At 33.4% G+C, this 111,971-nt stretch overlaps 2 protein-coding genes and 1 non-coding gene across 6 annotated transcripts; 2 read left to right on the forward strand and 1 right to left on the reverse strand.

The window, feature by feature from the left end:
• Window positions 1-3,586: 3,586 nt before the first annotated feature.
• On the reverse strand, window positions 3,587-99,774 carry LOC135839755 (limbic system-associated membrane protein-like). Of its 4 annotated transcripts, none has more exons than XM_065355944.1 (11): window positions 99,635-99,774; window positions 94,049-94,138; window positions 57,482-57,544; window positions 32,973-33,076; window positions 29,790-29,997; window positions 13,985-14,140; window positions 9,364-9,492; window positions 9,149-9,286; window positions 7,615-7,764; window positions 7,334-7,393; window positions 3,587-3,900 (listed from the first exon to the last, which is right to left on the reverse strand). In XM_065355944.1, the coding sequence occupies exons 2-11, from the start codon at window positions 94,101-94,103 to the stop codon at window positions 3,716-3,718; spliced, it is 1,248 nt and encodes a 415-aa protein (XP_065212016.1). In that variant the 5' UTR covers window positions 94,104-94,138; window positions 99,635-99,774; the 3' UTR covers window positions 3,587-3,715. The 4 variants fall into 4 exon arrangements, with proteins under 4 accessions (XP_065212016.1, XP_065212015.1, XP_065212014.1 ...); XM_065355943.1 differs by having other exon boundaries at window positions 7,615-7,779; XM_065355942.1 differs by having other exon boundaries at window positions 29,790-30,018.
• Window positions 20,456-20,527, forward strand: TRNAH-GUG (transfer RNA histidin (anticodon GUG)). Its single transcript has one exon. It is a non-coding gene; the product is annotated as a tRNA-His (tRNA).
• On the forward strand, window positions 44,293-47,776 carry LOC135838888 (V-type proton ATPase 16 kDa proteolipid subunit c-like). Its single transcript, XM_065354702.1, has 3 exons — window positions 44,293-44,568; window positions 44,865-45,054; window positions 45,138-47,776. Exons 1-3 carry the CDS (start codon window positions 44,493-44,495, stop codon window positions 45,346-45,348), a joined length of 477 nt encoding a protein of 158 aa, XP_065210774.1. The 5' UTR covers window positions 44,293-44,492; the 3' UTR covers window positions 45,349-47,776.
• Window positions 99,775-111,971: the final 12,197 nt, after the last annotated feature.

The raw sequence follows: 111,971 nt of genomic DNA on the forward strand, positions 1-111,971 counted from the left end.
GGAAATTTTTTTCCTCTTGGATTCGATTAAGCTACGAAAAATGTTATACCTACGTGAAATGATTTCATCAAATATTTCAAGAGTTTTCTTATCAAGTAGGTATGCCTATTATGCATTTCAAATAAAACAATGAGACAAAAAAAAAAAAAAAAATTTTTCAACTCCAGCTCGTAACGAAACAAAAATAAGCTTACCTACATTTTAGTTGTAATTTCAGGTATAAAAATGTAAGAGGCACGTGAAAAAATGCGCTTGAAGAATGATATAACAGCATTCCGAGCAAGAATATATTTTCCAAATTATGACGAGTTAACAAAAATAAGCTTACCTACATTTTAGTTGTAATTTCAGGTATAAAAATGTAAGAGGCACGTGAAAAAATGCGCTTGAAGAATGATATAACAGCATTCCGAGCAAGAATATATTTTCCAAATTATGACGAGTTATGGTGTATGAAGGGGAAAAAATTACGTTGCGAAAATCGTATCATAGGTAAGGTATTATTTTAGTTCTCCACGTTTCAAATTTTTTTTAAACATTCAAAATATGAAAAACGAATAAATGATCGAAAATACTTGTATGTGGGTACCTCTATCTACCTATCCTATAGCTATCATCAACTTATTCATCCTTTTGAGCATTGATGGTGTATGGAAAGAGGTATAGATTCACATTATTTTGAGCAAAATTTTCGACTTTGAGTTCAGAGGTCAATGTCCGCAATTTTGATTCAAGTTCAGTTGAATAGAATTTTTAAAAAAATCGAAAATAACGCAAGATGGATCACTTTTTTTGTTGATTGTTTTAATGTGCTGTATTAAAGATGTCGAATAATTTGCTCGGTGTCTATGACAGAATCCTCAGCTAGGTGAGTATATAAATGGAATCTGAAGGGTCAAAATCATGACATATCTAAGTATACTAGGTATTCTTGGACAGGTGTCAGATATTTTGCCTGGAACAGAAACCTGGCTAGACTATACATAAGTGTACGTTGGGTTGCCGACCCCCTGTTGACTCTTCAAGGTCGCACAATATCTCAACAGATAAACTGAATGTGATTGCGTCATGTTGCAGAATTTCAAAAGGAGCTACAAATTTTTTTAAAATTTTTTTTTAAATTTCAGCCTACTTTTAAAATTGAAGAAAGCTATAATATGATTGATTAAAATTTTCGAAATGCTCTAGCCTTTCAATTTTAGAAATAAGCGAAACATGAACATGACTTTTTTTGAAGAGCTTTCAAAGTCCTACAAATTAGATTATGCACATTTGCCTGAACTGCAAATTGAAGGTGCTAGCACATTTTTAAAATTTTAAAGATCTTCAAATTTTGCAGTTTTGAATTTCTAAAATACTCTAGTGCCTTTAATTTTGAGCTTGGACGAACAAGAACTTTGAATACCTCGTCTTGAGCTATGAATAATTAACATTTTCAAAGTATTCCAGCTTCTTCAATTTCAAACTTACGCAAATTTTGAAAATTTAAAGTTGCAAAATTTGAAAATGCTATTAAATTTTTGAACTGCTCCAGCGCGTTCAATTTTGAGTTGAGGCAGGTATCCCAATTTGTGGAACTTGAAATACTGTCTGAAATTGTGTCAAACAATCATACAAATTGTGGCTATGGCTCAATGGTTTATGACATGAGCTTATAAAAGCAGTAAAATGAGAGGAGCCTAGAAAGAAATGAGAAATTGGAAAGGAAAGGGAACATGAAGAACGAAAAGGAACCCAAAAATATGCACGTGTACCTACTCGTACGAGGTGCATATCTGACCAACTCAAGTATTTATTCATTTTTTAAAAATTTTCTTCCTCGATGAAATATTTATAATTCATTTTTCAAATCAACGAGGAGTGAGCTTTCGTTCAATACCTACACCTATTTCTTGTGTAAGATGGGGAAAAAGAGAAACTGAATTTTGTAGCTTCTCCCTAAATACGCTTCTGATAGGTTCTCTACGAACCACTTTATTCGACCGAACTCAAACACCCATGTAATTTAATTTTAATCGTGCGGTAATTTTTATCTTTTATTCTCTCTCGCTAAACGAAGCCAGAAAAGTACCTACTCGTCTTTTCGCAAATAAACTCGACCAATGGTTCGTGAGTATCGAGTTGTATCTACTTGAACGTTAGATAAATAAATTGTATTTTAGTTGAAATTTTATACTTTACCACTCGTTCTTCGATGTTAAGAAGCAGGTGCGCGGGTGTACTGTTGGTAGTTTGCGGCAGCATTCTTGTTTTAACCTTGATCTAATTATGAAGCTATGTTAACACCTGTAGGTACCTATTCGTTTTGGTATCGTAACAATTTCTCCGGGCATTAAAAAACAATCATAATCAAAAAAGAAAAAAAATTTTCAAGTTGAGAAATAAAATCCAAAGTATGGAAACTCTTTGGGAGTTTTCTTAAAATTTAGTCGAGTTTATCTGAAAGAAAAAAATACAACCTTGAGAACCAAACTAAAAAAAAAAAAATCCGCTTAGGCTTGTGAAAATTTTCATTTTCGCGATTGTAACTTACTTACATAAAATGTCGAAATATTAAAACAAACTTCGCAAAATTGATTACAAAATTGCTGAAACGAAAATTTTTCAAGTTTTGGATCGAATTAAAATTTAATAGAGTTGAAAATTTTCTCTTAGAGTTCGCTGTTGTAATAAGCGTTTTCAGATCAGTTTGGTCTTTGGAATAGCTGAAGTGCTTGAGGTTTCCAGTCAAGGGTGATCCGCTGACCAAAATTTGAACTGAATTCAGAACCTATGCAGATCCGAAATTTTGAACGTACCTACTCAAGATTAACAGAGGGTTAAATACTTAAGGTACTTACGTGTAGGTAGGCATTTTTTCTGTAGCTGATTTTGTAGCAATGAACATATTTTTTTAATGTATCCCTTCACCCTTACTATTCAAGTTCAATAAATGAAACGCGCTCGATTTAAAAAATTTTAATTCGTTTTTTTATGGAATATAAAAAATAAATATTAGAAATTTTTTTATCATTTATCAATTTTGTTACAAAAGAAAAACAAAATTAAAGAGAAAAAAATACGTACATAGTATGTATAATAATGCGTAAGATAGAAACATCAATTTCAATAAACGATGTTACACGAGTGTTGAAAACTTACGTAGATAAAATTACATAGGATACCGTGTAAATTAATTCGTTAAAATTACAAATTTTACAATCGTACAGTCGAAAAAATTTTCATCTCTTTAAAAATTCACTACATCATTCGCATGCGATTCAATCACGCGTAATAAGTATGCAGTATTTGTACCTAACTACCTATTACATAATAGAAAAAATTGCTTATCCAGTTTTTCATTTGATGAGACGTGGGATCGACAAAGTCATATTAAAGCGAGAGCAATTTCCTAATAAATGTACCTATAATTATGAATCTGTCGATTGGCCTCTAACGTTAAAATAAAGTTATAGGATAATCGTATATGGAACATGGGAGAGGAAAAATGCTGTAAAAATAGCATTTTGCAGTTTTAAAAAACAAAATGAAACAGGAAAAAAATCACATGTAATATACACAAATCACATAATGAAAAAAAAAAATATACGAGTTGTGAATCGTGTATACAAATACATTTACAACAGCTACAGACCTTTTTATTCGAACTGTCTCTATTTAGAATTTTACTAGGTAATGTATATGTACAAAAAGGGTTCAATATATCTACATACACTCAACATCTTTCAAATATAAAAATTTCATTAGCGGTAAAAGAATTGATGTACGTAATGCATAATACGAAATAGATCACAATTTTATATGTACAATTTGAGTATTTATCACCGGATGAACTACTTGTATTTTGAGCGCCTACTACGGTATTGGATACTTCCAACTCTTCGTAACTGTCTTCGAAATCTGAAAATACACAGATATTGCTTCGGTGACTTGACTATACGAATACGAATCGGATTAGATGGTGAAAATGCGATTACAACGTTTGCAAGCATTTTCGAGAAAGTTTTGCCACGTCGAGTTCATTTATCACAGAGTAAAGCTCGTCTCGCCATACCTACCGCTCGTTTAAAGAAAAGGATACCTTTAGGTACCTAGCTAAGTATGGTGTTATTGAATTTATAGTGATATCTGTCTTAGAAAAATAGTCAAGGGTGGAGAGGGGGGAGGATGGCCATTTTGATGTTTTCGCGTTAATTCGTACACAATAAGTACCTACATACTATACTACATACATATAAAAGAATAGTAAACTACTTGTTCAATTTATGATAAGAGTCATTCAATCAATGGCATTCATCTCGCATATAGGTATAAAAATGATGAAAGTTCAAATCTCATAAGCTTTGTGTAGATGTTTAATTCGGTAAAGAAGTACTTAGACGACAAAAAAAAAATGTAATTCACTAGTTTCAAGAGTCATTAGACGTTTAAACTTCTACCACGGTTAATCCCTTGGTAATAGACTCCTTCTGGTAGTTTTTCAATTATAACTGATGCTAAGTCGGATACAGAAAATTTTCAAAGAAGAAAACTTATAATTTAATATGTCACGATCAAATCTTTTACTTCACTTCGGATTATGATACGCATTTTATTATATGATATATTTCGCAAGATTCCCGCGAAGTGTTTCTTCCCGAGAGAATATATGAGAATATTGCGGACCTGGATTTTCCGTTCGTTGATATCGGGATAAGATTTATTTTTAAATCGTAAATTTAGAAACGTGTCTACACTAGTTTGCGAAATTTTATAAATTAATTTCGATCGAATGTGACAACTGGCTGTGGTGGCAAGCAATTTTTGAAGGCTTTTTCTTCCACAATTGAATTCGGCATGAATATGTCGAAACAATTTACTTTTAACGTGGGTCATTCAAGTCTCCGAGGTTTCACAGACTCATAAAAAATATACAAAGGTGAGCGATAGTTTTGACATTCGTATGCATTATACAGAAAGAAAAAAATACACGTCTGGGATAATGGCTTGAATTTCTAATTGTTGATTATTTTGCTGGGTAATTTTCACAATAAAATGGATAAATCGACCCAGATGTCTGAACTCACCTCCACCCTTCTTCACCCATAGTCAGTAAGTCTCATTACGCAGTAAAATTTTTCAAGTACCTAATGAGCGAATTGTGACCAGTGCTATGGAAACGGAACGGAATCGTTCCTCAGAAACGATGAGAAATGCCGAAACACGGGGAAACAAAAACGTTACATTGACAATAAAAAAATTTTCAAATTTTTTTTTGCGTTAATTGATCATTATTAGATAGATACCTACTACCTACCTACCTTTTTTTTGTTTAAATTGTTTATTTGGGAATAACCTACCTACCTACATCTACTAAGAAAAATAAAACCACCGTTTTTGAATTCTTTCCACTATTTTAAATCATTTTACACAAATTCTGAGTATGTAAGGAGCTTATATAAAAAACGCACTAACGCCATTTTTGCAATTTTCTGTAAATTGAGAAAAACAGTGAAAATTGAGGAAGGGGGGCTCAAATGGGGTAGATATCAATGGAAAGAGGAAGTCCTCCTGAGTACCAAACAAGCTTTTGTACAATTTGCGCAGTGTGGGGGGGGGCGTGGGGGAAAACAAAAAAATTATAGTGCGTTTTGATCTGAAAATTTTGTTTCAGTGCGTTTTGATCTGAAAAATGAGGATTCAGTGCATTTTGATCAGAAAAATGAGGATTTAATACGTTTTGATCTGAAAAATATATCTTGCACACAGTTTTTCAGTTTCATTTTCCAGCTCTTAGTATAGTGACGTTAAAACCAATGAAACCATACAAATTTGAAATTTTCAAAAATAACATAATTTCTTAAAATTATAGGGCAAAACGCGCATTTCAGGTTGCATACATGCGCCATGTGAATAGTAGGCTAAACCTTACAAGTCTAGCTGTAAACAATGCTGTTTACTTCTACTTTTCAGCTCGTCTTCAAGTCACTTTTTTCTCGAGGAAGGCCTTTGCGGATTTCAAAAAATGTAGTACCGTTGGAAAGGGGACAAAATTCTCTACAATTTAGAGTCATAAAATTATGGGGTCCTCGAGATGGCTTAAAAGTTCTGTCGCCTCAAAGTTCAAAGTGAACAGAACAATATGTTGAATTGGCTACCTTTTTCAGATCGTTAAGTCAATTTTCTCAAGGAAGACTTTTGCGGATTTCAAAAAATTTAGTACCGTTGGAAAGGGGACAAAATTCTCTACAATTTAGAGTCATAAAATAATGGGGTCCTCGAGATGGTTTAAAAGTTCTGTCGCCTCAAAATTCAAAGTGAACAGAACAATTTTTTTTAAAAATGGCTTTTAGTGCGTTTTGATATAAAGCTCCTCGTGTATTTCTAAAATTGCATCATTTTCGCAAGTCATTCAAAAACCTTGGAATATACCTAATCTACATATTTAACCCGCAAAAATTTCGAATTAAAAAAAAATTTTTTTAATGTAGGTATTGTACCTACTATAAAAAAAATTGAAAATACGTGCCCAAATCGATAAAATGGGTCACAAGGATAGTAATCCAAGTTTATAAGTCCTGAATTTCATATTATTCACCCTACTTACAGTATTTTTTTAAAATCCGGAAAATCTCAAAATCTGCTGGAGGCTCCATAGGTAATGGTTCGAACCAATCGCCAATCGATTCACATTTCAAAATTTAAAACTCCAGTAGAAAAGTGATGGTTGAAGTTATAGGGATCCAAAATTTTTCATACAGTTTTTTCAGTCCCCCCACAACTTTTTAACGAATTCACCCCTTCCCATTTTCCAAAAAAAGTCAAAGGCGACCCATCCGGTAGGTATCTTATAATCATTGAATACAGTGATTGAATAGTAGGTACCTCATTTTAAGGATTCGATTTCGTAATTTTATATTCAGTATGAGAATGTTTTGAAAATTAAATATGCATAGTTCTTAAGGACAAAATATTTCAATTTGGAAAATGTGGTATTTTTGAATGTACTCGTATAATATATTTTATCAAATAAATGCGTTCGAAAAGTGCAAAAGCTTCAGAGTCGATAACAATGCCCCTTTCTTTTTATTGAAAATATAGGTTGGCAACGTGAAACAGATGCGCATAAATGATTGGTGGAATGTTATCAATTCAGTCCAACAACCAATCATGTGCTATCATTATTATCATTCACTGTGACCAGCCGAAACGTTTAGCAACGGAAGTACCTATAGTATACCCGCTCGATATTTCTGCGCACCCTGTATATTTACACCTACGAATAATACGCGAATTCAAATTCTAATATTCATACCTACATAAATAAATTTTTAAAAAAGTGTCAATGGCTTACCTTTTTTTCTGTTGTAATTTACTGCCGAACTTGTAGTTGTGGTCGACGGAGTTGGATTTTCTGTAATGAAACATTTCCGAAAATTGGTATCAATATTGAATTTCTTTAATAAGACTGACCATGAGATACACAATGTACATATTTTATTAAAAATCTCAAGTAAACAACAGATACCAAAAATTCCATCTTAATACATTTTCAATGGGAAATTTGGAAACCACGGATGCCGTTTTTGGTATCTGTTGTCTTTCACATGTTGTCCACGCAGCGTTCAAACTCACCATCTAATTTTATCAGGCCATCAGTCTCTCCTAAGGAATTTTTTGCTACACAACGATACGATCCAAAATCGCTTCTCGTAACATTGTGTATTACTAAAACCATATTTTTGTTATAGTCTTTTTCTTCTGATTTTGCTTCGTATTTATCACCTGAAACAAGCAAATCTGCAACCATTCATTATCCATGTTCGTGTCGTGGTACTCAAAATACTTGGTAATAAACTAAGTATTCGAAGGAATAAAAAATAATAAAGTTAATTAGAATTTTCATTAAGAAATTCGTTTCTCTGAAACGAATACCCAGAAATATTTTATGGTGGGTTCGAATAATTGTAGGAGGTAAAATTAAGTATAGGTATCTAACTGTGTAAAACACATGTTTAATTCGTCATCGACAAAGTAGGTATAGGCGAGGTATAATGTGCTGATGCGCTAGAAGGCCTATACAAAAGACAAATTTACGGCTTGAAATGTAGTACGAGAGTAACTACGAGAAGGTAGAAGGTATACTTCAAGTCTGCAGAATGTACGCGTCGCGTCGTCGTATCTTCGAGTAAGAAGCGTTGGAAAAAAATTCTCGCACATGAAAATATCATAAATTCGAAGAAGTTGTTAAATAGTAAAATGCTCTGAAAAAGTAAAGAAATCGCGCTATGTCAAGTTGATATTTCGTGACACGGTATGCAACAAAATACGTGTCAGCATTTGGAAGATCTTTAACATGTATAGGATACACGCGTCGCGGAATGGCGGAAAAGAAGAATCACGAAATGTAAATGACGAGAGTACATACGGTGGAAAAAAAAGAGCTGAGAATAATAATGATTTATACGGTGTTCATGGGAATTTATACATTTATATGTTTTTCCATTTTAAGAACGTTTTACAAGCGGATTTCGATACGATGAAATTATTTTCGCGTGTACAACGTGTTGTAAAAGATGAACGAATTAGACTACAAGCAGATAGGTAGGTACCTATAGGTATGAAAAGTAATCGCCTAGGATATCTACCTATAGTTAAATGGACGCGGGGGTGGAAAAATTTAAAATTCCAATTGTTTTGTAATCTTTTTTGAAGACGAACACGAGCAGTTACCCATTCGTTTTGAGTTATTATGACAATGTTGACAAAAACAAAGAAGCAGAAAAAAGGCTATTCGGAATACGTGGTACTGTGATAATCCTGGCACCATGACATGACTCCCAATCACGATTCCTTCGTGTGACGTATATCATTTGAGCAAAATTTATGACATACTGATTATATTTATAAGTCTACGTTGCCGTTAAAATATATGGGTCGTTTCACACATGAATACAAACTGTCGTTGAAATTTTCAACGCTGATCTTGAACAAATTGTGTTTGTTTTTCTTATATCATATGGTAAGGTAGGTATATGTACTTACGTGTAGTAGAGGTAAGTAAAACAAATGCAATTCAAGCGCAATATACCCTTAAAATACCCACCTACTTTAAAAAGCTATACCTAAACAAACGGAAAACTATGATAAAATGTTATTACGTAATTACCTGATACTATCATATCGCCTCTTTCTGTCGTCCAGTAATTTATGGAAGTAGGATGGGCTTCTGTATGACAGGTTAATGAAACGTTTTGTCCAATATATGCTGCTTCTAGTTGATTGGATATGGTTAACATGGGTGGAACTGTCGGTAAATTTATATGTAATTTAAGAACACCATTTAAACAACCAGCGAGACGAATAGAAAAAAGCTACACTTACATTGTACTCTCAATTCAACCCTTTTACTGATTGATGGCGGAACACCGTTTGAAGCTATACATAAATAAGCTCCCATGTGTAATCGACTGACTTTGGTGATATGTAAGACTTCTCCGTCTACCACATTTACTGAAAAATTCAACATTTTTGTGAAAATTCAAATTGATTCTGAATTCGAGATTTCTTAAAAGGATTACAAAAAATGTGAAAACTCAGTAGGTAGGTACCTATCTATACACAAGTAGGTTACTGTGAGATGTTGTTGTTAAGTAACTGAAGGAAATCAAAATGGGAAGTATAAGAGGAGAGGGCGGGATATCGTTAGATTAACATCCTTCCTAGAAGTGGAGGGGAGGGGGGTTCAGACGTTTTGATGTTCTGAAAACTCGATGAAGAAAATAATCATTTTGAGAAAAAACTTAGTAACACGAAAACAAAACGTCATGTTCAAAGACGTGAGCTGAATTCTCCAAATTCCAAATCTTACTTGAAGACTATGACAAAACACGAGTCTTCTCTGCGATTTCAATAAAGAAGTAGGACATTTCTTACAATTTTGGCGAACAAGAAGTAAGATCTTTTGGGTAATTTATGACAAAAAACAGGTGTTAATTTTGACAAAAAAAAACTAACTTAGTTTCTGGCAATTTCGACAAAAAAATCAGGACTTTTTTGGTAATAGAGAGCTTTGTGCAATTTTTCCAAAAAAGTAAGATTTTTTGGTAATCTTGATTTTAAAAAGTTACTTTTTTTGCAATTTTGAAAAATAAACAGATTTTTTCCGGCAAAAAAAGCGGCGGTTTCATTTAGCTTAAGGAGTCACAAGTCACAATAAACATTATTTCAACAAGAAACCAGGAGTGTATATGATACAGATACATAATATATAATCTAGCCATAGGTATGTACCTACTACAGGTATTATGTATACAGTGAACCTGACGATAAGTGTATTCAAATAAAAAGATTACATTTACTTAAACGCGCAAAGAAGGAAAAAATAACGCCAAACCAATAGAATATAGATTGAGCGTGAAAATCTCACAAACACGCGAGAAGATTACGTTAGAATGACTTGCTGCCGAAATACAAGTAGAAGAAAGAAATAAAATGGTACACAAATAGAAAGAAAATGTTGACAGATTGCTACATAAAATGTTAAAAGATTATTTTCAAAAATGAGAGAAAGATGTACAAAAGTTTTTGTAACCGTGCCACGCGAACAAATTGTGCTTATAATGGGATAAAATAGCAAAACGAATTGATCAATTTAACTTATAAAACAACACCACCATATAATATGTACGTACATATAACCAAGATACACGTTTGTGATGAAATATGAATTTTTCCTCGCGAGAAATTCGTCTTTATTGTAATAAATTTTAAAATATAAAAATACGTACTCTATTCGGAAGTAGGTATCTGGGAGTAAGTATCTATTACCTTATATAGCCATGCTATAAAGGTAGCCTAGGTGTAATGATCGAAGGGAATTCAAAAACGAAGAATGGAAAACCATCGATGGAAATGAAAAACGCGAATATTATAACGATACAGTTTCGATTAAATCCTAATTTCGTAATTTCGTTACTGTATCGGATACCTAGGAAAAGTTTCGAATACGACCTACTTGAGATGCTGTTCATAACGTCTACTCTCTGGGGAGTGGACACAAACCTCATAGCAATTTATATATTGAACCGAAAGACAAGGGATCTTTAATATTATCATTATTATCGTGTTTGCTTCTTTTCTTTACCCTTATACTTTTTAATACATCGCGTTGACCATTACAGTAGGTACGTAACGTACAGCTGGACTAATTCCGGAGTATATTTTCAGTCTTTATAACATTGGAATCTCGCGAGAATATACCTGTATACTTGATACCTTTTGCTATATACTTACCTACATAGCTTGGGCGTCTTACGCGCCAAAGTTTTCGAAATTAATTTTGAAAAATAGAATCTTAGACTGTTGCAGATGGTAAAATTTTCGTATTTATCTGCAGAGCTAAGTCGAATTGTCATTTTATCCTCTTCGGTATACTGTTAAATTGGATTTTTTTTACCTGCTTTATTTTTCAAACGTAAAACCCTACCTTTAAAATATCGCCTTAAATTTAGGCAGAAAATTAAAAAAAATAAATTTCCGCAGTAAAACTGGCTACGAGGCATTTTTTGATACAATGATTACACCCTCACTGCCCCCCTCTGCCGCCACCGTACCAATAGTGAAATGTGTATATATACCTATCTTAGCTGTATATAAAAAAGGAGTATACCCTGTTAAAGGTTCTAAGCCGAGAATATCCAACGCAGACGATTATTATACGGAACGAAATTCTAGTCCGAGTATTCAGGGGGTTGAAGGCAAGAACGATTCGAAAGCAGTCGAGCGAATAATTAAAAGAGAAGTTGAAATTCCGCGGCTACAAAGCTTGTCCGATACCTAAAACGTGTTACATTTATTGGCGTACGGTTTACGATTTTGCTAATAAATCGTTCGCGTAAATGCAAAATATACTGTGAGACCGGTAAATAAATTTCTTCCTAGTTGGTCCTCGTAAATTTATTTAATAACCTTCTCCAGGTATTCGCACTTCGACCAGACGACTCGACTGAATCGAAGATGGGCAATTCATACAAGTGTATCTTTTAAATCAGCTGACCTTTAGCGAATTTTATCGTGTAAAATGCGAATTTAATTTAATTCTATGCGAGCTTTGCAAACCTATGCGATGGAAGGTGAAGAGGAAACGGAAAACGTAGATTGTCGATGGAGACATTTTCATGAGTGAAAATTGTCTGAGTTGAGTTTTTCATAAAATGAGAAACGAATTCTACCAAGAAATTTAGAGTTTTAAAATGATCTAAGGTGGCACAACAGTTCTTTCGAAATTTGTCAAAAAAATCAATGAAAATGAGAACTTCAAGGCCGCAGCGCGGCGTAGGTTTTATTTTCTATTCATATGAACCAGTACGAATCGGAAAAACCAAAAATGAACTTATTATCACCAACGATATTGGGTTGGAGGGTGACCTTATGTATAGTAAGAGATAATTTCAAGAAAAAATACGAAAAAAAAAAATGGAAACGACATAACGAGAGCCACGAGAGGTCCATTCATGACTCAAAAACGTCAACTTTTGAGCCTTCCATGAACCTTCAGTGAATATACCTACCTATTCAAATTCTTGACAGAAATTTCAAATTACCCTGGAAAGGTGAAAACTGAACTTTAGCTCACATAACTTTTGTTGGATCTTATCGAGGACAATCCTGACTTTTTAGGTTGCTATCACAAAATTCTGGGGTATCAGCTCAGATGAAGACGTGTTTTTTTTAAAACATCAAAACATGATTATATCCATACTTAATGTAACAGCCTAAAACTGGCAAAAGATTAACTACATACTTAAACACCACCAAAAATTATGAGTGTTGAGATTCAATTCATTTTTAGCCCATCTTGTGCAATTTTCAATTCCTGGAGAAAAATTAGTTGCTGGAGGCTCCCGAATGTTCCAAATATGGTTGTTTTCTAATGTAGCTAGGTTGTTGGCAGGATTAGAATGAAGTAACTACCCGTAATATTTTTATGAAAAAGATATAATATATGCCTATTTATATGAACCTGTACGTATTGCTTGCTGCCAGAAATAATTCCACAATTTTGAAGTGATGATTTATTGAAAATTTCCATCGTTATTATCATCTCGAATTTTCATAATCGAAAACGCGGGTATATCGTACCTATCTTAGTTAGCATACTTAATTTACGTACATCTGTTTTATCAAGACCGTATTCCGCGAGTAATTCGTTTAGAAAATGGTCATATCTTTTCAGCGCCTCATCCATTATAAGTTTTATTTGTACTCGATAAGTTAAGCAGGTTTGAACGTTTTCTATATGGTACACTGCGGCTTCTCTTCGCTTCGAAATATATCAAGTTATTTCCTCTCCATCATATTATTTCTGCACGGATTACACCGCCGTATTAGTCCATTCACTTTTTAAAACGCTCTCGTGCTATAGTTGAAAAGCCTTCTTTTGAAAATTTCATTTATTAAGTTATAAAACTTGGGTATATTATGTCGGATGATAATGTAGTACACCTTACGTTAAGTAGAGGTGGGTATAGGCACGTATAAACCTATCTATATAAAATAGCTGAAGCGATTCGAGTCACCCAATCAGAAGATTATTACAAATTTTTGCGTGCCACAACCATACAGGCAAGTATAACATATACGTAGGTATAGGTAGTTTTGTTAATGCAATTCAATTATAATGCGATTTATTTGATGCGTCGAATGAATTAGGTTTAATTCGTTTTTTCCTAAAATGAAACAATTTTTGGGAGGCACATGAGCTGAAAAAGAAGTACCTAAGTACCACGTTGTTGTCTAATTTATCCGAGCATAAATAAGACTTAAGAGTAGATAGGGAAATAAAAAACACCTATCGTGTTTGGTTTTTCATTTTACACAAGTGTTTGGTTATAAGGAACAAGGAACACTGTGGTAATTGCTTTGATGTGACACCGGGATACCGAAAGCTTGTAAACATTTATAAGGAATACAATTAAAGTTCATTGATTAGGGAAAACCTTACCAGTTTCTCCGTTGTAATTAATGTCTTCTCCGTCTTCACGCCGCCACATCACATATGGTTCCGGATAACCGCCCGCTCTGCAGGTTAATGTTACATTGGATGCTTCTCGTACCACTATGTCTGTGCTGGTTTCTTTGTCAATAATCGTTGGTGGAACTAAAATCGTAACGCATTAATTAATTTCAAATCTTTCTTCATTCTGTTATACCTATAGCAAATCAAAACGTTTATAAACACCGAATGTAAATATAATTTAGTTTCCCTTTGATGAGAAAAATATTAATTTCTTGCATCCGAAAGGATAGAGTTTTTCAATCATATATACGGGTTTGTTTTAACTGTTCGGCGAAGTTTTGGAAGCTCGATTTACTTATCGAGTTTAGACCTGGAATGAATTTCATTTTATCGTAATACTCGAGTAGGTACATGGTTGTTTGACGAAGCCGCATGAAAGCTGTGTAGGCTATATGAAGATCGCTTTTTCGTCGTATTTGAGTTTATTTCTCGTGCGAACGCAACGTTTAAGAAACAGAGGAGTAATTTTTTATAAGTAATTGATGTGGAAAGAAGGAGCAGAGCAGGGTTTTTTTTACCGAATAGGAAACCAAATATTTGTGTACATACGCTTATTCTAAAACATCGAGAAAGATTTCATGCCTGTTTAGATGAATTTTTTCTGCAAAATTCACTCCTTTTGTGGTTAGAATATTAGAGCGGGAAAATAACGTAAAAAAGCAGGGGCAAAAAGGAAAAAATTGGCACATCAATTTTTTCTTCGGGAATGTGTTCGGATGGACCCTCTGAACCACCAAAAAAAAGCCGACTCTCCTACCCTTGGAGGAAAATTTTTTAGCGGGCTGAAACCGGTTCCGAATCACGTTTTTTGCGTTTTACTCCGTAAATATTAGGTTTTTGAGAAACACTACCATGACGAAAAATGTTCCCCTTCAAATTCTTGACAATTTGATACTACGCTCGATACCCATTGCTCAAGGGGGGTGTCCAAAAAAAGGGGTGGAAAGAGTAGGTGTTTCAAAAAAGGTCAGTCCAATAAATTAATCAAAATTACCACTTAAACTCATTCGTTTTCGTTCAAATTTTTTTTACAAAGTCTACTCACCCAACTACTAATCAAACTACCATCGGTTTGTCTTCAACCCTCCTCGAGGGTTCGTGAAAGTTGCTTGATTTTTCAAGTAACACACTACTGAATCATATATTTGAAAAACAAATCTGGACGTGCAATATATCGAATAGTATGTTTTCGAGGTCGCTGAATACGAATATGAACTTATTTTTTGCATACAACCCCTCAAAGCCCCTCTGTGCCCCCAAATGGGGGTCAAAATTTTGAAAAAATCGTTAAAAGTCGAGTGATATATCGAGTGGTACGTTTTCGAGGTCGCCGAGTGCGAATATGAACTTATTTTTTGGGTCCCACCCCCCAATGTCCCTCTGTGCCCCAAAATGGGGATGAAAATTTTGAAAAATCGTGAAAAGTCGAGTGATATATCGATTTGTATGTTATTTCGAGACACTGAACTGGAATACCTATGCACTTTTTTCCTGCTCTACTTATGATTCCTCAAAATCCCCTTATGCCCCCTAAATAGGATAAAATTTCGAAAAGTCACCAAAAAACGTGTAATACGTCAAATAGTATGTTTTCAAAATCGCTGAATACGACTATAGACTCATTTTTATTATTTCACTCATTTTACTATTCAAACGTCCCACTAACGCTCCAAAATTATCTTCAATGTCTTTAGTAGGTAAGATGCCAATCTTCTTGTCTATCTCAGAGTTTTAATTTCGATTGTTTTCCTGTGAAGTTTTCGATTTCATTTATTATTGCAAGTCTACCAATCGAAAACAAAATGAAATAATGTTTTTTTGATGGAAGAAAAGATTGAAAATTTGTAGTTCGTAGTTCATGTTTTTTAAAAAAAACATACCATTCGATAAATCGGTCGACTTTTCACAATTTTTCAAAATTTTGACCCTCATTTTGGGGCACAGAGGGGCTTTGAGAGGCTGTATGCAAAAAATAAGTTCATTTTCGTACTCAGCGATTTCGAAAACATACCATTCAATATGTCACTCGACTTTTTACTTTTTTCAAAATTTTGGCCTTTTTTGGAGGCGGTTGGGAGCTGTGCGGGCTCGGGTCCAAAAAATAAGGCTATATTCGTGCTCAGCGACTTTGAAAACATACAATTCAATATGTATATCACTCGACTTTTCACGATTTTTCAAAATTTTCATCCCTATTTTGGGACACAGAGGGACATTAGAGGGTGGGACCCAAAAAATAAGTTCATATTCGCACTCGGCGACCTCGAAAACGTACCATTCGATATATCACTCGACTTTTCACGATTTTTCAAATTTTTGACCCCCATTTGGGGGCACAGAGGGGCTTTGAGGGGTTGTATGCAAAAAATAAGTTCATATTCGTATTCAGCGACCTCGAAAACATACTATTCGATATATCGTATTGCACGTCCAGATTTGTTTTTCAAATATACATATGATTCAGTAGTGTGTTACTTGAAAAATCAAGCAACCCTCACGAACCTTCGAGGAGGGTTGAAGACAAACCAATGGTAGTTTGATTAGTAGTTGGGTGAGTAGACTTTGTAAAAAAAATTTGAGCGAAAACGAATGATTTTAAGTGGTAATTTTTATTAATTAATTGGACTGACCTTTTTTGAAACACCTACTCTTTCCACCCCTTTTTTTGGACACCCCCCTTGAGCAATGGGTATCGAGCGTAGTATCAAATTGTCAAGAATTTGAAGGGGAACATTTTTCGTCATGGTAGTTTTTCTCAAAAACCTAATATTTACGGAGTAAAACGCAAAAAACGTGATTCGGAACCGGTTTCAGCCCCCTAAAAAATTTTCCTCCAAGGGTAGGAAAGTCGGCTTTTTTTTGGTGGTTCAGAGGGTCCATCCGAACACATTCCCGAAGAAAAAATTGATGTGCCAATTTTTTCCTTTTTAAACCCGCTATTTGCCCGCTCTATATGTGATCTTGCAAATGGTAATCTGGAAGGGATAGGTAAGTTTCGATAACATTTCGCTATTTTTGAGTGCTTTAAAACTTTTCTAAGTATGTACAATTAATAGAAAAGTTCAAAAATATCAAAAAATTGCTATTAAAACTAAAAAATGAAAGAATTTAAATGTTGGTAACTTTTTCACAAAATTTTGAATTATCAGAATAGTACTTACAGTGCGAAAACAGATCAGAATTATGATGAAAATTTGATAAAAATTTGGAAATTGTTCTAAATCTAAAATTTAGCATTCAAGTTTGTACCTTGGTCCTTAGTACTTAGCTTGTACTTAAATTGAAACAAAAGTTACTTTTTTATAGCTATTTCCAAAAATATTTGTTTAAACAATAAAAAAATTTAGGTACTTCGATTTTTGTTCTCAAAATACAGTGGGGGGGGGGGTGATGAAAATTAGGGACTTGCAACTTCAATTTAGCGTCCCCTTTAGGAAAAACAAAGTTTATTTTTATTTTTTATTTTTTTAATATCAAAATCGAAGACCAATTTCAAGGTTTTAGACATAGGTATACATAGTGAGCCAAAAGTCAGTACCCCGATTTTCACGTTTTATTTTTTCTCAAAAAAATCAAAAAATAACCATCCTAGAAAAAAACTAATGACATTATGTCGATTGGAAATTTAATTCTCTACAATTTTTCTCGACATAATTTTTTCGTAGGACGCTTCTTTTCGTCTCCGGATCGATTTCAATGAAACTCAGTTTGCAAAACTTTCGAAAAATTTGCAAACTGAATTCATTAAAGTCGATCTGGAGACGAAAAGAAGCGTCCTACAAAAAAATTCGTTCGAGGAAAATTGTAGAGAATTAAATTTCCAATCGATGTGACGTCGTTAGTTTTTTTCTAGGATGCTTAGTTTTTGATTTTTTTTTTTACAAAAAACTGAAACTCTTGGAAATGAACTTTTGAAGAAATTTTCATAAGAATCATAGTCAAGTCACAAAAATTGATCTGGAGGCAAAAGGAAACGTCCAAAAAAATTTCATGGACTTAAAATTGTAGATAATTAAATTTCCAATCGACGTAATCTCGTTAGTTTTTGTCTGGGATGCTTAGTTTTTGATTTTTTTGAGAAAAACTAAAACGTGAAAATCAGGGCACTTACTGACTTTTGGCCCACGTATGTACTTACTCAGCTTCTAAAAATTGGCAAATCACTTATTTTCGAATGAATCCGTGTTTTGAAATTTTTTTCTTCTCAAATAAGCACCTCATTGAGTCATTTGCATCAATTATGCTAAAATATCGAAAGATACTAGTATTATTTTTTAAACTGGGGAAATATTTTGGAACACAGTGGCACCAACTTTATTTGATAATTATTTCCAATAAATTAAAAAAAAAATAAAAAAATTATCAAGTTTTTCGGGATGTTTTTTGATTTTTTGAAATAAACAATAACGACCAAGATACAACTTTGTCCCAAAATATTTCCCCGGTTTCAAAAATGAATCTTTCGATATTTTGGAATAATATAATATTGTTGCGGAATACTATAATATGTGAAAAAAAAAAGTCAAAATACGAATTTACCAGAAAATTAGCTATTTGAAAAATTTTCACCGCTCAGAAGAACCTTAAAAGTGGTCTCGGATTTTGATAGTAAGGCTTGGATCGACACAGAATCTCAAATAACATCTTATGAGACTGAGCCATTCTTCCCAAAACAGGCTGGTTTTGAGAACCTACATACAACTCTTGTTCAGGGGTACCTTCGAAGCTAAATTTTTTTTGAGTTACTTCAAACTCAAAATGAAGGCTTCCCCTGAATTTGGTCAAAACCCTCCGCCATTTTTTCCCGCTATCAATATCCAACCCTTACAACATAATTTCTTCAATTTTGAAGGCGGGTACATTACGAGTACTTCTCTTCCTTTGTAAGTACCTACATAATTTTAAAATTCAGTTTTTATTTAATTTTCAGAAATGTTGAAAATTTTGTCTCATATTTTTCAATTGGGAACATTTCAGAAAAACTGAATGCAGAATACCTATAATTCACCTTTCTGAGTATGCTATTCTGAGCGACTTTTCTCCTTTGCTCTTTTTTTGAGACGCTTTAAAAACACTAATAATACTTATGAAACTTTTATTACCTATGATAAGCACAGGCACCCATTCCCCTTCCATCTCGAAAGACATTTATGCAAAAATAAGAATGGACCAATGAACATTTTGTAAGAAAAATAAATATATTCAAGAGTGTATACGAGTAGGTATATAATTAAATAGACAGGTAAATAAGTCTAAGCATTTATTATTCACTTTCATAGATTTTTTTCATAATGTTAATTCTTCTGAGGTGTTGTCAGAGGAAGGGTTAGATAGGTATGTGTTCTTCTTCAATAAGCAATTTCACCATCTTAGATTGTGAAAAAAATGACATACTATCTTTTTCACCGATCTATACTTCTGGCCTAGGTATTCCTTGAATTTGAGAGATCCTCCATATACATAAGATATGATTTTCATGAAAATTAATTTTTCTTCATGTTAGGCCAGATATAGCCAAAAATCTACTTTGTTGCTTTTTACTTTCAATTTAAATTCAGCTACGAAATGAGTGTGTAAGAGCTTCACGCGTGTTTAGAATTTTCTTGATATTGGTAGGATGGAGTTGGGGGGGGGGGGGGCGAAGCAGAAATATTGAGTAAGATTTTCAAAAAGTTTACTTTGAACGAAGGACATCCTAGCTAAGTAATAATACATCGTCGCATACACGCATCTTTTAATGTAAACTATCTTAACACCCAGCTGTTTGATTGAACTTGGCTCAGTCGTGCAATGGAGGTGACGACGGGTAGTGGGTGAAATGATTAAATTCAGTGTGTGTAGTGTGTATGGCACGCAGTCGCGTAATGTCAAGTTTATATCCGGATAAAACCAAGGTTTTATGAGCTAAAATGGAGTACAAGACAAATATTAATCGTGTGATCAGTAATTTGGTTATTATTTCGCGCCTTAATAACGTCTTATCTTATCGATGTGCTTGAATTCGGCAGCCCGCGTAATGATATTGGCAGCGATTACGATTACATGTTGGAAGGTGCGGTCGGTCGTCGGTGTTATCTGTTATGCGGCTTTTCCCTAGATCTGGGAACGTGAAAGGTAATAGGTAGGTAGGTACTAGGTACCTATCTGAGATGTGTTTTTAAAGTGAAACGTAGCAGGTTAGTGTTAGTGGCACGGTGACGACCTGCGAGCGAAATTTTATCGTATAACTGTCGCTCTCTGCATTTACAGGTATAAAACTACGTAGATACCGTTCTGGTCTATTGAATCGGTTGCAACGAGAGAGAAAAATCTTGGACAACAATGTATGCTAGTGATTTAGCAGAATATATAGTTTGAATTCGGTTTTCCGCGGCCAATCGCTCAACCTCTGTGGTAGCCGTGATCGTCTAGTGGTTAGGACCCTGCGTTGTGGCCGCAGTAACCCAGGTTCGAATCCTGGTCACGGCATCCGGGGTGGAAAATTTTTTTTCTCGCTGGTTTCACATTCGTAACCAGAATGTAATTTGATATCTCGGTGTGTCTTTTTTTTTTCGTTGTTTACTTTTGTACGCGAGTAAACAAAAAAAAAAAAGTGAAAATAAATGAAAAATTCTTGTGAAAAAGTGTACAGATGAAAAATACGAAGAACATATGACTGTTGCGATGACAATCGCGGTAACATATTTTACGTGAGCGACTTTAAGGACGAAATTGGAAGAAGGGACGAAATAAAATTACAGCGGGGAATACATGACCAAAGGGGAATAGGTAACCTCAATCTAATTTTCGGACCAAACGAGCTATGTCAAAAATACCTCTTGTTTTTCCAGTCGTTACGACATCGAACAACAAAATATATAAATCAGAATAGAAAAGCCAAAGCATATAGGCTTCGCTTTCGGTGTGGTTTTTACGGTCAAATATAAAATCGCAAACACTTGGAAATAGTGCTAATGAACGCGAACCAAACTGATTTTCTTTTTCTGCGTTTTATTAAGATGTTTTTCTTTCATTCCTCCTCCTACTTTTCCTTCTCCGTCTTCATTCCACATAAAAATATCAAATTTGAAATAGAACAAATTTTTATTACTTTGGAGAATCGTAAAAATCTTAGGTCAGATGCTCTGCAGCAAATATAGGTAGGTAGGTAGGTATCATCTTATGAGGTAAATTGTGGAAACCTACGTATCTAGCTCATAATGGATTAAGAAAAGATATTTTACTTTGAGTAGTTTTCTTGATTTCTTGTACATTTCATACTTCAGGTACCGATATCATGAACTATAAATTTTTGAAATTGAGAAAAAATTGTCAAGAAGTTTGATAGGCAATGAAAAAACTATGGATACAATCGAACGAAATCATACCTCGCTGAATGAAAAACTTATTCAATTCAATAAAAATAGCTAAATATATTCACGATAAGATTTTATTTTATGAAAGGTTTTTACTAGTGGAAAAAATATGGCTAATGTTCTAAAAAAAAAAACACTTAATACCTACCTGATGGACTGCGTTGCAAGGTAGGATACAAATAATGGAAACAGAAAAAAAATTCCATTCCTAGATCTTTGACGAAAGAGGGGGGCTCAACTAACAAGAAAACAATAGCATTTTGCTGACAATATAATTTTATTTTCTTATTTATTTTGTAACAATTAAAATAGGTCGCTTTTTAATTTTTAAAAGTTTAAAATTTTTTACGTTAGACCTATTTTGAAAAAATCACGTTTTCTCTAATTGTCACTTTTCAAAAAAAAATTATTTTTCCGAATTATTTTTTCTTTATTAATTTTGTACCTAAATAAAAAATGTCTCAAATTTTAAATTATAGGTAGGTACTTTTCGGTATTTTTAGGGTTTTAATCTTCATTCAGTTACAAAATCCTTGTTCAAAATTGATAAGTTCTCATTTCGTTTTGTTTCTTTTTTACGAAGAAGGGAAATATGGAGATCTCTGATTACTAATTCCAGTTTCTATGGTAGGTAATGCTGATTGCTGGTGAAGGAGTTGCGATGGGAGTATCAATAGTGAGTTGTGATCAGCATAGGGAATATTAAGGCAAAGTATAAAATCTTTTTATAGGAAAAGAGGAGGAGGAGGAGGAGGGAAAGAAGCACATACTGATAGCTTTGGCTTTACCACCAGTACCTACAGTTTCCAGTGACACAATCTCTGATCAGTTTCTTTATTTTCTTAAATTTTTTTGTTTTAATAATTTTTTATGTGATTTGAAAAAAATTAAATGATTGTGATAGATTTTATTTTACTTATACTGTTGCGTGCAATTGAAGAAAAGCCAAGCTTCATATGTTTGTTTCAACAGTATCAGGTCATCATTAACTCACTTTTCATGTAAGAAAAAAATTAAGAAAAGGTAAAAGTCGTGAAACGATTTTAAAAAAGTGGTGAAACTAATCTTACCGCCGCTCACCTCCCCCCTCCCTTAAAAAAATGAATTTTTTAAGGTACATGAAAAAACTTCAAGTATCTACCTAAAGAAATATCTACCTATTTTTAAAATACGAGGTAAGTATCTAGGTATATGGTAGGTATCTACCTGGAGCACATACCTAAAAGTAAAAATTGTTCCAAATAATAGTTCAAAATGAAAGTAGGTATCTACCCTATTGACAATTTCAAGTGGCAGAATGCTAGCAACAGTGCTAGCATGACCATGCTAGCACTGGTTGCACCATTTTGAACACCTTTCCTAGCATATCTGCTAGCAAACTGTTGCCAGCACAATGCTAGGAAAATGGTACTAGCACCATGCTAGCAGCATTTTTTTAGCATTATGCTAGCGATGGTTTGCTAGCAGATATGCTAGGAAAGGTGTTCATCATGCTAGCATATTTCCAGCATATGCTGGCATACAACTGGCATAATTCTAGCAGGGGGACTAGCATTATACTAGCGTCAGTTTGCTAGCAGATACGCTAGTGCAGGTGTTCAAAATGGTGCTACTGGTGCTAGCATGATCTTGCTAGCTTTTTGCTAGCATATGCTCGCATGTGTATAATATGTAGAATGCTAGAAGTTTATTAATTTCCTTATAAAAGAATAGGGTATATTTTTAATTATGGTACGTTTCCCAAGAATGTCCAAAAATGGGCAATTGCCCTACAATGCTAGTTTAGAACTAGCATTGCACTAGCATCTTGTGCCAGTATATAAGCTGAGTGATTAGTTTGCCAACTTCACTCTTCTTAATTTAAACAGGAAACTGTATTGAGCTTATATTCGACTTGACTACATACTTCATCTAAGAGAAGTTAAGTGTATCATATTAAAGAACAACGCTAGCACTTTGCTAGCATTATGCTAGCACTTGACTGCTAGCACCTGGATAAGAAGTCTTTTAACGAAAATCCAGCACCATGCTAGTACTTTGACTGCTAGCTTTACCAAGGTTAGAATAGCGCTAGCAGTAGACTAGAGCAAGTTTACCTGTGATTGTATTTCTAGCATGTAACTAGCAGATTGCTAGCATGCCTTTTGCTAGTTCACCTCATGCTAGCACCATTACAGGGTGCTAGCAATGCACTAGCAATATGCTAGTAGTGACTGCTAGCTTTACTTGGTGGTTATGCTGCTAGCATGTAACCAGAAAATTGCTGGCCTGTCTTTTGCTAGTTCACCGCATGCTAGCATCATACCAGTTCAATGCTAGGATGAATTTTCCAATAAAATGTCTGCTGGCAAAGTGCTAAGTGCTAACACCATTCTAACTGGTAATCTGCTAGTTGATTCCATGCTAGCACCGTGCTAGTATTCTGCTACTAATGCTAGCATTCTGCTAGTAAAATTGTTAATAAGATAATTATTCTCCTAGGATTAATTAGTGTATGGCTAGTGTACGTTTTACTAGCTCATATCATGCTAGCAACATGGTAGCTTTATGCTAGGAGAAACTACCAGCATCGCTCGGTAATTATGATGCCAGGATATAACTAGCATGTTGCTAGCATACATTGTGCTAGCTCATTTCAGGCTAGTATTATGCTAGAATTTTGCTAGCAGGAACTGCTGGGATCACTCGATAATTATGGTGCTGGGTTTTAACTAGCATATCCCTAGCATACATTTTGCTAGATAATCTTGCATTAGCAATATGATAGCATCATGCCAGCAGGGACAACTGGCATTACTAGGTAATTATGAGGCAAGGGGTTGACTAGCACATTGCTCGCATACATTTTTCTAGCTCACCCCATGCCAGCGATATGATAGCATCATGCTAGTATGAACTGCTAGCATCACTTAGTAATTAAGACGCAAGGTTTTAACTAGCATATTGCTAGCATGCATTGTGCTAGCTCATCTCATACTAGATATATGATAGCATTTTGCTAGCGGGAAATGCTAGCTTCATTCGGTAGTTATGTAACTAGCATGTAGCTAGCTCATTGCTAACATACTTCTTGCTAGTTTGTATCATGCTAGCAATAAGCTGGCATTTTGCTAGCATGTTATGCTAGTTCATTTCATGCTAGCATAACACTAGTATCATGCTAGTTTCCTGCTACTCATGCTAGGTGGGTGCTACTAATGCTAGCATTCTGCTAGTAAAATTGTCAATAGGGTATACCTTTCTAATTAGAATTTTTTTTCGAAAACATTATTTTCAAGTTTAAACCCCATGGGAAAATGTTGATAGAATCGTATCTGAGACGTGCTGTTTTTTCAAAGTTCTTTTGACGTCATATTTCAACTTTTTTCACGGTCTTTTTCCAACTTTCCGCAATCAAAAAGAGCGAATGACGAACCTTACGTCTAATAAGTGGTACTAGGTACCAACAAATACTTCGTCAAGTAAGTATTAATTTTCGGATACATATATTGATGAAAATTAGAAACAAAGTAGGTATAGGTTTTTTTTCTTGGATAAATTTACTTTGAAAATTGACAATTTCAAAACACCTACCACGGAAAATAAATATGATTAAGTACAATTAGGTACCTACAACTACATAGCCTGCCTACTCAATATTTATTCTCATTCAAAACAATAATCAATGGGGCTGGATATTTTTTCGATGAATTGCTGGTTAATGTGGTCAAAAAATGACCACCTAATACAAAATACCTATCCTCGAGTATGTAGATAAATTATGTCAGAATAAATGCAGTGCAGTCAACGATGGTCAAAATAACGACTTCCATGTGAACATTTTAAATTAGACATGTCCCAAATATGAGACATCTTTCATTTAGCGTTTCTGCGCGAAAAGAGTGTAATCAGTTGGCATATGCTATACGGGGTTGAACGCAGAACTGTATTTATTTTATGATATGAAACGCAAGATAAAAATTATTTTAAAAAGTTAAGCCTTAGATTAACTCGTTGACAGTTTGTCAAAATGGGGTCAGTTTGATATGACGTGGAAAACTTGGTGGAATAGTAAAAACTGGAATATGCTTGGTTATACCGTCCAACCATGCCACCGGGGATCGAATAAAAATCGTAAAATACTCTTGCTCGTTTCGGTGCTTCGTATAATATTAATTTTTTAGAAACAGAGAGAGAACGGGTTAGAGAGAAAAAAAAGGTCAGAAAATTATCGTTTCGAGAACTTTTTAGCAGTTTTTAGGTGGAATTTGCAAAAATACACATCACGTTTTTGGTATTACTTATGCGGTTTTAAATTTTTATTTTTTTCAAGTGGGAAAGTATAGGTATTGTAAGGTCGGTGCTCTTATCGACTTAGCTGTTGAACGAAAGAAATCTAAAAGGAACGGTTACCTTTGTCTGTTGGAAGAGGAAAAAAACGCAGTAAATAATTAAACGTAAATGTCGTTATATAGGTATAGGTATATAAGGTGGGTACCTGTTAAAGTGAGCAATAGAGAAAGCCCAATGCGAATCGAATGAATTCAGATATGTAGAATAGACCTACGGAAGTTTCAAGAAATATCCCACTGCAGCGATAAATAACGGTCTCTTAATCCGACTGTTCTGAACGAAATCGATTTAGCTAGACAATATTTTATTCTTCAATTTACTTATAGCTTATGTTCCTTTAAATATGCCTAACGGTTAACGCATTTACGAGGAAAAAGGCTACCTAATGTCTTTTTTCTTTATTTTTTTTCTTCAAGCTGTTTTTATTTCTTTTCATTCCTTTTATCTGGTAATTTAATTTAAATAAAATTTTTTACTCCTTTTTTATATTTATTACCTTTATTGCTTCGAATATAGTAAACCGTAAAATGAAAATAAAAATAGTGATGATTATTGCAGATTATTGAAATTTTTCCTCCAACAGCGTTTGATCGGTATTTAGTGCTTGATTTGAAGCACGTGTTAAAATGGCTTTTGAATTTTGAATCATTTTTAATGATTTTATTTTTAAAATTGTTCTTTTTATATTTATTTGTTTTTTATACTTAATAGACGGAGTAAACAAGAAAAAAAAATCTCCATTTATTAAACCATTCAAATTGAAAAATTTACTCTTCAATTCCTGATACATTTTGAGTACCTACTAATTTTAAAACATACCTAAGGTTTGAATTTTTAAAAAAAAGTTCGATACATCACTGTAATTTTCTTTTGCCAGCAGAAGGCCAGTCTCTTGTTTTTTTTCTAGTGGAGGGGGAGGAGGAGGAGGAGGCCCTAAATCTCATTTCATGAAGCATTCTGTTTCTGCACGAACCGCATAAAACGAAATATCCATACCTGGGTATTAAATCAATGCTTCGAAGAATGCGGGAAGTCCACATTCAATGACCTTTGGAATGCAAACTTATTAAATAATACACAATTCGTGAAAATTACTTCGATTCGAGGAAAACGTAAAAACAAAATACAATTATTGAGAACACTCACATACCATTTTTTCTTTGTCAATTAATTTCAATTAGTTGCCACGGTGAAATAGCATCCTAAAATAAATCCACGTTACAAAGATTCAATTTTTATCAAATTAGATCCGTCGATTAAAATATTTATAAGAAAATACATAGCACCCTTGTTCTTATAAAAATGCGGTAACCCGACTAGAAGTAGGTATGTATACTATGTATACCCATACAAATAAAATGTTACCTATTTATTTCAGTGAATAAACGATTTGTATAGAGAATTACTCAACCAGACGTCAAATTTACCGCCACTTGACTCAAAACGTACATTAACCAAATAAATGTCAAGTTGCATTTTCGTTAAGATATGAAACAAAAATCTATGTGGGTACCTAAACGTATTCCCAGGTGCAGATATTTGCCACACGTCTCGTCGTGTCGTTTCCAATACCCTTTGAAAATAACACCGAAACAGATATAAATTCAATAAAATACTTCATTCAGATTCCGTTTATTTTTCTGCAATGATTTTCATGTTTTTGCTATGATAAAAATTTTCGTAAAGTGTAATTCTTTGGTAGAACTTCGCATAAGGGGATCAAAATTACTCGAGGGGATGAGGGCACCACGTTGTATCTTTTATCGCATTTCTTTTGCCCCCCCTCCAAGTATAAAAAATTCAGAAACGAGAAGGTAAAAATGATGGAAATTCCTCCTGTAAACTATATACCTGCAACTCCTTCGAACCGAATTCCACAATGTTCAGTTATTCTGGAGCCCCAGCGCAATTTTTGATTTCTTTAGAATTTTACTTACAGTTAGGTACACAACTATTTGAGTGAATTTTCATTTTTGGTTTCTTGGTTGAGTTTTTGGTCACTCTTTGAACATGTTATTATATGCTCCTTTGGTTTTTGGTTACCTACACTTTTTTATTGGTTTTCTGGTTTAAAATTTTAGGTTATTTAACTAGGTATAACATTCCAAGATTTCTAAATGACTCAATTTAGGAGGCAGTTTTAATGATATTTTACTCAACTTTTGAAAAATTTCTCTGGAATTTCATAATTTTTGATAATATTTGTATTGATTTTAAAGACTTTAGGGCTATTCATGTCAAAAAACCAAAAATAAACCAAATTCAAAATGATTGGTTTTTGGTTGTGGGAAAACCAACTAATTGCATTCAAGTCGGTTATTCGATCATGTTAGCAACAAAGAAATTGAAAATATTGGATTTTTGGTTATTAGTTTCCTAACAGTCATGGCCCCTGAAAAATCATATAGGTGTTTTTTTGAATTTTTAAAATTTTCAAAAATTTGCCATAAATCAAAAAATCAACTCTAGCATAGGGGATTTTGTTTATGCGAGTTTTAGGAGATGCTCTTTTGATCTAACGTAGTCTCATTCAAATCGTAATGTGTAAGTTCGAGAGGTTCCCTTGTTAGGAACTTCATCTTATAAGCTATCGATTACCTGAAAATGGTGCGACATTAGAACAGGTCAAATACCTATCTACTACATTGTAAATATTGACGCCAGCAATCAACATCAAAGTGAGTAAGTATACGACGAGTCGACGACGATACCTTTGCTACGCCTACCTACCTATTGGCTATTACTTGTGATGCATTAAAATCAATTGAATACATATATCAACACCTAAATTATAGATATATTTTTCAGTCGGCAAGTGTATTATTTTTTTTTTAGCAGGGATGACGTTGGAAATTCTATAACTGAATCGAACGAGTATCCAGTATACAACACACAATTGCTGAATGAGATAATTTAAATTATTATTCATGTAAAACCAAATACCATCCAATCGTTCGCTCCTAATACACGTAATAATATTAATACACAGAGTGCGAGTATACATATCTATAGCATGGTGTAACGTATGGGAAAGCGAAAATCTCTTCGAATTCGTAATAAAATGCGATCTCATATATGCGCAGAAAATAGGTTCCCTTGTGATTCAGCAGCTTGCACAATTAAACCGCAGAATACAGAGAAAATTTATAAATTATAACATGCGAGAACGGTAGCCACAAAATGACTCGTTTTTGTAATATTCATGCATCTTTATGCTGGTTTTTTTTTCGCTTCTTTTCTAATAATGTTAAAAATATTCATACGCGACTCTTTTAAACGCTGCTGTGAAAACACACCATACCGAATGGAAAATACATTTTTTAATTTTTGCGTCAATGATGCATATTAAGATGCAATGTGGTGTCGCGGTACCGGGTACGCGCGAATATATGGTCCTGGAGTAGAGCTGGAGATACACTTACTATATTTTTCTTATTATTCTAATCAAGATAAAAGAAGGAATAAAAAACGCTTGAAAGATTATTCCCGTCTTGTACAAAATAAAGGCATTATTTACAATTTAAGGGGGTAGAAAACGAGTTTATTTTCCCACAAAGGTCATTACACAAGTCAAGATAACGTAACCTTCATTACATAAGCTGTGCGTTTTCCATCCTCTGACAAAAGCTGGAATTGAAGGGATAGTTCGGGCAAAAGGCGATGTCTTTTAACCCAACGCAAGAAAAAAATTACCATTCTTGAATTCAGAACGAAAAATCACACCGTATTTTTCACCGTTTCTGCGGAGGAATTTTTTTTCTTCTTTTTTCTCTCACTCTCTCTCTGTAAACTTAGCTAAATCGCAAAACTGCTCTTTTGAGGTTTACGTCATAACTTTTTATTTAAACCATATTAAAGTTTATCGTTTAACCAAATGGGAAAGGGGATCTCACGACTGCGTCAAATTCAGTGTAAAATGCTGTGATTTAAACGAGTCGACTCGTAGAGAGCTAGAAAGCAAAAAAAAAAAGGAGGGAAAAACTTGCCGCGAAGTACTCACGTGTATTATGAAATATGATGATAATTTAATTTACGAATCTTACCTACAACTTGTAAGTAGCCTTGCTGACTTCGCATCGGATCGGTGTTTATTTGGCACATGTACCATCCTCTATCCGCTTCGTGAACGTTTCTTATATGCAAATACCAGGAACGATGGTCGTTATATGTTAACGATATTCTTGGATTTTGCGTGATCACGTTGTGGTGTATTGATAGAATGGTTTGAGTATCCACCCTGACCCACGCGACCTGCCAAGATACACGCAGTCCCTGCATATAAAAAGTTAACGATACGGATCTATATGATTTAATTAACAGTATAGTAGGTGTGTATCTAATACTAGTGCTTTACTTACATATAAATACATGCGTACAGTAGGTTCAATTATTGTTCTCAATTTTTGACAAAATGAAGAATGAAGATGGCAGATACCTATGCATTTTATGAAGTGAACGTTGTTTGTCGTTATGACTTTGATATACACTTCTCCCTTTTGTTTCATTAAAAAAATTATAACAATAGGTTATAGGTACCTAATAGAAATAGTCACTCGAACTTGCATGAAATCGGTACCCAAGATCATAGAGAAGAGGTGAAGGAAAGGGAGTAATCTGTACTAGGTCTTGATCGTTACCTACAGGTGGTAACCATAAAAAGCTTTTTCCATTGATATTAAAAGTACAAAAAATGTTTTTGTCATATTTTTTTCATAAGTTTATAATACATTTGAATTTAATAACTTGTAAATAACCCTTATAGGTTGGAAACAAGAATAAATAATAATAAAAAATAATTTCAACTATCTTTCCCTGAAAGTTTATTTCAGTTTTCACCTCATATATTTTCTATAAACGCCTTGTAAAATTTCTCCCCCATTCTGTAGTGCTTCAAATTTTGAATCTGTTAAAAATCACCGAATTGAGCAAGGATTGCAGCATATAAAGATCAGTGAAAAATTAAGTACTTGTTGAGTGTTGAAAAATTAATGAAATTTACCTCCAAGGACCGTCCTTTTTGGACGAATAGGTAGTTTTTTATCTTCGTATTTTCAGAATCAGCACGTTTCATTCTACATCTAAGTAGAAATAAATCAGAATAAAAAGTGGTCAAAAAATATAATTTCGAAAAATTGAGCAGAAGAGGAATTGATTTTTTTGAAAGGGGGATTATTTATCTTTATACTATTTTTTTTTTATTTTCATTTTTCATATAGGCTTGAAAGCTACACAATTTCTCTCTTTTTTGCCTATAAAACTCGACTTATGCATTCACTTATTTTTATAGGTGTAGTCATTTATTTCAGATAATTTTTGAAAAACAACATTAGCTATACTAAGAATCATGGCTCTTGAAGCTGTTTTTCAAATTCACGTATTTTTGGGTTAGTTTATGAAAAAAAAACAACAAAAAAAACATCATAACCCTAGGGGTGATTTTTATGCATGAACATTTTTACTTCGGCAGCTTCTGCAAAGAGGCCACAGCTAGATGAAGATTCAAAACTCATGAGTTGGTTTTGTGCATGTAGATATTAATTTGAGATAATTTCTTCAAAACAACATTAGCTATACGGAAAACATTGATCTCTAAAGTGGTTTTTCAAATCAAGAGCACTTCTCTTTCTTCCCTCGCGCAATTTTTGAAAAATCTTTAAATAGGACTCATAAAATGGCAGACCTACCTATACAGTCAGAATATGTAAAAATTATGTTGAAGGATAGAACTGATAGAACATTGATAGCGCTGTTCAGAGCACTCAGTACCGACATTAGAGCACCACTCTCTCCTCCATCATCCCATTAAAAAAAAAAAAAAAAAAAACTGGGTACCAGCTAAGCTACATATGTTTAGCAACAATAGTGTGCGTAGTAACTTTTTGTTCTTAAAATTTTAATTATTTTCAGTTCATTAGTTGCTTTATTTAATTCATTTTTAATTACCTATTTTAAATTAATGAGTTAGGTACTACATTTGCGAGTATAAGTTTGTCGCTTCATATGAGATCACTTTGTTTGTGAGTTGGCCACTTCATTTGCAAGCTAATTTAAAAATTAATCTGTCTAAAACATTGATTAAAAATCACTACCCAAAAAAAAAAATAATAATAATTCAAAATCAGCCCCCAAAAAAGATTTGAATTCCGCAGCACCCTAAAAACTCCTTTGAAATCAGTATAAAAACATTCCTTTTTTTTCACTCACACAAAAAAATTTGAATATTTCTAAATTACCGGACAAAATCTTTTTAATGAATTGGAACTAAAATTCTAAATCGCTGCCAAAAGCTTTGTAAACTTAATTCACTTACCAAAAATTTATCCCAAATTATTACATGAAAAAAAATCAATTCAAAATCACCACAAAAAATTCATTCAAAATAATAATTTAAATTCACTGTGACACAAAATACATACATACCTACCTAAGCAGGTAGCTAAAAAAATCGCATAAATTGACGAAAAAGTCAAATCGCCAGTTACTTACCTACTCATTATATACAGGAAAAACAGATTCCTGGTCAATTTTGAAGTATGTACAAATTTTTATCAAAGTGGAAATAACAGCATTAGATATTTTTTGGGTGAAAAAAACTTCCAAAACTAGGTATAATTTTCTCAACTTTGAACGTGATTGCACAATTTTGGGAAATTTAAACCCTGCGATACTGTTTGGGAACTGCTTTATGGAGGATGTACCTACATGTTTTGTTATTTAAAAAATGGCAAAATTGGTTACCGATGGTGAGTGACTGAAAGGATTGTTCGTAAGATATAAAAGCACCCATCGCCAAATTTTTTTGAAAATAGGTATAGGTAGGTATTTATTCGATAGAAAATCAGCGTAGAAAATAAAAACACAAACAATTTTTCAACTACATATCATGGGTAGGTGGTTTACGGTAGCGGATAATTGAACTTACTGTAAACATAAGCTATGATAAATACATAATACGAGTAACGAGTATACATTCTACTTAATTAAGAATAAAAAAATTAGCAAGAAAGATTTCAAATTCCAATTTTTTCTTCTAAGTTGTATATATTCAAGTAGATAAATAAAAAAATTAATTTTCAAGATTGGTCTCGGAATGCAGTTTTAGTTGAGCAAAAATTAAAAATTCTATTATACAATTTTTCCATCAAGTTGTTTTCTAATTGGTATCTAAAAATGATAATTGCATTGTTTTCCACTACAAATAAATAACACAGTTCTGTTTGCTTTACCTTGTAGCCTCGTAGATTTTCCACAACGCAAGCTAGTAGGGCGTCTCTTCCCACTGTAACAGTTACATTTGGAATAGGTTCGGCGAAACGAGGCATCATGGCTTCTGTACACAGAAAAAAATCACATGTCAGTTAAAGGTAAGTATACGCGAATAAGAAGCGCTAGTTATTTTTCTAGGTTAATTAAAGATTACGTAAATTGTCTCGAGTAAAGTGTAGCTACCTACTAGCCGTATAAAACTTTGGACTGGAATTTACAAATTACTTGCAATTTGTATCAGTATAGTTACAGCTACCTACCTAAGATGTTTACATAAAGATTATCTCTTACTTTGGCGACCAAGCAAGAAGGATGGTGGAAGGGGAAGAGAGATACAGATATGCATATTATGCAATAATACTTGAGTATGCGGAGTCGATTCGTTTTAAAAGAGAATTTTATAAAATTGGATTTTATTTTTCGATGCAATGAGAGCTTTGAAATGGGTCGAAGAGAATGCGAATCGATTCTGTATAATTTATTATTCAAGTAAGTATTAAGTATGTATATATAGATATAGCCTATGCTATAAATACTTACATAATTTGCAACGACCCTAAGAGCCAATTATAGTCTAAATATCTCTAGCGTAAGTTACCTACGTATACATTTTCGAGAAATGTACCTATGATTTATTTAGCGTCGCAGTCGCAGCCTCGCAGGAACAAGAAGACCACCACCGTATAAACTAAAACCAAACCAGTAAAGTGTGGAAAACATTATTAACCCAGACATATAGTCTTCTATACGTATCCGCTGTATTTGTATACGTACAACGTATAGCTAGAGCTATAGGTAGGTACTCGAAACGAAGAAATCAATTAAAAATCTGTACCTATTCTGCTAATGTTGCGGTATCTTTTGAGAGAGCTGGTATAAGTATATTAGAAATTGGTATGTGAACGAAAACGTAACGGTTATTGTAAAAAAGGTACTTGTGCAGCATTTGGGCTGAAATTCAACGCAATTATTTGACCCATACAAAATTAGAACTCGACAATTTTCCTATTTCGAGTGATCGTTAGCCGTAAAGTTAGTGCCTCGTTTTCCGAGACGTTTCCGAGTGCACTTTATCTTCTCTTTCGATGCGGTTCCTTAAAATAAGTTGCAGTCGCAAAACGCGCCCAAGAATAATTAATTTTCCTACAAACAATGCAAGAGTAAGTATAAAATTAAAGGTACAGGCGAACGGAGTATAAGCATCCGACACAAAAAAAAACAAAGACGATTGGTTTTTTTCTTCTGAAACTCGAAATATCCTTCAAACGATCCATTCTGGTAAATTACTTCAATTACGTTGGGCCAACAACCAATTTTATAAATAACATCGTTGCATCGCCACAGCCAAATCGCGTATATACGTTGATTATTTCTCGTACATTCTTGAAACATTTCTTATTCGTTTTGTCTAACAAAGTTAATAACACTTTCAATAGTCTCGTCCGAGCTGCACAATTTTTGTATACCTATGTATAACGTATCCTGGTTTTTTGTCTCGTTCCTTCGTCATTTTACCTTGTTTTTCTCTAGTACTTATGCTGAAAAAATACGCGCGTGCTTTGATAAATTGCTTAAATTGAAATCGTCGTAGTCTCTTCTACACTTGACACGAAACAATTCGTTTTTCCTTTTTTGCTCATTTTATTCCCAAATTGTAGTCTATGTGCCATCGTGTAATCTCGTTCGTGTATTTTAATTGCGTATCGATAGGTACGATGCATATTCTCAAATTATTGTTCATGAAATAATAACCCCTTGCAGGACGAGAGTTGAAAATAATGGCAGCCAAATGGCGTTGCATTAAGTACCTTTTCTAAAGTTTTGCTTCCGAGGCGACGAAAAGGTGCAAGTAGGTGAGAAAAAAAACGATTCATCACTTGTCAAAGCAGAAGTGACATTTTTTACCTCGAGACAACGAGCTGGTATTCTTGATCAAACTATAACGATTTGCACGTGAGGATGAGGACCAAAGCGTTAAGATTTTTTTAAAACAACTTAATCATACTGTTCGCGTTGATACAATAGGAGTGAATATTGTAAGTATTAGAAGTTAGGCGCGATTCGGAGCAATGAAAAATGATTTCGAGTTTGAATGATGTGGGTAGGTAAATAGAAGGGTAACGTGCCCTACTGTGGTGGGCAAATGGGCTGCGATTTTGTTAGTTTTTACTTTTTGCATTTTGCAAAGTTTAAAAGATCGGAGCTAGATTGAAAATATTATCTGGTGGTATTGAGACAATGGAAGAAGTTAAGGTTGAAGGTAGGTATCTGCTCGAGTAGCGACTACGATAAAATTACCGCAGTAGGTAAGTAGAAATGTAAAAGGAGTAAGATTGCACAGGTAAGTGTGGGAAATTACCTTTAAAAAAGAAACAAATGTAAAAATCAACTCAAAAAATTACAAAAACTAAGCACAAAATTTAGGAAAAATTTTGAATTGGCCATTTTTAAAAACGTTGAAAATTTTACTTCCTTCACTCTTCAAAAAAATTTAATCGATAGTGACAGAAAAATCCTTCCTCTCAAATTCGTCTTACATATGAATAATCCCCCTCAAAGCAATGCTCTTCTTTCTTCTCATTGAAAGTTGCTCTCGTAAAATTCCTTCCACGAAAAATTCTTGAAAAAACAAAACAATACCTACAAAAAACTAATCACCGTTATTGTGAATAACCTGAGCCCTTTCCCCTTTAGTAGATGTGTGAAATCAATAGGCGCAGTGTGCCACATTGAAATTTATGTCAAGTGCTAGACTAAAAACTTCATCGTATATAATTTCAATTCCAAACATGTTTTTTTTAGTCTTTTACTTTAATTTTGAATTAAAAATGTTTTTCGAAAAACCGAATCATACGATTTAGGTATTTGGCCAATCCTCCCCCTCCCCCTGAAAAAGATGCCTAAGGCAGTGAAATTGTGATAAGTCATTATGGCTCCATGGGGTACTTTATTGAGCCCAAAATTTTTGCAAAATTTCCCAGAATTGGTTGAAAAATGGGATTGGGCAGCTACAACCTACAATTTCGGGAATTGTCTTTTTCGACTACAAGTCGAGTTTCTTGGAGTTTGTGCGTGATTGAAAGTATGCGCAGCCAAAAAAGATATGAGGTTTTCTTAATTGAATCGGTGGGTTTAGAAAGGGGCTAAGTCCATTTTCGCACTTTTCAGGAATAACAAAAAACTGATTTATTTGAAAATCAAAAATTTTTGGTAAACATGCTTAAGGTCATTGAAAGAGGACCCCAAGACACAATTTTTAGCACTGTTTAGAAAAAAAAATATTCACGTGCGCCGGCGCTGTTGCTGCCTAAACAAATAGGACTTAGACCCTTTCTGCACCCAATCGACAAAATTTCTTTTGAAATTGCTCGGGCACGAATGGGGCTTGATTCTAGATCTAAGTGCATCATTTAGACGGCTATCTCGTTTAAATTGACCAAAAACCCCTCGAGTTCTAAGACTTTTTGCCGAAGTTGTTAATTTTTTCATCATTTTTCAGTTCAGAGATTAACTTGAATTTCAAAAAATGGTCTTCTCAAAAATGTTAGTTATTTTTCAAGGAATTTAAAAAATTTTACAAAAAAGTCGTAAATGTGGATCCGCCCTTTTTCTGCGCCCAAATACCACTTTCCCGACAGTTTTGCGGAAATCTGACATCACCAGTCGATCCGCCGTACTTTGAAACCCATCCGTGAAAAAAAAATTTCCAAAAATGTGACTTGGTCCCTTTCTGCACCCACCGATTCAATTGTCAGTTGATCATTGAGTAGATATTTGAATATTGAAGTTGAAAGCTATACTGAATTGGTATAATCCAAAATTTTGAAATACCTCTGGTATTAAAAAAGTTTACTTTATCATTTGCCAAGATTTCGTTTTTTCTCTCAGGTTATCATCCTTATAATTTCAAGTATCCGTCGAATACTTTGTTTTGGAAAAAACGAGGTAAGCATACCCACACTTTTTCATGAATTGGTATCTTTCAGGAAAAAGAAACCGAAGAATTTGAGCAACAATTTCACGATTTCTGGTATTTAAAAAAATAAATGAAATAGGTACTTAATTCAAACATTGTAAAAATTTTAAACGTTTGGAAAACTGTGTTTACGAAAGTCACCTTACATTTTTTTGTTTTTAAAAGAATGATTTCTCACGAATGGTTAAATTGGTGAAATATTTTTCAACTTATTTTTAATCTTTATCGGTTACAGGTTACAGAGAAAAATGAAATTGTGTAGGTATAAAGATTTATGCAAAATTATAATGAAAATATTGGGAAAAGAAATTAAAAAAAAAAACAAACAAACAAATTCTCTCGACGTTAGGAAAAACCCTCGTCAGGTATCCAACTACGTAATAAATCGCCGAAAAATTGATTTATATCTTATGTTATTGCGTTTAAGCTCTTTTACTGTGTGGTAACAAATAAAAACGCATTTGAAAATACTTTTTACTTTTTTTTTTCTTCTTACAGACTGGTGACTACGTTGATATGAGCACCGAGTATGAGTTCATGTCTTGAAGTTTACCTCTGGTAACATACAAAAGAAGGATACTTTTACGTATACAATGCATGTTTCCTTAATCTTATATATTAAAAGCAATAACTGGAAAGGACAGTATAAAAAAATAAAAAGATATCCCTTTTGATAAGCAGGATAGAGTTAAAATACCCTCCTGATTTATTCTCTCTTCCTTCCCAGATTTTCTTTTTTTATTTTCTTTATAACTTTGCAAACGTTTTATCTGAGGTTTTTTGTGGGCTCATCGGTTTGCTGGTTTTTATTGCATGTATTTTATCGATTTTCACATGCAAAACTGAAAATGATGAATTTTTTTTCTTGTCAAGACAAAAGTATCGGTGGTGTTTTTTTTGTTGTCGAATTTAATTATCTGATGGATTCGTCGGGTTTCGCGGAAAAATTGCTCGGTTGAGTGTAAAACTAATTTAGTATTAGGATTGTATTTTTTTTCTCGTATTTATAGCATCGAACAATATTGTCAAAACGTTTACGATTTTCATTCTTCTTCTTCTTCTCAGATTTAGGACTTTATTCAATAGGTATCTACTAAATCGGCGAAGAAAAACAAGTGAGTGAATAATCACCTAAGTTTACTAGAAACGAAGCAGAATTGTGATAAACACCATCAAGTATGCAATTATAGCTCACAAGGGCGCACTAAAGGAAGGGTTCGAAATCATATTTTTCCCTATCAAGCCTTTTTTTTTTTGTTAGTTTTGTTATCATTAATTTATCGTTGTTTAAATTTCTTTTTTTTTTATCATTCACTCCTGTGCTAATGTCTCTATTAAACAAATACCTTAATGTTACGTTTTCTTCAAATTTGCCACGGAGCGCAATGAGTGCTATAATTTAGATTTTCCACGCGACGTTATTCGCGCCAACGAGCTTTTCCTTGGAATGAGTGGGCATTATATTCGAGTTGATTTTTTTTTAGAAAAAGTGTTGTTAGGTGTGTCTGCTCCTGTTACCTTTTTTTTCTTGCGTAAAAAAGAGCAATTTCCTGAGCAGCCGAGATTAAAGCGATTCCTTACGATATTTTTTTTTACATTTTCAGCAAGTTCGTTGTAAAAAAGTAGCAGATTTTGCAGCGGGGTTTTTCCGAAGAGAAGAATAAGTCTTACCTGTGTATAGATATCGATTCTGTTGCATTCGCTGGATGCAATAGGTTTAGGTACATCTTTCTCCTCGCTGTCTTCCTCGTACGTTTTCATTGATGGGCAAAATTAACATTTTTGATAATTTTTACTCTTAATTTTTACGAGAAAAAGCAACTAGTTTTTTTCTAAAAAATATAAAATTATCGAGAAGTTTTCCAAATTCAAAATTTTTCTAGTATTTTGTTAGGTTAGTACCTTATTAAAATACTACTTCACACACCACGTATTTTGCTGCTTTATTTCCTCTCATAATTTCTCTATTTCACATCATCATCATCATTTCCCCTTCAAAGTAACGCTCTGCTATACTTCTAGCTTTTGTTTCACGTTTCTCCTATCTTTGCTGTTTACAACTGAAAAGAACCAAGAAGGATGAAAAAAATCTCATCGATTCCAAAAATATATATATATCAGTTTTATTCAATCATTTTTCACTAACTAGGGCAGCCTTCCCCTTTTCTTTCATTACTTTTTCATTCGTTAGTTATTTTGTTTTTGGGTTAATTTATTTTGTTTTCAACATTCTGTTTTTTTTTCAAGCTTGGCAAGTTTCGTTTTTCGTTTCTTTTTTTGTCTACGAGATAGTGTTTTTTCTTTCTAGTTTCTTTTGGCCTATTTGAATGAATTATTTTAATCAAAGAAATATCCTTTAATTACTGCATTCAATTAGAAAAAGAGGAAAAGAGGAATCGCGAGTATAAGCGAAAAAAAAGTTCTATCATTAGATAACGATATCATCTGTAGCGTTTCGGTATTGAAATTATCGAAACCATGGGGAAAACGCGTAAATAAAAGCAGAACTTTCGCTTAAATGTCTATTTTGGACGAAGGGAGTGGAAAGCAATTGTGATTTTTTTTTCATACTTATACCTACTTAGTTATCTGTGAATAAAAGTGAATAAGATAAAATAAGAAGATGAATTGGCGTTTGGAAAATTTTAATCCATTAGGAAGTTATCATACTTAGAACTGTTTGAAATCAATTGAATTGAATGTCGATGCTGAAGTAAATTATATGAACTGCCCAAGTTAAATACCTAATATAAATACAGAACATCAAAAATCAGGGTGATGAATTGAGAAATTAAGATGGAAAAAATAATGACAGAGTGTTTTGAAATCGTCGGATGAAATATAACGGAATTGATAGGCCTGCCTATGATACTAGACTCAATAATTTCATGTACTTACACAGTACTTTAGGTTTTCTATCGAGATCAATTAAGAGATCATGTATTACCAATGAAATTTATGAAAATACCATTCAGTTCGATTGGAGTTGAATGAGATAATTTAGCGAACCCTTAAAATGTGGTACCTGGTTACTTTCTCTACTTCTACATGTAAGATTCTAGGTACAAGATGTAGGCAATTCCCAACAATAATGTCCAAGTAAGTGCAGCTAATCCGATCGTAGTTTCTTTGATGTTTTCTGTTATTTTTATTTATTTTTTATACTAGGTACCTATAATATACTCTACGATGAGTTGACAATTGATTATCAACATTACAAGGAAATATGTGAGATAATTGGATTCTTGATTTCAACGACAGTTTCATTTCCTGCGTCATGTGCGGTATTTCTTTATCTAAATTTTAACGTTGAATTTGTTTAAATTTGCAATATTATGTACATATTTCACAGAATGAGTTTTTTATTTGTAATGGAATATTTTCAAATGCTCTAAACTACTTAATTTACGTTTTATTGAGCTTAATCGCTAAAGAATAAATTTAAAGATGGCAAAATACGTAGGTAGTCTTAATTTAATAATTCATCAATCAAATTTGAAGATGTAAAGATGAGGGTAAGTTAAAATTTCATTTTTTTCGAAATTTGACGAAGCCTGGTCAGATAAGGAATAAAGTCGAATAGAAAATTTAAATCTTTGGTCAGTATTGAACACAAAATGTTGAAACAGAATGATAATTTTTTTTATTTATTTTTTTTATTTTCAGGTAAGGGGTGAGAGGAGAGCAGAAACATGAAATATTTTTCAAGTCGTACTAAGAACAAAAAATCTAGAAGTACTTCTACTTACGAGTACAATAACTAACAGAAAAATCTGCTGTAAGTGTAGGATGGAACGCCCTGTACCATTTAATCAGGGTATTGTAAATATTTTGCTTTGTCGAATTTATCTATCTCCTCTTAATGAAGAATTACTTAACTATGAACTTGTGTACCTAGGTACAAAAAGAGTAACTTTGACACGTTAAAAATGTTAGATTAATTCCCGTTTTCGACAAGTAGGTAGGTATTTTTTTCCCATAACCTCAGAAAAAATATTCGGTGTCCAGAAAATTTTCAACTCGAGGAGAAAAGTTTTGATTTATACTTGTATTTTTTATGAGACTGAGTGGTTGGAGAAAAATAGCGAAAATATTCATATTAGCTTTTTAATCACCAGATTTTGAGTAATGTGGTCTCGGTGCTGGTTATTTATGGAACAGTTTATCGCCGCTTGATTTATGTACTCGTAGTAAAATAAAAAGTGTTTTACGCTGTGGCCTTACTGTTGACGCAACTGCTCTTGAATTTAAATTAATTTGAGGTGCATTCTCGAAAAAAATGTTGTCATTATAATTTGGTATGCATTAAAATGGCAAAGATCTGACCTACCGTATCTATCGCGAATCTTTCCAAGATCAGATTAATGAATCTCCTAATTTGTATTTTATCAGCTCTTTGATTGAATATAGAGAAAGAAAAGTTCATAGATATCCCAGAGGGAGGAGGCGTGAATCGAATCAATCAACTCTGTAGTGTAAATAAATCCCCGATGTTAGTTGTACGCGATTAAATGGAATTTTTCGTGTTTTATGTCGAAGGCTGAAACAATGAAGAGTATAGATAACCTAAGTTCATCTCGGATGCGTTTTAATGATACGACGCGATGATTGACGTTTCATCGAGGTTCATTTGACGGCAAGGGGTGTCAACGCGAAAAGGTAGCATATTAGATAAATTATTAAACGACGAGAGGATAATTTCGACGGCTGTAAAATAAGTTCAACAATGCTGGTGGTAAATTTTCCAACGATAAAATTAATGTCATAAAAGAGCGATTTTTAAAGCTTTTAATTTACTGTAAAGGTTTCGGCGTAATTATGATTTCGCGAAGGTCGCTTTCATCTAGATGGCGGTATTTTTAGATGCTTTCGGTTTAGGCACGATGTTTTAAAATTGACACGGCGTAAAAATTACTCGTTTTTATCATAAATCATCTACAAAAGAATTGCCCGTTTAGAATTAATTTATTAACGCAAATTTGTTTGTTATAATTAATGTTTAATTTTGTGGAAAACGTTTTTGAATTGATTTAGTATATAATTTTTTCGACATCGGTAGTTCTAAAAAACATCGACAATTTTTCGTATCCGGAGGAAAAATTACAATAAAGAGATATTTTCGTAATGAAAATTTTCGCCTGCGGTTGTACCGAACTATATACCTGCGTGAGTCACTTGAGGAAATATTTTAAAACTTTTACGCGACAATAATGGAATATAAATTCTAAATGTTGAAATTTTAGCACCGTTGATAAACTTCTCGCCTCGCGTATGTAACGAAACAGATAACATTATTTGAGATCCTCTTGAAAATTAATATCGAGCAAATATATTATTATCAGCAGCGAACATGAAATTGTTAATTTTAACAATTTGATCCGTAATGAGCGAAAATTTATGAAGAGAAATAGGTAGGTACCTATTAGAAGTGTTGGCTGTTTATAATTTCGAATTACTCTTGTAGGTATTGAAGAAAAATCAATTCGAGTAAACAGGTCCTCAAAAATATCGAGCACTCTAGAGGAAGTTTTGTGTTGAAAATTTAAGTTGGCAACGATTTTTTTGTTGATAACGAGAAAAGGTTGGCAACGTGGAGTAAATCTGCATGTGATTAGTAGATTATTAGACCAATCCAATATGCCATCATTACTGCATTTCACTGCGATCAATTGCGATTTCAAACCAAAAAATTATTTCAGAGTTGCTCGATATTTCTGAACAGGTTGTACCTGCATCTACTGACTTACTTACCTACCAACCTAACTTCTTGCTAAATCACTCATACAGTCAGATTGTTTTTCATTCTTCGAATTAGATTTTTTCAAAATAGGCACCTACTTTGCAGAAAAAGTCGTGCAGCAAGAAATTAAAATTTCATTGCCAAACAAAAAATTGAAAGTTCTACGGAATTTTGAATTTTTGGAAAGAAATAAAAAGGAAGGTAAGTAACTCAAAAGTTACACAAATGGAAAAAATAGTCAACAAACGGTTCACAAACCAAAATCAAAATGAGTTAAAATTTTTGCGAAAAAATCAAATATTTCAACAAAAATGTTTTCTGAACATTTTTGAAGAATTTTGAGGCTAAATTGAGTCATAAGTAATTTTCGTGATTTACTCGAAATAGGAAAGGTGGCCCTCGGTTCATTGTTATGGGCCAAAATTTCTCATAAAATCTTGAAGAATTTGAATGGGTAGGTACCTACTTACCTACTTGATGTATCAGCTATAGTTGAGCATTACTCCACTCGCCAAATCGTATAATGTTTTCACAATAGGTATGCACAGTTGACGTGATAGATAATTCTGACGTAGAAATCTAAGTATATACATACATACGTATGTATTTCGGACATGGAATACGTCAGTATATCTATCAGCGTAATGTGCCCCATGGGTCGCAAATTAATTTTAATTTACACAATTGTACTGATCGACTTGTATGTAATATGTTGACAAATTCACATTTCCGTTGCATATCATATCACTAAAATGATTTTCTGGTTGGTATGTAAATAAAAAACAATAAAATTGTATTCGTATTTGGAAAATAGGATACCGTGTTCATGGAATATTTCACTGATAATTTTTTCAGTAGGAAGTGAGAAAGATAAGGCAATAATAAGTAGATATTATGCAGATATTGTAATCTCTCAATCAGTTTATGATTTCATTTGGCTCTTTAAACAAATGTGCAAAATATGAAAAATTAATACTTAAATGAATTTTAAAACTGAACTAGAACTGGAACCTCTTCAAATCGTCCTAACGACATCTGAGACAACTTTTTTTTACTACTTATCAGTTGTCTAAGAAAAAAAATATATTTTATAAATATGCAATACATAATTGATACTTTTGATTGGAATATCGATTCTGGAAAGGGATGAAAAGAGGAAATTGCCCCCGAGAGCTTCCGAGTCGATATTTGCATGGGAGGTGGTAAACATCGAGAAAGTTCCATATTATGCGGACAGTTTCAACTTCTCTCTGTATTTTTATAATATTTTTAGAATTACAATTAAAAAAATTTCTCAGTCCTATGAGAGCTGATTCGTAAACATAGGAGAAAAAAATGATACCTGTTCATGATACTTTACCACATTTTACTTTACTTACACTTGTACATACAACTTTCTTTCTCAGGGAAAATATAAATTGAAAAACTAGAGAGGACCAAAATTAATCAGGCACTCGGTATATCGCACACATTTTTCCAACTACTGGCGTTGAATTATTCGTAATATTGCTTATCTTATCAACGGAAAATCCGCAATTGTGTCGTTGTTTCAACTTCGACTAATACATAGTGAATCATTGAGCGTTTTATTGAATTGCGAGTTGAACAAATGAAGAGGGTACTTCGAAGTCACAGTATTTGGTACCTACCTACGCGATCGTGAAATTCTATTAATTAAGTAGTGAAAATTGATTAATTTTTGTAAAATAATTGTTTTTTAGTCATTTTAATTCTATTTCATTAAATTATTTCAATAATTTCGCGATGGCTAATGCAGAGAATCCGATTTATGCGCCGTTTTTCGGTGTAATGGGCGCGTCTTCTGCGATGGTATTGAGTGGTAAGTATTTCGTCTAAATTGATGGAATAATAATTATTGCACCTATTTCGCATGCACTTTTGTAAGCATCTAGAAAGTGTTTTAGCCTCTCTATTAATATTAAAAAGAAATAAAATTTGAAAGGGTTCGAAATCTTCATAACGTGGTGAAAACACGACGTGGCCTATTACCTACCACACCCCAAGTGGCAAATTGACAGATTTGTAAATTTAAACTCCAACCTTTAATATTACTCGCCTCAGTTCCAAAATTGATTTCTGTTCTACAATATAAGACAATATTTTGGTAATTTTTAGCATTGGGAGCGGCTTATGGAACAGCGAAATCTGGCACCGGTATCGCAGCCATGTCAGTGATGAGGCCAGAAGCAATCATGAAGTCGATTATTCCCGTCGTTATGGCTGGTATTATTGCCATTTACGGATTGATTGTAGCAATTCTGGTGATCAGTGCTATCGATGGTCCAGAAAAATACACTTTATACAAGTACGATGATGAAACATAGGTGTTGTCGTATTTGACCTTCAGTAATATATGCACTTCGACTAACAAGATGTTTGTTTTTCCAGGGGTTTTCTGCATTTAGGTTCAGGAATATCTGTCGGTTTTAGCGGTTTGGCTGCCGGTTTTGCTATTGGTATCGTTGGTGATGCTGGTGTCAGAGGTACCGCCCAACAACCTAGACTTTACGTAGGAATGATTTTGATTTTGATTTTCGCCGAAGTCTTAGGTCTGTATGGATTGATCGTTGCCATTTTTGGAATCGTAAAACAAACGTGAAGAAATTATGTTCGATTTAGAGTTGCACTCGTGTAAATTTATTATTAATATTATGTTCATCCGTTGATTTCTTTTTTGTTGTTGTTAATTTTAAGGGCCCTTAATGAATAGGTCTACTTTCGATTTGACGTTATAAACTTATTGTGTAAGTAAAGTAAATAAGATTAACTGTTGAAAATTCTCCCCATTTTTTTTTTCGTACCGGATCATGTCCATTTTTCTCACTAAAATGCCTTCAAGTCGAGCCGACTATGTATTATTGCTGCTGAGAGGAAAGCAGAGTTTCAAACAGATTACTCCTCCCTTTGTCTGCCCCTTTCCAAAAACATCACATAAACCAAAAAATTACTCGTTTATGTGGTGTGTTAGTGGTTTTTTCCTCCGTTCAGTTAATGCACTCTTATTATTATTATTTCGAAATGATACAGTGAAAGTAGGTACCTAAAGTCTTCAAGAGTAATTTTTCATTAAAGATGAAGGAGGGGAATAAATAGATAGGTTCCTAGCATCCTAGCTGTTACAGAATCGCCAAAATTTGAAATAAGCAATAGTGTTATTTTTTTATTCGTATGTTTTGTAGAATGATGTCAGATACGAATCTCCAAAATAGGAAATATCCCCACTTCCATTCTACACTCTTCGCACAGGCTATGGATTTATACTTGAATTTTCTCAAATTTTTGAAACATAATTGGAAAGTAACCATGTACTTACCTTTCCAAATGATCCGTCAAAAATTGATCAATTGAATCGAATTTATACTTTTGAAGAACTATGTAGGTATTTTGCATGATGCCTGCCTAAATTTGAAAAAAAAACTTGGCAACACAATTCTATGCCTATCTTGTCAAAGAAATTCGTTGATTATTTAGTTACCTACGATCAAATATTTGAGATATTTTGAACTTTATTAGAAATTCCTCCCAAGCCCCTCCCAGTCGATGGATTATTTACTTTGAAGCTTTACCTTTCTGTAATTGAAATTCATGTTGATTTTACCTCAGGTAACAGTTTAATTCTAAAATAACCAAACGACAATTTCCGTAATGTTTTCAAGTAAAAAATCCTCTCGGAGTAGGTATTCAACTTGGTATACAGGCCTGAGCATCGGTATCCTTTATAAAATTGTCATTAAAAGTTATTCGAGAAGCTTAGCATCATTTAAATACGTATCTAGGTATTTGAAAAAATTAATTTCGTTTGTGTTTCCATCAAATTATTTTAGTCTGCTTATCGGTTACGATAAATTATTCGAGTTCACTCGGAATACCTACTTAGTAAATATCCTAATGAATGTGCAAGTACACGTTGTATCTACAGATTTTACTATACACGCATAATTGTCACATTGTTAGCAAAGTGTACGTAGGTACATTTTGTATTTGTATGTGTAATATCAATATGAGCTTTAGTAATAAGTGGTATACATTTCATTCATAAATTAGGAAGCAATTTAACGCATTATACGGTTAAGGTAACACGCATTGTTGTAGGTATTTCAAATCAAAGGCGAAACGCCCACCCATGCAAAGTATCACACAGGTGTATGGCTTGCTATAGGTATACTGAGATCTTTATCAATCGTTCACATTGTAAGAAGTAAAAATCAACGTTTATTTTGCACTTCAGCTTCGACCTGTTTACCATTTGATCTTTTTAATGTAGATATATCAAATAACATACTGGCTGTAGCAAATTTGATATCAACAAGGAGTTCTGTCGTATTCATTTGTACATTTATCTACGTATGAATAATTTTTACAATTTGCTTTTTTATGTTTACAATTTCATTGTGCACTCGAATACGTCGAGTGAAACAAGCCTACTTGAATGAATACGTATCAAATTGATGAATTTGAACTAATCGAGTATATTTCTGTATTTGCAGCGTAAATACACGAATATCCTAGTTTAATTCACTTTCATTAATGTGATGAATATTTACGAAAGTAGTCCTATTTACACACTTGACGATTTGAATCGCTCAATGGTTTTGTAAACATAAGAAAGAAATTGTTGAAAATATTACTATAATCAGTCTCCTAAATGCCAAGGTAGGCCTACCTATACATATAATTTACACAGTCTTGTTAGTTTATTTGGTATTATGCATTAAATAGATCACTTGGCTTGTTTGAGTCAAGCCGAGGGGTAAAGATAACTTTGCAATAGAAAATATGATATAAGTGGTTGAATGATGGGTGATGTTAATTAGGTGTTTGAGAGATCAATTGCTTTGTATCTGTTGACCGGTTGCAGATACTTTGTGATTGTTCTTATTGCATGTTACCTCTGAAAAATATTGCAGTCAAATTGTTTCCTAACTTATGAATGATATTTACAACTCAGCCAATACTTCAGTGTTACTGTGGATGGATATAAACTGCCTGTACGAAAAAAAATGATTAAAATACATATTTTCACATTATTGTCAATTTTCATTAATGAAATTAGTGGTCCTATTCTTGTACATACGAGTAGATACATGAATTTCGGGTGAATTTTTAGCACCATTTTAAAATTTGAGGCAAACTGGTATTGACCTTTTCATTGGTTTACTTGAAATGATATTAGGAGAAATGTGGCCCTTCGTAGGTGCTTCGAATACCTAAAAATACGTAATAATTTAAAAAAGATGAAAGACCAGCAATACGACGGTTCAATTTTCGATCGTTCGAAAAAAAAAGAAAACAATGAAGAGACATAGCAAAAGATTAATGTGAAATTACCTCATAATATGTCGTAAAAATGCGACCTCTTCAAGTTAACATTGAGTCTTCTCCTCCCAAAAAAGCTAAACTAAATATTTATCTATAATTTGAAAAAAAAAGTCGAATAATTAACTTGAATGAATTTCAATTAAATTTACAAACTTTGAAAAAATATTTTCAAAACGATTCAAATTTTGAACATTTTTTGCTAAAAAAAAAAAAAAAAAAAAAGATGAAAGAGAATGTTCTAGATTTTTGTGCTTAGCAACAGAAGAAATTTGATGTTTTCTCAAGTATGTGTTTATTCCATAGAGTGATGAGTGAAATGTTGGAATAATCTCGTAAGTAATTTTGAAAAATTCATCAAAAATCAGAAAATGTTTGAATCATTTAAATGATGACTCTGAACCAACACGAGTGGACGAGAAAAAAATGTTAAGTATTGTGACGAGAATCGCCCACATTCAAAATTGAAAAAATGGTAAACTCGATTCAAAATTTCCAAATTGTGTTCGTCTTTTAAATTTTGAAGATGGACAATTTGTCGTCATAACAACGTTTTTTGTTGGCCCACTCGAGTGGCATGGGCATAGGACATTTTAAATGATGTAAATATATTCTTGTTTTTGATGTATTTTTCAGAATTTGCAAATTTACAGTTTTGCAGGTCACATAACTCCTTCAATTCACGAGATAGGCAACTTATCAAGTTATCATGCCCAATAGTGTTTTTTGTTCGACTAGTCGAGTTGTATCTAGGGTTAGAATATCTCCAAAGTTTCATGTATTGGGTACTAGGTAGGTACCTAAAGTTTTCCACAAAGGTATTAAAAAAAGTGGGGGAAATATTCACAAAAAACAACTATAGGTAATGTTTTTTTTTTTTTTTTTTGGTTTCTCTTTTTTAAACACGCAGCAAATACTTACATATTACACACAAGTGAGATTATCCAACTGACAAAAAAATTTTCGATCAAATAACAGAAAAACTGAAACTAACTAGGTACCACCAAAAAGTATCCTAAAAAGCCAAATTCTACGTGTTGAATTCAAGTAGGTATACTTAATTTTTTGAATTTTGCTGAATTTTTGAAAATTAATGAACCTCATTTACTGTAAATACAAAACCAAAATCTGTAGAAATTGCGATATAGAAAGCTGAAATAAGTTTGTGTTCTATTTTTGATTTCTTGAATCAATTTGTGGTGATTTTGAGCTCTTTTTGGAATCTTCAGCAGACTTTTAGATTTTCCAGTTTTAAAAAAAAGTGAAAAATCTCCGCCGCACTTTCAAGGGCACTTGTGACAGTAACGAGAAAACATGTATTTTTCAGAATTAACTATACAAATGGTTTTTGAAAAATTTGAAGCCCCAAAAATAGGCTTAAGTAGGTATACTATTTTTCTCACTTCCATTATATGTATGGCTAGAAATATGAGATTTCCGGCGTAAGTAATAATTGGCAATTCGATTTCCTCATCGCATCATTTTCTTAATTCTCCAGGACTAATTTTCCATTTAAACTGCAGAAATTTTTCAGTGAATAAAATTTGAGCGAAATCAGTTACAAAGTCTGAAGTACACTCATCGTAATCATCATAATAAACTGTTTCGAAAGGCTACATCCACTTAATGAGTTCTTTTTATTTTCAATTTTCATTACGCAATTTTCACCAAGCAAATTTTAAAGTGAAATAACACAGCAAAATTTTATGACTGTAAAGTAAGAGTTCATGTGGTTATCAACTAAACCACAAAAACCAACACCGATATTTCGAGTTACTTGACGAATGAGACAATTATTTGATAAAATACAGGAAAACTGATTTTGGTACTTTTATAAGAAGGATTTATTATCCATATCTTTTACCGACTTTGCCGTGAAACGGAAAAGTAAGGTATTGTATTTGTCATGATGGTTGAGGATTTGGGTGGGGGTGGGTTTTCTTGACGTTTTGAAGTGTGCTGATCACGATAAGACATATGGCGCAAAACGAGATAAGTTTATATATATATACACATGAAAAGTGGTATTACACAGCCCATACTAGATAAACCTCAGACTTTTTGCGGCCCATCACGACTTTTTGCAGCCCAGTACCGGGCTGCAAAAAGTCTGTTCTGTTTTCGACCGCTACAGACATTCAAAAACAAGCAACGCAGTGTGTACATAAGGCAAAACACCACTAACGACCTGCATTATCTGATTTTATCAACTTGGCGTTACATACACGAGCGAATCGAGCTCCTCACCTCTCTGTAAGTCAATGAAAACATTTTTTTGGTGGCGGAAAAAGTCTGGGGAATATCTAAAAAAACATACACTTGAGTGGGGAGCTTTCCTCAAAAATCGAAAATCGAATTACAAGCCTAAATGTAAGTCTTTTTCCAACCTGGTGGAGTATATACCTTCTTCTCATGGCCCATCAGTAAGCTGCTGTGAGAACACGTGGAAAAATTCAAGCGCGCCCCTGCTAGTGCCAACACAAGTCGGTCCGCAAAAAGTCAGTGAAATATCATGGGCTGCGTAATGTATGGGGGAAATCTATATATATATATATAGCCGCATACAGGTAAACTCATAACGTTTTGTATAAAATACAAACTCACGTCCCACCTATAACTTCGTTGCTGTGCATGCGCTCGACGCGTCACCCCATAGGCCTGATAGTACTCGATGTTAGGCCGCGTTATATTTGTTAACTTGATTTTTGGGTGACCTGTGGAGAGGTACCTCATTGCCGAAACATCAATTTTTCAGAAAAGCTTTTTTTTAAAAGTCCCATACGTCTCTGTTTTTCGCAAATAGCTTTTTAACAAAGCATCCCACAGAAAAATAACCAGCTCTAAGCAGAAAGAAAATTTTATTCTCTACAATTTCCTTCATTGCATTTTTTTCCTAGGATGCATACTTTTCCCATAAAATCACTGTTCAGACTGAAAAACACGAAAATTCGGACCTGTATAATCAACTCTAAATTAAAATTGAGCAGTCAAAAATTTATTTTAGACGATTTTTGACCACGCCATGTGAAAGAGGACATCTTCAACCACCAAAATCACCAAAAAGAACGTAAAAAACGTAAAAAATGATTCTTGGCAATAAACACCTTTTCCTCATGTCCTTGTACATAATACTTAGGCTATGCACTAATTTGAAAATTGAGTCAAAAGAGAAAGTGTATAAACGGCAATCTCACGTCCCTGCTCAAACTTTGCCAGTAGACTCCCCACACCTTGTAGATTCATATGGCACCTCATCGAAAAGTCACGTCCTAAAAAGGTTACGAGTTTGTCAAAACGTTATGAGTTTGCTGGTTAATCTATAAAAAAGTTACGAGTTTACCCCCTAGAATATTTATATATTTATTTATATATCAATTTATGTATAAATTTGTGTCACGCTGAACTCAAAAGCTCCGAACTTTAAGTCGAAACTGATGATGGCAAAATATTGCTTTGATACTGAACTAGAGAAATTTTTAATTTGGTCGAAATCGGTTCAGCCGTTTACGAGATATGAACGTTTAAGTGTGTTTCAACGTTATGGATAAGCAGAAATTTGTGTAAACCCTTATATCTCGCAAACGGCTCACCCCCAACAAACAGATGGGGTGGTTAGGGTGTGTAGGTTGCAGATTGGTACACCGAAGGTCGGGTGTTCGAATCCCGCGCGAGTCAAGAGGAGAAAATTTTTTGTTGATTTTTTTGTTAATTTTTTTGTTAATTTTATCCGTCCAAAATTTTTTTGCCATAAAAAATCAAAATTTTTCAAAAATTTCTAGTGTAATTTTTGTTTTAACAAAAAACATTAAGTTTTTGGTAAATAGCCAGTAAATTTTGATAATTTTTTTTTTTTTGTTAATTAATAGTAATTTTTAGTAAATAAAATGATTAGTTATTTTTGGTGAATTACTCGTAATTAAAGTTGGTCGAAAATTTTGGTAAATTGCTTGGGTAATTTTTGGTAAATTGGTAAAGTTTGGTAAATTGGTAAAAACCTTTAACAGTAAATTACTGGGGTAATTAAAATTCGGTAAAAAATTGGTAAATTAGTGAGGAAATGTCTCGTAAATTACTGAGGTGAATGTTGGTAAATTGCTGGGGTAATTTTTGGTAAAATGGAAAATTGGTAAATTAGTGGGTAATGTCTGGTAAATTACTGAGGTAAATGTTAGTAAATTGCTGGGGTAATTTTTGGTAAATTCGTAAATTTTTGAAAAGTCGTAAATTTTGGTAAATTAATAAATTTGGGTAAATTCGTAAATTTTGGTAAATTCGTAAATTTTGGTAAATCGGTAAATTTTGGTAAATCGGTAAATTTTGGTAAATTGGTAAATTTTAGTAAATTGGTAAATTTCAATTCTGGATAAAAATTAAGCCATTAAAAACCTCTAAATTTTGGTAAATCAGTAAATTTAGGTAAATTGGTAAATTTTGGTAAATATGTAAATTTGGGTAAATAGGTAAATTTTGGTAAATAGGTAAATTTTGGTAAAATGGTAAAATTTGGTAAATCGGTAAATTTTGGTAAATCAGTAAATTTTGGTAAATTGGTAAATTTCGGTAAATTGGTAAATTGGTAAATTTTGGTAAATAGGTAAATTTTGGTAAATAGGTAAGTTTCAGTAAATAGGTAAATTTCGGTAAATAGGTAAATTGGTAAATTTTGGTAAATTGGTAAATTTTGGTAAATAGCTAAATTTCGGTAATAATTTTGTTTTTTGTCAACAATTTTCCTGATATATTATTCCACTTGTAATATGACGGTTACGTCTTCATAAGTATGCTAATTTTTATTTGAAAATCAATTTCATAAAAGTGTAATATGATGGCTACTTATGATTGACTATTTTATTTTGTCGATGTTTTCGACTTTTCGTATTCATTAAATCGGTAAATTTGGGTACTTCCGCGCATTTTGATAAATTGCTAAATTTTTAAGTAATGTCTGGTAAATTACTGAGATAAATGTTGGTAAATTACCGGGGTATATTTAGAGCAAAGTCGGTTGATCTTGCGAACTGCGCAAGATGTTTTGAAAGTTGAAGACATTTACGACACGTTTTACATAGTGTAAAAGAATCCGGATAACTTCACATACTCAATGCGCAATGATTTAGCTCATAAATTACATCGGTGTATAAGGCGCCATTGCCACCCTCCATGGCGAGTCATATCTGGCGCGATCTAATAAAAAAATATCGAAAACATATGTTCTACATGGGTTCACAAACACTCGGTAACACGTACATGTATATCCATCAATAAAGTTCGATACGTTGAAACGCGCCTATCCGAACGTGAAAGTAAAGGGGGAAAAATAATGAAGAATGAGATAAAGAAGAAGAGGAGGAAAAAAAAAACGAAATATAATCTACTCAAGGATATACGATAAATATTTTTAACTTTTCTACGCTATTGAAGAAGATTGTCTGTAAGTGTAGACTAGAAAAGGTGCGAACATACGCAGAAGTTGCAAAAGATCAAATATTAAAGGAAAGCTATGTGATTTATAGAATGAAACAGCTTATAGTCACTTCCTTCCACCTCAGCCATTCCTGGTACATAGAACAATTTCCCTTCCATGGATGCGGATATGGGTATTGTTGCTGCTCGACGCCATATTTTATTTTAAGAATGAAAGATAGAAAAGTTAAAGGTAACATATTGTATTTTGCTGAGTTGTTTTTTTGGCCTTTATTCCATGTACGTTTCTCATTCTGTAATCTTATACGAATGTTTTCTTTTATGCCTATTTATTACGGCAATATTTTCGGCTAGGAAAAAAAATGCAGGATAAATTTTCACGCGACTTTTTTTTACGTTTTTAATTCGGAGCGTTGAAAACGTTCTCTGAAAAAGATTCTTCGAAAGTTATCTAGGCTATAAACGTTGGTGTTTCCTTTCTTATTAGAGAAAAACTGTACCATCCGATATCGGAGCTTTCAAACGCACACAAACGATGCGAAAAATGTATGTAAGAGATTTTTTTCCACGTGTGAACAACGTTTGGCAAACATTTTCCCTTCGTTGTAGACGAGGAAAATATCAAATTTGACTTTTCTCTCAAATGAATATTTTCCTGCACTATACGAAATGACTGAAAGTGTTATATTTTATGATGTTGACGTGTTGTTTACATTGAATAGGATTATGATTTGATTAGGTGGGTGTATATTGTGTTCTTTAACTTATTTGGGCAAAAGACTGTAGAAGTAGAAAATGCACATTTAAAAATGTTTCACTGGGGAATTTGAAGACCAAAACCTCATAGAACTCAAAGTGCCAATTTTTGGCATAAAGTTATCAGTACATAAGTCTTGAGGCGTCCACTTGCAATTTAAATAGAATCGTGTGGTTTTTAGAAAGAACATGGTCTGGAATTCCAATTATCAACATTACAACTGCCCAAATTAATTTTTTAATCACTTATCGGAGAATTTTTTAAAATTCAAAATTGATCACTTTTGGCAGTAGGTATAAGGGTAAGGGCACCAATTATGGACCAGTCCGCAATATGGACCAGCGCCCGTTCTCGTTGGTAATTAGTGCAATCTGTCCGGAAAAAATGTATTCTGATGTATTTTTCATCAAAAAAACGAATGAGACAAAAATTACGACTGTAAAGTCAAAACTCGCTGAGAAATTTACAAAATACTGTTTTGAGACACTGGAAATTTTTTTTAGTGTGTTTTTCAACTTTTATTAAAATATATATGTGGTGTAATTTTCTAAATGTCATTGATGTTTATAATATCAAAAAAGGATGTAGTTTCTGCTGGAGTGATCAGTTTTTGCTAAAAATGAGGATATGTACAGAAATTTTTGGTGCAAAGTTTTTTTTATGGGGTGCGCTAATATGGACCACCTGTGGTATTGAATTTTTTACTCATTTTTTACAGCCGCTGAAAAGGGGAATGCTTGAAATACTTTTTTTTGTTCATTTCTACTAATAGATATGATGTTTTGAAACGTAAAAATATGTTTATTTTGAAATTATTCTTTAGGTGGTCCATATTAGGCGTCCAAAATTTTGAACTGTCATTTTGACACTCGTCATTCATCAATTTGAAAAAAATATTCAAAATTAACCTGAACTGCTTAGAATAAGTTTTTTTGTTCATTTCTACAAATAAATATGACCTTTTGAAAAATGTGAAAGTATGTTTATTTTGAAATTTTATAGGTGGTCCATATTAGGCGTCCAAAATTTCGAACTGTCATTTTGACACTCATCACTCAACAATAAAAAAAACATACTTAAAGTTGACCTTCACCCCTGAAGTTTTGTACAGTGTTAGTGGAAGGATGGAACTTGATTTTAAGCCTTTGTGGAGGTTTCTACCTTGTATAGTTTTCAAGTGGCAATCCTCCAAAAAAAAGTGGTCCATATTTGGTGCCTCTACCCTTATGTTTCTTCAAAAAAATATTTATTCAATTAAAAAAATCAGTCCTGAAACTAATATCAACTCTCTCGAAATGAATTTCATCATTTTCGGTTATTCTGGATCTGGAGCCTCCAACGTGATTTTCAATTTCTCTGGGTTTTAAAATTTCTCTTTCCACGCCTTCTGGAGAAATTTTACAATTTTGGAAAAATAAAAAATCGCGCTGGAGGTACCAGAATGGCACGAAATAGTGAAAATTGGATCAAAGGGATTAGTTTTGAACAAAACACACCAATATTAAAAATTTTGAAGATTTCCTCACGAACAGAAAATTTTTTGATTTTTTTTCAGGCATGAATATCTACCTATGTGGTCTAAAAACGCACTGGAATTGTTCGTTTGAAAGTCAGTTCAAATGTAAACAAACCCTTTAAAAAGCTCAAAAAAGGGCAAAAAGCTCCAACTCGATTTTTAGCTGCTCAAATTAATTTCCACGCTTTCTGGAGAAATTGGAAATCGCGCCGAAGTCTCCAAAAAAGAAAAAAATTGTGAAATTACGTCAAGGGAAGCAGATACGAGTGTGTATTATTTTCAAGACTAATTTTCATAATTTTTACTAAATGAATAGATAAGTTTTAAAAAAACACGCGTCGAAAATGATGATTTTTGAATTTTCAAAAATTCTTCAAAAAACGCAAAAAACCAATTTGGGAATTTTTGCTATACCTACCTACTTACCTACAGTTCAAATGGTCGAGAGTTTCGGGCCATTTATCCCCCAGAAATCACGTTCACATTCAATGACCAGAAGTGACAATTTTGAAAGATTTCCTCGTGAGATGTAAACTTTAAAAATTTGTCTGTTTTGAAACGAATTTCAAATTCTAGAAAATAGTGAAGCCCCTTTCTGGGGGTCAGGATGACGGTACGATAGGAATTCGTTAAAAAAATCAAGTTGCAAGACAGAAGACAGAACCTGACTTCATTTTTGTTTCAATTTGATGTGTATGCAGATATCGTCGCGAAACTTACTGTATTTACGGCGAACTGGTTATGCAAATTTATTAACACATTTTCAACGCTGCTTGCATAAAACTTGGAAATATCATTTTGAAGAGTTACTCGTATGTTTGATTTTTTAAAAGTTAATTCACGTTAAGATTTTCACTGAATTGAATACTTAATCGCCCCCTCCCCAACGCCTTTCTTTCGATTTTCCCTTCTTCTTGCAAAAGATAGTGGCCGAAAATGGCGACATTCGGTTTGAAGGAGTTCATATCTATTTCAAGACTTATTTCTATCAGTTTTGTAGTAGATACAATTTTTTTTTTTTTTGAAAAAATCGTAAATTTCTGAAAATAATGAATTTTAAAGTTTCGAAAAATCGTTAAAAATTCAAAAAATCGTGCTGCTGAAATTTTGGTTACGGGAGTTTCTGACCATGCTCTTGCTTCACGAATTGCGATCTTGTTCAAATCGAAGGTGTACTCCTCGAGGGATTCCCTTGTTAGATTTTTATATGATACAAAATAAAAAAATTACCTTAAAATTTGGTGAAAATGTGAGGTGTGTTTTTTTCGATAATCCTCTCTCTTGCCCACTAGATATCTAATCAATCAAGCAGGTGCTAAAAATTGATCATCCTTGAAAGCAGATGATACGGCTTATCGTATTAATTTTTTAAAAAATGTAACGAATTTACGAAAATCTTTTAACAGGCATTTTTCAAAATGCAAATAGACGGCGTTTTCATTTAATATGTTAATGATTGGTCAGTCGAATGTCGTTTGTTTGATTTTCCTCATATTTTGGACAGAAGCAAAACAAGTAAATATTTACTCAATGCTCGATAAATATTACAGTAATTGTTTGCCATACGTTTGCTTGCTCGATATCAGATTATTTTAAATATGCAACTACGGTCGTTAGAATAAAACCGAATTACCAACAGTATGATGAAGCTGACAGCATGAAGAGCTGCCAACAAATTGTTTACGTCAATTATTTGTACAAAAAAAATTATTTTCTCACCGTTGTTGAATTCTTCTATCACATTTGAAACTAGGTTCGAATCTATATTTCGGACTCTTCTTCCTGTAATGAAAACGGAAACAAAATTAAGAAAGGGATAAATATAATTTCCTCGAATAGGTACTACCTAACTTATAAAGCATTGCATATCACTGCGTACCGATTGTAGTCGAACAAACATGCAAATTGAAATAGGCACATGTTCGGATTTAACTCGTAGGTAACGTGTAGTATATCGTAATGCCAACAAACGAAAGTGTTAACTCCTGAGGCGAATATTTTAAATGTAAATAATGCTACGTACGTCTTGAAAAGTTAAAATTATTTTTGGTAGCGTGAAGCTTTTCAACCACACACACATTCGTTTCAAATTAAAACGCGTAGGTATAGCTATCGTATTCGAATAATACCACTCGTATGATTGTTTCACCATTTCGCCAGCTCTTGGGGTAAAAGTCTAACTATATATAAAACGCAGGTACCTACCACCGATGAATATTATAATTAAGAAAGGTTGAAACGAAGCCATTCTTGTTTTTAAGACTTGAAAATAGAAGGCTCTCTCGGGGACGTTGTCCATGAAACTTGAATTAACATTTAGGCTAACATCGTTCCTTTATTAGTGTCGTATCTATGGTCCTTAATTTAACGCCATAATGTAAATGTAATTAAGCTTGGTCTTCAGATTTCGAGTAATTGGATATCAAGACCGAGTATTACTTTATTGATGACATTTTTTCTCCACCTATAGCAGGATTTTTTTCTACGCACGTTGGCGTTGCACTGCTGGTTTAAATTCCACTTGGTTGGTACAACTCACTCGTGCGTGTTTGATGAATTTGTGACCAACGATAACACGCTACTATACCTGCTCATTCTAATGCAAAAAGGGATTCTTTTTTCCGATTCATTTGACCATTTAAACGTAAATCAACATGATGTTGTGAAATTTGTTGACAAAGTCGAGTGAAAAAACAAACTTTATTTTTACAAGATTCGCACATATCAATTTAACCCTTACCCTATAGGCATCTAATTTGTACTGAGGGTAAGTACCATCCGAGTACGTAAGCCAACACATTAAGTCATTCTATAGCCAATTGTATCGTTGTCTGGTTTGCGCCAAAAATGTGGCGTACTTTCGTATTTTGTACTACATACGAGTACAATATTTTCCTCTCTACTATCTCAATATTCAACGCAATAATGCCACCAGAACGATTTTTATGAAGATAACTCCAAGTCGTTCATCTTGACTCTTGAGATCTGAGACATTCGTAATGTATAATATTAACAAAAGGCTGTATTTGGCGAAACACCAACATTCGATTCTACAAATTTAGATAACGCTGAGCATATGTCCTACATTATGCTTACTTAGCTTGAAATGGCATAATGTTTAATGCATGTTACATCGTATCTAGTACAGTAAGTAGTACACATGTTTGATTTCCCTTTTTTCTTCCAATCAAAAATACATACAATTAAAAAACAAATTTATCGCAAATTGCTGTCCTTCATTAATTTTAGGCACTGAAATTCATTTTGTCATTTTTGGTGAATTTTAAAAAATTCAAATTCGGCCACCAGCTAGGAAAAATCAAAATTTTTGCGATTTGACCTAAAGAGCTGAAATTTGGTTTGTAAGTACCCTGTTTTCAAGCACCCGATGAATGGTCTATTGGTGACTCGAAGCGTTCTGGAGCCTCCAGGAGATTTTTGGATTCTCAAGTTTTTAAAAGAACGCTCCAAAGTGGAGTGTAAATGAAAATTTAACACCTATAAACTCGTATCTATTTACTAATTGTGTGGCCCTTTTGATCGGTTTATGAACATTAGCATTTTAAACTTTTTTTTTGTGCTCGTTCAAATCCAAAATTTTCTCCAGTGATGATTTTTGAAAAAAAATCATCGTTTGCAAACACCCAAAAAATGGCTGAAATTTAGTTTGTACCCTGTTTTTGATCTCTCAAGTGCATTTGTGATAATTTCAAACCGTTCTGGAGCCTCAATCTGAATTTTATTTTTTATTTTATTTTTTCAAAAGTAGGTAATCCCTGAAGAAAATTTTGGTTTTGAACGAGCACAAAAGTATTTTGAAAAAATGTGCCTAAATTAATAGAGAGGATCACAACGGTGGTAAATGCAGCGAGTTTATAAGTGCTGAATTTCATTTTCACTCTGCTCACAGCTTTTTTTTTTTAGAAAACTAGAGAATCCAAAAATCCGCTAGAGGCCTCAGAACAACTCGAAACCATCACTCACCAACTCAAAAATTCAAAATAGGGTACCTATCTATAAACCAAATTTCAGGTTTCCAAATCAATTTTATAAAATTTTAGTTTTTCACATTTTCGGTCCAAATCAGAATTTTAAAAAATTCACCAAAAATCGAAAAATGAATTTTAGCCCTTGAAATTTTGGGTGGTGGTGTATTTTGTGGTCCTCGTTTCCATTCCTTCTTGTTCGTTCAAATTTTTTTGTTCTGGTTGGGAAATATCACTCTATGATGAGAATATGCTGATTAAGTGATTAAACTAACAAGTGAATCTTTCGATCACTATTTGCAAAAGCATGGGAGCTCATAACATAGGTAGCTTCTAAAAAAATTCAGTCCATCCAAATGGGAAATTGAGAGTCTTACAGTTAGCTTTTGGACTAATCTTGGCATAAATAGGGAAAATCGTAAGTATTTTTTGAATGCACAATTTTTTCAAAAAAAGTCAAGAAATTTTTGTATGTTAGGTACATTAAGCCTAAGTATCTACCTATCTCACTTAATTTTTTAGGGCAAAAGTTTCAAAAAAATTGACTTTTGCATCTGTTTATCACATACTTCTTGATTTGTTGTTGCTATTATTATTTAACTTGAAATGTAAATACTTCCCATTGTAATTTTTTTTTAATCACCAAAAACAAACCGACTTTTAAAAGAAAACAATAAATAAATGAAACCGTCGAAATTCAACACGCGTTCGATAAATTATTCATAGGTAAAGTAAAAATTAGTCTCGCGAATTTAAAAATTAATAACGAACTCTGAAATTTGAATATTCTGACGAATCGCATAAATTTATAATTGATAAAAATTTTAAAATTCATTCAGACTAAACGCGCAATGATTCAGAATACCTCTCGAAATACGAGTTATCTAGTGTATGTGGTACCTATATTAAATTATTAGCCAGGTATAATCACCAAGACAATTCAAACTTGAAACACAAAAGCCGCACGAGAAGATGGCAAAAATCTCATCATCATTAAATTACGTATTACTATAGACCTCCTTTTACAAAAGGCGAAAACTTTTAAAAGCATAATTATGTAACTTCTAAATTATTATTTATTCAACGCAATGTACTCAGACAAACTGGAATATTTAATTGTTGAGACTAAAAATGTCGGCATTTTGTTGTTTTGTTGCTATAGAAAGTCATAAAGTTGTCAACAAATCACTGGACAAAGGAATTTTTCGAATGCAAATTGAAAAGTTTTCGGTGTAACGAATAAGCTCGGGTGATTGTAATTTTTATACTTAGTGAAATTTCGTCGTTTTGCAATTTCAATTCGAAGTGAATCGTAAAAGAGCATTGTAGATGGGCGAAAGCTATACGTTTGTAAGAGAAGTTGCATAATGTATTTTTTTCAAGGGTGTAGTTGAAAGGGTATACTTGGATTATTATGACGTTTATCAACTTATTTAGGTATTGAAGGTATTTTGTAGATGTTTTGTTGATATACGTAGTTTTACTGTTGTATAAATAGGAATTTTACTAGATTCATGTTCATGGACTCTAGACATAGGAGTACATACGTACCTACAGGCTACAAGACCTTTCAATTCGAGATAGCGAATTTGGATTTTTATAATACCTACATACGTACGTTTTTTTTAAAACTGGAATTCTTTTCTTAAAAATAGAAATAAGCTTACATTAAGGTCCTTGATCGTTGGTTTTTTTTTTCGTTGGTAACCTTTTTTTTTCTTCCTGAATTTATAAATTTTATTATCCACCGATAGGTTACTATTTGAACACCGTATTATACTATTTCCAGGGATGCAATAATGTTGATAGTATTTTCGCAACAGCGTTTACCTATGTTGACTTGTTTAGAGACGTACGCGAGTGAAAAACCGACAAACTCGTGACCAAATGGTAAAAATTATTCGTAATTAGGGAATTGTGTGTAAGAACGACAGCAAAAGTTAAGAACTCTCACCATAGACTATTTTAAAGTTGAAACTAATCTGAGTTCAACTCCACTCTTCGATGCACTTGGCGTATCGTTATAGCTATTACAAACGTACTATTTCTCAAACAGCAACTGTAAACTTATCTTGCTTGCGGTTTATATCTCGATACAATTAAAACGCGCCGTCCTTCGTATAGTTGGTCGGAAAAACCGCCACATTTCAAACTTATACCTACACACTTTCTAAAACATTTCTGCAAAGTAATTACTATCCTTTTGCCGTATTTAAAGCTAATTTACTATGCCTAAACTAGTATTCGACCGAGTACAACTTGTAACGATTAGTCCTCGGGGTGATGTAGCCATTCGTCAAATGTACCTTTTCGTGGTGTCAATTTGTTGAAAAAAGTTGCGTATCTATGATACCTACCTAAATATTTTCTATGCGTTGATTTTCGCACCAAAAATAAACGTTCGACGTTATTGGTTAGGTAACTACTACTTAACGTAAAATACAGGGTGTCCCACCACAGAACAATCCCCACCAGTAAACATATAGGCTACCCATCTTGAGCTCGTGTGAGTATAGGTAGCCTACTCCTCTATCTCGAATGGTCAAAAAGTTTGATTTTTTTTTTGTGAATTTCTGAGTACGAAATTTCCGCTAAAACTGAGGGGGAAAACCAAAATTTTACCAAATTAACCTAGGAAAGTGAAATGAAGATAGCTTATTTTTAAGCCACGTCAAATTTATTGGAAACGGTTTCGAACCGTTTTGGGCAGTTCCGGAGCCTCCCCAGCAGATTTTTGAAACTTGAAATTTCCACAAAATTTTATCAAATGAAGTTGGAAAGCCGAAATTTACTCTGCACTGCACCTCAATTCAACAGGCCAAGTCAACTAGACGTGGTTTCAAGTCGTTTTGGAGCCTACAGCGACTTTTTGGAAATTCCAGAATAGTGACCCCCACTTGATCGATTACACACTACTGGAATTTTCAAAAAGTCGCAGGAGACTCCAGGTCATTCCATGTCAACTCAACCAACGTTTTTGGGTGATGTCCTTCGATTTTGCTCAAATTTTTTTTACAATATCTACCCACCCAGTAAGTAAGAAAGCCGCAATCAGTTTGGTCCCAGCTCCCTCAGGGGGCGGGTGGGAGGGCTTCCATTATTTTCACATTGTCTCGAGGTACTCAACTTCAGCAGCCCATTCCTCCAAAACTATGATTTTTTGATCAAAACTGATTTCACAGTTCGAAAGGGCATTGAATTTTGAACTTTTTAAGTATTTTGAAATTTTCAAAAGTTGAAAGTTGAACTTTCAATTTGAAAGTTCAAATTTCAAAATGGCGATGTAAGTGGGAGCTACCATTTAAAATTTTGAAAAAATTTCCATAGATATACATTTTGAAACTTTTTCGAAATATTTAGGTTTCGAGATGGGACTCTTGACGGAGGGGGGGCACCCCTACCCCCAATTTTGGGTGAAACTTTCAAAAGAAAATCTAGGGCATGTGATATATCGAATTGTATGTTTTCGGCAACGCTGAACACGAATATGACGTCAGATTTTGGATTGAACCCCATCCACGGCCCCCGGCACCTCCCCAAAGGAGGTAAAAATTCAAAAAAGTGTTTTGTTCGTGCGACACATGAAATAGGTAGTGTTTTCGGCGACGCTGAACACGATTTTGACGTCAGATTTGTGATTGTACCCCATCCACGGCCCCAAACAATTTTTTTAGACTTTTACCTATTGGGGGAGGATTTGGGGGCCATGGGTGAAGTCGATTGGAAAAACTAAGGCAATACTCGTGTTCAGCGATATCGAAAACATACTCTTGCATGTGTCAAACGAATGTAACCATTTTGGGGGGGGTCACCCCATATTCGTGTTCAGCGTCGCCGAAAACATAGGTAGATACTATTTCATGTGTCACACGAACAAAACACTTTTTTGAATCAGGGTGCAGAGTGAATTCCGGCTTTCCAATTTCATTTGGAGAAATTTTGTAGAAATTTCAACTTTCAAAAATCTACCAGTGGCTCCAGAACTAGGTACCTAAAACCGTTTTTAATCGATTTTGTGGGTCGAAAATAAGAAATGTCTGACAATTTCAGCTTCCAAAGTCAATTCGATAAAATTTTGAAATTTTCCAATTTTTGGCCAAAATTTAATTTTTAAAAATCCATAAAAAATCGAAAAATGCACGTTGAGACTCCCCTTAGTAAGGGATTGAAGAGTACCTAGCTACCTAATATAGGTACCTGCCTAGGTTGAACGTTTTGAAAAATTGCTTCAGAATTTGTTTCAGAAAAAAAGAATACCTACCTACAGATTTTCATATTTATGTAGCCTATTTATTTACTGGAAAATATTTTGAAAAAAAAGATCAATATTTAATTATTCTAATTGTAAATAACAACATACGAACGCAAAATCTATTCAGCGTGACGAACGTTTGACGTCATTTAATAAAATTCACGTTTATGGAAATAAAATGGGAAAATTAATTAAAAAATCAGACAATCGATAAAAGTTGACTCTGTATGTTTAACATCTACTCGTATACTTAGTCAGTAAAATCTTAGGAATGAGAGAATCAGATACCTTTACCTACCTTACCTATATATGTATATTGTATGTACTTCTTAACACAAAACGTGCTAATGCAATAAGATGAGTTGTAATTTGGAAATATTGACTTTTTATATAGGTAGGTGTCTTTGTTCGAGCGTGTGTATTGGCTAAATAGCACTCGAAAAAGGGATTGAAATTACTCCGAAAGGGTGAAATTGTTTCCAGTTGCCTTATTTTCAAGAAGTTTAGTGCGAAATAACTTTTTAATTGCAAATTAAACCGCATTAATTTTGCAGCCGATACCAAAGTATTCGTTTTTGGCGTTGGCTTGAGGGTTATTTTCATCAATCAACTAGAGATTTAGTCGCACTTTTGGCGAGTTAAACTAGACGTTGTACCACCTTGTTTCCGAACTTGTTATGTCCCCTCGTCCATTCATTGTTTCACGATAAATTTCAGCAGATATTTTCAAGAGCATTACGGACGATTCGTACTAAGTGATGCTTAATGTCGAGACCGTTTTACTACGGTTTACCTAACGTGCTACGTTATGCTACGGTAGTATTTCGTATACTCTTCGATTTTGTTTTAATGTTTGCTTTACGCGGACTAATCTGGGAATTTTTTACACAAACACTTGTTGAATTTAGCTTTAACCCGTTGTTGTTTGCGGCGATAAAGTCTACGGCGCGTTACGTCGCCGTCGTCACGAAATATGTTAATTTTAACGCCTTGTTTCCGCTTTTGATTAAATTGTTTCCAGTCATCGAGATATTGTAGCTAAATATGTATAGAAAATAGAAAATCGCTAGCGATACAAATTGTTGACAGAAAAGTCTGATAAGTATATTAAATAATGTATGCAAACGTAGGTGCGAAATATTCCATCGAATAATCCATTTCCGATTTGTTTTTTCTCTCTTGTCTTACTCGAGTCGTTAAGTGTATTCTGATGTCTTGTGTCGTATACGAAACGTTATCTAGGGTTTTTGCTCGCTATTTTTGAAACGAAAGTGTTACGTTGTCGGTGAACTGGTATCTCTGTCAAGAGATTTTTCAACCGTTAATTATTCAAATTCGCGTCGTATTGTTAAGGGATTTTTTCGCGCTACCTATTCGCATTTTCTTCATTTAATGGACAGCGTATAAAAATGAAGAAAGGAGATAGATTCGAGTAATTTTTCAAGATATTGTTGGAAAAAATTGAGATCAAGATTTTTATACGATTTTTTCCATTTTATTGAACTCGCAGCTGTATATTTTCCAAATCAATTGGGAGTTTATGGAAAAATCGGAAATCCGCTGAAAAATCTCCAAGAACGTTCTTTTTTATTGATACCTTATATGTTTTATGCAAATTTTAATTTTTTCATCTTTGTTCCCAACTTTGACTTTTTAGACGATTTTTCCACTTCTTAAAAATTCGAATTTGCGTGGATTTTATGTCAAGGTCATTCTCGCTCAAATTTCTTCAATTCGCCACCACACGATACCCAAATACCTAATTTGAGCAAACTTCAATGATAAGGCTTCGATTAGGACCATTCTTGATTAGACGAAAACTTGATGAAATCACAATGCACATTAGGGTGAATCGATCGTCAAAAAAAATGCGGCAGGATTTTGACCAAATTCGTTGATGGAGATGTTCATTTTGAATTGAAAGTCAGTCAGAAAATTTTTTAGTTTCGAAGGTAACCCTGAAGGGAAGATAAAGTCTTTAGAGAAAATTACATTCTCCAAAAAATTGTGTTTTTTCCATTTTTCAAATCACTTATTTTAAGATAAATTCGTAGATCTATTCTGAAAATATTTTCTCGTCAAATTTCTCGCATTACACTGAAGTAAATGGTGCTAATTTTTTTATCATAGTCGTTAAATTTCAAAAAACGTGTATTAATACTACCGTAATCAAACAATATAGATAGATACCTATTATTTGGGTTTTCAATAGGTATGACCAAGTTGAAAAGAAATTTCTCAAACTGTACTCGCTCATAAGCTTATAAAGTGACGACAAACCCATTACTTACGAAAAGCCATTCTATTTATCTACCTCAATCCCTCATAGAGACGAAGCTCTTATTTAAACTTCCCTAACCATTCGGTGTTCTTCGCCATCGTCGCCAGCACGTATCGAAAACAAACATCTGGTTTTTTTCTTTTAATTAAAGCTTAATTAACAAGAAGTAAAAGACCTTTGGGATAATTACAGCAGCTTGTAAAAGGATTAAATTTGAATAATTAATAGTTTCAAAAGGCCGTATATAACATGGTATCTGAAGAATAATCCACAACAAAAGGAGGAAGATTTATCGTGTGGTTATATTAACATCCTCGGACCCCCTCATCGTTCTATATATGGAACAGGTAATACTAAACCACTTCTATATAAACTTTACCCGTACCTTTGCAATATGTATAGGTAACAAAACCTCTTTGCGCCAAATAACCAGCTTTTCTCGTTTTATTTGCATCGATAATCGATAACTCCTTTTCAATACTTACGTATAGGTACTTTGAAAAATCTCGACAAAAATGCCTAAAATGGCCAACACAACATGGACATTTCTTTAATCTTGTTCAAATCGAATTCACTCTCAGAGCCAGCGGCACAATACCGTTTTCAAAAGTCAAAAGAAGGCAAAAAAAAACTTGAAAAGAGCAAAAGAAACTCGAAATATGTATTAAGCTTGTCAAGTATAAACGCGATATTCGTCCGCTTGTTTTCGACCAAGTTAAATAAACATTATCTGACAGCCGACGTAGACTAACACTTTCAAAAGAAAATTCATACGCACTTATGCCTTCCATCTCAACAACCGCATGCAAATATTAACTCGAAACAATAAACTTTACTTTACTCGCTATATACATATTGGGTACCTACTACTTACTATATACATATCTACGTATGGAGTTGAAACGCCACAAAATTGATGAAATTTCACGCAGAATGAGGCCAACTAGTGGGTATAAAATTAAATACCTCTAGATACATTTGAGTATCTATATTTCAATTTGCAGAAACTTTCAAGGTACCAATAAGAAAGTATAGCGAATTTATTTGAAATCAATGTGGTGCACAACTTTCAATTACCTACCTACTTATTTTCTCACGATGAGAGTTTTTTTTTTTTTTTTTTTAATAAATAACTGGAATAGAATTTTCAGATTAAACCTACGTGAGAGCAAAAAAGCTAACAACAGAAATACTGCCAAAAATAAAAATTAAGTTGCCTTTAAAATTTGAAAATTTTTGCAAAACATCACAAATTAATGCGAGAAAATTGTCGAGGCTCTCCCCTCTTCCAGTTCAACTTCGTGATGGATTAGGACAAAAATTACTCGTAGGTTGTTACTTTACCCGACTACCAAAAAGAACTCATGAAAAAAGGTTGATTTGAAATCATCATTTTTGGTTCAAATTGGCATGGAAATGGAATGGGTAAGAAAAAACAGCAAAAACACGGCAAACTGGTTATGCAAATCTATTAACACGTCGGAAAATCATTTGATCTTTGAGGGTCTTTGTAAAAAGTAATGTTGCTCATTCTCGTCAGTATTTAACAAATAGGTACGCATTCGAACAATTCCCTCCCTTCCACCGCATCCTCCGAAGAACTCGACCAAAAATTCTGATTTTCAATCCAATATCTTGATTTCGCTCGATTTTTCTTACAAAATCTAACAATCCAGCCATTGATGAATAGATTTCAGTTGGCCTCTGTTTGCAATTTGAAAAGTTTGACAAATTTTGAAAAGCTAAAAATTGGATTTTTTCATTAGGAGTTCACTCGAATTCGATGTTTTATTTTTAATTACGAAAAGAGATGCTATTTTGATTTTAAAATATTTTTACCACTTGCAGCTATAATTTATTGACAAGTAAAAACAACTTTTAATTCATAAATTGTATTCTCATTAAAAATGAAAACTTCCATTTTTAATAAAATTTGAGTTTCACCAATCTGTATTGGCCTGAACGGTAATCTGAAAATTCCGCATGTGAGGCCAAAATTAAAGAAAATTTTAAAAATTGAGATTATTTTCACAAAGACATTAGGTAGGTACCTATCTTTTAGATCGAAATTCATACATAAAATTTACGAATATTTTGTAACCATTAGATGCTAAGTACTGTCTGTATCATTTTCCAACCCTAATTTACTTTCCACCTTTAACAAAACTCCTGTTATGTAATTTTTAAAACTTCAAAAGAGACCACGACAACAATTTCGTCCCGTTTTTTCACATATTATTGTGCAGAGGTTTGGTTTTATCAATTTTATGCGAAATTTTTATCATTTTCGTGTATTATAAATCGCGTAAGTAGGTTATAGAAGTTGTGAATTCACATCTTGTAGTATCCAAATACGTTTTGATTCAACACACGTTTCAAGGATTTTGTATCAATAACGTGGCTTATACGAGTACATACCTAGTTCGTGAAAAAATTGGATTATCGTCGAGAAAATAAATGAAACTAAAATAAATATTTTTCCCAGTAGATGTTTCTAGCAAACTACCCATTTTGAGACGTTTATTTAAAATTAAAACTGATTAAACACTTTAAAAAATAAATTTTCAAATTAACTTTAGCCTTCGTAAAAACGAGTATTTTTTTAAAACGTTTATAAATACCTACCTAAAGGAAAAACTAGAAATGTTGATTTTTTTTCTAGGACTTTGAATGCTCACCTACTTGCCCGCTTTAATCAAATATTTGAACTATTTTTTTTTTTTTTTTGAAAGCTTGTGTACGTGAGCACGTAGTAGTTCGATAATTTCGTTAGGTATTTCCAAGTCAGAATTAATACTCTGTAGTCAGAAATTATGACATGTAAACCCACTTATTATGTGTAAATACTATTCCAATATAATGATGGCTGGTTGTGGATGTGGATACATATTTGTCAAATCAAGAGTTGTAAGTGGATGGTTAAAAATTGAAAAGTAGTTGTTATACGCAGACTATACTTGTTGGGTTAAGATGTGAATCTAATTCGTATTAGTAGGTAAGTATTAAAATTGACAAATATGTCCCTAGAAGAAATATTTCACATCATACCTAGAGAAATTCCAACCTGAGCGAAATAAAAATCCAATAAAAGCGTTTTCTTCGCTATTCCATAGAGTTCTTGACTTTTTGCTTGAGAAAAAAAAGGACATTCATTATAATAATGGAACATACGTACCGAACAGCCGTTTTAACGTATTACAATGAATAAATCTCGCAAAGGTAGGTACTTGGCGACCAAGTCATTTTTTAGTTATATTATGTTAGTTTTGTGAGAACAGCAGAGCGCAGAGAGGTCTTCCTCCTGGTGACATACACGAAAAATTCTACTGTAAGGTACCTTTGCAGTGTCACGAATGTTTTCATCGAGTTTTTCCCTATTTGCTTTTTATTATTGAAAAGGTTTTTTTGCCCTCTGACTCCCTTTTTTTTCTTCTTCCTGAGCACTTCTTCGAATTTCTACGAAATAAAAGAATCTTCCGAAAATGTTTTTACTTCGCATTTTTTTGCCTTGAAAAAGCCATAAATGTTTCAATACGCGCAGAATTTTAAGTTATAAAGCCTCCCTTTCCTACATATTTGAATTATCATTTATATTGGCATACATCGCGAATTCTCTGACCGATAAGAAAAAGGTCCTATTTAGAAAAATGGGATTTTTTCCCAACAAATAAGAAATTGAAATTCGCAATTTCGCAGATTATCGTTTCGCGAATTTAGTACCAGTGCGATTGCTAATATGGAATATATTTTCACGTTTTCCCCCAAAACGTAGTGAATTTTCGAGTGCCTTTTTTTCTTTTTTCTCTTTTTTTTGCGCATAGTGATTCGGCGAATTTGAATTTTCAAATTGTTTGTTGCCACTGTTTTAATGCACACGGTCTTATGTATTTATGGATAATGGGTTCTGGATCGCCGGATATAATAATGGAAATTGTGTTGTTTGGTGTTATCGGCGGATTAACGTGAATTTACAGCTTGTGGATGTTCTCGCATGTAGGAAAACCGTTTCACCAATAAACCAAAAACGTAAACGAAGAAGGCGGAGGGAGATGTGTTTGTAAATTCACTGAGGAAGTTCGTGGAAAGGAAAATAAGCATGTTGCCTAGTTGAATGAATAAAATGTTGTAGAATCATAAGTATTAAAATACACATAGGTATAGGTATTTAGGTAGCCAAGTAGGTATAGATAGAGAAACATGCAGTTTTATTATATTTAGCTTTATATGATGCTCTTTCGAGTGGCCCTCATTCAAAATTTCGTTTTCTTTTTATTTCTTCCTATACTCCTGAAGTTGTTGGATTTCATGAGAAAAAAATTTCATATTTTTTTAATCTTCCTTCAAATTTAAAAACGTTGTGTGACAATGGCCGGAGCCCCTCAAAGTCGAAAAAAGGCAAAAAATTGCAATAAAACAATTTTTGTGGTGGAACTCGTTCAACTCATAGAGATTATTTTAGAGCGATTGATTTTTATCGATGGACTATTTCTACCATTTTCAAAAATTCTACAAAAATCGAAAAATCAAATTCGGCACTTTAAAGTGTGATTCTGAGGGTTGGATGACATGCTTTTTATGTGAGCCAATTTCAGCTTAATCGAAGTAGACAGATTGTAAATGTTCCCTTGTTAGCAAGTTTTCAAACGAGAAGATGCTTTTCTACGAAGAAAGTACCTCAAATACAACTCTTTATTATTTTATCTGCATAATGAGTGACATTCGTAATAACATAAATACTCAAATACATTTTTTGCAAAGATTACATACATATAGGTACCAAGGTATTTCTTTTCATTGATGAAAAAACATCAAAAGTTCATAAAATTTCGATGTCCATCGACGAGTACGTACTTATCAAATATTTTCTTTGATAAGTAAGTACTCGGTTTTACGTATCTACAAAAAATAACATTTTCTTTGAAAAACAATTCGGTACGATCTCATATTTCAAAATTTTTTCAAGACGTTTCGTTTCGTCGAAAAGTAAGTAACTACGATAGACTATACGATGTTTTCTTCCTATTGAAAAAAACGAAATCTCGAAACCGAATCGATGCGCGTAGAAAACGGTTGAAGAAAAATTATTCATTTATACCAAAAAATCGGTCCTCTCGTTTAAAAGGTTATTCTAGTATTTAGAATTTTTTCATTTTGTAACGTAAATAGGGGTACAAATAGTTCTTTTTTGCCTTCTTCAGAAGAGAAATTATTGCAAATGGAAACCTAATAGAACCTTTAAGTCGAAATTTATTAAAACTTTTAAAGCTCTTCGTATAAATATTCATGACGATGAGAACGAAATACTGTCGGATAAAACGAGGTAAACAATGAAGTAGTAAAAATAAAATTCTTACAAAAAGAATACTTAAAAATCTAAAAGTGCGCGGAGAAGAAAATTTGCATTTTTGTGACTGTCCTTTTCTCGGGTGTTTATACCATCTTCGTATATAGTTCGCCGGCATTGGCATGCACATTTGAAAAAATAAAAAATAAATACATGCCGAGAAAAATTACCGAATGCTAAGAGATGTAAGTATAAGTATAAGACTATATCGTGGTTTCGCTTTTTAATTGTTTATGCGTTTCCTGCTGCTCTGGTTTTATAGCGCTAAGTTGAAAAACTTTGTAAAGGTGTGGAGGGTTGGTTGTTTTTCAAGCCTGATTTTTCTCTGGAATTTCATTTGTTTACAAAATCTACAGCTCGCAATGCCCTGATTTTTCGGGTGTTTTTCAACGCGAATATAGTTTCAATGGTTAACGATGGTCAAGTATTGTTTATGAATAATCGTGAGATCGTAAACTTTTATCAACTACATTTTAGTCTCATTTGACCTTGAACTGTTCTACATGATTAGCAAATAAACATAATCGCAGTGGAGAAGAAATCCTCCAAATAACGGCTAGCTCTTCGCAGTTTCCAAAAAATATGAAATACTCGTATAACTACTCAATAAAATTTAGAGCTGAAATGACAAAAAAATATGAATAAGGCGTTTGGGGAGGGGGGTATATTCAATTCATTAGCAAAATTTTTACGTGAAATAACTTTTAAAAAATTCAAACATATGAGTAATTGCAGGTTTTATGCAAGCGGCGTTAAAAATGTGTTAATAAATTTGCATAACCAGTTCGCCGTAAATAGAGTAAGATTCACGATGAGATCTGCTACACCTCAACTTAAAACAAAAATGAGGTAAGGTTCTGTAATTCAGCTCCATTTTGTTACAGGGTCCTTTCGATAGTTTGGAAAAATACCCTCTACCTTCACTCTGACCGCCAGAAGAGGCTCACTACACATTCTCCAGCATTTGTGATTCGTTTCAAAACCGACAAATTTTAAAAATTTACATCACACAAGGAAACAATTAACATTGTTTTTTCAAGTTTTCACCTCTGATTCAAACGTGAACGTGATTTTTGGAAAAAGAATGCCCATGAAACCCCCATAACTAATAATTTAAGCTGGATACATCCAAACTCAATGCATTTTTCGTTTTTTTGAAAAATTTCTAAAAATGCAAAAATTATTATTTTCGACCAATCATCATTATTGTGAAAGTTAGCCCTAAAAGTATTGAATATACTTTCTCTAACCAAATTTTACCGTTTTTGGATTTTTTCAGACTTCCAGTGTGTTTTTGATTTCTCCAGAATTTTCAAACCTTTTCTAGAAGATACCATTTTCGGTCATTCTAAAGTATGATGGATTGGTGGTCCTTTTAAAAAAATTTGAATTCCCCCCCCCCTTAGTTTGGTGCTCTTCTATGAGAAAATTACGTATGCAAATTTTTAGCTCAATCAATGCATATTGACCGTGCCTCATCTGGAGCTACCAGAGAATTTTCATTTCTCCAGAATAAACACGCAAATGAAGGGCAGCTAAAAATTGAGTTGTACGTATCTATATATACCTCATTATCAACCGGTAGTTTAATGAGTTTATCCACATTTGAGCCAATTTCCAGAATGGACAGCTCGATATCGTATTCTGGAGACACCAAAAACTGTGCTGGAGGCTCCAGAATGACTGGAGTTGGTGAAATTCGGTTCAGGAAAGTTGATATTACATAGTTATATTCAGAACTAACTTTCATGTAGGTACTAATAGTGAGCAAGTAAATACTTTTTTTTTAAAAAACAAAAATTTAAATTATCGAAAGCGGTTATTTTTGGTTTTTAAAAACGTAAAAAATTTCAAAAAATCAATTTGAACAACAGAAATTTTAGTTATGGAGGTTTGAGAACATACTCTTTCAAAAAATCGTGGTTTTTCGTTCAGATAACAGGTGGCCGGTGAGCATCTCGAATGGTTTCTTTGATTCTTGGTCCTATTTTTTTCAGATTTTTTTTTTTTGCGGTTGAAAAAACCTTTAGAAGCACCAAAAAGAAATTTCTCGCGACTTTCCCCACCTCCTAAAACGGTTAATTTTGGTCTCAAAATTTCAAAAATTTGTTCGTTTGGGATACATTATAGAAGACTCAAAAATTTACCATCGACTAGAATTTAAATCAAATTCGTCAATTGTTCCCTGCTTAGTAAATCTCCATTTGAAAAAATTGAATCAAAAAATTTTGAGAACTCCTTATAATCACCTCTGAGGTAACTCACTGCCAGCTAAAACTCTTTTTAAGACAACTGTCAACTTCACATCATATTTCCATTGCAATTTCAACAAAATTTAGAATTTTCATTTATTTTTTTAAAAGTCAAGTCCCATATTTTTATTAAAGTAATAGGTATACCTACCCACATATTTTTCAATGATGAAAAACTTAAATCGTCAGATAGAAAAAAAAATTGGATGTACCTACCTATACAACAAAAGCCACCATACAAAATGCAGCAACTACATATTTTTAGACAGGTACTTTCTTTTTCACCAACTAATTTTAAAAGGGGAATTTCAATACCTGTACACTGAATAAAATTAATCTAAAACATTGCGGATATGGTTTACCACGAGTATTGCCTACTTCAGTTGAATAATCAGTTTCGAAAATGTAGAGAAATTCAAATCACCTTGTATAGGAAATTGTACAGCCTACCTATATCTATGTGACGGATTGGTGTTCGTTTTTCTCGAATGCATGAAAATTGCCACAATCGAGTTTTTGTGTTGGATGATTTCCAAATATGGTAAAAAATCACCGTTCGGCAAACATTTATATAGACAGATATCTGAATCAGCGAGAATCTTTATACCGGGAAGAATATCTAAACGAATTTATCAAATTCGCAATTTAAGAAAGTATATAAAAAACGAAGGTAGGCTGCCTCCTTGTCTGTGTAAAATACGATATGAAATAATTAGGATTACGGATTCGGTTCACCGGTACATGCCAACTCCTCCCTATCCCTACAAGCGAGGAAAAAAAACAAACGATGAAAAAAAATGAAATGAGCCACGAAGGGTTGAAGATAATGAGTTTATGATAATTTAGGCGACCATAGGATATGGTCCTGTTCGAAAAACGACCTTTCGCTAACTTGTTACTTCACTGTCGCATCTAAATAACTTTGTAATTCGAACCACAATCTAATTAAAGCCTGGAACGAGTTTATTTCGTTTTATGCTTGATAAAGGTTTCTCTTTCGCTACATTTATGTTAGAAGTTGTTTTCAGACTTTAGACTAATTTAGCATTCAGACGTCTGAGAGCTTTTCATATAAAAATTTTACGGTCGCGATAAAACGGCAAGATTTTCTATTATTATTTTACGACTATTTAATTTAAAAACGTGGCGATTTTTTTAACAAGTGAAAATCACCAACGAGTCAGCTGGTTGTCGTTTTCGTTTATTTTATTTTATCGCTTTGTAATGGATTAGCTTTCCTGTGATGAGAGCGGCGTGATCATGGGAATGTCTTATGATTTTATAGTCCTGAAATCAGGACCAGGGGAATGAATTGTCATATTTTGCAAATGTGATACCCAAGACTTTGGTAAATTAAGCTTAGCTCATGGTCAATGGAGCTTCATAATATTGATCGAAACATTTTCAGTAGGTATTATTTCCTTTTTAATTTTCAAAATCAGTGAATTAATAATTTCAACGAGTAAACTTTAGGCTGCTGCGTTATCAGGTAAATTAGGTATTCGAAGCCATTAAACAGAACACCCTGTAAAATCTATTGCTACAAGTAAGATGTGGTGATGGTAACATATGTAGAATGTAGATACCTACCTACTTCAATGACATAATAAAGCACCGGAAAATTTATAGTGAAAAGTTGTAACACTTATCGCGTATATTTCAAATGTTTCCTTCTCCTTCTGCTGATTTTAAAAAGAATAATAAAAGATGAAATTTACATAAATAAATATTCATTTAAACTGTTGCTGGAAAAAATATTGAATGGTGAAAATGCTGATTTAAATATTTGTAAAAAATTATTCCCAGCACATTAACGCTGCTTATTCGTTAATAATGTTTGAATACGAAAACGAATTTATGAAATTTTCACGACGAATAAATTTTTAAGAATCAATTCGTAAATTAAAATAACCTTGAAAAAAATTATAAAATTTCCGCGAAGCATTCCCATATACAATCTGGTCAGATTTGAAATGCTATCGGAGGAAAAACTCTACTATTGGCTATCGTTAGTCAGCGTTGACGAAAGTTTACGGACCATTTACATTTTACATTTTTCTTTCGTTGGTACCTACCTACCTTTTTTTTTTTAGGTCGCTTCATTTTTTCACACCGTTTCTAACAGATTTCATTTGCATTTTTTATAATAAATTAAAAACAGCTGTAATGACTTTAATTTCCAGTAAATTCCACTTGATATTTACATTTTAGTTGGCAATTTGGTTTCCCTATTGATTATTACCGCCGGATATATTACGATGGAAAATTTTTTCACTGAAAAAAGTTTTGCGAGATGGACAGTTGGTTGAAATTGGAACTATGTACCTACATAGCAGGGAAATACCACCCATCTATTCAGATTGAGCTGAAATTTGGCTTAGTGAAAGAAAATGCCATGAAGAAGCGAATTTTGTGCCACTCATAATTGATTTTTCGTTATCTGGAAAATTTTTGAAATTGGAGTAAATAGCCGCACGTTACTTATTATTTAAGCTTTCACTGGTGATCCTGAGGAAGAAGCAGGAAAGAAATCATAAATTTGAAACAGTTGTTTTTTTATAACTACCTACTTCATTATAGTGAGGTAATTAGGAAAGCACAATTTGTTCTCCTCTGCAATAAATCATCAAGGATACGTAAATTCGGCCGAGTTCATATCTTATTTGTTCCAGGTTAGTAGGTAAATTCGTTCTTGAAATTTCTGCGAAAATATTGCAATTTGATCGATTTACGAATAATTATTCAGACCTAAGTATCAAAAACTAACCGTTGTCAAAAAATTCTAAAATTATCACAAAGTATCCGCCATTAAAACTTTGTTTGAAAAACTTCATCCGTAAACCCTAAGGTCATTAATATTACAAAGAAAATGCCACCGTCTCCGATACAGCTTAGAAATATTCGAAACGATAGACTAGCTGTAAGAGCTGGATAAGGAAAAAATTAAAAAATATCTCTTCTCTTAATTAACACCTTCTATGGTACGTAATTCAAATCTCGAAGTTGAATTCACACTGCACCTACCTACACTAAAATATCAGTTTTCGTAATTGCTGCAAACAGACGTTATGGTAGCTCGTCGAATGAGCTTACCTACCGTCAAGGTAAACTTTTTTAAAATATGCGTTTCGAGTAAAAAGTTTAAAAGTTTGAAAGTAAGGAACAATTTTTCTAAGCATAGTTTGATTGTTTACTTTGGTCCCATAGCAGAGAAAGATTTCGACTTGGAGCGAGAAAAAATGAAAAAGTTATGAAGGATAAAAATAAATTGTCGACAATTTCTAGACGATTTGGTTACCGTGTTTAGGTACATTTTCGTCATACGTCGATGCAGTTGAGCACTTCATAAAAAGGGAATTTCGCATTTTCGGATTGAATTTGCGTCGAGTTCGTTTACACCTATAGCAGTATGCTTGAAACGTCTTTATTAATTTCTGGCCTAGTTTTACGCATCGCTCGCGAAGTTTATGAAGCGGAATAAATCGGATGTAATTCGAGTGCCGGAAGAATGTTGATAACACAAAAGGAAATAATTCGTTTCTAAATCCATCGTCGTAAAGAAGTGCTGGACGTGTATTGGTTTTCGTGAATGTTTTTACACCTCTCTCCTCTGTTCTTTTTTTGTTTTGATGTTTTCAACGATTGGTCGATTGCGTGAAATTGAAGGATTGATAGGTGTAGGTTTAGATACCTACTAGATGCATACCTACCTATTTAATTAATAATTTGAATATATTGTTGAAAGAAGAACAAAAAAAAATGTAAATTTTTTGATTCTTCGTCAGATTACTAATTGATCATGTGAAAGATATTCCTCTACACTCAATGAAAATGAATGTAAAATTATTGCTTGAGCGAAGTAAGAGTAAAAATTCTTCGAGAAAATTCAAATCACATCTTATTAGTAAGGGAGCTAGATTAACAGAACCTAACAATAAAAAAAAAACACCCTTTTTTAAACCTTGGCATAGCTCAATCTGCGGTAGGAGACTCAAAATTTTTTGGATACCTATATAGTTTTCTTTTCAAAATAAACTTTCTCGTCATTTTTCATTAAAATCCAAAACATGTTTTTTTTTCATTCTACTCTTAAGATTATTCATGAAAAAAAGTATTGAGACTTTCATTTTGAGTTGAAAAAGACTCAAAAAAATTGTATCCTTTGAAACACCACTGGAATGAAGATATTGTAAGTCATCTTCAAATATGGGATACCTATTTTTAAAAACAAGGTTTTTTTGCTCCAGCTCCTATACTCAGCCATTTAGGCGGAAAAAGCTCCTTAGAGAGATGATACATAGTTGGGCTATTTTTGATGAAATCCGAGATCGCTTTCAAGGTTCACAGATAGAAATTTTCAAAATACGAATTTACCCAAAAATTAGTAAACGATTTGACCAAATAATTTTTCACTGGTCAGTAGAACACTGATAAAGGTTTGTCCAGCTCAACGCAGAATCTCAAATACTATCTTTTGAAACTGTGACATTTTTTTCAAAACAGGTTGAGTAGAGACTAGAGCAAAAAAACTACGATTTTTTTCAAAATGTCCCTTTTAAGAGGGTGTAGAGGGTAGATGAGGACCCAAAGTACTCGTTATAGCAGGGAATATATGCCCTCGGTCGTTGGTAACACTGCCGGTGCAGTGCTATCTAGCGGATTAGTTCCGTGAGATGCGGACGACCGAAACAGCCTGCTGTGTCCGCTTCGCAGTTGTCTCATTTCTATAGACACTGGACCTGCGTATAAGACAACCAACTGGCAGCCATCTTGGCAAAATATCCTGTGTAACGCAAATTTATCCCGCTGGGTGCTTTTTGCTGCGCTGTAGTCGATTTTGCAGGCAACAGGGAAAAGGGAGGGTTGTGTAGTTCGCGAAGAACTCCTGGCTGCGCGCGCAGTCAGTAGTTCCTCGCGAACTACACAACCCTCCCTTTTCCCTGTTGCCTGCAAAATCGACTACAGCGCAGCAAAAAGCACCCAGTGGGATAAATTTGCGTTACACAAGTTTTCTTTACCGTTTCCGTTCCCCTCGGCCTGCAGTTGGTTGTCTTATACGCAGGTCCAGTGTCTATACTCAGGTCGCTTAGAGTAATCGCTCCTCTTGACAGACGTTAGGACAACAAGCCTTTTGAGCAGAACTGCATGGACGCGTGTGTATTTATAGCTCTAGGTATTACCTATTAGTAGTGTGCAAATGTATGTTCATTAAGAGAAGCTCAATAAAGTGTTAAAAGTGATTTATCATCTTTTATCTTATTGATTGGATGAATAGTGACATACACATAACCTGTATGAGGGAAGGTGTAGGGTATTAATTAGCCGAGTATACCCCGGACAGGTACATAGGGAACTGAATCCTCTCAGAAGGAGTAAATTCCCACCTATCTTCTCTCTACAAGGGTCCATGTCTCCCCTCCAAGAACACCTCCGGAGTAAAAATTGTTTCTGGGTGACTTTAAATTCAAACTCAAGGTCTCCGCCAAATCTGGTCAAAAAAGCCCCGCCAGACTTGTTTAGAGGGGGAGTAAATTTTGCAAATTTGCCTAAAAATCATCTCAGCCCTAGAGCATTCCATTAAACTGCTTGAGAATAATTTTTAACCCAATTCTATAAATTTTCATAAGGATTTAGCACAAAAACATGAAATTTGCCAAATTTACTCCCCCTGTAAACAAGTCTGGTGGGGCGTTGACAGCACTTTAGGGTCGGAAGCCCTACATATTCGGATTCAGCGCGAAAAATTCTATAATTGGGTACCATCAATTTGAGTCATCAGTTTTCTTGACTGAAAGTTCAGAATAATTTTGAACTTTTGAGCTTTCACTGAACTTTAAAGCAGCAGCTGCGGGTCGGGAGACCAAGCGATGTGAAAAATATTGCCATAATCGAATTCTGCAGTTCAAGAAACAAACATTTTGATGTATCACATGGCCTTATTTGGTCAATTACTCGACACTCCCCTTATGCCTCACCCCCAAAAATGAAATTTTTGAAAAATTTGGCGCCTAAGAATCACCTTACCCTTAGAGTCGTCGTCGTCGTTTCCTTATAAGCGGTAGGCCTGTTGGCCTGTCTGCTGTGGTGTGGAACCTGTTGATGATGAGCCTGAGGTATCAGTGAGTTTCCTTCTTGGTCTCCCTCTGCTTCTTTTCCCCATTGGTGTATATTGGAGGACCTGTTTTGGTGATCTTGTTTCCTCCGAGCTTTCCGCTAAACTACTTGAAAATCATTTTTAAACCGATTTTATAGCTTTTTATGCGAATTTAGCCCCAAAAAGATGAAATTTGTGAAATTCTCCTTCTCTTTGAACCAGTCTGACGGGGCTTTAGCAGCACTTTAGGGTCGGCAGACCTACATAGGCCTATTCGGATTTAGCGCGAAAAATTCTATAATTTGGCACCAATTTGAAACATCAGTTTTCTCGGCTAGAAGTTCAGAAAAATTGTGAATTTTTGAGCTTTCGCTGAGCTTTAAAGCAGCAGCTGCGGATTGACGGACCAAAAATGCTTTTAAAATAGGGGTATGTAACTATGTATACTAACTTTTGAGACTAGTCCCAGCTTTCAGTTATTTCGGGGCAATCGCAGTGGTATTAGTAAAACTACAAGATAAACTTGAAATTTTCTCGCTAAAAACGAAAAAAAAAATTTGTTTTGAAATTTGTGGTCTAAAAGTAAGTTTGAGAGGTAAAATTCGAGTAAAAAATCCTTTCTAGTTTGAACAGAACCGTCCTAGAACATCATATTTTGAGAAAGCTTTACAATAGATGTGTTTATCGATACATATAGGTACCTTCCTAAGATAGAATTCTCCTCGACATTCCCATCACTACATAGTGCATGTGGTAGAGCCTAATAAGAGCCTTCTTTACAAGTGCAGATAAGTAAGTACCTCGTAGCAAGGCAACACCAATGGCTTGACAAATGAGCATAAAAATTACATTTTGATAATTCAATAAAACCCGAATGATGGATCGAGATTGACTATGCGAGGTGTGTTAGGATGTCGTGGAAATCTTCACCGAATGTTTTCATTTTCTTTATCCTTTTTTTCTTTTTTGGTTTCTTTTTTAACAGGTAAGTATTTGGCGCGTGCGTATGTTCATGTATATACGAATGAATACGTACACATTTTAAAAGGTAAAGGTGGAAAAAAAAGTGAGAAGTAAAAGAAATGTAAAGAGACTGCGTAAAAAGAAATCCATTATAACGTATAAAGACGCATCTTTTTTAGTTTGGAAGAGAGAAGTGGCAGCATTCTAAGTACACCTTTTATATTATTCATTACACCTCTATCCGAGAAAGTATGGAAAAGAAGTTGCTTTAGTAAAGTTTACATAAAGAAACTAATCTTTTACTTTCTGCTTATTTTTCTTCCACAAAGCCGAAGAAAATGAAAAATAATTTAGAGCTGACATCTGGTGTCAAGAGGAAGTACTATATATTTTCAGCGGGTGCTTTTATTAACTTCATTACGCGTCGTGATAACGGCTTTTGACTAATGACTTTTTAAATGCGAAAAATGTTTTTCATTCAGTATACAGATCAAAGGTGCGAACGAAAGGTTACCTGCCACCGAGAACTTTCCTCATTTACCAAAGTCGTTTCTTCGCCACCTTAACGCTTGATTAAAAATTCTCTAGTGGATATGTCATAAATTTTTGAATTAATGGTAACCGGCTTGAATTACGAAAAACTTCAAAGTGTTGAAGAACTGAAAGTGTGATATATACGCGGATATAAACGGTAATTTTATCGCCGTCACTCGCCACTATTTTTACCGGCTACGAAAAAAAGAAATTTCTACGTGCTGAGTGTGGATTTTGAATTGTCATAAATGTCTTCTCGTTTATTCGACGATAATTAATTTTTTTCGAGGGGAAAAAATGTCGAAAAATGTACCTACTAAATTAAGATCATCTTTTCGAAATTGCCTGGCTTTTAAAATTTTTTTAAAATAAAAAAGGAAGTATTTTTTTACACCGCGCTATAAGATTCATTTAATCTTTTTAATCAAAGTAAAATGTGCGTGTAGTATGTACAACGAAATCACCAGATTTACCTCAATTTTCAACCATCTTGCTTGGAACACGGAACAAAGAAAACTTTCTCAACTCTTTGGTTGCTTTATGGTAATCTTTCCACTACTGAGGTGATTTCTTTTGAGTGTTTCTTTCCTTTTTTTTTTCAAATTAAGTAACTTTTTTTAATTGTTAAAATGAAACGAAGGTGAATAAAGCAAAGAAAATATTTAATTTACGAGTTTTTTTGTTGCGTTGAATTTCATTTTTTTTTTTTTACAGTCACCTACCTGGGTATTTAGCAACTTGTTTCGGCATTATTATTGTAATGTAGACCTACTTTTTCGTATTGATGCTTTTTGTATAATTTTGTCCATTAGTATAATGATTTCTTTTTTTTCTCGAGTAAAAGTTATCCCAATGTGAACTAATTTATTTTTTAGAATTTATTTTAAGCTCTCAACTTTTAGGTAGGTAGTTACTTTACCTATACAAAAGTGAGTAGAGAATAAGACTGGCATTTTCTCGAAACCTTATGGCACAAGTTGCTGAAATTTCACCGAAACTTCAAGTCCTATAATTTGAATATTAAAGATAGGTCTGCGTCCCTAGAAACTGGCAAAGTGGCAATCATCAACGGATTTTTCGTGATGATTGCAGTTTCAACTCGTTGTCATTGTCGTAGTCGCATCAGTATTGGGGAAATTTATCACCCAAGATTTGCTAATTTATTTGTCATCTCAAATAATTGAAATATGAAATACGTAGAACAAATTGCAGATCAACTCCTCTGTTCGCTAATCGAGGACGTTGAGTTCAAATAGGCACCTATCTAATTTATTTATTTTTTTGCCATAGTGAAATTCGGGTTGAGGATGAGAGGTGCGCCGGCTTTAGACAATATACCTACAGCAATTCGTCCAAATTTCAAAAATTTCAATTTTTTAAATTTTTTCAATACAAGTATTCTGGTTGAAAAAACAAACTCGAAATTTTGAGTTTGAGAGTTTCAGATGATGATGCTCCTTCCAAAAATCTTGGTTCAGTTCAAATCGGAGGCGGACACTTCGAAAGGTTTTACTTATCAATAAAAAATCCTTCAAGTAGGTAGCAGGTAGGTACATAAAACAATAATGCGGAATAAGTTGCCTACTCAGTTTGCCGTGAATATGCGCGTAACTATCTTAAAGAAAAATGTCGAGATTATATTTTTGACCTCCCAAATCGATTGGTGGCAGTTTTGATCCATTTTCATGCCCTAAAAATCTGTCTATGCCAGTTTAGATTCGAAATTTTCTTCAACGATTAGGTTTATTCTACCAATACAAAAAATGAGCTCAATTTTCAAAAAATTCTTCATGCATTAGGTAGCATAAATGAAGAAGAGAAAAGTTTGAAAATGACAGAAGTACCACATATAAAACTTCTCTTGCTAAAAATTCGTTTTCCAAATTTTCACACTTCTCACACAATTTTTTCCAGATTTTTAAAAAAATTTTTCAACTTGAGTATTGGCTTTAAATTTAACGTTATAAAATGCATCTTTGTAGGTAGATATGTGATTCTGCATGGTTTCATGTTCAAAGAAGTCCAGTCATTATTCAAATTCAATTTTATCTGGCATGTCAGATGAAATTACATATGAAGATATTCATGCACCTGTGTGAAACACTTTTATCGGAAATCCGCAGTTACATTGCATTTTCTATTCTTTCCTTCTTTTTTACTGAAACCAATACCAATTTTCATTAGGTACAAGGTATGAGGATAAAAAGGCAAAATTTAATAAAACCGAGCATTTTTCATTCACGCGTTAATCTCGCCACTTTTGGCGCTTTCGATAAATTCACCATCCCTAAAAAAAAAGCCAGTCGACGTGTTCCAAACTTGAACCAGAAAATAACTCGGGCTGAGAAAATAACCAGCATTCGTGTGTAACTTAAGCATCGTTCGCACAAACTACCGAGCAAAAGACTTCTGATGCGTTAAGTGTAATTATGTAAACCTATGAAGTAACAGACATAAAACACGTTTAAATGAAGATCCACGATAATGCTAGACATTAATTACAATCCAGGGATGCGAATTTTCAAACTTTAACCAAAAACAGTCACGTTGAACACGTCACGAAATTTTACCTATTCTCAACGTGAAAACTCCCGGGTTCAACATATACAACCGCCATCCACATAGGCTGCTACCAAGTCGGCTATTTTCCCCGAAGTGAAATTCGCCACTTATAAATTTTAACTGTTATGGCGGTCTTCTGAAATTTAAATCATAGAAGACAATTTTCATAAAGACATTCTTCCTGTATTTGCATCGTAGTAGGTTAGGCTATTCCAGAACATAGCCTATTACCTACCTATAGGTAGGTACCTAGTGTAGGGTAGGCGACCAAACGACAAAAATTTTCTCTTTTTTGCAGCGGCCGATTTTACTCTACAGTATAATGAATTATTGTAAAGTGTGAACGCATATGGTCCATTTACACAACCGAGCACAGATGTATCGGCGATACGTTCAAACCTCATTGGCTTTAAATATTAACGCCGTTTTGCTATTTTCTACTAGGACTCGTTTTGTCTTCGGTACCATTCTAACTCGCGTAAATAATGTTTTTCACTCGAGCCACTATAAAAGCGACACTTTATTTCCACAATCTTTTTCCTTACATCTCACGATTAAAGCTGTGCTGTAATCGTGCGAATCGTTTACGTATAAATACCTGTAACGTAACAAACGTATCTACCTTTTACATCTATCTAGGATACGGTTTTCGAAGGTAGGTATAGCAGAATTTCGCTGGACTAGAATCAATTCTCAAAACTTGATTAGAACATTTGAATTAGAAACTTTGAAACTTGAAGATGAATGGAACTCGCAGCAAAGTTAAAGCTTAATGTCTCGGAATTTATTAGTCTGACTTATAAGCGCAGCTGAATCAGAAAATGAAGCTTTAAAAATTCCCCTATCACAGGTACCTCTACCTATTGAAATAGGCTAAGAGTAAGTAAGTTAGCTACTTACTTTGAACTACACACGCTACCCACTTAAAACCATTCAATTCGACGAAAGTAGCTAAATTCGAACAAATAAACTTACAAGTTGAAATCACACGTGTGATGTGAAATTAATACATTGTACGTACTATGTATTATAAAGAATATTTCTTTAAATGGAGAAACCAGCTGCTAATAAAGGAATTTTATGGCGGCTAATTAAAATGACTGCTGCTCCGCAAAATTCTAAAATTCAGGGTTCTGAAAAATGTTGAAGTTTCAAAAATAGAATTTTCGTTATTTAGTGACTACCATTTTTGAAAAATTAATGAATATAAAAAATATTACGCAGATTCATATTTTCTAAACGTTTTGAGACCCCTTCATTAAAAATGATAGCCTTTTCAAGGAAACCTCTCAGTCACTCATTTTTTTCCTGATCGAAAAACTAACTTGAAAAAAAAACTCTCCAAATCAAAAAACGAGGGACCTATGGGAGTTACAATTTTCCAAAACTGTTCAAAAATTGCACCATTCGTTGGGTAAGGTATCATTTCAAGAAACCTTTTTTTTAGTCATAGGTACATATTTAATTAGGTACCTAGCTAAATTCACGTCTATAGAGATCTGATTTCAATATGTGTTTGCGTATGGTAAGTGAAAAAAATTATATTTTATTGTGCGGACCAATTTTTCAAGAATCGTTTGTTGTAAAATGTAAAAAAATATACTGTTTTTCACTCATGTTGCAAGTGATCCTCAAACCACATTAGGATATAATTTGTGTGAGGCCTTGAAGAAAGCTTCCAAAATTACAAGTATATAAATGTTCAATCACAAATTTTGAAATTTTTAAAGATTTTCTTGGAAGAAGTGGGTTTTCAAAGAAACCCTTTATCATTCATGCCACAAATTGGGATTCTAAGAGTAATTGTAATCCAAACGTAACCAATAATGTTTTGGGGAGCGGGGGGGGGGTACGGACTGATCATTTGAATTTTTCATCAATTTATGCAATTTTTGAACTATTCTTTAAGATTTAGGTTTCTGTGCGACCCCTAATTTTTCGTTTAAGTAGGAGGATTTTTGGGAGTTTCCTTTTAAGTTCTTTGCTTCAACAGAAAAAAAAAACGTAGAATTGTTGATTGAGTGATTGAGAAGGGGTACTTTGTCACGATGGTTTGAACAGAAGAACATTACGTATGTATTTTGGTGAGAATCAGTGAGGAAGAATACTTTCACAGTTTCACAAAGTAGGTACCTATCCGCAACCAGCAGAAAATTTTTCGGACTGAACCAAAAAAACAATCAAAAGAACATCTAATTATAAAATACACCGAGCAAAATTTCGAGATGCTGAATTTCATTTTTAAATTTTTGGTGAATTCTAAAAAAATTAAGTTTTACCCATTTTTTTATGAAAAACTCAAAATTTTATTGAACTACGACAGAACGTACAAATTTGGTACGTATGTATTCTGTTTTCGACGTCTTGAAATGACTGGTGGTGGTGACTTTGAGCCGCTCTGGAGCCTCCAGAGAATCTTAGTATTTTCTGATTTAGGAAAGCTGTCATAAAAAGACTGAATAATAAAACTCAAGGCCAATGACCTCAATTGAATATTCTGCCTTCATGATCTTTTTGATTGATTTAGGCATAAATCTTCATAAAAATTATGTTTCTATGGGTAGTTCAAATAGTAAAAATGTTTCCGGCCATTTTTTGTAAAAAAAAAAGTTTTTAACTAAGCATAAATAACAATTTTATTTCTTTTTTGCGACAGCCAAAATTTTTGGCAGCTCTTTGAGTTATACTGCAGCCTCCAGCGGATTTTCAAGCAAGTTTCAGCAAAAGTCCAAAAGATCTTATGGTGACTGCAAAATGAGTAATAAATTGCCACAAATCAACTCAGGTGGTCGTAGAATGTTAACCAAATTTAAGTTCCCTACCTCAGTTCGATTCAAATTTTGAGTTTTCATGAAAAATGATTCAAAAGATTCTCATATATTCGCCAAGAATAGGAAAATTAAAATTCAGTGCTTTAATTTCAACCTAGTAGGTTGAATCGCTTTTGATTTCTCGTTGTCTAATACAAAAATTATGCTGGTTGAGATACCTACTTCCCTGGATGAGAAACCTGCGAGAAAAGAAAAAAATCTAGCATCTTAGCTACTCCGGAAATTGAGTCAGGAATCCTCGAAATGAGACAATTTTTGAGAAAAATTCAACTTTTATCATGTGGCACCTTGATCTCCCATTCCCAACAGAATAATTGTGATTTTAGCTTCTTTTTTTATGGATCCATTGACCGTCTCCGGTAGGTATATACCTAATGGTGATTTTTTTAAAGGTTATTGGATAGCAAAACTAGTGATTTTTTCATTTGTACTGAATCTAGTTTGCTTATCTTACAATTAATGCCTCAAAAAACCGAGTCAAGATTTCTTCAGTCATCTGGTATGAAATTTTTCAAAAAAAAAAATTGTTTCGATACATAAGCATGGTCAGATGAGGTACAGTTACTAGGAAATAAGGTAGTGGTATGTAGGTACACTTTTACTTCCCACATAAAATTTAACGATAAATATTTCCATCGAATTGTTAATTTGTCATCGAAGCATCGGATTAAGTTTGCGGAATCGTCGTTACACGCGAATGAAATTTATTAAGTTAGGTTAAGTTTAAAGCATCTATATGCGGTTAATCCATATGTAATAGTATAATAATGTATATTAGGTAAACGTAAACGGGATTGTTAATTATTTGAACTTCATTGATTTATTTTTGCGGTATAGGGTGTAGTCGCTGTAAGCGAGCACGTATCAGTAATTTGAAGTTGTGTCTAAGTTAGTGGTGGCACGTTGAAAGATGTCCCCTCAACCGCTGTAATCCACGAGGTCTTGCAGATGGTAGTATATTGCCAGGGCGTATGGATATTATCAAGGTAGCATTAAGGACTCCCCTTGTATTTATCGGCTACAAGAAGCCAACCTAAAGCCAAGCAAGAGGATAAGCTTTTAGATTAGTCTTGCAGCTTTAACTCGTTTCTGTTATCGCTATGGGGCACAAACTTTCCAAAACACCCTCACCTTAATCAACCGCAATGATTTCCCAAACGGATATGGTTGCACATAGATTACACATAAGGAAAGTCAACTTCTATTCTAAATACGTGAGCTTGAAAATCTATTTTCGATTTACCTTTGAATAGGCGCCAGTGCACAATAACCGACTAGTTTACCGTCAACGAAAAAAAAAAAGAATAACGTTTTTACGAGCAATATCGTTTCGCGAGGTTTTGTTTGAAATTTAAATTTTTATTCTTCACATACGAGTACGAAAACTACCTATATCAGTACCGAGTAATTTTATTTTCCAAAGCTTTCGTCATCGAGATTAAAGTTGTACAGCTTCCTTATACCTATACGTAGGTGTAGGTGGTAGTCTAGCCTTCAAAATCACCACCTTAACCTATTCTTGATCCAAGTACCCCCACGTAAAATGTAGTAAAAAAAGATCCAATAATTTTTTCTTCTGAAATTGCACAATCCTACGGAAGTCTCATTCTCCTTATATTTTATAAAAGTGCAGCATAAATACAGAAACTTTCAATCTTTCAAACGATTTTTTTCTTACAATGCTAAAGGTATATATACCTACTCGTATATTTCTAACGTCGTATATTTTGATTTAGTAAGTATAAATCTATGTATCCAATAGATTTACCTACATAATAATGTTGGTTAGGTGCTTCATCTATATGTGTTTAGATTTTTGAAATCAAGTCAACCACATAAAAGGTATGCCTGAGCATTAAACGTACCTACTTAATATACGTAGGTATACTCTTTTCATGTTTTTCAACGTGTGAAATTTTCTACAGTATGATTGAAAGATAGCTCATCATTAATAAACCCATCGGGCCATCAACAGGTTGAACTATCTGGCGTTGAATTTTTTCTTCACAAAGTGCGAAGAAAAAACATTTATGGAGAGATTTTGATTGAAATTTATGAAAAAGAGTGTTCAATGGGCCCTTGCAGAGTGCTCTTGTGAAATAAAATACGCTTACTCTTCGCACTGGCGATGAATTTGACAGTATACGTCGACTGTTAATTTTGCAGTGGATATCTCGTTGGTAGGTATGTTTTTATATTAAATTGTAGCTTTTCGCAAATCCGTACAAATTTAAAATTTAAATATACCTAGAGAAAGGTAGCAATTTCATAAGCAGCTTAAACTAAACGCACCATCGCTTTTAATATTGATGATGATAAAAGTGTCAAGATTAACCTTTTGTAATGTGAATGTTTCAATTTTTAATGTCTTGCATCAAATGTCCAGAGTTACCTACTGGTGTCGTTCATATTCGTCTGGCAAACTTTTCAACCTAGTGAAACATTTTCTTCTCGAAAGTGAGATATCATTTTTTCAGTAGGGTTTTTACTAAAGTTTTTGATAGGTACGGTGTTGTACACATTGTATTTTTCAAATTGGTCAATTTTTTTTGTTAGACCATGCGAAAAAAATTGATTTTATTTTCATTTTTATTTATTATTTAATTTATTTTTTGTTAAATTTGAAACTAATAGGTAGGTACCTGGACCTGCTTATTAAGAAACTGTACTTATCATATCGACAGCTTTTTTGAAAGGATTTCATCCAAACAATTTCTTCTAAAGTGATTTTCAACGATTTCATTTTTTCTTGATTTTTTTTTGAATTTCTCAAAATTACGAGAGAACACGTCGTAGATTTTCGTCGAAAAATCGAATGTAAAAAGTCAATAATTTCGAATCCAAAATTTACATGTTTAATTCTTGGATAGAAAATGGAAAATTCCACATTTTATTTTAAAAACTAGAAATTTAAGGAGACTTATTATGCATATTAAAAACTAGGGGGCTCCGCCCCCTGGCCGCTTCGCGGCCCAACCCCCGTACTCGTTCCTCGGGCTTCGCCCTCGGAACTCGCTCTTGGGGGCTGCGCCCCCAAACCCCCCTTCCCTCACCCTTTTCTCTCTCAGAACTCGCTTTTTCAATCTTGACCCCAAATCCCTTTCCTTACAACTTACTAAGCAAAATGAATAATTAAAAACAGAAATACTCGCTGAGGATTATAAGTTGGATTTTTTGTTTACTATTATTTTGATAATAAATAAAATGCTTAGCAAATTAGAAATATTCGGCCGAGAAATTTGAAGTTCAAAGTTGAAATTGTTCAAAATAATGTTTTTTTGATTTTAAATTTTACATGCTTAAACTAAAAAATTTTGAATTCAAAATGTTTTATAACATATCTACACGTTATAAGGAAGATTTTAAAACAAAAATGAGCAAAATCGGTTCAGTTTTCATAAATTTAGAGGAGGGGGCCCAAAAATTGGTTTTTGGGTCATATCTCCCCCTGTATGAGACCAAATCGATTCAAATTTTGGGATTCGGTTCAAAATGCAATTTGGAAGAAAACGTATTTCCAAAAATTTTTTAAATCGATTTTAGGGTCTCTTTCCCTAAATTTGGGGCCCTAAAAATCAAAATTTGGACCTCGCTATAGTTTTCGCATCAAGTACTCATCGAGAGCTTTCTATTAAAAAAAAAATTAGCTTCCTAGGTGTAATTGGGGCTGAATGAGAGCCTGCTGAACTTTTTTGCTCGTTTTTTGCTTGTAGCTTTATACTATAGATATCAAGTGTTCTTGCCAGTTAATAAAAAGAAATTCCAAGTATTTTGCATGCATCGCTCATGTATATAGTATGCAAAAAAAAGAGAGGAAGATCGTGTATTAGGTGCTCTGGAAGCAATAGGAATCAATAGATGCCTATTCTTTCTTTTCAGTCGTCGAGATAATTTCTTGGAACTTGTTGTTCGGAAGTAGATGCAGGTATAACTTATTTTGACAAAAAACGTAAGTATACCTGCACAAACATGCCATTTGGGGTCATATGGGTTCATCTTTACATTAGCTACCCTGACTCATGCACTCAAGGCGACAGCATTCTTATCTGCAGTCACTACCGCAAATACAACCCCCTCCCCTGTTGATTCGCGGCCTATTATACATAATATACACACCGCCACGTGAGAGAAACTAAACAATTTTCTCAACCACTAAAGCAAAATCTGACATAGGCCAGGCTGCTATTAAATTGATCGTAAATTGATCGTATTTTGAAACGTATTGAGAAATGACAAATGATTATTTCGTTTGGTTGTTATAATTGCGCAAAGTTTATGTTACGAAATCATGTTCGCTATTTTTTCCTCTTTCTGAGGATGTATTTAGGTTTTTTGTAAGTGAATTGGATCTTTCAAAAATAATAAGTATATCTTTGTCAAAAAGTTGCCCGTTTATTCGATTGAAATGCAATGAAGTAATAATTAAAGGACATAAAATATAGAATTTACGATGAAAAAAAAGAAAAAAATAACTCGAGATAAATGAATAGGTGAGAAGACACGGTTACAGTACGGAGACGTCGCAACCCCTTTCTCTTCTCTCCACCAACAGTACAGTCTCACCAAACCGCTTTCTTTCCAACGTACACCTCATCCCTTCCCGCAACAACCCTCCTCCATACACCTACATACTACAACAACACGGCTGCGCGACCGCGGAATCTCAGCACTGAAAGTTCCAAAACATTTCCAAAATCCCGTATTTTTCAAAAAAATAACTCTCTCTTGCGCGCCTATTTACAGATCAATCTTTTTGAAATTTTTACACAAATTTTCTGTTGTGAAAATACAACCATACGTTTTTTCAAAATTGAAATCGGATAATGGAAACTTGTGATTGTCCAATTTTGGTTTTTATGATGTACCTCCCCCCCTAATGGTCCAAAGTAGTTTAAAGCTGGGCTAGGAAGTGCGAGTAACATATGATGAAAGATGTTGTAGTTGTAATTCAATTACCAAAAAAATTGGTGGAGAGGGGGGTCCAAAAATTTTCAAAATCCACTTTTTGGGGCATAACTTTCCTTCTATGGGTCCAAAAAAGTTCAAATTTTGGATTTGAGGTTCAAATAAGATTTAAAAGAAACAATTTTCTCGAAATTTTGATATCTCAAATTTAGCACCTCCCCCCCCAAAATTGGGGGTCCTAAAATCAAAATTGACCCTTCTCTATATTTTTGGCATCATCTACTCGTCAAGAGCTTTCTATTAAAAAAAAAATCAGATTTCTAGCTATAATAGGGGCGGAATGAAAAATCGCGGAACTTTTTTTCTTGTAGCTTTATATATATGATGAAGAAACTCCATTATTTCTACACAGAAAGTCGATTTGTAAATCCGAAATTTGTATTTTATGAGTTAGATTGTCTCCAGAAGAGCTGTTTTAGCGGTTATTTTTCTCAATTTTTCAAATTTTCATTTTTGATAAAAAAATTTTTTTATAAAAAGTAGGTAGTTCTTACTTAGTTGATTGTGGATATTTCAGAATGAAAAAATGAGCATTTCATTTTCCTAAATCGTTGGAAAAAGAAAAAAAAGAATTAAAGTACCTAAAAATTATGTACCTAACTTTTTTTCAAAAAATTAATAAAAATATCTGCTATAAATCCATCTACAGTACTGAAAAATGAAAAATTCAAGATTTTGTGAGAAGTCGTTAAATATTATTGATTCAGTCATCTCAAATTTTCATTACTTTTTTAGAGGTCGTTTAAACACAACTTTTTACTTTACTTCCTCAAAGCTTGCAAAAAGTTGTAAACAGACCGCCCACCCCTTTCAACTAATTAGCTATGTAGATACCTCTCTTTACCTCTTCTCTAGCTAAAGCACTAGGTATTTCTCGAACCCTTCTCATGCACACGTTGCTCTATGCTATTATATGTATACCTACCTGGACCTATATTCATACGTTCACCAGCCATACTTTAAGTAATTCGTGCAGGTTATATGTATTTTTCATTTAATTTGATATTGTACTTATTCTTTTCTTATTCTAATTCATTTTCCATGTTTTACTCACATGTCATTTATTTTGATCAATCATACGAGGCAAACGAAAGCAAAAAAATGAAAATTTATATGAAAGAAAAATCAATGAATTCATAATTACAGGCAAATGTGTTTTAAAAATAACTGATGATATTTTTTTTTTAGTTTCATGCCTTAGCAACGAATGGAAAGCGTTGGTGTACTATTAGGGATTAAATATTTAGGTGTCGGATCTATATTTAAATGAAAATTTCATTGTTTTTTTTCACCCTATTAAGGAATATATTTTTGAATGAATTTTTCACAGAAATAATTAACTATGACAACAGTTTACTTATAGGTAGGTAGTATTTTAAAAGCAAATAAGTTAGAACAAATTACTAGGATAGCTCACTTATTTTAATTGATTTTAAATAAGTGAGAAAGTGAAAAAAGGGGCTTGAAAATATGTATGTATTACTATGTACACGAAGATACGAGTATTTAGGTGCAGCTAGAAACGGAATCAGTTTTCTAGTTTCATTTAAAATAGGTACCTATTATTGTTACAAGGAAGAACCCTTGCAGATGAACGGGGCGGTAATTTCGACCAACATAAAACATAGCCCTACACAAATCTCAAAACCATCAGGGTGTTTGGTTACGAGAGGTTATTTGGCGTTTGACCTAAACGCCATAATATTGTGGTGAAAATTTCGCCGTAATGATCATTCGATCTGTCTGCGGTTACAGATGTCGCTACAGTAAGAAGTTAATTAAACGACAGACGAATGTTTATGGAAGTCTTTAAAAAGCTTTCAACTTGTCTAGACTGAATGAATGGAATTTTTGATGAATATGCAAAAGTTTTTTCATAAGCGTTGCTTTGGGATGTTTCGTTTGCGGAAAATTTTCTTCGAGTTTTAATTTTTTTACACGCCACATTCGTACAATATTTTCTAGCTGAGTTTTATTAAAGGTAACCCTACGTAACATCCATTACCTGGGAACCTGATATACTTCAAAAAATTTTGAATATAAACAAATTCGAATTACGTAGGTACTATTTAAATAGAAATAAAAGAATGGTTATCCGATAAGTCACAAAAATACTCTCGAGTAGCTTGCGAAATAATATTTCACAAAATCCTAGTCTCGAATAAAGATTTTCAAATTACCAACTTATCTCGCTATTTAATTTCAGAGATGAAAATGTTTACCTTGAATGGTGACACCGAGGAGTAACATCATTCGAATGACAATCTTCCCTTCCATACCGCCTTGGCTTTTTTTCAGTTTCCACCGTGCACCTGGAAGTAAAAAAGTTTTATTATTTGCAATTGTCGTAACAAAGCTGAAAAAAAACACAACAATGATTCTTGTAAATACGGGGGTTGTTTTGTAAAAAATAACAACAGAAAAAAAAAAACAAGTTAAAAAGTTGGCAGGAATTTCACGCAGTCTGGGTGATTATGTTGTCAGTTAGGTATAAGGAAAATCTGTAGGTATCAAATTTTACCTCTGTTAAATACATCGATATGGTTACTTTGAAAAAGTTTTCGTCGCCTTGTAAATGTGCGCACCCAATTAACGACTGCTCTCAATGCGGATATAACAGAAGTTTATTTTTTTGACACTTGATTTCAACCTCGAAGCGATGTAAAAATTCAAATTATCGTCAATTTATTGCTTTCGAAAGATTGCCTATATTGGAGCGTCTATCTAAATATGGGTATTTTTGTTTTATGGCTATGAAAGTGTTGGCTGCAATAGAGCTAGCTGTATACACAATGTAAGTGAACTATTAAATATTGTCTATATAATGTTTCATGCATGTATTAAGTGTCTACGAGGGTAGATGTTCTTATTTTCGTAGTACTTTATGATAGAAGTAAAACCTTCAAATCATCACGTGTTTTTTTTTTTAGAATTTTGTAAATTTAAAAAAATTCAGATATCATTATAAGATTTGAACAAAATTATCCGATTGATGTAAAAAGCGAAAATTTGTTTCACACCCTTTTTTTAGCCTCCTTTGATTCAAATTATCATTTGTTTAGAGCTTTCTTGTGTCTTCCAAAGAATTTGAATTTTCCTGTAGTAATTGTTTGCCCAGAACAGATCAACTTGCATAGGTACCTGCATTATTTCACAACCAACAGATGAATTTTTCTCGAAGTTCAATGGCTTGAATCTAGATTCCATACCAGTTAAATATTTAATATTTCAAATACTTTTTGTTCACTTGTTTCCTTACAACATTCAGCAAGATTTTTTTATCAGATAAAAGTTGAATAGCAGTAATATAAAATTTATGACGGAATTAGTTTCGAAAATGTCTCTCAATTATTTCAAAAGTACTCGTATAAAACATTTAGGAACGAAAACTTTAGATAAAATAATTCTGTAAGTATAAGTAAATGTTATATTGCTTGAATTTTATATAGTACGCGCGCTAGATATAGCGAGTAATTTGAAGATTTCATTTGTGCGCCAAAATAGCCGCTATATCTACGCAACGTAAAATGAGCAGTTGACATCGTCACGTTGGAGAAACGTGCGAAGAAAGTTACGTGTAAATAGGAAACTTTTAGCCAACGTAAAATTGTGTGTAAGAATAAAAATTTTTTCAAATGCAAAATATTCGAAAGTTTAAACGCTGAGAGTTTCAACCGCACGTAGAGAGCTTAGTTTTTGAAAGTTTGAAAAACGATTTTAAATTGTTCGGAAATTTATAAAAATATCGCAAGTTATGGTAATTTGGAGTTTAGAGAAAATGTCTTGTTTTTTCTTGTTAGGCTTGAATTGGCATGTAAATGTTATTCTTCGACGAAATTACCGCGTTGGATGATTAAACACCATACCATACCATACTGTATAAGTTTTCCAATCGTTTATTTTGTAAGATGTAAGATGCTGCGAGATTTTGCAAATTTTAATGAAAATTTAGTTAACATTAGAATAATTTACACAAGTAGGTATAGAATTACATACCATCGAAGAAAACTTGAGTATTTTCAACTTGGAGCGATATTTATAGGTAAAATATTTATTGATCTAAAAATTGTACCTAATTGCAAAATGGGAAATTATAAAATCAAGAAAGATTCATTTGTTCAGCTCGTTGGGAAATTTCTACCGGAACAAGGAACTAATTTGAATTCTTAGACGGTTTTTCGTATTTATCAGGTTTAGTATGAGGGAAATAAGATGAGTAAGTACTTACAATACTTCAGTGATCAAATAATAGAGTTTTCTTCAATTTTTGTTGATGTATTTTGGTGAAATCTCATTTCGTATAAATATAGTTTTGTGTAGAATGGTTTTCTGCCCACAGTCAAAATTTTCAGAATATAATTTACAAAACGGTCAAAGTTCTAAAATATCTAAATTAAAACTTTCTTTATTCAAAAATTAATTCTAAGTGCAGCGCTAAAAAAACTTTTTCATGTTCTCAAAATTTCAAGAATTTTTTCATCAGAAGAATCATTGAAATAATTCGAAATATTGAAAAAGGCTAAAAAAAATTATTCCATCCTTCTTTTCCTAAAAATTTTTAAACCACATGAAAATGTTTCCAGAGCTTTTCCCGCCGAATTCGCAAAATTGAATTTCTTGTTCTCTTCTTCTAGTTTCTTTCTTCAAATTTTTCAGTTTGTAGACTCCCTCTTTCCTCTTCCTTATATCAATCACTTTGTTTCCTCACAAGGAAAGCATTCCAACCGGCACAAAAAATTTTGAAATGGACAAAAAAGATTCGATAGAGGACCCCAAAATACGCCACCACAAGATGAAATTTATTTTTTAATTTTTAGAGAATTTTTAAAAATTCAATTTTGGTCCATTTCTCATGAAAAAAATGCCAAAATTTGATCAAATGGACATAAACTGTTGGAACTTTGTTGTTACCATATTTTGGGCCTTCAAAGTTGATTGGTGGTGATTTCGACTGTTCTGAAGCCTCCGGTGGATTTTTGGACTCTCCAGTTTTCGGAAAAATGCTGTAAACGATAATTTTAATTTTTTCCAAAAATAGGTATAATAGTTGCTGCTGGAGAAAATTTTGCATTTGAACCGGCACTAAGAATTTTGAAAATATGTACATAAGTCGATCAAAATGGACACCAAAATGATATATTGCAGGAGTTTATAGATGCTGAATTTCATTTTCACCTTACTTATAAACTTTTCTTTTTTTTCGAAAACTGAAAAATTTGGAAATCCACTGTATGCTTCAGAATGGTTCGAAAACATTGCCAAATAACTCGGGGGGGAGGGGGGTCGGAAATTGGGTGAAACCCAATTTTAAGTTTCTCGTGTCAATATGATCAATTTTGATTGTTTTTTTCAAGGGGGTGGAGCCAGAGTTGAATTTTCAAAAATTTCCCAAAATTTGAAAAATGAATTTCAGCTGACGATGGTGTATTTTGGGGTCCTATTTTGATTCCTCTTTGTTCGGTTCAAAAATTGTTGTGCGAATGGTGAGCTTCCCTTGTGAGTAAAACAATATTAGGTACATGGGTAGGTTAAATTAGGATGTAATGTACTGGTAGTTGACACTCCCCCCTTAATCTTGTTCTTCCGTCATCAACTCCTCTCAGAAACAAAAACCCTGTGAAGAAGAAACCCTACACAAAAATAGTGTCAAGAACTGGTTTCGGAGAGTCAACAACTGGCACATTTTGGACCTTCTTTCAAAATGTCACCTACTGCAAAGTGTTCGATTGACCTAGAACTGCAAACTACCTAAGCGCCAATTACTGCAAATAGTGGGCTTAACCACTACCTCATCCAATTTTGATAAGAAGTTGCTTACGTCAAGTTTAGAAACCTTTAAACCCAAAGTTCACGTTTTAGGTGTCAACAACCGGTACATTTACCCTACCTACCTGGTGCTGAAAATCCATGAAAATGAAGATCACAGAAGTTGAATAATAAAGATCACCTCCTCTTGACTCTCGATCTCGAAATTTTTGCCATGCCAGTGAAGCAAATTAGCAAATACGTACAAGGCATCGAGGGATTGGTTCTCAGAAGAGTAACTATGGGATGTTTGATCTTTTCGAAGGTCCAAACTTTCAGAAAATCATTACCTACCTATGTTTAAAGCCAACAATATTCTGTTTCCTATTCGAAATGATTTTATTATGCGTGATTAGAATTTGATGACTATAAATGGATACAATCCTCTCTTGGAACCTCACTACTCTTTATTTTATTTTTTTAAAAATCGGATCCAAACATTATATTTTAATGAAACTACTTTTTGCTCAGGTAGGTACCACTGCTTCAAAAAAAGCAAAGAATAAGTTGCCTATCGTAAAAGTTCCAGGGGTAAAACACTTTTAATAATTGAAAAAATGGATCAAAACGTACAATGTTCCTATTTTAAATGATGAGAAATCATATTTGAACTTGAATTGAGCAAATTTCCATCTAATGATTTTCTTTATTTACCTATTGTTAATATGTAGAGGCCATGACTACAATAATTAGGAATGCTGAATAATTTTCAAAATCCGGAAGATTGAGGAAATTTTGTTCAGGAGGTTTCTTGCTGAATATTACCTGAAATGGAAAGAACTGATCGAGATTTAAAATTGAAATTTTTACAAATTTTTATGAAAACTAAAAAATTAAAAGATCAGACTTTGTTCATTTTCAAAATAACTTTTTAAAAGATTTTTTATACTTAATTTAACGATAAGCGTTCTTCAATTTTTTAAATTATACACTAATGCAGATTTTGAATGAATATTTAACTTTTATGATTTAAAATATTAAATTATTTTCAATCATTGCAATAAATCACACATTGAGTCTGAGTCTAATGACACCAATACCTACATGAATAATTTCAAAGAAATTCAAAAATGTATGTATGAACGGAATGCACTTTTTTCTAAGCCTCCATAAAATTTACTATCGTATTTTTATAACTTTTATCATGCACTAAAATAATTCAGTATCTATTTAATTAATATATTATACATTACGCAAGTGTAAATATTAAAAAAATCTAAATTTTGAAAAATTGGAGAAAATATTCCAACTTATGCAATGATGATTTTTTTTAAATTTTGTATTGCCATCGTCATACACTACGGAAAATGCAGCTACTTCTACACTCTATATTTTTGGTGGAGGTTAAGCCACCAATTAAATAATTTTTCTAATTAGAAAACATCAATATTTATTTACTATAAGTAAGAATGACTTTCAAAACAATGGGTATCTCCTAAAGAATTTTATCAGGCATGATAAAGTAGTGTTTCATACGTCGGAACATTCGTTTGTAAAAATCACGTGTTAGATATCTAATTTAGCACGTGTTTAAGACATGTTTTGATTATGTAAAAAAAAAGTTAACGTAAATAATAACGAAAAATATTTATAATTTTGTGAAAAATAAAACACGCGAAAAAGCATAAGGTACCTAAGTAGATAATTGTTGTTATGAAAATTAAAATTACATCCAAGTGTGCCTATTGTTTAATGAGAGTCATTAGTCAACTATTAAAAATAGCACGATGAGGCGAAGAAAAGCATTTAAAATATTAATTATCTTAGTTTTAATTTTTTATCACTTAAATTAAAGGAAGAAGACGACAAAAAATTTTCCGGCTCGGTTTACATTTTTCTCGACACAACCATTAATCCGTTTTAATTACGAGATTTTTTTTCTTTACTCGGCTGTTATTAAACGACGAATCAAGTTCAATAAGTATAAAGTTGAAAATTGACGAATATTTTTATCTCGGTGTTTTTGGTTTATTTGAAAAAATAATATTTTTCTCAATGCTTACTTCGGTTATTAATCCATGGTGTAATGTTATTTGATAAACGTTAGGTCAGTGTACGTAACAAAACACGTAAAACGCAGACGGGAAAATGTTTCGCGTTTTGGCACCGTTTCACGCCAAAGAATTCCAGTCACTAACTGAAAACTTTGGGGTTGTCTAACTCGACTGTTAAAATTTCCCCTCGGCATTACCTCCCTATCCAAATTTGATATTACCCACTAATCTGCGCAGTCATCCGGACAATTCGTTTGTCCGTCAAATCTCCACCCCCGAGATTACCTCTAATTCTTACGTCCATCCTTGTATTACTATCAAGGGGAAGGTAATTTCAGGGTAAAAACAAGGAAAAGTGCCCGTTACCCGACGAAATTAATTTTTAAACTTTCTCTTTTTTTTTACGCGCCTACCCAGTTGACCAAGTGCTAGCGGATTGCTAGCATTTTACTGACGTTTTGGGAAAGTGCTAGCATTTTTCTAGCTTTTTTTAGCTAGCATTAAATCTTTCGCAAAAAGCTAGCAATTTGCTAGCACTTTTTTTCTGGCAAATTATGTTCTAGCAATTCTTTAGCAATTCTCTCGCTTTTTTCAGCTAGCATTTGTATCACACTAATTGTGCTTGCTTAATGCTAGCGTTTTACTAACGGATAATTGCTTGCTTTTCTACACTAGCAATACGCTTGCATTTATCTGCTTACATTTATCTAGCAATCTAATGCTAGCAAAATGCGAGCAGATCTCTAGTCTCTCTCGTCTAGCTTTTACTTTGCATTCTAGCAATAGAAAAACGCTAGCTGATTGCCCTCACTTTTCAGCTAGCTTTCTGTATGGAATTAGATTCTAGCAAAATGCGAGCAAGTATGTGGCATTTTTTTCCTAGCATGTTTTTCACTGGCATTTCCTTCATAGCCTACTCATGCAAGTACAGAAAAACTTCAGTGAATCTCTTTCACCCATTTTTCAGAAAAATACTTCCATATCTTCATTTTTTAAATGGAATTTTTAAATATTTCTAACAGATACCTAAATACGTAATTTTTCGTTTCTCAATGATTTTTTTATTTTCATTTTTAAAAAAATTTCAAATTTGTTAATGCTTTTCATTTTAACAGGTAGGTATTTTTCCTTTCCATTTTGGCTACTTTTCAACTTTGAACAATAATTTTGAAGAATATTCCATTATTGAAAAATCATTCTTGTAATTATTTCATTTTTTATAATGTATAATTTGTTCATTAAAAATGTTGTTCAAATGTTTTTGAAATTTCTTATTTTTAGTTTGTTTGATATTTCATTTTTAAATTTTAAATTTTGGCAATTTTTTAATTAAAAAAAAAAAAAAACTTTATTTTTCAATAAAGAGACTTCTAACCCAAGCGCTAGCTTAATGCTAGCAAATTGCTAGCGTTGTTCTCTCTCATGGTATACTTTGCTACTCTTAGATAAAGTATGTAGTCAATCTGAATATAAGCTCAAGGTAGTATTTTGTATGATAGTAAGAAGAGTGCTACCACTCTACTTACTCTGGCACACCTCACTAGCGCTATGCTAGCGGTGAGCTAGCGTAGGAGGTCAGTTGCCTATTTTTGGATATTGGAGAACTACCTTGACCTGATTGAAAACACCTCCTAGTATTTTTAAAAGTTAATTAGTAAAAATAATTTTCCTGATAATCAAACTTTTCCTGCGCTAGCAAAATGCTAGCCTCATGCTAGCAAATTTTACGCTAGCATTTGGTCAACTGGGTAGCGCAGTGAAAATAAGTGAAACAAATTTATTTTAAAAACTATGTACAAAGGTTGCTTTTGACGTTAATTATTACCTACTAATTACTTTTTTCTGATATGCCTGATGATTTGAATAGAAAAAATCACCCTAGCTCTGAGGAGATTTTTGTTGCTTGCTAAGGGTAACTTTTGACAGTTTTAAATTTCTTAACAATAATACAAATTGCGGAACAATTCGAATGCCAAGTTCAACTTTACGTTTATAAGTAGGTAAGGTAGGTAGTAATTAAAAATCGTCAAATCTCGAGAGGGCAACAAACTTTTTTTTAAAAAAGCTGAATTATTATTTATGTATTTTTCTTTCTCTATCTGTCTTGGTCGAAGTGAGAAAAATAAATTCAATTTTGATGCATTAAGTAGCCAAATTTGATATCAATTAACGTATACATACACTACGTAAGCAGATATTGTGCTACAAAATAACCCCTTTTAATTACCACCAACCTCAACCATAAAGCGATAACAATTTGTACCATATAAAGTCAATGTAAACGGTTGAATTAATATTTCAGACTTTATTGTCGTTTATTGAATACGGAAGGGACAATGGGTAAAACTTGCTTTTTTCGTGCAACACGCGATAGTTTCCCTCATAATAATTATATCGCCTACCTACTTTTAACACTTATGTGGGTATATCTAGATTGTACGTATTATGAAATTCTTGTTTAAATGTGGATATTATTCGCATCTGATTTAATTAATATTTCAAGTTTTTATTCTTATTTTTTTTCAATAGACTTTTTACGTATTTTTCTGTGAACTGCTGGATAAGGTAAATACTAGGAAATTCGTGTAGATAAGGTACCTAATTAGGTACCTTTGTACGTATTTTCAAAAAACAGGATCACGTGGATCTGTTTTTTTCTTCTTTTTCTTCTTCTTCTTCTTTCAGCAAGCATGAAAAAAGCAATTTTCAGGTTCCATTTTTCAAAAATTCAAAGAAAACTTACAAATGTTCGTATCAATAGGTATATTTTTTCAATTCTTGAAGTACCTGTCTACACATTCTGAGGTGAGAAAATTTTATGAACGATTTTTTAAGGGGGAGAGTGGCCATTCTTGTTATACTAGGGATGTAAAGATAATTTCTCCTAATATCATCGTTTTGAAGCCAACATATAGATAGGTATTTATTTGCTTCAGCTTTTTTATTTTCACTCCAGGATGGCTCGAAAGGTTCATATTTTGCCCAGAGAATTAAAAATGACAATTAAGCACTCCTCTCTTGCTGAGTGAACTTCTACTTCCTCTAAAATGAACCTTAAGTGTGATATTAGTTTCTCCAATTGAACTGGACAAGAAACAAAAAAAAAACAAAAAACAGAAAATTGTTGTTTTTCATTTTTAAATCAGATGTTCACTTTTTTCGTTTTGGGGTTTTGACTGATTTCGATTTATAACAGTTTGATCTTTAAATATTAGGTAGGTATAGTGATAAAAATCTCAAAAAATAACCTATATCCCCTCCATCTTTCGTACATACGAGAAAGTCCATGTGCAATAACTTTCTTTTTTCGTTTTCTGACAAAAATATGCTGTGGACATCACCTCTGTATTCTAAGGAGACGAATTTTCTAAATAGGAAAAGAAAACCAAGATTTATATGTAATTTCACTCAAATTGGAATATATGATGCATTTCCAGCTGTTTAGACCTAAATTTTGGGGTGGATGTGTCACCTAAAAGGTCTGCAGTTCCAAGAAGTGCACGATTCAATTTCTTTAGTGAAAATTTACTACTCGTATACCTGAAACACAAAAAAAAATAAAATAAAAATGGATGAATTCGGTCCAAATTAAAACTTGATGGTTATAGATTTAAACTTAGTCCTTGTGGTGCCCGTTTTAAGTGTACGTAGTCATTGCGGTGCCCAGTTTTGGGCTTGTGGCGCCCAAATCGGGCACCACAAGGTCTTTCTATATAAAACGATGCAGAATCGAGTGAAATGCACTCTAAGGTGAAAAAAAATTTTTTGAGGCAGGCACCACAAGTACCAAGTTTATGTATCGGGCACCTCTATGACTAACTATGATGAAAAATCCAAGCTTCACCAAAACACCTTTATCATACATATATATGTGATGCTCTATGTAGGCGGGCACCACAATTACCATAAAAGACCCGGGCACCACAAGGTACTAGGTACGTGTAGTTATATATTTGGGCATCTTTCATGATATATGTATAGCGAGAAACAAATTTCGACCAGAATTGACTATTTTGGATGGGAAAAATCATGAAAAAATCAATTTTTCGTATTTTTAAAAGTCTTAATTTACTCACCATTAAAAAAATCTGAAATAGGTATATTTTAGACCACATTTTAGTGAGATAGTGATGTATGTAGGTCTTATTGATATTTTTTTCACAACTGCACCTCTGGAAAAACTTATTGAAAATTCCTGTCGCATTAAAGCTAAAAATTCGTGTTTTGAACCCATAAGATATAGCTAGGTTTGAGAAAAATTCTTGAAAATCTCCACAAATAATCCTTGGCAGCATCTAACATTTCTACAAGTTTGAAAAAATTTGACTGAAAACTGGTAAATATAAAATTTTTAATCGAAATAGACCTATCAAAGTTGACGGATTTACATTATTTTGTTGATTTTGTTTCCAAATTTTGAACGGTAAGTAACAAATAATTTTTTACTTTTCAATTTGTTATTGTTCTTTTTAAAATGCTCTACAGACCCCATGGTCCATATTTTTTCAACCCTTTTTTAGAGAGAGAGAAAACTCGATGTCGTATCTTCAGTTTTTAAGATAGGCAAACATGTTCATCAGAAGTTTGCTTTGCTGACTCTCGGAAACAGGCACCTTTGCAGTTCAGTTTCTCGTTCCCCAAACTTACGATTTGTATTTTAAAAAATTTCAGCGAAATTAATATTTCACCGATTTTCGTTTGCTGATAATTTGTCGACTGTGTCACCTCGATTCCTTCGTTTCTATACTTTTTTAGTAGGTAGGTAGAAGTAGGTATGTAAGTTATAAGTGCATGGAAAAATTATGCCTCGTTTTACTGCTCCAAATATGTATGGGGCATATTATTTCAGATCATGTAGTCGATTACACGTAATACACGGAGGAGAAACCCTCGAATTAAAAGTTGATATTTTACGAACGTGAATACAGCCTGTAGCGACGAGATAACTGATGATTTGTTCTATCGTTAAGGGTCTTTAATCGCACTAAACATCTTCTAAACGATATACAGATGCCACAGTAGTTTCCTTGCTTTTCCATTTTCGCGTCTTCGTAATAAATATTAAAGTAATTACCGACGACATGTTCACGCGCACTATATGACAAACGAATATACATATCTACCATAACTTGGTGAAAATTATAAAAAGGAAACCGGGATATATTCCGCCTTTAATTGCGACTTGATTGCTAAGTCAGCTTAATTTGCGAAAATTTCACACTTGTCTCGCGTCGTCGTCGTCGTCATTTTTTAATTATTCCATACTTATACTCTTTCTTCGTACATAATACTTACTCGTATCATTTTGTGGCACAGCATCGTAGTATCTGATGCCAGGCATCGAAAAAACCAACAACTCACTTATCGAATCAACAAACCTCACAATATGATCGTGGGCTGTCGACTTATGAAAATGTGAAGGATAATGGCCCGTTAGATAAATCATCGTTGCTTTTTACCCCCCTAAAAATATAAAAATACACAGAAAAATAGCAGCTAGCGACAGATGTGTTTTTTCCATAAAATACGTGCAAGCTGTACGCGTACTCGGTAACCTTGTTGAAAACGTCGTTGTTATGATTTGCAGCGAAGTGTTGCCGCTTTCTCAATCCCCCGTTTTTGAAATGAAAAACTTTCCTAAAAAGGCATACCTACGTTCGCGCCGACTGATATACAGTGGCAGGTCAATTACAAATTTACTTTTTTAAAATATCGCTCTAGTAAATTAAACAGTTCGCTATATCACTCTTGTTTATTATCTACCCGCATATAAAAGGTAATAAGTCTTTTTAAATGAAATTTATATCAAATATGGGTAATATATGATTATGAATCCGTATTTTTCGTTGGTTTTGTTGTTGTTTTTTCCAAAGCTCTAAATTATAGATAATGTCATCATTCGTATTTTCAAACAAATCGATCGTTAGGTCTATAGTTAGCTGTATAGGCCTATGTGTAGGCTCCCTCTTTCGAAATTCAGATCAAAATTGTATACCTATCTTATACTTATGAAGCTTATTACAATTCAAGACCTTTTTTATGTTCGAGTTAATTTTTTTCCATTCATTTAAAAATTGGACGCGTGACCATTTTCCCACTCCACGTACTTTAAAAAAAATTTCTTGTACTCCTTATAGTCATTTCTATTCGGAAAAAAATCCTCATCGCGTAATCATTTTTAGAGAAACGCGTAGGCGTCTTATTTGGTGCATTATTCTGCAACAAAACCGCTAAGCCTTCCGCTAATTCAACCATATACAACATTCATTTTAATCTTTCGTAGGTGGGTACTCGGTAGGTAGAAGCGAAGTTCCTCTCTAAAAACCAATTTTCTTTAGATTTCATACTGGAAATGGTTTTTTACCACTTTCTATTTTGTTGTTTCATATACGAACAAATCAGACATTACGAAGAAAAAAAATCCCTCTCAAAAAAAAATCCCTTAAATAGAAAACACAACGTGAAAAGAAAACGTCGTCGTTTGAATTGCATACCATTAATCTATCGTCATATATGAAAACGAAAACCCGTCCTTCGGTAAGTAATATAAGATTAGAAAATATTTTCGCTAAACCGCTAGGGATTTGGCCTTCGTGAGACGGTAAATAGCGAAAAAAAAAAACAATGATAAGAATCAGTTTAAATCGATATCCCTCTTACAATGATGACCAAGATCGTATAGGTAGGTAACTAGGTATAGCTTTTCGGAGGCCGAGAGCAAAAAAAAATAAATGGCGCAAAATTTTAATTTAATTATACAATCGAAACGTCAACGATAAATTTACCTTGATTAAAAGTGCAAAGACGCACAAAGACTTGCTTTTAATGAAGTTAATGTACGAAATAGATGTTACTTGGTAAGTAAATTATCAGCTGAGAACAAACTAGCATAGGTGTCGTATTTACCGCTAATTATTCCGTTATTCATAACAGTAATTGCCCGCCCTTCTTCATGATTCATCCTTCTGGTTAGTTTTAACGGTCTTAACGTCCCCCAGAGGTAATAAAACGGCTTACATTAAAGTTTAATATTTTCATTCGCTCCGGGAAATGTGTAAGCCCCGTTTTATAGCCAATTTTATCTTAAAGGGCTCGAATTTCTACCCTACGTTTTCCTATATCGTATAATGTAAAAATACTCACGTTTTCCCTCGTCCATACGTATGAGAACCTTGTCTTATAGAAATCACAATCATTTTCCTTAATTGCAAATTAGTTGCGTTGAGAAATTGATAAGTACGCAGTCAGCTTTCAATTCCCTTCAATCATTCATTTGTCTATTGTGTAACATAACTCATTTCATTAACGAAAATGCTTTCGAATTTAGGTACCTACCTATTTATTCGATCTGTGTCTTTGACTATTGTATGTAAATATTGATCGATTTTACTCCGAAAAATGACCACGAAAGGAGGAAAGGATTTGAAATGATTGTAAAACATTATGAAAAGTGTTGGAAAATATTTTGATCTAAAAAATAATACGAGTAGATCGTGAGAAAAAAAAGGCCAAAATTGCAGAGAATTTTGACCACATTTCGTGAAGATTCTAATTTGGAGTTGAAAGTACATAGATAGATAGATAGATAGGTACATACCTAGAAACAATTTTAGCCCAATGAAGCTCTAGAGAAGATGATATAGGCAAGGTTGGGTAAAGAGTTATTGCTTTCAACTTCAACTCACAATCAGAGTTGATTCTGAATCAATTCTGAGTTGACTCTTTGTTTGATTCTTCTCAAAAATGAGATGCAAACCCCATTGAATCCAATGTATTTTTTCAAAGAATTCGGTCAATCCAATCTCCTTTCAATTCCTTTCAACTCTTTTCCCATAATCTTTTTTATTTGATCATTACAATAGTAATAAATCAGATTTTAACATCTAGAGCAATTCAGAGAATAGATTTCAAAAATTTTTAAGCCAAAATTTGAACTATGAACTAAAAAATTGGGTTGTTACGTAACTTGTAATACATACCTACCTCTCTCAAAAGAAAATATTCGTAATCGAAGTTGAAATTTGCTACGAAATTTCATCACATAAAAATTTTTCAATTTCTTTCCACTAAAATTTTTGGGACTCGCTAAGTAAGGAAAAACTTAAACAAATCTTATCATCCCAATAAAATTGGAATCAGTGGAGTCAGATGTCGCGGAGTTTTTGATTTCAGAATTTTTCATTTTAGAATTTTAAAGTTCAGAAAAAGGTTGGTAAAACTTAAATTTTTGACACAAAAGAACATTTTAATGTTTTTGAATTTCTAAACACACACGGATCAATGACCTTACGAGACTAGACAGACAGACAGACAGACAGACAGACGGACGGACGACCTTGGGAAACCAGACAGGCACTCAGACAACCTTCAGAAGCTAGACAGGTATGTCAGTGACCTTGAGAGCCCACACAGGCGGACCAATTGCCCCAGACATACGGGTCATAACGACTTTAAGAAGCCAGACAGAAGGGTTAATGGCCTTAAGAGACCAGATTGGCAGACAAACAGACAACTTGGGAAAGCCAGGCAGACAAGTCAATGACCTTAAGAAGCCCCAGCCAGAAAACATACGACCTTGGAAAGACAGACAGGTGGGTCAATGACCTTAAGAGGCTAGATATATAGGCAGACAGATGACATCTTGAAGTAAAAAAAGGCATAAAAACAAGTTAACAACCTTTAGAAGCTATACAGGTACGTTAGTAACCTTGAGAGGTCAAACAGGCAGACAAATGACCTTGGTAGTGCAAAGAGGTTGTTCTGTTTGTGGTAAGGGAGAAAAGGGGAAGTGCTCTAACGTCGGAACTGAGTGCTCTAAGCAGCTCGTTTCGCTAGCCCTATCAAAGGTTTTTTTAAAAAGGGGGAGAAGGGGGGCTGCTCTAACGTCCGGACTGGGTTGGGAATTGATTCGTGGGATCGTCTTTAGGAGAAGACGTTTAGAGTAGTTCGTTGTAAAAATTGATGATTTTAGATTTTTTTTTCTTTAATTTGAAGTTTCCAACAAGTAAAAAATACACTTTTCAACCCGGCACCTCAGATTTGCAATTCATCCCTCTTAATTGATTTGGAATGTCGAACTTATGACAGGATTAAATTTTCAGCTGACGAAATTGATTACAAGGCCTTCTGGATCGATTTGAAATTTGCTGGAAAAAAGTCAGCTTTTGCTAGAAGCTCTAGATCTGCTGGAAAACGATGGAAATCGATTTGGAGGATCGACTTTGCTATGCAAACTGATTTTTCACATTTTTATCTCTATGTTTACTCGTTTTGTAAAAAATTAATGCCAACCAATAGGACTTTTTCGCCATGAGAATTATTAACCCCCTCTTACCTCCCTTCATTTATTCACTTCTACAAATTCTGAAGGAATTCTCTCATAAAATTTTGGCATTCATGCAAAAGTGCAAAACTTGGTGAAAAAGAAAAAATTAAAAATATGATAAATTAGGTAGGTACGATCAATTTAACATGATTCTTTTTTTGGTATGGCGTGTGCTGTAATAAGTGTAGAGGATGGAATGATAGATGAATAATAAACACATTAAACAAGGATGGCCTATACTAGTTAGCTAATACCTATATGAGGTGTGCTAGATGTGCAATTACATTTTATTATTATAAATCAAAACTCGATTTGTATTTTGAAACAGATGTTAACTTAACGATCCACAATAGGATGGTACAGTATATAACACCGCAATATAGCCACGTAGTCGTGTGATTATTGCACGAAAAAAAATGAGCATTTTGAAACCATATATGAACGTCAAGTCAGGCGCTAATAGAGAGCCAAACCCCATTTCAGTATAATTTTGTACCTTTGCAAATATACCTAAACCTCATTCCGCGCCGTAAAACCCATTACGTCGAAATTTACAATACGAGTTGAAAATAGGTAGGTAGCTAACAATACTACAAAGTAAATACCTCCATACAATTACAGTATTTCTTTGTATCAATGATAGAACCACACAGTTCCGGCCTCACTCCTGCGGTAATGAACGAAATCCGTGATTTTGCGGTTACGAAAACAACCAGCGAGCTTTTTGAAGAATATGGTCCAAGTTAGTTAGAAAAACATTACCGACATTAGTACCACATTTTAAATTACTATTAAGGACGTTTCCAAATTTAATAAAATCATGTTGTAGGAGTTAAAAGCTCCGTATAGGATTCGTTTAAAAGTTGCAATTATCAAACACGCAAAAGAATACGCTTCATTTAACGCCAAATTGCTGTTTATATCACTTTTGAAAATTGTTCGTGTATTTTGGCGGTCCATGTTCCAAAAGGTTGAACCTTATATTAAAAGCAAACGACCCTTTTTTTACTTTACCACTTTAAGTACGATTCAACTTAGTAGCTCAACCATGCATAATACCAAAGTCTATTTTTACCTAATTAAAGGACGTTTTCTACACATAATCCGATCATAGAAAAAGAGCCTATTCACAAGATATTGGAAAAAATACTTATACGTGTGTAGACCTACATCTTGAACTTATGTGGAATGGTAGCTTACCTACTCGTGTGTTGAATGTTCTTTGTAAAATAAATTACCATTGGTACGTTCCTCACATTCGAGTACACTGTCTACAAATATTATCGGCAACAAAATTTATTGATAGAAAATCGCAAGAAAATTGCCAGATCAACCATTTGGAAAGGTACCTACTTGTATTAAAAAAATTATTATAAAAACCACGCTTTTTTTGTATGCGAGTCTACAATTTCATAATAACTGATAGTGAATGTCAGAGACGAGTCATCAATGCAAATTTGCTGGAGTCTTCTTTGCCCAAACGATTGCAATCTTCAGCAACCTCTCTTTCGTGTAAGCGTAGATGTAACATAATTAGTAGGCGAAAATCCATCATCATCGATTTCACTTGTTTAATTCGAAATTTATTTCGCGATGCGAAAAGTTTTGCTATGAATTTTAATGTACCGGCAATGAAATTAGTGTAGAAATAATGGTAAATCAAATTTTTGTAAAACCATATAAACGAGAGAAACTGAAAAGGGCTCGTGTTTGAAATCTTCTTAAAGACTTAACGAGTCAGTTAACGATTTAATTTCATTTCGCGCGCTAATTTTTTTCCCCCGCAGATGAGAATGTAATCCACACTAAAGGGTTGTCAGTTTCACTTTAACATAATGTGTATATTTTTGATGAGCGTCTTCGTTGAACTCGAAAGTAAACGTAATTACACCTCGCTAGATTGTGTAATAAAAGCTATAGCGGAGACTGTTTTCTGTTTTCTCGTGATCGTGTCTGAGAGTTGGAAAAATATGCGCACGGATTGGCCGCATATTCGAATGTACCGATTAGTAGAATACAATAGCACCACAGGGGGTAAAAACTGTATCCGAATGTCCGAAGCGAAATGATCGCAAATGTCCCAAAAGGTGTATCCGAATGTCCGAAGTAAAAAAAAACCTTGTATAACTAGGGATTCCCAAACATATCTGGGTTTTGACGAATATGGAACCCAATGGGTACAACAAACTACATACCTTGCATGTAGCATAAAAATACCTAGATAAGCGTAAGGTCGATGAAGATGGGCTCATGAAACCCCAAAATAGATTTATGAGAGGCCCCACTCCCAATCCTGGAATTATGATCGACTGTATAGCCTAAGCATTATTGCATTTTTACTTCAGGAAAATCAGGCTAAAAACCATTGAGAAGGCACAAAAATGTACTTTTTTACAGCTGAAAAGTCTAAACCCCTAAAAGGCATATCAAGGACCCCCCTCAAAACGCACATGCAAATTTTCCAGCCTTCCAAGTCGATTTGTGAGGTTTCTCTTCTCCGAATTGCTCTAAAAAGTTGATTTTGATTTTTTTGACCTTTATCGCCTGCTTTTGTTTCTATCTCTCAAGAATTTGGACATACCTCAATTTTTCAGCCAAAGTAATCTCCACTCATATTTTTCAAATCCAACGTAAAATCACACAAAATATGAAATTCCTCTGGCTAAAGCTGAAATGTTCTTATAGTCCAAGAAGAGGAGGAGGGATGAAAAAAAATTGTTTAAAACGTATGTGCCTATAATCTTGATTGAGAACTGAAGAAAATTCTAAAATATCTTTCTTGATCTTACAATATTACGAGTAGATAATTTCATGACTATTAGGTAAGTATATACCTTTTCTCTGATATCTAACATTTGCCTATAGGCTAGTACGATTCATTTTAATATTCTCCAAATTTTCAAAACGTAAACCTAAATGTTCTTTTCTAATTTCAAAAATCAAAACAATTTTTCACAGGTAAGTTTTCAACTATTTTTTCAAATTTTTGAAATTGACAAAAATTATTTAAAAATTGGCACT

This window comes from Planococcus citri, chromosome 3 (assembly GCF_950023065.1).
Source record: "Planococcus citri chromosome 3, ihPlaCitr1.1, whole genome shotgun sequence".
Classification (NCBI taxonomy): domain Eukaryota; kingdom Metazoa; phylum Arthropoda; class Insecta; order Hemiptera; family Pseudococcidae; genus Planococcus; species Planococcus citri.

What these genes read in the sequence shown, in the direction of transcription:
- LOC135838888 (XM_065354702.1), top strand. Translation starts at nt 44,493, where the DNA reads ATGGCTAATGCAGAGAATCCGATTTATGCGCCGTTTTTCGGTGTAATG. An exon ending in TTCTGCGATGGTATTGAGTG is followed by an intron (nt 44,569 to 44,864) that starts GTAAGTATTTCG and finishes GGTAATTTTTAG; the next exon opens with CATTGGGAGCGGCTTATGGA. An exon ending in GAAAAATACACTTTATACAA is followed by an intron (nt 45,055 to 45,137) that starts GTACGATGATGA and finishes TTGTTTTTCCAG; the next exon opens with GGGTTTTCTGCATTTAGGTT.
- LOC135839755 (XM_065355941.1), bottom strand. Translation starts at nt 94,103, where the DNA reads ATGGAAGGGAAGATTGTCATTCGAATGATGTTACTCCTCGGTGTCACC. An exon ending in CCTCGGTGTCACCATTCAAG is followed by an intron (nt 57,545 to 94,048) that starts GTAAACATTTTC and finishes TTTTCATTACAG; the next exon opens with GAAGAAGAGTCCGAAATATA. An exon ending in TAATTACAACGGAGAAACTG is followed by an intron (nt 9,493 to 13,984) that starts GTAAGGTTTTCC and finishes TGAATTTTTCAG; the next exon opens with TAAATGTGGTAGACGGAGAA.